This window comes from Barbatula barbatula, assembly GCF_947034865.1.
Source record: "Barbatula barbatula genome assembly, chromosome: 14".
Classification (NCBI taxonomy): Eukaryota; Metazoa; Chordata; class Actinopteri; order Cypriniformes; family Nemacheilidae; genus Barbatula; species Barbatula barbatula.
The window spans coordinates 11,137,331-11,244,824 of NC_136777.1; the positions used below are offsets into that span (position 1 = coordinate 11,137,331).

At 39.0% G+C, this 107,494-nt stretch overlaps 3 protein-coding genes across 26 annotated transcripts; all 3 read right to left on the reverse strand.

The window, feature by feature from the left end:
• Window positions 1-17,016: 17,016 nt before the first annotated feature.
• On the reverse strand, window positions 17,017-21,606 carry myoz1a (myozenin 1a). Its single transcript, XM_079472856.1, has 6 exons — window positions 21,335-21,606; window positions 20,258-20,354; window positions 19,154-19,341; window positions 18,719-18,962; window positions 18,365-18,545; window positions 17,017-18,269 (listed from the first exon to the last, which is right to left on the reverse strand). Exons 2-6 carry the CDS (start codon window positions 20,343-20,345, stop codon window positions 18,035-18,037), a joined length of 936 nt encoding a protein of 311 aa, XP_079328982.1. The 5' UTR covers window positions 20,346-20,354; window positions 21,335-21,606; the 3' UTR covers window positions 17,017-18,034.
• Window positions 21,607-23,668: 2,062 nt separating this feature from the next.
• synpo2la (synaptopodin 2-like a) lies at window positions 23,669-33,118 on the reverse strand (the record flags this gene model as incomplete). The annotated part of the gene is made up of 4 exons (XM_079473077.1): window positions 23,669-28,791; window positions 30,517-31,223; window positions 31,391-31,542; window positions 33,017-33,118. The coding sequence occupies 4 exons, from the start codon at window positions 33,116-33,118 to the stop codon at window positions 26,195-26,197; spliced, it is 3,558 nt and encodes a 1,185-aa protein (XP_079329203.1). The 3' UTR covers window positions 23,669-26,194.
• A 2,793-nt stretch (window positions 33,119-35,911) lies between these two features.
• camk2g2 (calcium/calmodulin-dependent protein kinase (CaM kinase) II gamma 2) lies at window positions 35,912-107,233 on the reverse strand. Of its 24 annotated transcripts, XM_079473094.1 has the most exons (23): window positions 106,942-107,233; window positions 88,636-88,730; window positions 69,482-69,541; window positions 63,754-63,808; window positions 62,610-62,675; window positions 60,632-60,704; window positions 58,352-58,454; window positions 57,038-57,121; window positions 56,846-56,940; window positions 55,693-55,815; window positions 52,536-52,619; window positions 52,389-52,431; window positions 52,122-52,184; window positions 48,509-48,549; window positions 45,430-45,507; window positions 43,854-43,898; window positions 43,428-43,482; window positions 41,187-41,291; window positions 38,713-38,844; window positions 37,285-37,360; window positions 36,857-36,951; window positions 36,490-36,738; window positions 35,912-36,297 (listed from the first exon to the last, which is right to left on the reverse strand). In XM_079473094.1, exons 1-22 carry the CDS (start codon window positions 107,004-107,006, stop codon window positions 36,506-36,508), a joined length of 1,869 nt encoding a protein of 622 aa, XP_079329220.1. In that variant the 5' UTR covers window positions 107,007-107,233; the 3' UTR covers window positions 35,912-36,297; window positions 36,490-36,505. The 24 variants fall into 24 exon arrangements, with proteins under 24 accessions (XP_079329220.1, XP_079329215.1, XP_079329204.1 ...); XM_079473089.1 differs by lacking the exon at window positions 38,713-38,844 and having other exon boundaries at window positions 43,437-43,482; XM_079473078.1 differs by lacking the exon at window positions 38,713-38,844.
• Between the last annotated feature and the right edge of the window lie 261 nt (window positions 107,234-107,494).

Below are 107,494 nucleotides of genomic sequence, written 5' to 3' on the forward strand. Positions count from 1 at the left end.
TAGGCTGTACACATTGCCTTTGCCTGGTCAGTTGGGGGTAAAGTAGGTCGACGGCAGGTCGGATTAGCCCTATCAGACGATGGATTATCCTGTCTGGCAGAAAACGGAACTAGCAGTGTCTACTGTAAGGTCCTCATTAGCTCCCAGACAGTTGCTAAGACAGTCTCCCTGGGCGCTGCAGTAGATTCTTGTAAACAAGGGTGGCCACATGGTTTTGGTAAAACACAGGTTGGTAAACAAGGATGCAACAGAGTTCCACTCAATGAATCTGGATTTAAGTATTTATATCAAATAACAAAATTTGGATACATGGTATTTGATTTTATGCTTTTGGTCTCACAAATTTTAAAAGGTTTGGTGAAAAATTTCACAAGCATGCTATTGCTGTGCTTGCACAGTCCAAACAAACACATTCAACTGAATCTGAACAGACAGCTCAGTATAACAGCATGTTCAAATACTTGTTTTAAAGAGTAAATATTTTGGGATTTTTAAGGTCCTACTTTGGTTAATGGAGTGTCCAACAACAAGTTTACGTACATACATACACGGTGTAAAAACACTTATTTTCTAATAATAGGCCGATATGATACGTTACTTCTTGACTGACTCTCAAATGATTTGTTCTCGGCGACTCATCCGTCTAATCCCCCCCTTTATGTCAGCCTACTCTGATCTGATATAGATGTAGTGGTCGACCGATTACCGAACTGGCCGATTATCGACGTCGATATTAAGCATTTTGTCGATTATCGTCATCGGTCATTTTAAAAGCAGATTTGCAGATAAAGTAATTTAATTTAGAAATGCGCTATTTGGCTCTGATGCAGAACACTGCACTCTAGTCTGTTGCCTAGAGTAATGCACGCCCACCGCCCATTCTGATTTGTTGGGAGTCAACGCGGGAGGCTGAAAGCTTGAAATTGATTGATTGACGCATCAATTGATGGAATAGGCATTTGCACATTATTTTTACATCTTTTTTTTATAAATAATAAAATAATAAAGTAATTTTGGTCAAACAAATAAGACTAATACATTGTTCTAAACTGTGATTGGTCTACTTTTATTTGTGTGTACTCATTATCTACAAAATGTTTCGTTTTTGTAAAAGAAGAATGAAAATATACAGGCTGTGCTTTCAGACGTGTCTCGCTTTGGATTCTATTGGAGTGATGTAATCTGGCTGTTGGCAACCAATAGAACAACAGAGGTTCATTTTTGAATAATGCCCAAAACACACTTTAAAGGGAATATTGTAATGGTTTTATTGGAAACAATTAGAATTTTTTAAATTGTTTTTTTTTGTTTTATTTCAGCAGGGTAACTATACCCATACTGTGCTTGACACTATTGACAATATTGAGACGAAGCTTGACTTAAATTGCAAAAAATATCTATATATATTTTCCCCAAATCGCACAGCCCTTTAGTTTATATAGACAAAGTATGATATAGTAGTGACGCGGCATAGAAAGACCTGTGTGAATGACTGGTCAAACTGCGACAGTGAAAAGGGACCCCACTGATAGTGTCGCGCTGCGCAGTGTTCTACCTACACCGGTACTGCGGTATATAAAAAAATCATATAATAACAGAAATACACACCGGTATTCGGTATGAACCGGTATACCGCCCAGCACTACATGGGCGGATCTTCAGACAGTCCTAAACAAAGAGGAATGGTTTTTCAAAAGAAAAATTTCTCACAAGAAATTTCTCACTAATTAGCAAACATGTTTACTTACATCTCTTAACAGGCTGTCAGAAATGCATTACACAGCCAAACATGAAACTAAATAGATGATTTCCCTGCAGTCTGGGAACTTGCACACAAGTAGCCAACCTATACATGGCACAGCAAAAGTCTGTTAAGTATATTCATATTTGTATACACACACTCAACACATCTAAAATCCAAACCTCTTTCCAGCTTAAATTTTTCTGACAAATGCTCCCATGGCAGTTTGGGTTTGCGCAGTTATGCAACATGATAGTCTGTGGAACACCTCCAACTCCACATCCCACTGCCCAATACAAGCCTCTAATCGCATATAATGCTTGCGTCTGGCCTTAGACCAGCAAAACACAACTCCACTCTCTGGCCAACAGGCTCCAATACAACAAGCTGTCAACTCGCACGGACGATTGTTGCTGATCTTACCACAGCCCCTTCAGGCCACAAGGAAAAAGGGAGCGGGGTCAAAAGAAAATTTAATTAATTTCTCTGCAAAACAAGTGACAAATCAGAAAAGTGAAATATGTTCCATAAGCAGTTCAAGAGGGCAAGCTTTCAATTTTGGGAAAAGTCCTAAAGCCAGGAACCTGCAGGTGAAAGACCTCTTGACACAATCCAACATAACATGTCACAGGTTTATTCTTGGGAAAAATATCTCCCTTCTGGGAACAGTGATGCCCATTTAGCCATCAGGGGTGAATTCCATCCCTTCCAGCCGTTACCTCTGACGCAGTTAGATTACAATCCACCAGGGCATTTGTGCCACTAATGAAGTCTGTAATGTCTCACTGCCGAGAAGCTTCACACCTCAGTCTGACACCGACAGCTTTGCCAAATCTTCACTTGAACCAACAGTGAGAAAATATCCTACAGGGACAAAAGCTTGAGGCGGTTGGATGAGCCTGGCAGTCTTGGCACCCCATTTCTTTTACTGAAAATGAATGATAAACAAGTCAGCTATCAGGCCGAAGTGTTGCTGCAGTTCACTTCAGCATAAATGATTTGGAGCCCATTTCATCAGATGCGTTTCTCTGTAGATGACAAATAAACAACACAATTTAGACTGTAGTGCACCGCCTGGAATGCAGCTAAAGCTGCTGTATGTTCGGGATTTTCTCTGTTCAGTTAATTATATTAACAAGACGTTACTGTGCTTAAGTAATCAGCCTTAACACAGTTGTGAATGCATCTGGGATGCAAGAGGACAAGCAAACCTTAAATGTTCACACTAGCAGAGATTTTGGTTATTCTGTTTTAAGAGTTCTGACTCTGAGAGAACAAAATTTCAAAGCAGGATGATAGGAAACACAAAGATCCATCCCTGATAAAATCCTCTCCATCTTTCCAACGAGGCCCAGACTGACATCATCCCACAGCAGGAGCTTGATGCTGAGGAAGCACAGGTCCAGGCTGGAGCACAGTTATTTTCCACTATACAGAAATAAGACAGGGTGGGTTGCGGTTGCCATGGAGACCTAGGCCTGATGCTGTTTTTGGAAAGATGAGGTGCAAGCATATGGGGTGGTCAAGCACACGATAAAGCCAGACACATACAGGGTCCTTATGTTTATAAGTCCTATGCCAATACATGCATCTAAGATAAATTGAAAAAAATTCATGAAACTGAACAAATCCACAGCATGGCACAAATCGCAAACGAAAGGAAGCAGAGTATATGACCCATAGCTGGAGAGTTCGGTCATTTTTTCTGTTAGCAAGGGCTAGTAAGCATCACTTTGGCCTGGCACAAGCAACTGTATTTCCCTCATACCATCTGTGAAGCTGTGAGGCCACCTGAATCTGGGCCAGTACCATACAAACTCTCGCTCTCTCTACAGCATAGACAAGGGCTAGAAACACAATTGCAACCAAAGGGCAAATTTAGCCAGTTATCACTGCAGTGACATCATAAACACTTCATCTCTTGAAAATGACAAAAACCAAGAAAAACAAAGCTTTCATCTATTATTAATAACCTTAGGACATCCGTGCAGAAAACAAATCTCAAAGTTTGAGTGTACCTTACTTGAAAATAATCTTAAATCCTTCAATAATGTTATTTATTTTTCATAATGATCTACCTGTCCATACCGTGTCGTTACAGTGAAGTAAGAATCATGAGAGAGAAAATAGCCTTACTTTCCCACGAGGACTATCCTATGTGTGCCAAAGCCTGTTAGTGTGGTCTGTTTGATTTGGAGCTGACCTGACCAAGGGTTTAGCCAGATCTCACATCAGTGCAATGAGACATGTGACTACAGCTGACCTGCCGATGTTTGTGCCAGTTATTCCTCAGTTAGTTAGCAACCTATATGCACTTATTTAATGGAAACAAGCAGCAAAGAAAAACTAAACTACTACAAGCATATGCTATTACTGCATTACATTAAGAAACAAATTCATATAATTCATACATTTATCATCACACGCTGTTATCCTGATACATTAAACAAATTCACCTTTTAATTTACTAATAATACTTGGGTTAGAAAAACAGGCAAAAAACAACTCATTAAAGCTAATAATCTAACGTTACTTGTGCAGGTTCACAACAATTATGGGCCCAAGATCTTAAATTAGATATTTTCTTTCAAAATTTTATATGAACTTTTTCTCACAACAAAAAACATTAAAGGTTCAGTCGTTTCAAACGTTTATCCCGTTTTAAAAACCTAAGAAAAGGGACGGACACATTTTGTTATACTGTCGTTTACTTTCTATGGAGGTGAAAAGATTACGTTGCTTTTCAAATGTCAGAAAACCAAAGCAGTTTTACCACAGAGAAAACAAACACATTAAATGTGGGATTTGCGTTTCGTTGTTTTCCTCACTTTATTAATAAACCGTCTGCTAAACTTCATGTCTAATATAACGTTAAAAACCACCTCGAGAAACTTCATACATTCTTGTTTGCGACGCTTAAACCGATTTCTATTGAAAATATGATTGCGTGTTTTTAATTATCACGTTTTTTTTTTCATTTATGTCTTTTCAGTGGTGCATTTTATTAAATTCAAAATTGAAAATGTACGATGACGTGTTCCACTTTGTCCCACAGTATGTATAGTTAGTGTCTCGGTCGGATTCAGGAACAATACGATTCTCCACCTCCCAACCAAATCCCGTGAGGAATGTCTCAACTACATGTGTAAAAGTTCTGCTCTCCGTCAGATAAAAATGTTTGTTAAACTCACCCTTTTAATTCAAAGCACGTCCGTACAAAGTTATGAGCGAAATCCGCCCCGTTACCGGACTTTAGCTCGCACCGTTAGCTTTTATTTGCCGGTGTCCTCGCGAACTCCGGATTCTCCTCAGCGCGCTGAACTCTGTGATAATGCCGGAGACCGGACGGGTGGGGGAGGGGCGGCGCTATTACCTGCAGCCACTGCCCCGACACACACACACAGGCGGGTAAATGACTGAGCAAACCCACCAGTGTAGAGATGCGTAAACGCCTTTAATTTGCCACCCACATTCTCATATGGCAAAGATTGCACTCACAAGTCATTGGGTGGATGCTGATCTTGCAACTACACTGTCTAGATTTGTCATATGTATGTTAAACTGAAGTAAACATGCCAGACTAGATTGGGAGGAGTGTCAGGTTTAATCTGATGCATTCAGTGTCATATGGCTATTACAGTGCATCCAATGACTGCTGCATTTAAATGTTTTTCTTATATTAAATCGGCTTAACTATATAGACTTGTGATGTGATGACTATATAATGGGTCATCTTAAACTTACTCCAAATAAAAGTGTAATAATCACTAACACATCAAAAACTGCAATTGTACAATCCCAAAACGGTCTGACTGCCTATTGAAAATAACATGGTGTGGGGCAAGTAACTTCCTTCACGCTGACATAATTAACAGGGCCATAAGAACAGTAACAAGCAATTCCCATCAACACTTGTGATTAAAAACGCGTGAGGAGAGGGGAGAATAACTACTTTTACTACACTAAACCCTTGTTCGCTGTTTTAAATATTTGTTTGTTTGTTTTGGCTGTGTTTATGCAAACATCATACATTTTACAAAATGTGTGTATTTATATTGGAATTGGAATATTTTGCTTTCATAAATGTTTTTTTAATTAGGTATACAATTGTTACACTCAGGTCCATTTTGACAAAAATGTCTTATTGAAACCCATTAAAACTATACATTTTTAACTGTTTGCCATGTAAGTATAATCATACATTCTATATAAAAATCCTTTGATTATGTTGGCAAAGGGTTATGAAAAATTATGCAAAAATAATACATTTTAAGAAAAATCGACATTATAAAATGTGTACGATTTACTTTTTGCTTCTGATATTTTCTCCATTTTAGTCTATGGAGCATTTCAGTTTTCCCTTTCTGCTGTATTATACAGTACATTGGGCAAACTGAACAAAATATACAGCTATAACAGTGTTTGTGTTACTATATGTCAAAGTGTGGATTGTATGTGTTTGTGTGAAAGAAAGACATCATATTTGATAGCAAATCACAAATCCAACACCTTATATTCAAGTCAATGTAGCTGAGATTTGAAAATATTATTTTTCATTTTCAATAGTTTTTTTTTAACTGAGATAAAAGGTGAGCTTGATTTTGATGTAGAGGTTCAGAAGCTCCTCAGTACAGTTAGACATAATAAGAGTGGCATTGTGTAAACAAACAAGGTTAAAACTCTATAATAATTGCAAAGAATTCATACATTTTCATTGAAAGGATCTGGTTAAAAAACTAAGGAAAAAATAGAAAACAAATTAATATATAAGAATTTTAAGAGGGTCTTTGAACACAGATTTTTATCCATTTTGAACCCAAGTGTGATATTTCTAGAAAATCTGACACTGCTCAAAAATAATAATGCAATAAAAATCATCTTGTTGTTAATTATTAACATATTCAAGACTGTAATAATACAAAATCTGCTTCACATGTAGTATATAGTACACATTTAGAATTATTATTATGGCTGTCACCATAACAAACTGGTATTGAAAGGGTAAAACTTCTAAAAAATAATTAATGTTTGGTAGTTATGATAAGAACTGATTCTAGCGGAAAACAGTATTTGAAAGTGTGAATAAATATGGATGTATAATGTTTTTACAACCACTTTTGGACATGGATTTTGTGATTGTGAGGTTTAAATTATTGCACAAGGGTTAAAAAATATGACCTGTTTCAATATTATTTACTAGTGCAATATGTAAAATATCAACAGGTAAAGATCATCTTACAGCTAATCCTATGCAGTACAACACAACTAAATATACTGTACAAAAGGATGAGCTGTGAATGCAGATTTTGATCTGATAAAAAAATGGATTCATGTTTTTTTTTCACACAGAGAATTAGTCCAAACTGATACTCTTGGTTTTCAGAGACCCCAAAATGGAAGGGAGGGCTAGGCCACAATTTACTTTATATTAGCAAATATTAAAGGCGTTTCTTTTGGGAAAACAGACCAATGTGGTGACAGTAAAAGACTTTACACACTAACATTTTTGAAGTTTTGACAACGCCAAAGCATCGCCATCAGAAGCCCCTAAACCATGATGAAGGCCATTAAGACACGCATGCAAGTTCTTTAATAGACATTTCATCGTTAAGCTTCACAAAAAAAACAGGATGGTGCATTTTGTGTTGTCAGTGATTTTTGAGAGGTTTGTCCAGAACAAATCAAACAGGTTCTACGCCATTCTATTCCAGAACAGGATGAGGTTACATAGCTTCTAGTCTCCACAGGATTTGACAAAAACACAATGACAAGGAAAACCAACCTGGTGTTATTGGAAAAAGGTGACCTACCTACCACCTACTCATACAAAATGGTAATCGGAACAATATTTTCTATACGTACAATTCATTGCAGTTTCTAGATTAAATTTAACACAATTATCAATAGCTTTTAATCAAAAGCAAAACATTTACCCAAATCATAATTAAAGGTCCAGATAAATAACAACTTATTCTTGTCCCGTCATTAGTGCTAATAATAACTATGATGATATAAAATCACAATACATTATAGAAATGCCAGTTAGTTTCAAGTAAAGAAAGAAGTTAGTTTCCCACAATTGGATTTTCATTGAAAACAAAAGCCTATGTTAAAAAACAAAAGGCTTCATTCATAACAATGCCTGCACTCTTAGTTCCAACACACACCAGCTTCCTCCCTCGGTCCAGAATACCGGACTAATTGTTTTCCTATAGGTTCCCAATTGCACTCATTAATGATGTTAACCCTCATTACTGTTAACTGTGTTAGTGAAAGTAAGAGAAAAACACAACGTTACAAAAAACATTGTTGCGTTATATATCTTATCATGCAAATTAAATCTATGTTTTTCTAGTCTCATGAATCTGTCAATTTGTCACACCACATCATTTGTAGTTAGGTCAATCTGTAGCTTTACCGAAATAAGACAGCATCTTCCTGACACCCACTGACACATGGCAGCATGTTTCTAATGAATCAGCCGTGGCATTTTTTGCGAGCACTGTCATAACTTATGACACCACAAAACTCACATTAAAACTGGCCATTAAATGAAGTATCTATAATCTCTGTAATGTGAGCATTTTAAAGGGGAAAAGACATGGCTCTTAGCATCCTTCAGAGATAATTGGATCATCTGATCCAACTCATTGATGTCTAAATAATGTGAACTGGAATACAACAGCATGGCATTTAAACATAGCTATTAGCTTCTTGTTTTACATTTACAATACAGATAAAAACGATGAAAAGCTTTAAATCTACTCCAACTTGGCAAATACAATGACTGTAATTTCTGATTTGCATGGACCTCAGGAATCATTTTATATCTTTCCATGACAAGAAAAAGAAAATGTAACTTCCTGCTAGTAGACTAAGGTTTCATATCCAAACCACACAATAATGACCTTAACAAAGTATACCACAGAAAAATAATAAAATAATATAATAATACAATATAATACACAAAATTTAAATCATTCATGAGAATTTCTTTTAACCATCTCAGTGATTCAAACGACTGGGTAACTAGTCCTGCTTTACAAGATCTACTTCCTGAATGACATCATCCTCGCCTCCCATACAGTGAGACAGCTTTACTCACTGGATCATGTGATTAACCCACACACACACACACACACACACACACACAGGCTGTGGTTATGCACTTATCACACCTCTTGATGACATCATAAGGCTACTTATGCATAAACCCATTGACTACACCTGCTTCACAAATACTACATCAGTTATGAAAAGAAAATGAGGTAGTTTTCATCCCATTTTCATATAATGTTTCAGATAGGATATTTCCTGTATTATATTCATATCCGTCGTAAATCTAAATGCTTACGATACTCAAAACAAATCTGTGCAGAATAAATAAAGTTTCACAGCATGACCTACAGCTTTATGTTGCAGTGCAACGTTTTACGATGGTAAATACAAAGTGTCACAATTGTACTGCCAAAGTCGAAAACGGAGGCTTAGAACTATTACGACTGTCACATATAACAAGCCTAATGATCAAAGCATAGAACTGTCATGCAATGCAAACAGAACAATCTGGAATTTCTACTTTAAGGATAGTAAAGCGTGGCTCAAAAAGTCTCACTGAATGTTTAAAACGCAGCAATCACACCTGTCAGCTTCAGCTCTCTGATAAACAGTTCACGGTGAACTGTCAACCTATGCCTTGGGGTAACAAAAGGGGATTCTTATAAAGCGTGTTCGTTTACTTACAGCACCTGTCTGGTAGACATCTGTGATCCAGTCGTGAGCAGCTGTTCTGTGTACATTTTGCTGACAGAGACGCAGGTATTTCCAGGTGATACTGAAACAATGACATCATCTCGATCAGCAGACACCTGTTTCCTGAGGAAGCCCCTCCCACCTTCCTGCCTTTTAAATCTTTAAAGGGCCAGCCAGATGCAGTACAGTGAAAACCCGTGTGGCGGCTCATAATAAACATTATCTGTTTGGACAGACCCTGAAAGGCAAATTGACTGTCATGTGAGCCAATGCCAACAATGTGTTTTAGACAAATATGATCTCATTTAGCAAATATGGCCTATTACATTTAATACAGACAGTGAAGACCAAATAAGTCAGCTAATGTAAAAAGCAATATTGTCTGTTATGTAATGAAAATGTTTTTGTTACATTGCCTATTCAGTATTCATTACAATACATTTTCATAAAAGACTTAAAATTAATTTGTATAAATCGGCTCACACAATCTCAAAATAGATGTTACATAAAACATGTTTTTTATTGAAGCTTATTACTATGACACTTGCTTGCTTAAGATCAAACCCAACCTACCCAAAATGTCACTAAGTATTAGCAACTGAAAGGACAATCACAGCATCATAAACAATGAATGCCATATGGGACATATTTGGCAATAATCCTCTTTGCCATAATATAGTTGTGTTATTGCTTGGATGGACAATGAAAGGGTGCATGGTCTTATTTCATGACCAATTAGTCCTGAAAGTCTGTTATTAAAGCTAAGCTTTTCTCTGAGCTCTACCAATTAGACATTATTAAAAGCAAAGCATTCACCCATTAAGAGCCTGTCACCTGTAATCTCAATCTGACAGATTAAGATATTGCACCATAAAACCTCAAAATATATTATAAATGGAGATTTGAGAATTTTAATCAAAGAGCCAAATCCATTCAGACAACAGATTTTTTCTGGATTAAACCAACAAATGAATTAATTCATAAAGAAACATTTTAGCTACAGATTCTTCCCACATTTAGTAATTAATAAATTAACTTCTATCTCTCTTAATTGATTAAACTTAAATATGATAAAAAAATTAGTTGTGGTTAAACAGAATAGCCAACAATTATTGCTGGAATACAACTTCAAATCCAACCTCCATTCAATAATTATTATCATGGCTGACCTATTTACATTGTCACTGTGTGACAAAAGTGGCCGTTGGGGGTCAGCGTGGTTTTGGGGGTTATTTTAGGATGGCTCAACAGCATCGGTCAATACGCACTCTGTCTCTCCTCGGGTGGTCGCCTGGCCGGTAGTAAACACGTAGTATCACTGGCCGGAGTGGCCGCATGCATGTCACCATTCACAAATGCGTATTCTGCTCCCATGGAAATTCAGAGGGAGGTTAAAAATACTCTGGTGTTCCAAATGGGTGCGTTTCTCAGATTTTCTCTCTTTCAGCACCTTTCTGAGCTTGAACTTGGCCGCTGATGTGTCTTTTCTTCTATATAATCTATAAACACTGTGAGCTCAACCATGAAATTATTATGACAGAGATAAGAATGTGGATATTGTGTTTTTCATTTAAAGCCAGATGTCTGGTTCAAATTTTTTTAGCTTCTATTCTGTTCTCTTTTTATATGAGGAAGGAGCTGATACTGCAGTACTTTTACATTTTAAGTCTTTAAAAGCCTCTAGTTTTTTTGGAAATAGGTTAGTTAGTCTGTGCATTCAGGGTGTAGACTTTTCATTTACATTTAGTCATTTGGCAGACGCTTTTACCATAATAGAAGCAATTTGTGCAACAAAAGACCAAAAGAACAACATTGTATAGGTGCAGTAAAACTGGTCTCAGTTAGCCTATCGAACTATACGAAGCTACGCTTTTTGTTAGGGGGTTTGATAGGAAATTATAGAAGTAAAAGACTGTACTAATGGGTCAGAAGTTCACAGAAGAGATCTGTTTTTAGCCGATTCTTAAAGACAACTACAGAATCCGCTGATATTGTGGCACAAGGGAGATCGTTCCAGAGTCGTGGATTTTTTCCCTTTGCAGGACGGCACCACAAGACGTTGTTTGATAGCTTTCTTACAGCAGTCTGCAACTCCACGTCTTTGTGCTTTGTAGAAATATCATGGTTTTCAAGGAATGCCTGTGACTCAAGCTTTTTCAATAATACACACAGATACTTAAGTAGAAACAGATGGGAGGGGCATACAGAGAGGGTGGGGGGAGACAAAACACACAGAGTGAGAGAATGCAAGGGACTGAAAAAGTTATAAAAAATCCTATTCAATGAGTCACAGACGCTATCCTTTAACACGGTCAACTTTGTAGTCCCAGAACAAATTCAGTCTGGGATTCTGGAAACCTCATGACGATTGTACCCAGCAATCATCATAACCTTACAAGTTCAGTGACCTATAGGAGGTCATGTCATGATTTAAACACTCTGTGTAATGACCCTCTATGTCAAATACTCTGTCAGCTTCAATTAATGTCCAGTTCGGTGCCCTCAAATCCAATTATTTGTTAAAGCTACTGTGGAACTTCTCTATGGGAATAGCGAAAAGTAATTGGGTTGTTTAAATGGGTTTATGGTAAATCACCCGAAATAACGTCTGTGGTAAACAAAACCTCTAAATATTTTCACGTTAATTATATGACATAAAACACACCAATGACAAAGCGCTTGTGATTTTTTAAAGGCGGTGGTTGCTAACGAGTTACTAAAAGTGACTACTTCCTTTGGCAGGGACGTTAGACATCATCGCACATATAAAGCTCACAAATAATGCAACATGGGCACATATCTCTTAAGAAGTAGATGCAGATTAATTTACGGAGTAATTACTTACCAGCTAACACACTTTTAATAAAGTTTGAAAGTGTTGTCAGAGGCTTGCTGGTGGTACCCATACCCATTGTTGACTGAATCACAAAGAAGACGCGGACCGCTAGCACGCTACAAACGTAGTTTGAGTGGAAGCACAATGGCGCATGACATCTGTACCTTATACGTGTTTCACTACGCACCGCAAACGCACTGCACACGGAGTATGTGTAGACTCGCCGTTAATGTTAGAAAAGAGAGTACAGAGTCTCCGCAACAGTTCTCATGTTTAATGCACGCGTTTCTGTCTTTATGTAGGCTCATCAATGATTTCATCCACTCGTCTCATTCCCCCTGGTTAAAGTCCGATTTCTCTTAAACGTTGTTTATGTTCAAATCACCAATATGAACACACCCCTACCCCATCTTTGACTTTCGTCAGCTCTCGGCCAGACGAATGTCTGTCCTGTGCAACTTACTGTTGATTGGCTACAAGGTTGTTTTGGTACTCGGCCCGACTTTGTCTAAACAAGCATAATTCGGACACCCCGCCTTTCGGTTGATGTTTGAAATGATGCTGGTCTGGGAAAAGTCTCTGTAACAGCTCTTGCGTGTGATAAAAGTTTGCACTTCCGTGTTTACCATACTGCTCTATGTATGGGTAGTGTAATCTAACATTATTGTGCCATCTGCTTATTATTTTTGTTAACATTCCTCTTTCATAGCAAATAGATAAAATCTACTTTGGTGTCAAAACATGGGACATTTACATATTAACTTCATTGAATTAGCCAAGATATGAAACCAAGTGGCATCTGCAAGCAAATTATAGAAGGATATTTTTGGATGTATATTTGTATATTTGTATTAAATTATAAGGGCCTTAAACTTCTCATCATTGGCTCACTGTTCTGTAGGCTAGTATATTTAAATTAAAACAGGGGGGTGTGGGTGAAAAGTACTATAAAGGGAGCTTTAGACCCTTGAAAGCATAAGTGGATCAGACTTTCTTCGTGTTAAAGTGGATCAGTACTCGGTATCGGCCGATACCCTGAGCACAGGTATCAGTATCGGAAAGGGAAAAAGGGTATCGGCACATCTCTACCCGTATCCAACGTTTTTAAATATCTTCTTTTGTGTTCTGCAGAAGAAACAAAGTCATAGAGATTTGAAATGACAAGAGGGCGTCTAAATAATGAAATAATTCCTTTAATAAAGATTTAGAAGCAAAACGGCCATACTTTACAGACAAAACTAAAAACACATAACTATTCTTTGAAAGTTTGTATACTGCCAAAGGCATATATCACAGTTGTTTTGATGAAGAAAAACACCACCGCAAGGAAAAGACCTTGGCTCATATCAAATAAAGACACAGTTTCGATTTGCACATGAATGTCCCCCACTAAGCTCAAATGCTCCTCTACCTTGAGAAGTTTAATAAAAGTGACCCTCCGGGCCTTTCCTGTCCTAAACTTTTAAAAACATGTTGTGAAATATACATGAATCCTATACACCCCCAAACCAATTAGCCTGACTTAAGGCTCTGTCTGCTGATGAATGGGAGCATAGGCCCTCAAGGAGTGACCATCAGTATGTTAATTTATTCATCTCTAAATTTTACATAACAATTAGCAGCCTTCTTTCGCATGCATGCCAGGGCTCTTATTTACTTTTCGCAGAGAAATACCTAAAGGAAGGAAGTAATGCAAAAACATATGTGGATGTTCGGGATGTCGAAATCCTTCATTATCCCTGTAGGAAAACAGAGACGCTGTCACCTTGTTTACATAACAAATCTTGACAAAAAGGACTGACTAATGTTTGTCAATGACCCAACCCATTAAACTCCGAATCATTTTGTGAATGTGAATAATGTTCCGCTTGGAAAGAAAAAACCTGAAAAGTAGTATTGTGGGAACAATGTAAAGTTAATGATTGCTATTAACATTTTATGAGCTTGTCATTTCCCCGGATCAAGATCTCAAAAGCAGCTTTAACCACAGACAATAAAACAATAAAATAAGAATGACCCATTGAGAGACATATACAGAGAGGGAGGTAAAGTCCAACTGCTATAGCTGGAATTGCTCTTTTTTACCATGGTGATAAAGCTTTTTGAATGTTGAATAAGCACCTGAACAGACATACGCCACTCGGTCTCACCTGCACAGTCGCTGAAACGCCAGCAGATGACATTGGAGACTAGAGGACAATCAACTGTATTGAAAAGATGAGAAACCGCTACGTCATTGAAAATGGTGAGACGGAGCATATGGTCGTGTGCTGGCTGAATTAAAACGCAACTGGGCCAGAGCAAAAACACTTGCAAAACGCACAACATCCCAATTTTAATTCATCATCATCATCATAACAGTTTTCACAATTTTCGCTACGCTATATCCCCAGCGAATCAAACAAAGCAATGCATTTGTAATTTACCAGATATCGCATCATCAATTCGTGCATCGACACGGTCGAGGATCAGCCATGTGGTTATGATACAACGTGACGAACTTCTAGATTCGCATCGTTGTGCTCTCCGCGAGCATCAGCTTCGTCAGCACATTACAGCATGTGAGATGTCGAGTCTCCTTTACAATATGCTTGCAATACAACACAGCCCTCGCGAAGAACCTTATTGAAAAAGAAGACGCCACTGTGTAAATGAACACACATCCTTTTTTAGCAGCGACGCATCCCTGTTTGTTTACTAACGTCATTTCTCCAGGATCCCAGCACATGCCTGTGGAAGAGTAGCTGCGTCTTAACTTCACAACTCACAGGACGAAACGCCTCCTCTCGCGTTTGCCATGATGAGAAACCGACACTGCTCGCGTACGTTAAAGATAAATGGTGGTTTCCTTACCTTGCCGCACGCATCCTCTGGTTGAGCGGGGTAAAATCTGATATTTTCTGCCGCTAAACCTTAAACATCCCTCAGCGTCACTGCGTGCTGCAGCCAAGGCAACCAACTCTCGCGATATCTGGAGTCTCAGGTGTTAACGGAGTGCGACAGCGAGACTTGGGATATGGTAGAAATGGCATATTTACTGCTTGGTGAATAGTGTGCGATGTATATAATGTTAAACGAAAAGACATCGAAAAGTAGTATGTGAAATAGAGATCTTTTTATTTGACAGAAAAAGGGTCAAAACAATAGTATGCTACTTAACAGTGTCACCTGTGGTGTGTTATCTGAATTTGAACACACCAGGTGCAAATATAACGTTACTGCAGAAATTGTAGTATGGTTCATTGTATGTTATTCCATACGTAGACCGGTATGTAAATACATGGGCGACAACCAGTGGCGCAAAAAGTGGGTATGCGCTATATGCGGCGCATAGGGGCGCCGCACCATGGGGGGCGCCAACGCGATGGTTTAATAAATGTGAAATAATAAAAGTTATATAAATTTTTCTAAAATTTATATAAGTTATTGTATATATAAAAAGTTATATACATTTAAGATGACTAACAGGCTAGGCGGCACCGGTGCCCTCATAAGATTCCATCATATAATTTATTTAGACATAGAAAGGTAATATCGCGAGTGGGCGGGGCGCCGTGAGTTACGTTAAGGACGCAGTAACGTTGGTGAGTTGTCGTTGAAATTTGAATTTGAAAAAGATGGATAAACCAAAAAAGCTGTCGGGGGCTAAAAATAGAAAAAGAAAGATGGAAAAAGGATATGGCCTGTCAAGGGATGCGACAGCAGCTAAATACGTGGATGGTGAAAGGCAACAGGTAGGATTCAAAATGTGACGTCTATTCTTGCAAAAACAATATTCATGTTAACAGACTAACGTTAGCTAGCGAGCTTGCTGAGCAACCGACCGTCGGAATCACGAATAGATTTGCTACCAAACTTGGAGGCTTGCAAATATAAATATTGATTGGCAAGTGTTTGCTAACTTAATGCAAAATAATGTTGCTGCTGATATCTACATTTATATTTTGGTTAAACCCTATTCTACCAATGCCATGCATGACATATCTCAATTTTATTAAAGTAAAATATGAACTGGTAAATATAAGGTAGCATGCACAATAAATATCTAGAAGCTGGAAAACATTCCTTATGCAATAAGGCTGGTTTATCATGGATTTTATTTTACCACTAGCTTCATGTTAGCTCAGCTGTGCTGTCAGACATACAGGCTACTTTACATCTGCTGGGTGACATGGAAGCTGCAAGGGCCACATTTCTCCTTCTTTAAAGATCTGTGCTATATGTATGTACACTGTATGTGTGTATGTATATATATCAGCACAGACCTTTAAACAGAGAGAGATGTGACCCTGTAATTACTTTTCTATATGTATGTGTGTGTGTCATATTTGTACTTTTTAAAATCCCAAATGTTAATGTAATTTCAACAGCAGCACAACCTTACTGCATAATAGTTGTCTTATCTGATGCCATCCCTAGGCTGATTTAAAAATTGAATTTAGGCTGCTATATTTAACAGCAAAGTTAGGAAGGTCTGACATTAGGTGGAAGTGTAGAGGGAGCTTGATACCAACTTCATACTTGATACCAACAGATTAATTTCTTAATATTATTAATATGGAAAAGGTAGGGGTGTAATGGTTCACAAAATTCAGGGTTCGGTTCGATACGATACACTTGTGTCACGTTTTGGTACGGATCGGTACGTTTTAGATACGGCAAAAAGAAAGAAATGGCAAAGAAATTTCCATGAATACATTTTTATATATTTGTGTCCATATACCATATAATAATGGTAGGCTTACAGTAGCTGTCTGATATACTTTTAAAATAAACCTTTTTTCAAGCCCATACATGATGATGTCCGGCACACTTTTTTATTTAGGGGGGGCGCCAAAACTGTTTCTGCATACCCCCCTAACACTGAGTAGTTGCGCCCCTGGCGACAACACGTTTTCATTGTGTTTTATTCACATGTAAGAACTAAAGCACCTTCTGTTGGTGTTAGTCGCAGTGTCATACAATGCAAATATTTGTATGACCCACTTGCTTCTGTCAAATCAAATTATAGTGACAATAATTCGTTTTTAATTATAAACCCAGATTTGTGTATTTGCTTTAATGTTTGCACTATTCACATATTAATGCGAGATTACACTTTATTTGACAGTATATATGTTATGTTGCGCGTATGTAAATATAATGAATTTAAATAGCTAGAACAATAACAGAATGCAAGGTGTTACATAACTGCATATGCAGTAATGAAGTAATGTTCATGGCTATTACTCACAACTGTAGTGAATCCACCATTTCATTCAAAAGGATGCAGATCGCAAAGTTGAACCTCTTTTTATTGTAAGTCAAGGCAGAGAAAAGCAGTGTGCAAAGCAGTCCATCACTGCTAACTGGAGTTTGCTGTTCGAGGACACATTATGCTCATTTGTTCACCTCAAAAGTGTAACACGCTAAAATAATAAGCAAATCAAAACTTTAGTCAGACATCAAGCAAATCAAAACGTCAGTCTCTTGCTGAACTTCAAATTCCTGAGACATACATGTCTTTGTAAATCTACATTCTGATCTACATTCTAATGCAGATTAAATGTATACATTGATAGAGGTTTGCTATTCACATTTCTTTTGGATTTTTTTCATATAGTGGAAGACATTGATGTGTTGGGTGTATGTGTCTGGTTATGGCGGTGCATGATAATTGGGGCAGGTATAATTCATTGTTTGGGGTTGTTTGAAGGGTGGCAGGTTCACAGGTCATCAGTCTCCCCATCAAATGGTATCCCATCCAGCTCCATGTGAAAGTTGCTTGGTTCAACGCTACCTCCCCAACCAATAGGCGTGCGGTTAAAAGAGGGCCGTGAGCTTACATCATGCTGGTACATCACTGCTTGTTCGGGCTCGTCGGTCGCCACCTCGATGTCTGGGAGCTTGAAGGTCATCAGCTGAGCAGCCTTATCAAAGCCTCCGAAGGGCATTGCACTCCTTTGGACATTGAGAGATTGGTAATGAACAGAGGAACACAATTAAAAATGTAGTCTATAAACATGGAAATAAGAAATGGAAGTGCTGTCAGGCACCTGTTAAAGTTCTTATATTTGCACAGCTCTTTATAAGTACAGGGTCCTGGCATTAGAGGGTTCATTGTGGCTAGAAGATCTTCATTGCCCTTCATAGCCCGTTCCCAAGGCGAAGTGTATGTCTTCATATATTCAGCTCTTTTTTTCGCCTTTTCCTCAGCAGCCTTAGCACGTGTCTCGCCTACAGAGAAATATAAACTGATTGAAAGTTATCAGTCGTGTGCACTGTTCAGAAGTTATAACAAATGATGGAAAACACATAAGTAAAAGCCTGCCATGTAGAGATAAATCAAATAGTTAACAACGCTTTTTGAGTGTGGATGAGCTGTCTCAATCTTGGTTCCTAGTACTCACTCAGTGAGGCATCTCCTGACACACCATCCTTCCACCCTGCTCCTGCTACCCCACCATCACCTCCAGTGAGCCCCCCTGCTAGCAGCCCACCCCGGGCTCCTTTGCCATAGCTTCCTGGTTTAGGAGGAGGCACTGGTGCTTGGCCGGCCCCACCAGCATGGCCAGCCATCTGTCCACCAATCAGGCGGCCACCAACATCCATCATCTGGCCCCCCAGACTGGGCACAAACTTCTGGAGGTTATCCTATACACAGAAATGAGTAAATAAGGATAAAGGTCAAGAAAACCGGTGGAGTTTTCAGAAGCAAGAATTAAATCAGATTCACAGAATTAGATTCAGTATTTAGGAATAAATGTACCGGGTAAAGATGTGCTAGCTGAGAATAAACACACAGAAGGTTATTGATAAATGGCTCTTACAGGTAGTATTCTTACCATGGATTCACTAGAGAAGAGATCAGGGTTATTTTCATAGATAAACCTCGCCACACGAATCTGCCTCATCTTGAACATCTTTGAGCCCTTGTTCTTCTCGAGCGACAGTTCCTCCAGCATTAAATCCTTGGGTACCTTGATCTTTTTCCCCAGGTCAAATTCTGAGGCCTCAGGTTCTGATTCGTACTCTAGGAACAATGAGTTGCTAATTTGTTATTTAAACGTTTAAATATTAAAGATGCAGTCGTAACTGTTGCCATCATGGTTTGTAAACATTGAAGTTTATACCTTACTACAGTATAAGTCATAACTGACATTTCCTGCTAAATCCAACGTGACACCTCAAATGCTTATAAGCTTATTGTTCGGATTGGGGTAAGGTATGGAGAAAGTTTTGAGCATTGATCCTAGTCTTTCTATTTTTATCCCCAAAAATTGAAATCTTAAATTGATGACTGACTTTCAAACAGTTCAAACTGTCCCATGTTTAATTTTTAGCAATAATAACTTTAACATGTGTAGGCTACTTTTGAAATTTACCAGCATCTGTTCAGCGAGTGAATTTAAAGTACTGATAACTTGATAACAGGACTGTCTCTCACTGAACGCATCTCTCAAACGAATACATCAGCAACAATATCCTGTTTATGAGCTAACTCCTTCATTCTTCCACAACATAGCTTCTTGCTCACATTCAAAAGCAACATCAATTAGCCATCTTTTCCACTGGAGACCCTTGTGCAATTCTCTTTCTATGGGGTATGAGTCCCATGATTATAATGAGGAGGAGGAAGAGATGATTGGAAATCTACAACATTAAAATGTTTTCTTGAGGAGTAATATTTCATCAACAGACACATGAAGCATTGGCTTAGCTGGGTACTGTTGGCATGGTCATGGTCTCAAATCTCTTTAACAACATCTAAGCAGACCCTTTTTTACCTGTCAGATTGATATTAAAAGTTATATATCAAATGTAACAGTTTGTTAGTCTGTTCCGTCTCGGAGCTACATTTTCAGAGCAAATTGCCCGGTATCCATGTTTGTTTGTAAGGTATGACTTCTGTGTCATCAATTTCATTGATCAAGCTGTGGCAGTCTTACCATCCTGGGTAATGTGTGACAGGTCAGTGATGATCTTGGAGAGCTTTTTCCTCTTGTTGGGTGGAGCTGGTTTTCTTAAGAGGGGCATGATTCCGAACTAAGAAAACAAAGACGAGAGGCAGAGTTTGTTTATTTGACCTTGAAAATAATGTTTTAGAGCACAGGAGAGATTGATAAGTCACACAAGTATAAACAAAAGTCATAGGCATGTAGGTTATTTGGGACATATTATCCAATTTATGGTGAAAGCATGCTCTGGAAATGCACTCCCTGAGGGGCCTTTTAAACAAGACCACCGGAATCTCATCGGATGTTTTTTTGTACTGTATGTGGTTAAAGTAAACGTAAACATTTTTTGCAGTAAAGTTCTCAGTCTGTAACATTTCTTGGATTTTTTTATAATGCTCTAGCTTCACTGCAGCTTCTTTAAGACTGTTAATAGCAATCACTGCATTGACTTGACTGTAACTCAATACAGTACAGCTATTTTTAAGCTCTGTTTTGAAGCAAGACCTTTTAGCGCCCAGTCGTGGCATAGATTTTATTGTCAGAAACTCGGGTTCGGTCACAAATGTAAACCCATTAATACATGTACGTGGTTACTTAACTCCCCTGAGATATTGAAATTCTCTCAAACCAAAACGACACCAAGGTTGTCTGGTCAGATGTCTTGTCAGATGTGGGGGGTTCAGTGACCCACCCTGTAAAATATTCACGACCTGCGGTCCACAGGGCTTAAGTTCCCCCAGCTGGACAGTGCAGGCTTTGCACTCCATATAAAATGATCAGCAGGCTCAAGGAGGGGTGGCGAGTGGGCAGTTTTCAGCACATTCCCTCATTCTGGCACCAACACCAAGAGCAAACTGAGCTTTTACATTTCTTTATCCAATCAATGCAAATTAAAATGATCCCAAAGCACTGCACATACTGTCAATGCTTAAACATTTGTTTCGTCGTTATCCTGCCAACAAAGAGGTATTATAGCTGCTCGTGTTTTCCTCTGCGGCATGCAGCTGTTAGTTCAACGTTATTCGCATTTAGTATGATAAAAGAAAAAACATCCCATAATCCACTTACCCGGGCTCTAGTCTCCTTGAGGAAAGTGCTCTCAAAGGTAAAGTGAAAGCAGGGAAATGCTTGTAGGTTATCTCAATCAAAAGTTTACCAATTCCAGGGTACCTTTGACCTGTGGCTGGACCAAGAACCCAGGCAGTGCAAAATCAAGTCAAGACTTGGATGCCTGATCTTTCATGGGGGAGGGAGAGCTGGGGTACGAAGGGGGAGTAAGGGGTGGGGGGCATTTAGTCTGCACAGCACTTTGCTGATAGGAATATCAAGAGATAATATCTGTCTTGCAGATGCATCATTGGCTAAATATAGAGAGAAATAGAAAGTAAGAGAGACTGGGCACGTGGTTATCAAATAGCTTCACAAGGATTTGAGGCTTGTGGTCATAATAGATTTGCGCTCTTCTTTCGTTAATCATCTCCAATTGCAAGAGGATTTTCGCTTTTAAATCCAAATAGTGGGCCCCTTAACTGTGTTAAATTTGTTTTTATGATATTGATTTATGCACTGTGACCCGGGTATCAGTGTTGACCAGGACAATCGATCTATACAGTTCTTAATAGTTTTGGTGTCAATGAGAAAATTTGAACACATTCTCAAACATCTGACACGTGTATTTAACTCTTTAAATGTAGTTTTTGACATTGACCTTATGTAATGTCACATTTGCATTTTCTTGCAATAGATTGTGTTTTTTACTAAAAAAGACCATCCTGCTTCATCCCCATGTTTCTGCTTATTCGGGAAGTATTGTTTCTAGACTGAATATCTGACAACGCTGCTGACATAATTTACCTTACCTGCATTATATGCACATTGTGAACTTGTGAATCTCCACATTTGTCAATTCAGGAAGGATCCACACATAAGTGAAATCTCACCAGATATGTTAAAAAGGGAGAGCTTGAAGCAGCCATAAAAAGTGCCTGAACATTATCAGCCCTAAATATAGGAGAGAGAATGGTGCCCGCTTCAGCTATACTAATGCAAGTGTACAATAACTAATTTCACCACTACTAGATTTTTACAGAGATTCAACAATACATATTTATGTGGGGCAACATATCTGTATATACTATATACAAACATTATTTCTTGGTCTTTGTTTCATGTAAAAGTGGAAGCATGTACAGTTCACATCCAGATCAGCTGAAGGCTTCAGGAATTACAGCTCTTTAATATGAAGCTCCCCCTTTTTCAAGGGACCAAAAGTAATTGGAGAGTTGAATCAAAAGCTGTTGTATTCACAGGTATGGGCCTTTCCTTAAATAATTTCTTCATAAATGAAGCATGTTAAAGAGTTGATTCTATGTGTGGTGTTTGCATTTGGAAGCTGTTGCTGTGAACCCTGTGGTTCCATGCAAGTGAAACGGACCAAAGTTAGATTTCAAAAACACAACAAATTCATCAGAAAGATGCTAGGAACATTAAGAGCGGCCAAATCAACAATTGGGTACATTCTGAGAAAAAAAACACATCGCTGTGCTCAGCAACAAAAAGATTTGGGCATCTATCTGAGATTAAAGTGGTGGGTGATGACATAATCCTCTCCATGATAAATAAAAACATCAATGTTTTTCAAGTTTCACTTGCATGGAGATCTCCCTGAACCCCATGATGTGGGTTCACAGCAACAGCTTCCAAATGCAAAGACCACAAGTTGAATCAACTCCAGACTTTTAACATGCTTCATTTATAAAGAAATTATTTTAGGAAAAGCCCATACCTGTGAATAAAACAACTATTCAATTGGGGAGGGGGAGCTTAATGTTAAAGCGCTGTTATTCCTAAAGCCTTCAGCTGACCTGGATGTGAATACACTCTAAATAAAGCTGAGAGAGTGCACTTTAAGACAATATCCATTATAAAACTGTAACTCTAATACACTTTGATACACAGCTAAAATAACACAAAATGTGCTTCTGTCCTAATATTTGTACTGTATATCAGAGAATGCAGAAACAATAATGGAAACTCTTTGAAATGGTATTGGATACTTTTAAACAGAAATTGCTATTTGAAATGATAGACAGAGCATTTTTTAACTTTTCATGTAAACAACACTTGAAATATTCCAAAACAGTAACCTGAGCAATACTTTGAAATGTGGAACAGAGCCGCCACCATGTGGTGAACAGTTTCCTTCATTACATAAACAGTTTTTTCCCGAAAGTTCTGTTCTGACCCTGATTTTATTTTATAAAAACATCACATCAAACTGCTTTTGTACCTTTATTTAAATCGAGCAACATAAATGAGAGCATGTATGTGACATTTCAGCATTCTTTATTGCTTGATGCCAATGCACCATGTAATGCCATGAGACAGACACAGTTTAAAATGAGAGACACATTTTATTCAAACGTTAAAGGTTAAACTAAATACGGGTATTGCACAGAAAAAATATCATTTACAGACATTAAAAGCACATTTTACAAGGACAAATTGATCAAATGATTTGTACAACAGCTAACATTAAGAGCACTGACCAAAGTACAGCTTAAAATAAAACGTGATGACACAGAAGACAAATAAAACCATGGCTCAGGATTGAAAAAAGACATCTACTCTTTTTTTGGCAACTTCTTATTCAACTTCTAAACTAAAGTTTAAAAAAAGAGAAATATTTTATATGAAACTTTTTCACCTGCCAATACTGCAATCACTACTTTTCTCTTTGAATTTTAAGTACACAGATTTTCTTACCCTTTCATCAATTCCCTAAACTAAGACCTCAGAATTCTTTAAAGACTTCCCTTATATTTCTGAGAGCTTTGGGAAAACATTCAGAAATCTCTACTCCAGAAGTCACCAGTCTATCTCCCTGCATGCAAAAAAATGTGTGTCAGAGAGAGTAATTCCAGTTCCTTCTACAAGCTAAAACAGTGCTACACTTTTCATACATGTCTTCACGTGACAGTCTTTTTTTCAGTTCTCATGTAAACTGCAAGTCCGTCTTTAAGACTCTCCCCAGCACTGTACCTTTCCAACCTACATCACTTGCTGATTTCACCACTCAAATTCTTATAAAATAAAACATGTAACTTAAAAGAATCCCATCTGTTTGATAGATTGGTAGTGGCATATAAACCCATTCAGTCAGAGCACATTTCAATAATTCAGCCTGGTTCCTTGTTTACTTTGCTCCCACAAATAGGCTGTGACCCTCATGCACCTGTTTAGTACAACCTCTGCCAGGAGAGATATCATTTCTCATGAGCCTAAGAAAAGGCTTCCATAGGAAAGAAAAATCCATAATAAGATCTTAATATTTCTTGTTTCTCTTAAACAGAAATGAGTTTAGATAGAAAAGAAACAGAGTCTTAAGGCATCTCCTGATTCTCCACTTAGAAACATGTATCTTTCCACTAGACTTTCATATAAATCTTAATAGTTTCTTAAACTATTAACATTTGAGAATTCTGCTATCAGAGATCTTAAAATGAACTTAAAATTACCTCATTGTTTAAAAAATAAATGACCTGATCTATGCTATTCATATTAATTTAATAGAACTAGATTCATTCTGTGTGTCTACAGTTGTCTCTTATAAATTTTATACTTAGTCTCCCATCTTCAGCTCTCCTTTTTGAGCTCTGTTTCATTCTTGAATGTGCAAAGCAGATCATGGTAAAGGTAAGGTAAACAAAAGGGATGACACTTCATCTTACAGGTTGCCAAGTCAAAACTGGAACTTGTTTACCCTTAGGAAAATATCTAAAAAGCTAAAAAAGTTATCAGTCCAAACCACTGCTATGCGGAGTTGTGCAGTGGTTTTCAGAATGTTGTTTTCAACATGTGACCTAATACACCTTTTAACAGGAGAACATTGTACTGTATAATCTCATTTGTCCAGCAGTTGGTGACCAACTCATTATCTCTGTTCCAGTGACTGCAAAAGTTGAATAGACAATATTAAATGTTATTTACCACAGGTGAGGGTTTACATATTGATAAACATTTCACAGCACATACACTGTATTTTCTGAATTGACATACAAATTTCAAATTGAGAAAACTTTCGAAACAAAACAGAGATTTTAACCAACGTTTTGAAAAGTCAGCTAGTATAATCTGGTGCTATAAAATGGTGCTATATAGCACTTAAAGTGGTTCTTTGCTCGTGATCATAGGGGAAACACTTTTGATGCTATATAGCACCATATCTTGGTGCTTGAGTGGTTCTTTGGGGTGACCGAGGTGCTATATAGCACCGTTTCCGTATGAAGAACCTGTTAAGCCATTGTATGGTTCTTAAGATGTTCTATATAGCACCTCAGTCACCCCAAAGAACCACAAAAGCACCAAGATATATAGCACTAAAATTGGTTCTCCTATGATTACAAGCCAAGAACCACTTTAAGTGCTATATAGCACTATGTTTTGTAACTGTCAGCTGTTCTGTTATGGTTGGGTACAAAATGCAATATGCAGAATGCCACAAATATGAAAATAATGAACTATAATAAAATGCCAAACCATTTGAGAACCACTGATCTAACAAACAAGCAAAAATCAATATAGACTCTAAAAAACAAAGGTGCTCAGAAGGTTCTTAACAGCGATGCCATAGAAGAACCATTTTTGCCAAATAAATCCTTTTGTGAAACAAAGACCAAAGGTCTTTATGGAACCAAAAAGTTTGTCTATGGCATCGAAGAACCTTTTTTAAGAGTGTACTTGGACTACAGCAGCTACAGATAGTGAATATGACAGAATATTTTAATTAATAAGTGACCCACAATTTAATAGTATTTTAATCAATAAGTGACCCACAATTTAATACTGTTTTCTTCAATAATGGACCAAATCAAAACTGTATGAATTGTGGGGAGTGAATCAAGTGTCTGAAATTAGAAAATAATATTTTTACTGAGGCAGGGTGCCAGGCCTCCACACATGGGGCTGAATGCCTACTCGTGTTGCAATAAACCGAGGTTTGGGAACCCGGACTGGAGACTTTAAGGGGTTTGGTGGTAGGAAACTTAATTCAGGGGCGCTCTTGAACTGTTTGGCAGTTTGGAGGCCAGGATAGTTCAGGCTTGACATACTTGACATGGGAACTGGGGGTGAGTACGGCACAGGGTGAGAAACTGGCACAGCTGAAATCTTGGGAAGTTCTGGAAGGCCCAGGGCCCTTGAAGTTGCTGAGGTGGATTGAGGTATGGCTTCAGGTGGACGTGGGGAAGCAGGTGCTGGAGGTGGAGATGCCATGTCAGAGTGAGACAGATGTTCACCGAGTGTGGTCTGTGAACGTGGTACAATCACTGTGGGGTTGAGAGTTGGGGCTGACATTGGGGTGGGAGTTGAAAACCGCTTAATTTCATACACACGTGCCGCATTAATGGGGATCTGCCTGGGCAGGTTAAGAGTGTGCCCCTCCCTCTGTTGCCTCTGGTAGGAGAGGTTTGTAGATTGTGCATTGACTCCAAAACTAAACATTGCTGAGTTAAGCTGGTAAGGCTGCCTTCTCATAAAATCTAAGGCCTTGATACCCTCTTTCTGGGTCCCATAACTTCCCCTACTTCCTTTGGATCTTTCCTCAGACACCTTGGCCCCTCCACGCTGGACCCCAACAGGACACGAGGGAGACAGCAGAGGGTTGTAACCTATGGGTGGAGGAGCTCGAACGTTTGGAGAATACTTCCATTGGGATTGGCCTGAAGAGGGCTCAAGTGGATTGATCAGGTCCATGACTGATTGAGATTGGTGCTGTCGTAGAGTTTGCTGTAAATGTTGCTGTGGAGGTGGAGAATCCACAACAAACAAATCCATACGACTCTGTCTACGAGCAAACAGCTCTGCACCTTTTCCTTCAGCCTGAGGAATCTGTGACATTTCTGTGATGATACGTGGTTTAGGAGCCACAGGTGGTGGGACCCTTGTCCTGCTGTCATCTGTGTTTTGGGGAACAGGTTCATAATACCCACAGGTTTCAGGTTCATAATACCCATGTCTGGGTCGTTCATCGAAGTTCTGCACCATAGACAAAAGCTCAGGATTTGGGGAGTTCTTCTTGCAGTCAGGTACCTTAAACATGGGCTTGTACGAGCTACGGCGACGGGCCTCTTGGAGAATACCTGTGCGGCCGCCAGTAGCTGTGGTTTTGTCGCGATACACAACAGGAGATACCGGGGTCACAGGGATGCAAGGGGTGACTGGATCTGCAGGAGGAATTGTAGAAGAGACCTGGGGTGGTCTGGATCTGGGTTGAGGAGGCAGGAGGGGAACCACCGAGGTTACAGTAGTGTCAATATGGATTGGGTGACCAGCAGCTGTTTGTGTTTCTAAAGAATAGGAAGGCTCTTTGGTTTGAACCATGGGAGAAGGCACTGATGCAACCTGGATGTTTTCCACTGAGGAGAAGTAGTGAGCAGGCTGAGAATATGATTCCACAGATGCATTTGGAGGGGCAGTAGGTTTGCCAGGTATTAAAGGCTGTGTGGGTATCATTACCGTACTTTGCGGAAATGCATCAGCACTTTGGCTTCCTGTAAGCTGGGTAGGGAAGGATGCAGAAGTGACACCCATAGTACACTCCTCGGATGCTGTTGAGAATGGAGGTGCCATCACAGCCACTGAAACCGGTCTAGGTTTCTTCTTACTGACTGAAGGTCGAAAGACAACAGGAGCAGTAGATGCCCGGTGGGTAATGCAGCCTGGGGCAAAAGGTCTGGCAGTTCGGTTTAACACAGAGCTGGGAGGCAGTTCTGGTAGAGGAGTAGGAGATGGAAGCGTCACGGTTTTATGTGTCATTATTGAGAGATTAGTTATAGGTACCACAGGAGCTGGCACCGGAGCTAGTATTATTGTATTTGAAGTATCTTCGGGGATAGTCGGTGTGGCTTGAGGTGTACCGATGTTTACTTGCATTTCTGTTAGTGTGACCTCCTCGTGCGATTTTGAAGGTTTGGCAGGTTTTGAAGCAACTGGTGGCGGCTGGCAATTAGGTTTTGTCATTAGGTCTGGAGGCAGTTGATGTTGTGCCTTGTAAGTGCTTTGTATGTGTTCCTGGACACCTTCCATTTTTTTAGCATGTTCCTCAGCCCTCTTCCTTTGCTGCTCAAACAACTGCGCTCCCTTTCCAGATGTGTCACTCAGACCTGGACTGAGAGCACCCCCACCCTCTCCTTCCAATCCTCTGTATGCTGATCTTTTCTCTAACATGTCTAGGTAGTCACTGTCCCAAGTGGGATCAGGTGCTGCAGAAAAGCCCTCCTCGTCAAAGTCTGATTCGCTGCCGAGAAATGTGCCATCCTCATCTTGAGAGCTCTGTCTCATATCCTCATCAACACTTCCAAAGCTGGTCAGGGTGTATTTCTTGGAGCGCTGACGGCGCTTTTTGAACATCAAAACACCCTTTGAATGAGGGTTTGGTGCATCTGTCAGTAGAGAGGCAATGGTGCGGCATTTGGACCGAGCCTCTTTCACCTGTTTATCCGTGACTGTCTCTCCACGGTTCAATTCTGCATAGTAGGAGATAAAAGAGTTAAAAGAGCATTTGAATGAAATTACATGTTGAATGACAGTATTGTTCAGTATAGCTTTCTATGGACTATTTTGTTGGAACTTTATTGTTTTACTTTATATGCATAGTCTTGGTTACTTGGTTATTATGAGACATTTCAGTTATCTTTTCTAATAATTTTTAAGTAACATTTAAGTAATAATTCACTCAAAAACTAATAGCTTTTATTCAACCTAATGTCATTTCAAAACTGCAGAACATAAAAGATGATATTTTGAAGAATGTTGGTAGACATTTCTTAAAAGTATCTTCTTTTGTGTTCCACAGCAGGTGGTCAAACAAGTTTGAAATGGCTTGAGCGTTGATAAATTATAAAATATTTCTTTTTGGATTAACCTTATTAAATATGGTTCATCCAAAAATAAATATTTCCATAATTTGTCAATTGTCTCATTACACCTGCATTATTGTGCAAAAGGCGGTGTGTGAGGAGCTGCATATTTTTTATCTGTCTGTCATACTGATAAGATTATACATGAATATGGTAATTAAAAGAAAGATTATAACAATTTTAATGCAAAGATGATTTGTGTATAGGGACATGTTTAATTTGCTGGTGTTTGATTGTGGTCCTTGAGATCCTGAAAAGTTCAGAGTGCACTTGAGAGTTGTCTATAGATTTATGACTGTTTATTTATTCTGCTGCTTGAAATGACACTGACTGAAATAGCTGTGGCTTTAAAGACGCATGGACACTTTATATAAACAGTGCTCAGGTCTTGCAGCTCACTATGTATTAGATAACACAGGGCTTTACTTTAAGATGTAATACCAATAGAAGTCACCGCTTCAGTTGTAAAAATGTATTTAAAGTTGTCATTTATCAAATCGGTTTTCCAACTGTAAAATTATTTTGATTAAATAGAGGCACTAGTGCAACAAATTCAATAACTGTTGAATCTTGTTTTCAGTAGATGAATGAGTAGTAATAATTATACACATTTTTGTTTTTATTCCTACAGTAATTTAATACAAGCGTATTTAATATTCCCATATTAAATAACTAATCCCATCATAAAACACAGATGTCAATGTGGTGTTTACCACCTGATCTGGGATCAACAATCACACATTCCCCAGCAGCCCTCCACGATCAATGTCACACCTCTAAGATCCTGTTAACTTTATTACAAACCGATCAGCACTGACGCTGCCGTTACGAATGTCAAACACGTGTAACGTTCCATGTCTGGTATGCTATATGTAACATTTGATCTAGACTAACATGCCTAGTAAAGTATGATAATTTGTGACTTGCATTGATGGCTTTCAAGTGACACCAAATTCCAACTCACTCATGTGTGAAACAATAACAAAATACTCTGCATATTAACAACAGAGAACAGCTGATGATCTGGAGTGGTGTACTGGTGGAGGTAGAGATGTGGAGAGAACACAGCGAGCCTGTGAGGAACACTGACACCTGATATGAGCCAGCAGCTGGAGATGCTTATGCCAGCTCATATACAGCAGTACTCAGTTTATCAACCTTCTGAGCCTCAGGACAAATTTAGAATGTGGTGTTGGCTAAAAGACTCAACACTCCTCTCTTCACAAGGTTACATGGAAGACTATTATTCTAACTGTTACCTGTGACTATGTTAGGCTGTCACTCACAAAGTTAATACAGATCTTCGCGACTATTTGAAGCTGGTATACTCACTTGCTTGTTTTGCTTTATCCATGTATGTTAAGGTGAGTTCCTCATCCACCGGATTGTCAACTGGTCCGACCATGGGCACCAACTGAGCACGAGAGCTTAACATCAGAGCTTCTTTGGCTCTCTCCTGAGACACAAGTGGAACATTTGTGGTCTCCTGGAATCCACTATCCTCCTCCATTAGACCTTCTTGTGGGTTCTGGTCATCCGCACTTATGGATGAAGTCTCGGTGGATGTCTGTGAGGACCAGACTCCAGACAAAGGGGCCTGGTAAATCACTTCTTTGCGGGCTACGCCACGAAAATCATCTCCCCTCTCATTAGGCCCCAGAAGATGGTACACTTGGGCGTCCGATGCACTGTCATAGCCGCTCATCTCTGAAGTCTCTGCTCCTTCTGGTGAGGCTCGACCCGTCTTGCCGGGAGAATTGCTGGGACTGCGTCGTTTTGACTTGCGCTGCCTCTCATGGGCTGCCACGTCCGCATCGCTATCTGTTTCACCATAGTAAGCTTCACTTCCTGGAGGGGAGGTCAAGCCGCTGCGGATAGTGGGGGACATCAGGGACCCTGGGTGGATCTGTCGGACGCTGGGCTGGTAAGATCTGGAGCTGGATGGGGACATGGCCCTAAGGGCAGCACGGTACTCTTTATCAATGCGGGGAGAGGGAGCTCGAGCAACCAGAACCACCGACTGAAAGCCAGCCGGTGCCCTGATAGACATATAAGAGAGTAAAACAGCACAAGGGTGGTGTGAAACAGTTGCTCACAGCAGCCCGAGCTTGGAGGTCTAACTACAATTATAATATGTGACTTTCAGCTCCCTTTTTATCAAACACACCATACAAATGAATCATTGCAAAGGGATGAGATGGTTTACCTCTTAACCCGGATGTGTAGCGTTCCTGGCATGCTGTCAATTAGGTTCATGGCCTGGGCATGTGACAAACTCCCACAGGAATTGTCATTGATGGAGACCAGTTCATCTCCCTCACGCAGTCCAGCTCTACATGCTTTGCTTCGCTTTCTCACCTACGGGAGTAATGTACAAGATGTTACTGCAAAAGAAAACAGGAAGCCATCTTAACAAATGTTTTCTAAAACAAAAATACAAAGTTGATAAAGCGGTTCGGCTGATCTCAAATGGACCAACAAACAGCATTGGTCACATATTATGTACGGCAGCGGTTTAAATTATGTACAATGTCTAACATAAAATCAATACTTACTCAGAGCATATCAGAAGGCTGACAAAGATAGGGAACAGATGCAGCCCACATGCCAGTACTTGAGATATTTTTCTTTTTTTTTTTGCAATGGCTTCCAGGTAGATTATCACTACAACCCTATGTCTGGCATATTACCCAGCACACTTGGAGGTTAAATACCAGCTCTCATTTCAGTTTTTTTAATACTCATATTGTTGATTGAACAATTTTCTTTTTACATTAATGTGTAGAAAATTGTTATTCTTAACTGAACACAGCTCTGTGTTATTACAACACATTTTGTGTTACTTTCAAGAAAAGTTGTGTTAAAAACAATACTATGTGTGTTAATACATAATGTGTTAAATAACACAAAACAATGTTAAAATTTAACACATTCATTTGAAGAGTGTAGCAGATCGGTTTTGTGTGTTAACAGTTTCTGGGTAAACTTTCAATTCGGTGTCTGTGACAATCACATGAACTCTTTTGAAACATGAGCACTCACTCTATGAATTGATGTGTGGTTGAAAAATTATGCTAAAGAACAGTAAGAGTATTACAAAATTGGACAATACTACTTGAACCTTATTCCATGTATTCTGAAGTCATATTGTTAGTTTGCCAAATTGACCAATATTCAAATAGATATTCAATATTTGATATTCTACACTAATAACATTAAATATATCATTTCTGTCTTTGTTCCCCAGTGTTTGACTTGATCATTATGTCTCTGGAGTCAAATAAATGGATCCATATGATTCATGATCAAATCATTCATGCTATTTTTTTGTGAACCGGTTCAACTGATTCATTGAAAAGATCTGACTCTGTGACTAATTTGATGACTTTACGAATCACTCAATTGCCTTTAAATGGAGCACTCACACGATAACATGTATGCCCTCAAACAAATGTAGAACAATATCTGCAATTAAATTATAATAAACTATTATCTACAAAATTCCTCACATACACATCAAAAGAATGCTACTTGTCACTAGCTAAAGAGCTTATCATGAACTACAACAGTTGGAAATGAATTATCCGATAGCTTTCACATTTAACCCCTAGGATTTCAGGCGGTATCTGAAAGTTCAAAGCTCGAAGTCATTTAGCTTTTTTGGTACAGGATCAATTGCACACCACACTGTGAAGGGGCCTGTGCTGGTGTCTGTTACAGCTTAAGGATTAAGTTTAGAACTATGAGCCATAAACTAACATCACAGGCATTTTCATCATATTAAAGTTTCCATTTTTCAGTAAACTAGCTATTCTGTTCATTGCAATCATACCTTGGCAACCTGCAAAGGCTTCTCGTGCTCTAATCCTCCCTGAAGTCTGAAGCCCCATGGTGCTCCTCCGGAGAGGCTGATGATGACCTCTTCAGCCACCATGATGGGATCTGTGCTTCTGCTTCGGGTTAGTTTGTTGGCCTGAGGAGGCCCTCAGTACAAACGCTCCATATTTTTACAGGGCTCCCTCAAAGAAGAGGACTGCAATGATTTGTTTCGAAGGTTCTTCTTGGTGCCCACCTGAGTTGAGTCGCACACGAATACATGCGGATCCCTCCCACACCCTGAACGCAGCAATAAAGGAAGTTAAAATAGAGAGGGAAAGAGTGTCCCTGGGCAGTGGAATTGTGTGTTGGATGAAGGCAGGACCTAGTTTCACACAGCTGTGCTGTCACTCATAGAGCTGGCTGAAGCAAGGGGACGTGCACTGCTTATGTAAAAATAGACATTTGCCTTCCTTCCTAATGATGGGGAGGGCTGAGCAGTCGAACATTTGAAAGCAAGAGTTCAAAGAGACTTATGCGTTTGGTGCTTTCTATATGTATGATATTTTACAACTGTAACATGCAAAGAGACACTTTTTTTTAACCTAAACTATACACAGTTCTGATGAAACAATCTGTGGACATTATCAAAAGCATTCCGAGCAGGAGAGTAAAGACACCTCTGTTTCAATGATTGTTTATTAAATACTTTGAAATGTTTCAATAATAACAAAGCTATGATGGTTTAACAACATTCAAACAAACACTTGATAGATTTAAATTCATAGTTTTATTAATTGTATGGTCATGCAAAAAATCCAGCATCCAATTAAACCTCAAGAGTATAGTCATATGTAGTCCCCTCTTATATGGTTACAATGCAAAAAGTTGTCAAGTATTGGGAAACATACCAAGCTAAAGCTGTGTTCATCTCTTTTTGTCTTTTTCTTTACAAAAAGATTTCATTTTAGCACTGGAAACCATATTTCAGAGCCACATTTCATTTACCTTGAAGATGCAGGTAACATACATAGATTTCAATTTTAGGTAAACACATACAGTGAAAAATATTACCAGAAAGTTACACATGCATATTTTCCGCCTGTTGAACTGCATATATGGTTTGGTTGTAAGAGAGGGTTTAACCAGTTATTTAGTTTGCGTGTCCACCTAACAGTCACAAGAACTGCAGTCTCCATCTGAATATATCTCCTCTCTTGACTGTTTGTTTTATTTGTTAACTACACAACAATCTGGACACTTTCACTTCTCAGAGAACACACTATGACTAAAGGAAGGATCATAGTCATTGGTTATGCAGCACAGACGGGACACAAAACTGCAGCAGGGGGAGACAGAGAGCACAGTTTGTTGACACTGCAGATGGTAAACGCACAAGATGCCTTAGGGCAGGAGATCGTTTTTTAAACAGAGTTATCGTTTGGTGCCCAACTTCAAAAAAGAATGTCATAAGCGATGTCTTAGCACAGAGTGGGAGGGGTGAACAGCAAAGCCCCCTCAGGCATCACAAATCACATAAGACCCTACGCAATAACACAGTCAAGAACAGTGCGCCAATGCAAGACAGTCACACAGATTCACACACGGAAACTTTAAAGGGAACACAATGTGTCTGTGTGCTTAAACACATCCAAATCAGCATCATATATGACATTTAACAACATGTTGACTTTGAGATCAGACAGAGTTCTTTGAGAGTCGTGTTTGTGTGTGACCGTGTACCGAGTGTTTGTTGAGTGTGGGATTAAAAGGAAGCCTCCCAGATTAGCCAAGCGCTCGATTCATCCCTCATAAATATTTACAGATTATACGGAGGAAAAATATAACAAAAAAAGATGCAACAAATCCATGACAAACACCAACATTCAGAACAGACTCTGCCAAAAAATGGACCACAAACAACTCCTGAAACTGCATTCAGAATGTCATTTTCATTCAATATCCTGCCTGTACACTAGAAGGCCAAGTGACCACCGTCTAACCAAACCATAATCACTTCAACTCACCATGTGTCATGAAAACTGCAACAACGTAAACATCAAATATAAGTCTGCATACGCTCGTGGAGGGGAAATGTGACAGTTTGGAGTGTTGGATCTCTATGGATGGATTTCATAACCTGAAGTTGCAAAGCAGTCCACATATAAAGTGAACAGAACAGCATTAAGCTTATGTGCAAAACAGTACAGGCCATTTCATTTATTTGCTTTTTGACATGCCTAGAAACTACAAAAAGATATGCACAGCAGCTGGAAGCCTAAAGGGTGAGTATTTTTGATATGGTATGTAAGTGGTGCCAGAAAACTGATTTAAAGAGAAACTTCAGGTTTGGACAGCTGGGAGGTTTTGGGTGCAAACACACAGGAAGGCAAAAAAACCAAACCAACTACTCAAGAGAACAACAAGCATATCAAGCCCAAGAAAGACATTTACACAAATTCAACGTTCAACTCGCACATCTCCCCTCCCCATTCCCTAATACCACAACTGTTTATTCCTTTCTCGTGATACATAACTATTTATGCGCAACTACAATAAATCGTGCCCCACTTTAAAACAATTCTCTTGAAAACACAGAAAAAATTACAAATACAGCATCATTTAGGTAAAAAAAAATCAGGAATTCCACACAAAAAAAACACTACAGATTACCAAAAAAACCCTTTCCCGACCTTATCCTCCCTTCCAAGAAAAATAAAAGCAACATTAAAAACATCCTCTTCTTAAAGTCCAAGATGTCTCGAGTCTTCACTTTGGTGCTTTAACTTTTGATATTTATCAATTTAAAAATGTTCTATTCCTCTGATATGACATTCAATCACATTCTTTGCCTAAGAAAAAGAAAATCTAATAAACTATTTACTTTTTAAATGGCGTGCTCTTATTTAAAAAAAACACATTTCTGATTTCTTCCATTACTATTAAGTACACAAGTGAAGATCTCAATATTTTACAATATATTAATACTTTAAACACCATTTCAGAATGTTGGGCAGCAGAGATTATGGGATTATGGGTAAAGACAATACAGCGCCCCGTGTGGGCATTAGAAGCATGCAGCATCCAGAAGGCGGGGCTGCTGCCATGACCCGCCCCACATCTAGCTAGGGTTGGACAGAAGTGGTGGCCACAGTTTGCTTTAAATACATTTCTTTGTTGTGTCAATTTTCCCCCTTACGTTTTCAAAACTTCAAGAGGTTCTCTTACGGCCGGGCTCCAGGCGGCAATGCGTGCACGGAGAAGAAATGCTCCAATCAGCTTTAGTATTCAGGCATGCTGAAGGAAAGAGAACTTCAATCAGGGACATAAATCTATGTTCGATATTTTCTAAATAACATCAAAGTTTGGATGTAAAACAGAGAACACATGGGCAGGTGTTTTAAGAAGAACTCATTAACATTGTACTCAGAGGGAACAATTATTTCTCTTCAGCAATTCAAGTGTTCTTCAGTAAAAGTGGATGTGTACCTCTGCCCTGTGTGCTTCACTGTAGCGGTGCGGCGGGCGCTCCAGAGCAGTGGAAGTGGATATTGAGCCACTTGGCATCTCGGCGGTGCCACACGCGCGTCTCCTCTGATTGGCAGCTGCGGGGGCGGCCTTGACTGTCCATGTACTGCGTCAGTCGGATATAGGCGATGCAGGCGGCGTCCTCTCCGATCAGGTGCACGTGAGGGTTCAGAATAGTTGTATGCACAGGCTTACTGTTCTTACTCAGCACTGCACAGAAACATCATGGAAGTTAATAAATTCACATATGATACTCTTGAATGAGTATGCAAAGGTTGTCGAAACGTATTAATCTTTTCCGTATTCTGTTCTCAAGAATGAGGCTTACAATTATCAAAGTAGAACTTATGGAAGTCCATCCCCTCCACCAGGTTTCCAAGTGCTTCTGGTTCAAAAGAAGTCAGGCCAGGGTCACAGATCCTCCTGTAACAGAAGAGGTTCAGAGATGACAACATAAATTCAAGAACATACTGCAAATGAGTTTAGGGTTTTAATATGTCAACGACAGCGTCTGTGTGATAGTCTGTGGAAATATACGCTTTACTGGAGTTGCTGCAAGTTATTAGACTAAGAAAGTAAAATATTTATTTTACCAAAATGAAACTCGAAACTAAAGTATGAAAATACTTCATCATACATCATTGTCTAACAGCATTGCTTTAAAACTAGTTTCTGCCTAAAAAAAGGAAAAAATATCAAAAGGAAACAAATGCAGTTGGTTTAATCCGTATGTATGGCTATAAAACCACTACTTACGTGTAGGCTTCAAAGTCTCCGTTGTTGATGGCCTCAATCAGTTGCTCTGTGATTTTAATGATCTCCTGCTTTCGTGCTGGTGTTTGGGGAGATGGAAGGAAGCACAGAGACACACTTAGGCATCGTCCACATTTATTATTTGAAAACCACAAACCAACTTAAAAGACAGATTGTTTATTTAAGGTTTCATTGAGCTCAGGATAACATCTGTGACGAGATGATTCAGCAAAAGGAGCTGTCTTAGTTAGATGGGCACTGTCTGGTAAGTTTTAGGATACTCACTTTATCTCAGTCTTGCAAGCCTATTACACTGCTTTTTTATTTGCGTTTAATTCCATACCTTTTTTCACAAGCAGAGGAAAGTGGATCAGATCTTTAGCTGCTTTAAAATAACTCAAATTCAGTCAACACAAACCAACGAGTAGAAAACTAACTTGCACCAGTTCATATTCCCTATGGATGAGTGTGTTTTGCTAATTAGGGGCATTACAGTGTGCTGGACCCTGTTTGGACTTTATGAAGTCACAGGGAATGTAATGCATGGTCAGGACTTCCATTTAAAAAAATAACCATCACTGTACATCGCACGTGATTTCCTCCCCAAGCCAGTTAAGTGCAAACCCCTTCCCTTGAGGTCAAACCACACACGCACAACGTCTCTGCTTCGATTTCTTTGGTCAACTACATTATAGCGCTGTTTGACCACTTGTGTGGTCCGGGCGTGGTCCAAGTTTGATACGCCAAACCAATATGTGGCGAAATAATACCTGGGAGATAACCAGTTCTGTCAAAGTACAAACAAGACAACCTGCTACTTAAAGTTTGTCCCTAGTTTGTCAACGTTTCAACTGAGATGGGCTAACATTTAAAACACACAACAATTATCCTAATAAGGCAGTGGTGTGATGCACTATATGCTACACAACGTGAAAGTCAGCAAAAGCCAATATTTAATAATAAAATAAACCCTTACCTACCCTAACCTTACCCTGCACTTTATAATTAAAAACTTGTCAATTTTCTAATATTTTTTATTTTATTGAAAATAAATGCCTTTATGATCTGATATATGATGGTCACATCCCGGGTCTCTAATCTCAAAGCAACCAAAAACATTACACATGTTTAACCCTCTGGAGTACAGTTAATTTGACCTCTGTCTGGTGTATACACCAAATGGCCTTTAGTTTTTACATCAATTCATTGCATATGAACATTACCTGTATATTTGAAATTCGAAGATAATATTAGAAGCCCTTGAAGCTTCTATATTTTTTCATTAATAAAATCTATTACAGTATTATTATAAGAGTTTACCAATGAAATCGCTAGTTACACGAGTCATGGCAGCAGGGGTGTGGTTTGCTCGTAACTGGTCTGGGAAAAGAAATCATGCCTGTGTCTCAACACCTACAGTCTAACACTTACAGGGCTGGACGTGCACACTGCTGCCCCCTGGTGTTGTGGAGGACTGCACAGGTACAGCCGGCTCTAAGTCAGGGCAGGAGCTCTGACCTGAACTGCACCAAGCAACATGCTTAATATCATGTGATGGATCGGCTGCAAGACAACGGCACAAATAAACAAATGGCAACTAAGCATATAGACATGCTAGACCACAGCAAAACAAAAGAGAAGCAATCACTTAATAAAGGTTCCAACACTTTCTTTCCAATGAAAATCTCTGTTTTAGGATCTCTGTGATGACAAAATTAGGTTCAATCAGGTTTCATTTGTATGACAGGTTTTCTTCTTTTGAAATTTGAAGGGATAGTTCACCCAAAAATGTCATAATTTTCACACCCTTATGTCATTCCAAACCTGTATGACTTTTTCTTCTTCAGAACACAAATTAAGAGATTTCAAAGAATGTTGGTAACCAACAACACTGGACCCTTTTGACTTCCACTCTATAGACACAAAACCACAGATACATTTCTCAAAATATCTTCTTTTGTGTTCAATTTTGAATGACGTGTGAATAAATTGACCATATTGTCATTTTTGGCCAATACCTCTAAACGATTATACTTATTGTTCTAAAACTTTCTCATTTAACAGTTTTGTTTTATAGCAAAGCAAGTGCAAAATGTACATTTACTAGAAATTCTTGCATGACATTTTAAGAGTTGATAATTTCCGTTTCATTTAATAATTTCCATTCGATTTATGTTTTCCATGACTGTTGGAACCTTGATGCATTGAACTATATTGTACTATATTAAACAAGTGATTGCAATACTACAGCAATGTTATACACAGAACATGTGTCTCAGAAAACAGACACAAATAACAGAGACAAGCCACAGACCAGGAGAGAGGAGATTGTATGCAAAGCATCAGGATTATATTCTTAAACAACACTGCATCCTACTAATACATACTGCTAGCTGAGGTTTATGTATATAAAACATCCAGCAGATGGTAGCATCGTCACACTCTCATGAGCTTTCTAAAACCGAGACTTGCAGCAGTCTAGATCAGTGGCCTAAGCAGTGGCATGGCATAACACACATGCACACGAACAGTCTGTCTGTGTGTGTTAAGAGATGTTTCCAGTGTGAGGTACCAGGACGGGCTCCCTGCTCATCTGTCACACTCACAGTATTCAGTGTCGCATTGATAAATAAATGAAAAGGTCGCTCTGACTGAGAAGGTCAGTGCAATTCTTTCCATGTCAGAGGTGTCAAAGTACATGAATAAAGGGCAAATATGGTGGGGTGGGAGGGATTCGGAGCAAAATCAGGTGAAGTGCCAATCTGCGTTTTCTTCTGAGCATAATGGGTGCTCAGTGTGATAGATTACAACACATCATGTGACATGCAGTCTGTTTTAAAGCACCACCACTAACCTATGACGGCCCTAAAAACTAGTTGGGAAATTAGCCTAAACCGGTCATAGCATTCCAAATCAAATCTTTAGTGTTAAAAGATAAGTGTATCTGAAAAACTAGAGTCCAAAAGACCATTTATTGCAACAAAACTCCCAAACAATATTAAAAGTAAAAGTAATGAAAATTCTGTCATCACTTTCTCGCCCTCTTCATTTCAAACCTGTGTGACTTTCTTCCTTCTGCAGAACACAAAAGACATTTCGAAGAATGTTGTTAACTGGCCCCATTCACTTGCATTGGTTTTGTGTCGAAACAATAGAATTGAATGTGGGGGTTAGTGCCGTTCGGTTACCTACTTTCTTCAAAGTATCTTTTGTGTTCTGTGATAGATAGAAAGTCACACAGGTTTGAATTGACCAGAGGGTGAGTAAATGATGACAGAATTCATACATAATCACCTCGGGTCCTTCATTATAGGGTAATGGGGGAAACCTGGACAGATATTATATCTATGTGCCACAAAAACTAATGGTAACAACGAAGTATGTGAAGGTCTGATCTTAACATTATCCAATTTACATTTATACATTTTGACATGTGCTTTGATCCAAAGTGCATTCAAGCTACACACATAACCTAACCCATAACCTTTGTGATGCTAACGCAATTCCCCACCAGCTGAACTAGAGACACACATAATGCTACAAGAACACATTGTTGATTTCTTTACAAATCAGACAATATCACACAGGCTTTACAAAGAGGCTGCTTTTGAAGATAGTATAAACCATATTAAAGAATAATTTAGAATAAGAAAAAATAATATAATAATCCCCCTTTAATATTGACACCAGTGATTATAGAATTCAACAATGTAGATGTCCAATGAGTCCAGCGCAGTCAGACATACAGTAAGTAGTGCATTTTATAAAAGACAAGCGTAGAACGGTGATATCCCCTAAGCTACCAGTTGGAATAGTAGGAAAACATGTAGAGATCAGATTTGACAGGGGGTAGAAACAGCTGATAGGGTTAAAGGTCAGATGACCGGTCGCTGCTGTTAACTTACTGAGAGGTGGGCAAGGGGGAGGAGTCTCAGTCTGAGGAGTTGGCTCCTCAGAGGCACTGCATTGGCTGACCACTGCACTGTCATTGCTATCCCCGCCCACCGATGCTGACACAGATAATTAGGGTGGGAGGAAAAAAAGATGTGACATTTGTTGTGGTGAGTTATACCACAACACTTTCCTGTCGCCTTTTGTGCTATATGTACATGTGTATACTTTGTATAATACTGTCATACATAAATAAATATTTGTAATAGCAAAACAGTTTATATTGAAGGTAATACCCGAAAAGATTATTCAATTATTTGAATCAACTATTGCAATATTCTAGAACTTTGAACTTTTTTTGGTTTAGTTAGTAAAGTATGTCCTAAAACTGTTCGTGTTGCCGTGATGTTTTTTGAAAAAACTAAAAATACTTCTCTGTCTGCAACATATTTACACTCTATACAGAATGTGTGATCTTTGGGCCCCTCCGCAAACATGAGAGGAGAGACTGTAAGGTTTAACCCTTACAGACCCGCTGCAGCGATAAATTGACGTATGGATACAATCTATATATAGCAGGTACATTTTACCATCCAAAAACAGGATAAAAGGTATTGAATGAATACCAATATCTAGGGTTACAATAGCGAAGCAAATTTACAACTGAAGTGTTTCTCACCATCAGGTTTAGAACAAAGACAAATACTGAAATGGAATCTAGAGCTCTACTTGACTCCTTATTCCTCAACGAGAGGCTTCATCAGGAACAGAATTGATCTATGCCTGTAGGGCAAGCATTCATTATCAAACAGCCATAAAAGGAAAGATTCAGTATCTAACCAGCAGTTATTTACCCCACCGATTTAAAAAAAATGGTGCCATGCTTGCACACAATTAAGGAAAAATTTCTGTGCTGTAATGAATCACCATGTGTCTCTTCTAACTCACACGGCCCAGCCGGAGTAACACTTACACTACAACTCATTCTCAGCAGGGGTATTTGTTTCTTTAAAGGTCAGTGCTGAAAAAACAAAATATTCCCTCGGATATTGTGGACATTCATTATGCAAAGACAAAACTTTTGAATTCATCAGTGTCGAGTTCACAACACTCTCCTCAAAGCAGAGCCGATTCATGACATCAATCAGTTAGTCTGGCCCTATTTTTTTCAGCGATTCCCAACCAGAGAAATACCAAGGTTCTAGAGAGCACTTCAAAGAAAAGGTTTAGGTTTAATCTTTGATTAACCCATGAAACCCAAATTACAAAACTTACAAAAATAAAAAAAAATACATAATATAAACATTGACATGTTTTTGTTGTAACAAGTTAAGTCATTAGTTCCTGTAAACTGTGTCAATTTGTCACATCACTAGCAGCTGTAAACAGGGTTCTTGTGGATGGATTGCCTGAGATTTATGTTAATAACAGGTGTAAACAGGGCCCTTGAGATCTCCAGAGATTGACGTTAAAGGAACAGTTCACACAAAAATTATAATTAGGTCTTCATTTACTCACCCTCAAGTAGTTCCAAATCTGGAACAACAAAAAAGAACACAGAAAAACGATATTTGAAAGAATGCTGGTAAACCAAAAGTTCTTGGCAGCAATTGAACTTTCGCAAGCAGTTTGATTGTACGAGCGTTCAGGAAGTGGTGTTTTAAGGTGGAATATACTACTTATTGATTTATTACTTGCATTTTACACGTATGAGCAAGCTGGCTAGATTTGCATCCCTGTGATGTGATGAGCGCACCTTCAGCTTTAAGAGAGCAGCATTTGACATTTTAAAGGAAAGACGTTTTCAGCAATGAAGTCGTAAAGCAACAGCTGTACTGTGTTTGTTGTTTTTAACACAAATAAAGTTTATGACACTGATGGAGTGTTATTTTATATGTACTGAACTAACATATAGAAAGAAAGAAATTTAAATAGTAATTTTTCCTACTATGATTGTCAATGGTCGCCAAAAACTTTTGGTTACAAACATTCTTCCGTGTTCATCACAAAAAAGGAATGATAGATTTGGAACAACCTGAGGGTAGGCAAATGAATACAGAATTTTTATTTTGGGGTGAACTGTCCCTTTAATCTCAAGTGTCAAGGTCTTTTATACATGGACTAGCACTACTTTGAATAGCCATGTTTGAGTAATAATTTGTTCACATCGTCCTGTTCACATTTACCATTGTTTAAAATTGAGCCCTGCTAAATAGAAAAAAAGACATGCATAGAACATTGAGTTGATAGTCTACCTTTCCTACCTTTCATGTCCTCCTCTTCTGTGGTATTGCAGCTCTCTGTAGAGCCCTGTCATGAGAAAAGAGAGAGAGCACAAGATGGAGGGTTGGTGGTATGAAGTTGATTGAAAGAGTAAGGAAAGGATAGAAACAGGTATGCAGACAGCACCAGCAAGAAACAATCAAAAGATACACACACACAAAGAGAATCACTCGCAAGCATGGATGTACCCAATGCACCCACATACACAGACCCGTTACAGAAAAATAGATTTTCACAGAGACACACAGCAAGCCCTGCACAAACCAGTCAATCCAGCAAAAGGCAAGCCCCATTCATTTGAGTGATATTTTTACTGTTAAGGTTTTGGGTGTGCGGTGATAATGAAAATGTCCACAATTTCCAGGGTTCAGTGCTAGAGCTAAATGAGGCAAGCTTACCTTGGTGCCATTGGCTGGATTGTGCACGACAGTGATCTGTGGTTCCTGGAGGAGGTAGGAGAGAGTTTACAATGCAGCACTATGGGAAAACAGGTAAGGGGGCCCAAAAACCTCACAGCTGGCATTAGGAGACTATACTACTGTCATGTCGACAGAATAGAAAGAAGAATATTTGTATACATCACTGACAAAACAAAATATTGCATACGAGTCACTTTGAGAAATATAGTATGTATAGGTTTTAAGAAAAAATGATTATTCTGGTCGAAAATGTTTTTCAATTGATTTTGAATATTATTGCATTAGTGTGAAAGTTTTGTTTCATTTGTTTTTATCTGCTAACAATACACTGAACATTTTTTACCACGTGGTGGGATGGGATTTTAATCGGTGTTGCACCTGTACAATAAAAATGTCTAAAAAGACCTTAAACAAGACTCTAAAGCAATACACAGAAAGGACTCAAGTGGTTAACTACAGAAACTAAAGCGATAGTAGTAATAAAGTAGTTCTTTAGTCTCTCTCCAAGGCCAACCCCAGTCACCAACAAACATCACACACATGATTAGCACTGCACAAACAAGTAGATTTCAATGCCACAATGTTATTTCTCCTGAAAACACAAAGCATCGATCCCCCTTACGCACCCACAGATACGCAACACACACGCTCTTGCACACTCAACTCCACTTTATTTCCACCACAACACCCTCTAATAAGCACACTGTCAACACAGATTCAAAGATGCAGTCCCTACATGCTGAGAGCCAATTACAATTTAATTCCCTTCATTGCTTTTCCCACAATCCCCTCTCATCACCTGTCAGCCGGCGTAACTTAAAGGTCCGGGCCGTGAGCTTAATGTGCCAGGATGTGCGTACTGGTCAATGACTTCAGTCTTATCAGTACAGAACACTGTCTGTGGCATTTACTTTAAATGCTACATTAGGCAAACTGCTCTGAAGCATTGCAACGTACAAGTATTAAAGTCTCCAAAGACAGAATAACATTAATTATAACTTGACTGGATGTGTGTCTTCACATTTGCTTATTGAATCTGATATCTCATCCCGTCTCTGAGCAATCCCATTGACAGAAATTCATCAGCCACATCTGGAACCTATAATGCTGAGGTTAGGGACTGCATCTTCAGAACAAGTGAAACCATTTTGCTTTGACGTAAATTGATCCTGTTTTACCCTTGGAGACTCGACTGTGAGATTGAGATATATGCACATAACCATGGTTATGAAGAAAAAAAAAACTCTTCAGGGAGGAGAGAGGTAAAAGACAATAATGTATATCATATGGCCACATACAAAAAAAACTATTCGAGCTGGTTCGGGTAAAATAGGACGCAAGAGAGAAGTCCACAGGCACAGACCAGATGTTTTTTAGTTCCACTCATCAAAACTATGAGTAATTCACACATCTTCATGTATGTGGATTGATGGGTTGTGGAAGTCAAAACAACAAGTGTGGGACTTGAAACCGCTAAAGCCTTTCAAAAACCAAAAGACTTCAGAAGAAAACACAATGAGTATAGAAATGACAAAAGAAATAAAAGATGAGGTACCATTGGTGCAGTGGATGATATGCTGCTGTCTTTGGTGCTGCTGCTTACTACACTGTTTTTGTTGTTGTTTGTCTGTGGCTGAGGCAAAACGAAAAAACAATGACAACACAAAATGACTTTTGATCAGTGCAGTTCAAGAACCGACAGGCCTCAGCACAAACTTGACACGTCGGGAGACCACAGAACAGAATAAAGGGGGACCTGGATTGGGTGAATTAGCTTACAGGTAAAAGATGATGTCTGTAATGTGTCATAGTACACTTTTAATGATACACTTTTATGGATATAGAGGTTTTAGCTGAATTAATGAAAGACATTTAACTGTACAGATGCCGGTTTTGTTTGTGCGATTCTTACGGATTAAAAATTCTAATGGTTGTGGAGGTACAGTACTGCTAACACACCTAAAAAACACAATACTGCTTGAATAAAATAATGTTTAATGTTTGCTGATGTACATCAACTCCACTCTTTGTCAAGCAAAACTAGTCACAAGTGAACACTTCAGTAAAAAGTTCAAAGCATAATGTCTAATTCTTAAATATGTCTATGTAGGTGCACACACAAGTTTCTCCAGTACCAACAAACATCATTTTTTGTAGCCTACAGTAAATTGTTTAGCGTTTAATGGAATATCAATTAATATAATATTCTGCTGACACAGTAACGATGAGAGACAAATATTACTGTCAGGGAGTCGATGCTTAAAGCTACAAGACCCTGATAGTCCACTAGTGCATGCAGTGAAGTGCTTTAGTGAGCAGTAAATGCACAGACTCTGTGTATCAATACAGGGTACAGCAAAAAAGATTAAAAGAGGTAGATGATTCCTTAGAGGAACACTGTAGAATTCCTTCGGAAGGATTTAAACATTGATCAAACAAACAGAAGCAGAACAGCAGCCAAAAGATGCTCATCCAAAATGGCCTCTAAATTTATGTAAAAAAGGCTAAATATTGCACGTTTACTCCCCCTAAACCTTTATGACTCTTTTCCACAGAACACAAAAGGTGATATTTTTATGAAAGTTGGTAACCGACTGGGTCCCATTCACTTCTAATGTATAAACACAAAACCAATGCAAGTATATGGGGGCCAGTTAAAAACATTCTTCAAAATATCTTTTGTATTCTGCAGAAGGAAGAAAGTCATAAAAGTTTGAAATGACAAGAGGGTAACTAAACTATGACAGCATTTTTATTTTTGGGTGAACTATCACTTAAACATCTCAAGCTTTTTAGAATTATAACAGCGCTTGAAATGGAACTTCTGATGTCATAAATAAATACTTTGTGACAAAGCCACCTTTTAATTTACCTTAATGAATCAGCTTTATAGAATGTTTTGTATCTAGAGATACAAGAACATGGAAAACTCCCTCCAACAGATTTTTAAGGTCTAACACCCTTAATTTCACTTGGACAAGACATGGTCTTCTTGAGGGCGGGACATATGACAGCCAAAGGAAAAAGAAGTCTTGACTTGGTGAAAGAGCAACTCAAGAAATGAGAGATGCATCGAATGATGTTTATTAAATATTGTGACCCTACACTACATAAACGTCCTTATATAAACGTATTTTATAGGAAGAACTCAGAAAAAGAAGAAATTCTTTATTCTTCAGAAAATCTACGGTACATTTATGTTACCATTGTGACAAGAGGCTCTTCGTTTGTTGTTAAACCAAGTCTGATGTCACAGCCACTGCAGCTATTGCCATGGCAACAGAAATTGCCTGCGCACTAGGGACTGTGGGAAAAGGGGAGTTCAGATGAAAGAAAGGCTTGTTTGTCTGCAGCTTTAGAAAGTCTGCCATAACAGCATTTAAACACCCTCACTCCTATTGAAGAGCACTTTGAGCAGGTCAGGAATTCAAGACGGATGCTCCGGTTTATAGTTGACAGCTGTCTGTGAATGCTGAGGGGATAGAGCTCAAAGACTGGCTCACAGTGAGTATGGAGGGCTCGCAGAAGACAGGCCAACCTTAGGTCAGGGTCAAAGTTTGTGGAGAGGGAGTGGAAGCAACCTCTTCAGCAAAAACCCAGACCTTCTAGCAATGAAAGCACAGAGATGCTGTGATAATGAAGGATGAACTGCAAGGCAATGAGCTGTCTATGTGCATGTATGTTGAACGGGTGAGTATGAGTCTGCTCATGTTTGATGATCCTAAGTCACAAAACCCTACAAAGAGACAAAAAAGACCCAAACAAACTCTCAAGCACCTCAAGCAAGAGAAAAGAGAGCGAGAGTGTTGAGGGAGATTCAGACATGGAATAGGTCTCACCATCAAATAAACACTGGAGCTTGACTTCCTTTTCTGAACAGGGTGAAACAGAGGAAAGCATAGAAAACAGGCCAGTGAACACAGAAAAAATAAAACTGCTACTTAGACCGCACAGAGATGAAAAAGAGCGAGAGAAAAAGAAGTCGCAAAGCCGCATGTATGACGTAACAGAGGCGCAGAGTAGCATAAACCTGAAGGGTTAAACTGTTGAAATTCAATGATAAGTGCGAGGAATGATTCCGAAAAGACTCAATGATGCTTGGTTCTGGTGAAAAGCTGTTTCACTGCATGCACAGAGACATGTACAGGGCTGAATGAGAGTCTCTGCTTCAACAGATTGTAGTTATGAGTCAGAATGCAGAAAAATCATCTAACCAGACTAACAAATGGGCAAACACCTGTCTCAATATGGTAAACACTTTGTTTGGGCAACAAAAGCCTCAATAGGGTAATATTATTCACATTTAATGTATTCGGCAGATGCTTTGATCCAAAGCTATGCATTTTTAGTGCATTTTAGACCTCTGTGCCTCTAACGCAAACTATTTGTATATTTAAGACTTTACAAAAACATATTTAGATTCAGGTGGCTAGAAGTCATTCTGTGTGTTTGGTTAACATAAAATATTTACTAGTTACTTGGCTGTCAGTTATATCCAAAAATGTGTACTTAAAGTGAGAAAACAAATGAAACAGTAGATCATCTCTGAAACATAAAAACTGGGGAAGAAATTGTGCATTTTCTTATGATGCTAAAACAGAAAGAAATATGTAAAAATATCTTTTCAGGCTTACCTTGACGCCATCTGACTTTTTGGCCATTAAACTTTTGCACGCTGAAAGATGAGAACAAAACATTCAGTACTGCACAAATGTCTAATCAGCAGCTTATCACAATGTGCTTTTGACAAACTGTCATTCCCTTAGTGAAGAAATCGTACAATACAGGACAATTCATTAATACAGCAATTAAAATACAGTTCAGTTTTCCACCTAGACACCAACATGAAGGAAGCAAATGGAGTGAATATTCCCTTCACCAAAAAAAAAGCATGATGAACAACCTTGCCCCCGATAGTTGACAACAGAACGACTACTAAAACCGTCAAAACAAAACAAAAAACGTCAAAAGCGATACAAATAAGACCAAAGTCAATGAGTGGATTGGAAAATGGTCTTCAAATTCCCTTACCTTTAACAGCAGATAGAAGAAAGAATGCAAAAGGGGAGAAAGATAAATCAATCAGCAGGTTATTAAACAGAAAAAAATGTGGCAAACAAAATAAACAAGCAAACCAAGTAAAAATAGAAGAATATTTGATCATGCTGGGTCCATGCTGTGCAGTGAAATCTCCTGCTAGGCCTGCTGTCTTTACTTCTGCATAATGCTTCATGCAGCACTGACAAACCAATGCTCATGTCTGCTTCACTTCACTACAGCACACAGCAAACCGCTTATTCATCACATGACTTTACTGACCTGTTTTGCTATTGGGCTCATAGTAAAACTTAAGTCATATTTCACCCGATAATTAACATTCTGTCATCATTTACTTGCCCTCTTGTCCTTTCACTAATCAAGACTTACTTTCTTCCTAAGAACACAAAAGAAGATATTTTGAAGAATGTTAATTGGCCCTGAATCACTTGCATTGGTTTTATGTCCATCCAATAGAAGCGAACGGGGGTGTTCAGTTACCAACTTTCTTCAAAATATCTTCTTTTGTGTCCTGCGGATGAAAGAAAGTCACAAAGGTTTGAAATGACAAGAGGCGAAGTATAATGATGAAAGAATTTTCATCTGGGGTGAAGTTTAATAAGGAATGGCCTTTATAAGGAAACTGAACATTTTTATTCATGGCCGAGATATGCTGGAGTCACCATTAAATTTGACAATTTGTTTATTACTAAAGGGCTTGTTATAAATAATTTATCTTTGCACTTGTTTTTTTTATTCACGTGCACTGAAAATGTAAAATAATGTGACAGTAAGGTTGGTGACATTCGGGCCAAACTGGATCCTTTCTTTAATGTTAAAATATGTTTGCCATCCGGCTTTGATTGCTTGGTAACTTGTTCAGCCTGACAAGGCTTGATTCTCTCAACCAATGACATTATTTTAGAGGCGGGCCTATCTGAAAGGGATTCCAAGCCTTTAGGCTCGTCCCAGACTAAAATGAATGTTTCAGTTCTTAACTGAAAATAAATTGCCCTGACGCACCAGTAATCAAAGGTGTAAAGTACTTGAGTAATTTTACTCAAGTACAAATCCCCCAAAATAATACTCGAGTAATCGAGTACAAATAAAAATGAATACTTGTACTTTTACTTAATTATATTTTTAAAGGAAAAAAAGTACTAATTTGTGGCGTCTCACTTTGATCTGAATTCCCTTACTACTAATGAACCAACTGAATGGCGCTGATAACCAGTTTAATCTAAATGTTATTTATTCAGCCAATGAGATTTGTTTTAACATTCAGTGAAATTGGCCAGACATGTTCATTGGTCCTTTTGAAGTGACGTCATGTCACATCAATTACCACAATGCACAGCACCTTGCTTGACCCGGACCGGAGAGAAATAATCAGTGGAAGAAAATGGAGGAACACGATTCAGCTGCTAATACGGTTAAAAATACGCCACAGGATCAAGAGCATCCGTGACCTTCTTGTAGTGGAATGAATAAGGATTCGTATAAGATGAAGTGTGTTCTTTGTCTCCCACTCACCAAACCTAGAGTAGCGTGTTGCATATTAGAATAGGCTTGTCTTGTAGTTTGATAAAACTGCAAGAGTTAAATACAAATAAATACAATCAGTTCTAAAGCAGGATAACATTTAACGTGGTTCATTCACTTCATATTGTGAAAGATTAAATGCTTGAACAAGAATCTCTATTGTTTTATAGTTACTTTTCCTCAAAATTTAAATGTGGTATGTTTCTGGCCAGATACTTGAGTAACATTTTTCAGTACTTTTTACACCTCTGCCAGTAATGTTTTTAAAAAGTGACTTAAATATCCTCATATAATTTAAGCATAGTCCTGGCTTAATCTAAGGCCCAACCGTTATGTACTGAAGGATCCTTGAAAATATTTGAAAATAGAAAACGTGCATTATTCATTGACAAGGTTGTCGGCAGACATTAACATTAACACAAGGGGGAACCACGACTTCCCTTCTGATAGTCTAAGCGGCCGTTGCTATTGGCCAAAGCTAATTCTCTCAAAAGAGCCAAAATAGTGGCCATTATACAGCTGTCTCAGATTATACAATTATCTGTTCCTGTAAAACATAGTCTTCACAAGTAAAGCCAAATTACTACATTATAAACAAAATCAAGTATATAACAGAAAAGTAACAGAAGCAGTTAGCAGAACATCACAGACATGCCACACTCATTAAGACATAAGAGAGAGAGGAAAAAACAAACCAAACAATAAGCATTACACAAACAAACAGGTGGATCCTGTTGCTTTCTGTCCCACATGCACAAAGACGCCTGAACACATGATGAAAGACATGTGGTGCTTTTGAAGCACGTTTTTAAAGCAACCCCACTGTATGAAGAATTTGTCAGTGCTGGTTATTCTTAATAAGTCTTCTTTTGATATCATGCGTTCATATGACACAGACTCTTGCAAGACCTACAGGCAAATGCATGTCAGCCTTGACCTCTGGAGCATCTGCCCACAATTCCATTGCACTTGTGTTTGGACGACCAAGATGACCTGATTTGGACTATGAAGTATATTAGGGGAAAGAACCACCTTAAGAAACCATCAAGATCATTGACTGGATTTGTAATGAACTGATGCTGTTGCTTAAGGTGACCCGGGTCAAAATACCTCCACTGTAGCATTCCTGCACCATCACAAAGAGCGCAAACCCATAATGCATTATGCTTCCAGAAGGACATCTGGAGTACACAATACATTTTTTTAGGAAACTCTTCTTACCATCCCAATCAGCTGGAAATGACAAAACATCTTCTGATAACAGCAGAATGTGTATAAAGCTGTTCTGTATGAGGCAAAGGCCGTTTCATCTTAGACTTTGGTACAAAAAGACAAGAATGTGTCTTAGGGTTGAGAGCGATTGAATTTCATTTGGGTCCATTTTATACACAAAGCCAATTTCCTGTCTTGAATTCAAGTTTTCAGTTTAATAAAGACAAAACATCCATTCACTCATTGAATTGTGATCTAAATTCAATCAACGAACCCGAACCCTAGACAGTGTGCTTGTGTCAAGGCTTGTTTGTATTCTCTGCATATCCAATAGGCTCTCAGAAGAGTTTTAGTGCCCGTGCTTTGGCGCGGGGTATAGAAGGCTCCCCTAGATCACATGCTGATAAAACACTGGCTGAAAGTGGGCAACGGCCCTCTAATGCCCATCTCACATACCTTCCTGTGCCAGTGCAGCTGTGCTGGTGGTAGGGGTGGCTGGGGCGGTGTGCTGCCGACCCACTATTGGACAAAAGAGTATTTGGTTTTGGAGAGGCTCACTAAAGACAGAAGCTCAGCCTCTTTGGGATCACAACAAGAACTCACCCCATCTGTATCCTAACTAAGCCTAAATTTGTATTTTACAAAATAAAAGCTGCAAAAGAATACAGTCATTTACAACATTAGGACGCTCAACAATGCTTATGAATCTGAGAAGTCATTCACCTGAGAAGTTTCTGGACACCAGCATGGTGGTGATAATAGCCCCCTTGAGAAGACACAAATGCTTTTTTAGTTTATCTTATCTACACTTGGAACATATAAACACTGCTTTAAGGATTAATAAGCATAGTAAAAATGAATGAATGAGACCTTCAGTTTTCTGCGGGCGTTGAACTTGCGCAGACACTCGACGGTCTCTTGTCGATGCATCATGGAGGCAACAGTAGACCTTTGCTAAATGGGAGAAATGGTGCAATAAACAATTATCCACTTTGACATGTTCTGACAAATGTAAAGTACTGTTGCTTAATGGTTTCTTAATGTTTTGTTTAAAATAAATCTGTCATCTATAGATGGTTACATCCAGACGTAGCGCCAGTGGCGAAGCCAGGATTCGCAAAGTTGTAGGGCTCAGAGAAAATTGGGTGGGCCGAGCCTAAAATGCATCTAAAATACACAACTTCACCTGCTTGAATAGGCCTACACCTCAGAGCATACTCCAGTATATTAATATCAAGAGCGCTAAGAAGATAACAATAAGAACAGCATTAGCATGATGACCACACCATACATACACATATGTGCGTGTCTAACAGACGCAACACAAACCACCATCAACCAAATCACCAGGACATTAGTGGATAGTACAGTGGTGCACAATATGTGAAAACAATGTTTGTTAGTCATCATGGCTCACCTGCCACATAAACCACATTAAATAAACAACTGTGACTAGGCAACTACACAGTAGGAAAATGTCCCTGCCGGATGACAACGAGAGAAATGCTGACAAACATAGCCTACAAATGAATATGTCTCATTAGGTTATTATTATTATTTACTACGCTTTTTATTAGTTAGGCTATTTATAGATAAAGCAGAACAACAAGCAGTGTTTTTTTTCTGATACATCTAGCAACTGTAATCTAAATATAAATTGTCAAATGAAAATAAATGCTAATTGTTTATACGGAGCCTCAAAACAAATTACAACGGAACACAGCAAAGTTTAAATGAGTAAATAAAATAAGTAGCCAACAGGCTATTTGTGCCGCTAATCAATGCAAAAGCACTGGATACTAAGGTATGGCATTTTCAGTGCACTTCACTATTATTGGCACACTTGGTAAATATGAGCAAAGTAGGCTGTAAAAATAAATCTGCATTGTTTCTCAATTTGATCTTTTTGTAAATTACAAAAATTCAATTCAATTCAATTTCATTTATATAGCGCTTTTCACAATTTGCATTGTTCCAAAGCAGCTTTACAGGGGAAAAACGAAAAAGAAAAAAAAGGGTAAAACACAGAATATGAATAGTTTAACTTGTTATAAAAAAGACCTAGTAAATAATATCTAATGTCAGCATCTCCTGGTGGTTTATTTAGCATATTTTGCATTAAGTGAATGCTTTGCTGTAAAGATGTGTCTTTAATCTAGATTTAAATTGGGCGAGTGTGTCTGATCCTCGAATAATATCAGGAAGGCTATTCCAGAGTTTAAGTGCTACGTATGAGAAAGCTCGTCCCACTTTGGGGGATTTAGTTATTCTAGGTATTATCAAAAGTCCTGAGTTTTGAGATCTTAGAGAGCATGATGGCTTGTAGTGTGATAGAAGCTCTGTTAGGTAGATAGTGGCTAAACCCTTTAAGGCTTTATAAGTGATTAAAACTGGATAAAAGCGTCTGCCAAATGAATAAATGTAAATGTAAAACTTTAAAGTCAATACGATACTTAATTTATGTGATCGTATTTTCAGGACCTGGTAAGAACTCTGGCAGCTGCATTCTGAACTAACTGTAGTTTGTTTATTGATGATGCAGGACAGCCACTAAGTAGTGCAATACAGTAGTCAAGTCTTGAGGTCATAAATGCATGAATAAGCAAAATTTCACTGGAGGAAAAACTATTTGAAGAAGGGGGAATATCTCAAATCAAAAGTCTTTGGCCACTCAAAATATTCTCTTTGCTGTGCATCAAGACAATATAGACACATATTCTCCATCAGGGAGATTTGCAACATCTCCGGTCCATTAAAACTTCTTAATTATTGCATTGATGTTGTAAATGGGTATTTTTATTGTTTCAACTATTTCTCTTTAAATCCACTTTCTATTTTGTGTAGCACAATAATCTTTTGCTGCACATCAGAACTATGTTATTTGGTTTTTTACCATTGGGATGAATGATTAAGGGGGGGGGGGGGGTTGGGCTTTGGTTTCACAGGAGAATAATATAGTAAAAAAACAGTCATGATTGGACAACATGATGTTTCTAGTCACCTTGGTGTGCTCAGAAAATGTTTATATTAATGGGAATATACTTGGGAGATATTTTACTCATAAGAATTTCTAGGGGTTCGAATAATTGTGACCAGAGTTTATTAGAGAAAAAGAAATTCACAATGTGATCTTCTCCAGATTCAAACATGTTTCACTTGAATTAATTTTGGTAGATATCTTAAATAAAAGATCAAAACAGGAACCAATGCAGATTAATTTTTACAGCCGTTGCTCATATTTACCAAGGGTGCCAATAATAGTGGAGGGCACCATATATGCAGCAAGATTACATTATGCAGAGTTTTTTTAATCGAATATCTGCAATTTGTGTGTGAGTGGGAAAAAAAAAAAAATCGCAAAACCTTAAAAAACGGGTTGCTTTGACCTGCAGTTTTATTAAGTTACTAACAAAACGGGAATATAATACCAAGTTTAATCATCTATATCATTACATAGATCCATAGATTGGATTATATGGAAAACTAAAATCAAGAAACAATAACATTTATTTTTTTAGGTCATGTTTTGTGATAATTGCAACAGATTTAATTTATTAGGCTACCCTGCGATGCAGCTGACTGGATGAACTTGACTTACAAGTTGGTGGGTCCAGGACCACCCGTAGCTACGCGAAGTTATCTTACGGTCTGTGCTTGCATTTTTTATATTTAATTTAACTTATATCAATTTATTTAACTATTTTATTGTATGAAAATTGAATAATTAAACAAGTTTGGGCCGCAAAAGCTCATGTTGTTGCTTTAAAACCGTCTATATATGAGATTCAATACTGGTAAGTATATATTCACAGCATACATCTTGGATATTTTCGGTTAACTGTATTGTTTTAAACAATAAACTGGAAATAAAGTGTCCTTTCATGTTGTCTTAAACAAGTTTCACTGCATCCTGGAGTATAAAGCAAATGACATGACAAAAACTTTTTTTACCATCTGTCAGTAACAGGCTGGGTGACCTTGAAAAACGCATTTAAAGGTGCTTGACGTTTTGTGTTAAGTGACTTACGCAGACCCATGGATGCTTGAGCGCTTGATCAGCAGTGATTCTCTTCGCTGGGTTGATGGTCAGCATCTGGTTGATGAGGTTTTTGGCCTCTGGGGTAACGGTGTCCCACTCTGGTGATGGAAACTACAAGAAACGCCCCCCAAAAAAAGAAGGAAAGGGGAGATTGTGGGTGATCTATGAAAGCACAATGTGTACAGACAGGCACAAACTGCCGGATCAATGACTTTCTTGGCCTCTGTAATGGATGTTAATAAGATCAGTGAAGAGTAGCAAAAGCAACAAATGGAAGAGAGGAATTTTCCACCTGGATGGCTTAAGGTTGTGATAGCAAAAGTGGCCTTTGTAATCACATCTTTCCTAAACCGCAGCACTCCATCAAATGGGCAACGCCACGATGCAACAAACACTCCAAACACGCTTTGCTGTCAAGCACTTAAGGACAGCCCTGTTGACTTCGTCTAAAAGGTATTTTTAAAGCACGAATGAAATCAAATTAGAGTGAATCGATTCTTTGTTCATGCTATGCTAGATGGTTTACAAACAGCAGCTTTGAGCTACAAATGATCACTACACTAACAGACGCAAGCATGACAAGATTTGTTAGAAAAGAAGGGCCGCACTATGGTGGTAGATAACTTGTCCTATCTTACCTGCCTGCAGTATTTAAAGGTTACATATGTTGGTGTCAATAGAAGAGGTCATGCTTAAAACTGTGGTTTTCCTCTGGGGATGACGACTAGATGATGAAAACTCCACAGACGCATGTTTCTCTGCTGTGTTTTATGAGCAGGGGGTTGACATCATTCATTATTGAGTAACTCGGCTCCCTATCTCAGAGCAATTAAATATTAACAAAGGTCTTCAATCTGGACCTGGCACTCAAGGTCGAAAAGGGTGACACTAATAGCTCTATATGTGGACGGCCATGAGAGCATCTCTGTCAGCATGTTCATGGGCTTAACGATAGGGCTTTTACTTCCTGTTTCTGATTGAACGGAGCTTTACATAAGATGTGTAACAAAAACGTTTGAAAAATACATAACATGACTGTAAACACAACAAATGCTTTGACTAGAAAGAAACGCACTTTAAAGTCACAAAGTCATCTGCCAAAATACATAAATGTAAACAAAGCCGAACAAGAGTGTCTCACATCGTACGCTCCAGCCTTGATCTGTTGATAGAGCTTATGTTGGTCTTCATCCCAGAAGGGAGGGTAACCCACCAGAAGAATATACAAGATCACACCTGCCCAAGACACAAAACAAAGCTCCAATAGCGGACAAACACATATAGAAGACATAAGAACCAAGCCAGTAATTTATGAAAATAATTTAAGTCGTACCACAGGCCCAGATATCCACCGGCTTGCCATAGGGGTCCTTTCTCAGGACTTCAGGGGACAGATATCCAGGAGTGCCTGCAAAACCTTTACAGCCACAATGGTGATACTATAAATCTAGGGTCTTATATTTGAGTCCATAAAAATAAATCAACATCTCATTTATTACAAATTCTGTACTATAGACACAGTAACATTTCAGATAAAACTTAAAGTATTGATTTGAAATAATCCGGAACCATTAACATAAATAACGTTGTGATCAATCTGTATTTGGGAACAATGGTGGACTGTAAATAACATTTTTGTTATTGATAACGTGGATCTTAGCAGAAATAACCTCAGATTTGATTTCCTACAGATAAGGAAATTGAAAGAAATGTATCTTATGGCTGGAATACACTACAAGAGTTGTAAAATCTGAACAGATTTTTTTCAAACTAAACATCATACACTTGCAGACTTTTTTAAAGTTTCAGATAGAAACACACTGACTGATCAAATCTGTTGAGTCCAGACTGAAAATCAGGGCAAAATCTGATCAAAAGTCTAGTAGTGTATTTTAGCCTGGTGGTCTTGCAACAATTTTATAGTAGTTAAATCGAGAGTGTTTAAGGGTATAATATAACTCTATGGTTTGGCAGAACAACATCTGTGAACAAAGCAAAATTGAACAGAATTACCAGAACAGCAGGTAAAATGATAGGTTCCAAACAAAAGTCAGTCGATCAGTTATACGGAATGGCTGTTAAGAGGAAAGCTTTGGCAATAATTAGAGATATAACACACCCTATGAATCATGCTTTTGAATTGTTGCCATCTCGTTGTTGTTATAGAACATAGAAAGATTCATTCCAGCGAGTACGTAAATGGTTTAATTTTCCACCGCAGGTCTGATAACAGAAACTTTTAGAATGTAAACACAAACGCTTCATACGCTGCCTTGGTAACACAAGAGACAGAGCTATAACGGCTCTGTGCGCATTCATTAGCACGAATCAGCACGGCTAGACAAATTCAGAGCCAAAATCGGTAATTGTGCCGTGTCGAACCAGGCTCACGTAGAAACATAACTGTAACCATTTCAGACTGTGCTTAGAACAGTTCGGCGCGCTATTGGGCGCGAAAAACGCTCACCCAGTCCATGCCACAGAGAGCAAACTTAATGTTAATGTGGTTTACGTTTCTTTCAAAGCCCGAAACAGCTGTATGAGTAATCTATTACATTTATTTGGTCTGCCTGGACTTGCATTCTCAGATAAAAGAGTTTCAAAATGGTCTTAGATATGAGGTTAAAGAAAAGCAGAGTAGTCTTACCAAACCAGGCCTGCTGATCTCCCTGCACCTCGATGGCGAGACCAAAGTCAGCCAGCTTCACTGCTGCCCCCTTCATCTTACTGGCCAACAACAGGTTCTCGGGCTACAAGACCAAATCAACAAAAACGAATTAGAGGAAGATAGAGAAGAAAGAATAGGTTGATCACAAAGGAAGCCTTTTTGGCTGATTTTAGCTCAGTGAGTTTCCATTGCTATACATTTGCGAAGGAGATTTGTGTGGTTCCTAAAAAATGTGTAACGGTACTAAGATTCAACCAATATTGCCATTCGTCTAACTGCAAATAAGTCATAATAATTTGAACTAATTTATAATTTAATAATTCAAAATGCAATAATGTATGATTAAACAGAACTAATAAGATAACACAGAAATTCTGCCTTTTTTATGTGCTATCACTTGCCAAATGGTGCTTAAGGTACAGCCCAAGCTTACAGGCTGTGAGTTTAAACATCTGTGATGTGCATTAAAATAACCAGCATGTTCTATAAGAACAGTCCTTCATCATCACTTTGTGAGACCATTAGAGATTCAGGGAAGATCTAGAGTGTGTATAAAGTGAGAGAGGCACAGAAATAGCATGCATGTGTGCGAGTAACAGGGAGAGATTGTATGTGGTGTCTATATCCTACTGTGTGTGTGCGTTTGTAAACCAGACGGACAGCTGTGACAGCATGGCCATTGCTCTGAGCTGCATAATTCATAAAGAGGCAGAGAGGAGGGCTTGTTATCTCATGCTACGAGAGCAAGGGCGAGCTGCTCCCCTCGAATACCGCAGAGAGAGCCCTGACCCTGACAAAGCTTAGTCACCCTGCAGAATTCTGATGATTCTGAGGGGACGGATTCTGTGACATCACAAAATGGCCACAGCTTATCTCTTGAATATTAATTAGGCAGTGCCGATGTTGCTAGGCAACTTTTCCAGACTGCCCAATCATGTCAATTAATATTCGTAGCACCGATAACTTGCTTCTATTTGTATTGCACAGCAGATGCTTCATGGCGACACTATGATCCGTATTTTCTTCCGGAAATTTCAAGATGTATCGTGAAACTAAAAGTTGTGACTTAGAAAGGACTCTCTTTTTGTAGGTCGTCTGGCTCTCATTTTATTTTCTTCTGCGTGTGTGTTCATCAGATCTTTCATGTGCCGGTTATAATTATTATTACGTTATTAGTACCTTCAAGGGAAATTTGTTTTGGGCAATACTTGTAAAGCTGTACAAACAAGTTCCAACATCAATAACAATCATCCATAAAACAATAACCCTCACACACTCCCATAAGGTTCAACAACCTTATAGCCAGAGGACCAAAATCGTTTTTATAACTGTTGTATGTTCACCTTAGAGTACGAAAACGGTGACCGGATGGAAGTAGGTTAAATTCTTGATAGAGTACATGAAAAGGGTCCCGAATCGTTTTCTTGGTGATGAATTTGTGGTGGCAAAATAAGTCCCAACCACACACACTTTAGCTGTGCCATGGCTCTGCAGACTCTGTGATGTCACAAGAGTTGCTATAGCAACCATCCAGCCAGCACATCAATCTTTATATATTTAAAGATGTGAACTACAATATTATGTTGAAGACTGGTCAGCTGGAGGTTTTAGTTTGTCGCCCGTGGAGCTACAGTTGTCAAGCCAGCCCAACAGTAATATTCAGTGAATCTTTCTTATCAAACCTTCATAATTCTTCACCTCGTTTTACTCATTTAGCATATTTTCATACGTGTCATTATTGCAAAGCAGCATATTGCCATATGTCTTCCTACACATATTCTGCTACACCTACTGTATAAGTAGGTAGGTGGAGAAGCGAAATATATATTTTTTTGAAATATATTTATGGGCTTTTTGCTTTTATTGTGATAGGATAGTGGAGAGGTGACTGGGTATAGACAGGGGACCACACCAGATTGGAATCGAATTTGGGTCGCAGTGACAGACTAGCGCTATATGTCGGCGCAAGAACCCCAGGCTATTGGCGCTTAACAGAAATATAAATTTGTGGTCCCGGTCGTCTCAAGTTCTACTGTAATCCATAACAGGTTCAGGCATCAGGTTAGTGTCATTTTGTTTAAATAAGAAATAAATAAATAAATAAATAACAAGCGAGCACAGGTTAGAAACTCATGCTCTCTGATGAGAGGTTAACAGGCAAGTTTAACGTTTTGCATGTGTGCCGATAAAGCCACAGTGATGCCAAGTGGAGGAGGGTTCAGATGATGCAGGCTTCCATACTGTGACGGCAGGACTCACCTTGAGGTCCCTGTGCACAATGTCATGCTGGTGGATGTGGCTGACGCTTTCCAGGATCTGATTGATGCAATGACTGATAAAGAACGAGAGAGAAAGAGAGAGAAATATAAGGAAGACAAAAGGAATTGATTAGAGAGAGAAATTGAGGCATTAGTACAGGATATGTAAATGTGTAAACGTAACTCTGGATAGATTATGGCAGACATAAGACACAAGAAATCCATCTGCAGAATCTAGCCCTGTGTGTATTCATGGAGCTCTGAACCAACAGATAAACACTCTGGTTTGTTTTAGTGGTTCTCAAAGCTGCCAGAGACACTTTCCAGGATGGGAAATAAAGATATATTTAACATGTCATCCAAATGCCAAAACAAATTTCCTGCTGCTAAATGTATGCATATATATATTTAATTCCAAACCACTCAAGCAAGCCAAATCCTAGTAATATACTACACAGATGGGCATTTGTTAATCTGACAGATTCAAGCTACAGTTCGTCTTTCCACAGACTGTTAATGGTCTGTAATAACAAGCAGCCCTGGAGCGGACGGCAATGCTTATAAATGCAAAAAGCAGAGACGCTCATTACAGAAATCTAAAACCCTCTGAAAAGGTCATGACATGAAGACAGAGGGCAGGTCAGAGGGGAAGAGGTCAAGGGCGTCTTCTCTTTTCTATTCGACAGCACACATACAGAACACTTAATTACTTAATGGCTCCATTAAACAAAAAGACACTAAGAAATGGTGCCTTGTGAACAGTGAAGGTGGTCCAGGAAGAAAGAGTCCCATCACGCCCTAGAGCGCTCATGAGAAAGGATGGCGCTGCATTTCTTGTGTCCAAATTTGGCAAAAACTGTGGCTTGCATTCCATTCCATCCCATTACAGAGCCACTTTCCAGTAAAAATGCTTTCGCTCTCTCTCGCTCTCTCGATGCAAACTCTCTTTACCTCTATCATAAAGTCATTCCATTTGCACTGTAAGACTGCAGAGTGCCTTCCAAAAGTAATTGGAAAGTGACGCTAATTTTGTTGTTCCAGCTTACTGCTGAATATGAAGTGGAAATGGACTGAAGTGCAGACGGTCCGCTTTAATGAAAGGAGATGTCTATCCAATGCAGATGACATGCTTAAAATACCACCACATTTCAGACAGAATACCAACCATGAGTGTATATACACAGTTTGACATTATGCTAAACAATTATATAATAACAATATAATTACTTGTGTAACTCTGGCAGTTAATGAGCATCTCGCTGTCTGAGACCAAGAAACAGCATAATACAGGAGCTTTACAAAAAAGTGCTGTGGCAATACCATAGTACCAGGATGACATTAGGTGGTAATGCCATTGCACCAAATTACTAAATGACAACATACTTATGTAATGCAGTATAGCAAAAAATACCACGGTACAATGTCCACAAAATACCATAGTACAATGTCCAATAAACCTGGACTGGGTTGTTCTTGTATAAAGAAACTGCAGGATTTTTATGCGGATACTGTATGCTGTCATATATAATAGGATGAGTGATTGTGACAATGTGAACTCCACACCTCTCTGGCAGCTCTAGCCTAGATTTAATCTATCAGACAAAGCCCTTACATGTTAAACTTTCATGCACATGGCAGCTCTGCTGAGTATAAATGAACTAGTCTGTTTTTGTTGCTACTGCTGGCCCGAGCAAAAACTAGCTGTCCTGTGTTTCATGCTATTGGCCATTCCTGCAATGTTGCCCAGCAACACTGCATGAACACATGTCCTTTATAAACTCAACCGGTTACTGTAGACACAAAACTCATAGAATAGCGTATCTACATGTGTCTTGACTATAACTATTGACTATGACTATTTTAAACTAAATTAAACACAAGTTGTTTAAATGGAGGCAGTGCACCAATTTCCCCCAAAATATATGATCTGAGATGATGATTTATCATATTATCTTAGCTTAAGTGATTTTTTAACTTACCTTGCATCTGCCTCGCTGTAATATTCCCTTGCGACAATGTCTTCAAACAGCTCTCCACCAGTCACACTGGAAAGAAAAATGACAGGTTTTATACAGAGCCCATTTCCATACTTATAAACTACATCTGTCTATCTGTACATGAGAGCTGTAGACGTTTGTGTGGGTGATACAGGTTAGTTTTATCACCACAGACTCGGAGGTCTTCACGGGTCCAAAGATGTGTACCCGAACCCGAAGAGACTCGTGTCTGTGCCATACAGACCTGACCCGTCCATTATTTTTAAAGTTGGACCGGATCCCGTTAAGACACAAAAAATGCCATAAATGTACTACCCGGACCCGACTATTATTTGAAAGTTAAAATATAGACCCATACCCGTACGGGTCCAGGAATGGGGGCCGGGTCCTCCGTGAAGACCTCTAACACAGACCCCAGAGCACTTAAGTGTTGGGTGACCATTATCACGAGAGCCCACAAGAGCAGTACAACTACATTTGACATACATGCACTTACATGTAGACAACGCACTATATCTTACACTATATTACATTTAGTAACACAGACAATTCTCAAGTTGATCAGACTTTACAACTTTTGATTAATTTAAGGTCCAGTGTGTAATTTTTTGGAGGATCTAGTAATAGAAATGCAAAATAATATACATAACTAAATATACATAATATACATAAGGAGGGGTGGAGTGAGCAATACGCAACCTAACCGCCGGATATCATCATTCACTGGACATTTAAGTTTTGTATTTTTGTCTTGTTCTCAGGAAACATATGAAAAATCTATATAGTAGCAATGATGTATCTCCTTAAAACAAGAAGCCATCTTAAAATTTTCAAAGTTACTGAATTTTTATTTGATTTTAATATCAAATATAATTTTGCAGCTCAAGTAAATATATCTTGTTTTTAGGATGCTTCAATGTTTTACTGGAAATTATTATTAGCAAAAGGCATTTGAGAAATGGGTCTACTGGCTGTCTAACAGCATCTGAGTGAAATATAATTCAGATATATACAAATATACAATTCTCCAGAAGGGAACGCGGCTAGTGAGTATGCTGGTCAGGTCCAGCGTCAACCGTGTTTAACAAGACTAGATCAGATCAGAGTGTCTGACTCAGATACTTACAGGTCAAAGACCAGGTAATGAAAGCCTTCTTCTGAGATACTGTCATGGAGACGCACTGTTGAGAGAAAACAGAACAAGAGTGAGTAAAAACAGGAGGAGGATCTGCTCATGAAGTCCCTCTCATTAACTGACCTCAAAACAATGCAGAGAGAGCTTTCTGACTATTGCTCGACATTATCCAGTAGACGACACAGCATACTGCGTACAGTGACTATGAGCACGATGATGAAGTCAAATATTTTCCTTGAAACAGGAGTTAGCATGGGGGTCAGTTCAACCATGCACTGACTACAGAGAATTATAATACTTAATGTCAAACTTTTCAGTTCTTAATGAATGGAAATCGGAGTCAAATGTCGTCATTGTTAAATACAGCTCTTGTTAAAGGAAATGTAGAAAGAGATCACTTCATTACAGATTTAAAAAGATGATGCCAGTGAAGTTAAGAATTCATTTTAAAGAGACCGAGATAAACACCGGGGGGGCTGAAGCAACATTTGAAATAGCATGCACTGATAAATCATACATAATAATACGAACATGTATTCAACAATCAAACAGGGTTCCTTGTGACTTCACGTTTACTTTAAATGTGAAACGAATCAAACAGCTAATTTATGTCAAAGGTACTTTGCTCTTTGCATCACCAAAGGAACCGTGGTACTGCAAGCAGGCAGGAAACATTTGTTATACTGATTGAAGGTAATGAATTTGTCATCGGTAGCTACAGATTTGAAACAGTGCCCCTGCCAGATCTCACACGCGTAGCCATTAAGAGACTCATGGTGTGTGGGTCTGTGTTCATGACAGCCTGCATTAATCTCAGTGATGTGAGAGAGCGGCTGTGCTGCGAGAGGGCAAAGAGGGCAAGGTAGACATTTTTTGGGGGGCATTAGAAGGGGCAGGGCATGTCCCTCAGGGTGATAATAAAAATATTTTAATTTAACACTGATATGAAAATGTATGTTGATAAAAACTATGACAAGAATAATTAAATCAACACTAAGATTATTAAAAAGTCACCATCAATGTTTTTGATATCAGCGCGAGGTGAAGCGTCATCTCTGCCCAGTCGCATTTCTGTCTGGCAGTGTCGTACGGTAAAGTCTCTTATGCTCATCTGACATTTTGTGTCCAAATATCCGCAAGCGGCACGAATACAAATCTAGAACTAATTATAAACAGAAATTCTGTTCTCACTGGATGCAACGTAAAGAGATGCAACAAACGCCTTGTTCGGTTTCTTTTTGCTTTGCCAGGTTGCATCGCGCACTCGTGTGCGGTGTAGATGGTGTGTAAGCAAACCTGTAGTTGTTTTTTTATGTTTTGTATGAAACTTGGCGCTGCACATTTTGCACTTTCGTCAAGTTTATCAACGTGAAACCAGGCATCGCTGTGCGCTTTCAATATGCTCTTCAATGTGCTCCGGACTTGGACCGCAAACTCTCGTAACGCATGGAGTCAAATCTCTGGGTACCTGGGTAAAATAATAAAATAAAAAAGTATTTATAGACCCAAACGATCATCGTTTTCATCGTCGCGTCCAAGTTCTCGAGCCCATCCTGAACTGAAGGTGTTGGAATGTGTATGCATGTGATAAAAGTGATGCTTGAACTGGCTGTTTTGAGAGAGATGATGTATGGATGGGAGTGATACGCATCAACTGATTGAAACAGTGCCACTTTAATACTGTACTGAAGAATGTCAGTAACCAAACAGATCTCAACCCTCATTAACTGCCATAGTAGGGAAAATGTCTATGGGAGTAAATGGGATTTGAGATCTGTCTGGTGACTGACATTCTTACAAATATATTTTGTGTTCAGCATAACAAAGAAATGTAAACAGGTATGTAACAACTTGTGGGCTACATACATCTCCATACATGCAAAATCTGTGTGTCGATACTACGGCTGTCAATAGATTGTAATGTTTAATCGTGATTAATCGCACCCTTTTCATGTGATTAACTGCCATTAATCGCAAACGCATAGTGAAATGAAACATACATTATCAATTTACTTTAACATATTTGCTTTAGTGCTGTCAATCGATTAAAAAATTTACTAACTAATCACACACAGCGTTTATGTTTTTAAATATACTTTTGCATTCAAATAATTTCACATTCACATTTCAAATCCTAAAATTATAAGATTGTTGGCTTTGCAACCGTTGCCCTTTTAAATATATAATTCTTTCCTACTAATCAAACCCATTATGATAAGTGTGCCCTGTCTAACAGGTAAAATAAATAAAGTTCTCAAACATTATACAGTCTTTACTGCTAAATGAATCGATTTGATTCGACATTGATTTCTTCTTTTCATTTGTTCTTTGATTAACATTAGTGACAGGAGTCACAGCAGCATGTTTAAGAACGCGGCCCTCTAAGAGCTGCTGCCCGAAGCAGGTCTAATGCGCTTCCTATTTTCACTACTCTTTGCATTCATTTAAGACTTTATTTAACTCGTTGAAGACTGTGCTTGCTAAAATACTAGACAAAATGTGCTTTCTGGCATAATCTTGAATGTTCATTCATGAATGAAAGAAAAAACTGATGTTGCATTTAATCCGTTAAGTATTTTTAACGTGTTAATCTGAAGAAATTAATCGCATGCGTTAACGCGTTTACATTGACAGCCCAGATACACATGGGTTGTGTTTGTGTAAATTGTGCCTCTTGTGGTTCTCCTAAAGTCTTTTTTGCTCTAAATGTGTTCAAAATCTGCCATTATTAAGTAAGCCTTTACTGTATGTGTTGTATGTGTGTGTTTAAAGCCAAAGGCAGACCAATGAAATTCTCTTCGATGTGGCACAGTAATATTTTCGGCAACAGTGTTAAAGGGAACCTTCGCCCAAAAATGAACGTAAGTTAAGAACGTAAATTAAGGTCCTTTTGGAAGCTTTCTGACTCCTCCATGGATGGCAAAGCTACCAAACGTAAAGAGCTTAAAGTGACATTTATATTAAAAAACTTTTCACACGACACATGTAATGGGGAGGATGAGCATGTTACAGATTTGATACACTGTAAAGTTATGTTGAAATCGAGGCAGCGTTGGGAAGTAAACCACAGTAAAGCGATTTATGATCTTATATGTGAAAGTATAAGCAGAGGATGTTTGTAAAAATACACAAGCTTTTGTACTTGACCACCATTACATATTCAGACTCTAACAGTGTTTTTGAACACATCATTTGTTTATTCATGTCACAGAAATAATAAAATAAAACAATCATAAGTAGGACGAAGTTACTATGATCAAAAGTGACCACTTTTCCTCATCTATTTGGGTTGGTTTGGCTGAAAGTGACAGCGCGTCATAAATAGCGTGTTTTACTGACATCAGCTATTAGCAACACTATACAATCTTGTTTCTGTGTGTAAATGATATATACAGTGTATTCAGAGCTCTGGATCAAGCTGCGCGGCTGCCGCTTGTGTCTCGAACTGTCCCCGGAAGACAGAAGGGAATGTGTACAACGCTGTAGGCTATCCAGTAAATACACACATGCAAGTAGCCTATGTTAGAAAGAAGTTGGTAGTGTTGCAATTCGTATCGGTGACATGAACATAAACAAATGATGCGTTTAAAAACACCGCTGGCGCTGTGTGTGCGAGTAAAACCTGTTTGTGGCAGTCACACATAGCCTGTGTGATGATAAAGCTGAAGTGGTAAGAAAAGCATCTTGCGTGATTTGATATACATCCTCCGTAGGTTGCAAATAATGATACACTGTAATAAAGTATCCAGGATCATTTGGAGGAATAAATGTGGGAGCAAGAGTAAACTTTGACCTGTATTTGTCATCTGTCTGACATGCTTCGGACAGACGAGAGAATAATGATAGCGGGCGGGGTTTTCTGTGAAGTTGTACCGGTAAATTTAGATAAACTGGCTGGATTGCGTTTACATTACACAATGATCCGATCACAATGCGTCCTCGACTACCTCTGAACCAGGACACACTGATCGGATAACATTCCAATCAGAATGTGTTTACAGATGTCTTTTCATTGTGTATGTGGACAACATCCAGATACAGGTCGCATGTTAATTCCAAATATAAATGCACCCAGTATCGCGCTGCGCGGCGCTCTGCTGATCGTTTAAGCTACATACACCGGTAATACGGTATATTAAAAATTCAAATAATACCTGAAATACACACCGGTATTCGGTATGAACCAGATTACATTTATGTAAAGTTTTTGGAGAGGTGCACGTCAGGCTACGCACAACCAACTGCATAACTATGGCACAACCATAAAACAAACTTTAAGCATATCTTTAAGCATATCTACATGTGGAGATTACTTCAATTTTTAGGGCGGTCACTTAAATGTCACAATAAATCCTGTTTGTGATGTTATCATGCTTTAATGCGAGTTATGACCGATCTCCTAAAAGTTCTCTTAATATATTTTATAAACGTATAACATTACTTATCTCCTGAATAATAAAGCCGTTGTATGCACCCTGAAGCAGTCCTTCACGTCACTAAATGGTGTAGGTCTCAGTCATAGATTTTTTTCATGGATTTTTTTGTAAAATAATTGTTTTGAATATACTAAACAAAATAAGTGTTCTTGCTGGCTTAGTATATGCTTTAATATTGTTGTTATTGTGAGTTATCTGTTGTGTTTAGAGTTTTTTAATGAATGATTGTTTTTTATTTTAACCATTTTATTGAGGTTTGTGTGTTCAATGTTGAGGTGTAAGTGCAATGCACAACAGCAGAATTTGTATAAATGCACTCAACACAAATGGTTTAAACAGTTATTTGATCAAACTTCTGTTCTGTTTGGTCTGTTGAACACGTACAATTGTAGATAAGACAAAAATAAATGTGTTGCTGATAATGTATGTACGCAAAAAATAGAGAGAAAAAAGAGAAAGGGCAGTTTAAGGACTAAGTTTGACAGTAAGGTACAAAGAATGATGTATGATGAAGCCGATGGGGACAGAAAGAAGGGAATAAAGGTCTTTCAAGAGGAGAAATGCAAAAACATCAGGAAGGTGTTAAGCTACTATAAATGATACACGTTTGAAATGTAAAAGAATGCCTTTTACAAGAACAGTTCACACAAAAATTAATTCCTAACCTATTTTCATTCTTCCATATGAAATGGCAAACTTGTATTTCACAGAAGAAACAAAATAAAGACATGAAGATAGGTAGAAATGGTCGTTTTAGGATGACTGACATGCAAAGATGTTTCTGACATCTTATTCTTTTGTTCAATCTTCTAAACTTCACAAATACTTTATATGCATTTTCTTTCTTCACACTTGGCAACTGCCCACCTACCCAAAGTGCCCTGTCACCACCCACCACCATCCTGAAACATCTCCACACCCACGTTCTACTGACCTCCACAGCCCTCCACACACACACACACGCACGCACGCACATGCAGTCTAAAGGGACAATAAATTACTTGCATTTACTTGCAATTATTTGCATAAGGCTAATATTTTGTCTTTTTTTACCTTTCTATGCAAATAAGCCTTGCCCCACTGCGACTAGCATACATTTTCGGGTTGGTGGGGTGTGGTGTTTGAATGGGATTGAGACGTTCCGCAGACAGAACTTACAAATGGTGCAAGTTTATTACACCATGTTTGAAGCATATCCACTAACTGCAGAGTCATGCCTGTGGCTCACGTGAGACGATTTCAAACAGTAACATCCACCGACTTGTTGTGGTGTTGAGACTCACCTATGTTGGGGTGCTTGAGGAGACGACAGATCCGGGCTTCTCTGTCCAGCTTCTGATGATCTGAGGGCCAGACAGAGAGGGAACAAATTTCAGTCTGATATTAAACTTTCAACACATCACCTTTCACTGTGATAACCTCTCAAAACCCAAGCGTGGGCTCTTTCACACGCAGCACCATTTACACCAAGTATTAACATGCGCCTTGGAACGTTCTCAGATCATGCTGGGACAACATGAATCATCAGGTTTTGCACAATCGTGCCGGCTCATTCATGCCAGCTCGTGTGCATACTGTCAAATGCAGCCTCAATACAAAAGCTTTCATTTTTTCACCTGACTTTTTGTAAAAACAGACTCAGGCTTTTGAGCCATGCTGTATAATGTTTGTGCCCGGTTTCACAAGACTTAAGACTTAATAACTTCTTAAAATATACCAGTGCCATTGTTTTGTATCAAGCTGCACACCAGCAATGTTTTTCTATAAGGCATTTTAATGAAAAGTTTACGTAAACTAAGTTCCTAGTTTACGTAAATCATAGTCCTGACTTAAGCTAAGCATTGTCTGTGAAACTGGGGTTTAAACCTTCATCTGTTGCTAAAATTGTCTTACTTAAGATGACTTATCAACTGGGTTTGGGCCACATCAGAATGTGTGAGGTCTTCAATTCTGATTTGTGATTTTAGCGTTTGGATCACAATGACCAAGACCTGTGTTCATAATGGACATTATGTTACGATTAATGAAGACACTCATCCTGAGTAACAAGCACTGATCTCTTAAACAATACACAGTCGTTTGCTTCCTGTAAACCTTTTATAAGAGGGAAATCAAACTGAACTCGAACAGCAACTATTTATACTCACACGGACACACAAATGAAGCAGTATAATTATGGAACACACCCGTACATGAATCACCCCGCCCCAAAAAGAAATCTGCTACACACAATCATTCATGGTAGAGAGTTCATGTCACTGTGTAGAGATAAGCTGTGGGAGAGAGCAGTGCTCTAAAGTAAGTTTTCCGTATCGACACCTATATCTGAGTGAAATGGCTTCTGAAATGAGAAAAAATTTAGGGCGGGGCTTTATTTTGCCCTTCCATTTTTGTTTGCCCTTGAGGGGAGGGCTAAATATGCCTGGCCATGGACAGTCAGTGTAGTCCTACCTCTTTTTGTTGCTTACGTCATGTGGTGAAGAGTTGTTGTAAAGAGGGCAAAGTTGTTGTAAAGAAGGAGCTTAATGTCTTTGATTAAAGATAACAAGAAAAAAATATTTTTTAACAAATTATGGTATGCACGGATAAATCATTTACAATAATCACTGCAACACTGTGTAAAACCCTTTTCCTCAATGTTCCTGTTTGATTTCATGGGGACTTTAAACAAATGCTCTACAATAGGGATAGCTTCATTCACAGTGTGGATTATCCATCTCCATCACACCTCCAGTACCACACACACGCAAAAAACTTTCTTCAAACTTTCTTTCTGATTTATGCAATTTTTAGGTATTAGGGTGTGCAGGATTTTCAGGTCTACCCACTCGGCTAGGAAAACAGAACGTTGTGTTCCCATGCTCCTACAAAAGCTGTTAAAAATATCAAGACATCGAGACGTTTAGCAGCATGGTATGATGGTACACTGAGCTTTGTTCCTGGACTTACAGGCTGCCTGTTTTCCTCAGCCCAAATAAACAAGTATTACTGTACTTTACATATTTCTCTTTACCTTTTTCAATATTTACTACGAAGCAAATTCTTTCTAGCTTACCATATAGAAAAAGAATCAGCAGAATTAATTCAGACACAGCTGTGCATACAGTTATCTGCCTCATCAGGGTTCTATGGGCAAGATACTAAATCATGGATTCAATGCAGAAAGAGAGATCGGCTTTACATATCTTTAATTTAACATTGCACTGTGAAAAACGCTTCACTCCTCAAAAGTAAACAACAACCCAAGCTTACAGTACAGTACAGTAGGGCCTTTAGCATAAGAGTGTTTAGGCATGTGTTGCTATGTTTCCTTCATATCACAAGCTGAAGCCTTAATGTGAATTCTGTCATCATTTACTCTTGTCGTTTCAAACCTTTATGACTATCTTCCGCAGAACACAAAAGATGATATTTTGAAGAAAGTTGGTATCCGAACAGGCGTCTGAATCCGTTCAATTGTATTTTTTGGGAGCAAAACCAATGCAAGGGAATGGGGACCAATTAACAACAGCAGGTTTGAAATGACAAGAGAGTGAGTAAATAATGTTTTTTTTGGGTGAACCACCACAACGTAAAAAAAATGTTTCTGAAAATTGAACCCATCATTACATATTTAGCAGTTAAGAGTAAATGTGTAATGTCCATCATAAACGTCCTAAATGCTGTAAACTACATAATGACTTTTTATAGCAAACTTATAATAATTTCCTTTATGTTAATACCCTTACCCCAAGCCTCACGCTTCACAATTCAGTTGAAATTATTTTGACACATGCCTGTGAATCTTCTACCCAGAGACTTGCAATCCCTCTCAGTCACAGAGCATCATTCTCAGAAATGACATAAACCTCAATCTTGCATCTAAAAAACTTTCATCTGACAATCCATCTGACCATCACCGCACTTCCTCACAGCCGTAGTTTTTACTCACTCTCTCTGAGAAACATGCACAGACCGATTCCGGCAGTGATGTTTTCATCAGATTTGCCAAAAAATGTCTGCGAGTGTAGAACCATGGGTGGCTGAAAGCTTTCCCTAAGAAATATGAGCAAATAAACATCCCACTGAGATGGAATGAAGGTGAGTGATGTACGTGTGTGAGTTTGGTTTACAGCAGCAGATGTCTTTATTACCTAACAGAATGAACGCAGGACATTTAATATTCAGCCCTGCTGAGGCTCCCTACAGAACAGTTAATCTGAAGCTGAGCGAGAGAGCGGGCCATAGCCAGCACTGGCATGCAACCACTGCAGAGAAAACACACACCCCCTCACCAAACACCAAGCATGCAGAGGAAAAATTACTTCTTATTTGCCGCAAGTTTTTGCAGTGTGTTGTTTACATAATTACTGCTTTACAAATAAATCTTTAAGAGGCATGAACAGAAAACAGACTAATGGTTGTTATCTGACAAAGCTTTGAGAAAGAGGAATGGCTTTGAGTGGACACGCTGACTGTTCTCTATTTGTTTTCCCTTTTGTTCCACTCAGGTTCCTTCTCATGTGCTCCATCTTTCTTTTTCTCTCCATCCCACTACTGAAAGAATAAATAAATGATGTGTTGTTCAGTGACCATCTCTAAAATCCAATTGTGCTAAGTGCTGCTTTCGCACTGTGCGGTTGGGCTATGATGTCATGGACCATACACTTAAGAGAGCGAGGAAGAGATATTCAAAAAACAAGGATATTATATTGACTTCTATGAACAGTAAAACAAATCAACAGCAGGGCTGTACAGTGCGACATATATGCCGCACATGCTACGGAAAAAACGGTCTGTGATAAGAATAAATGTAATAGTGTAGCACGCGTGTGATACAGTTTGGCAGGTGCATTAGACAGAGCCGCTTGTCTGTGTGAAGTGCGTCAAAGTGCTACTGAGCTAAGCATGATGGGATTGAATCGATAGAAATTCTTATATCACAATGATAATGACAAAAACTGATGATGATTCTAGAGAATCGGATCCGCCGGCAGTCATCTTGGTAACAGATAACGCCTCTGGTAATAAATACCCCTCCTATCTACCTGAATAAAGCTAATGGCTTAATATAATATTTTTTATAAAATATTTCAAATCAGCAAAAGATGATTTACTCAACCTCAAGTTGTTCCAATCATGTTTACATTTCTTTGTTCTTTTAAACACAAAGAAAGATATTTGCAACTATATTTCATTAGTAATTCATGATGGAATTTTAATTTTTGGGTGAACTGTCCCCTCAAACTATTTTGTGCTTATGTAAGAGTTCATGGGGACCCCAATACCTTTTATTCATCACAAAAGATAACTCGTAGCCTTAATTTCTTGAAAAATATTATTACTTAACAACAATACAAAAAAATAATTGTTCACTAATAATCAGAATAAAAATCCTACTGCCAAGAAATACAGGTAATAAGGTTAACTGTAAACTGTCTACAACTGCCAAGTAATGTAGGAATGTTTCGCATTTATGTAAAGTGGTCACAGGTGCAAGTTTATTGGTTTTGTACATGGTTCATCCAATAAGACTTTATAGTCGGAACTATGCGTTTTATAATAACCCATAAATATAGACTAGTGTTGAAGGCACACTCCTCAAAATATAGCGGAGTGCTTATTCATTATTATGTTTTTGCAGATGCTCCTTTCAAGCTCCTTGCCTCAACATTAAAAATCTTAAATCAACTAATTTGTGTCTATAGTGACAATACAATGTATGTTTAGAACAAGCTGGCAAACACCCATGTACCATTCAATGGTTATTACTTTTTTTGGAAGACCTCAGATGGTCACGGTTTCATTTCAGGATTGAAAAACAGATGCAATAAAGTGAATATGAATGGGTAGATCAATTACTATAAAATATGAACTAACTTAATTTAGCGAGATGAGCTCAGGGGAACAGACCTACAGCACTGAAAACACACTGAACAAATGTGTGCACATATGCACAAGCTGTTCCTTCTCTCAAAGATCCCCTCACGTCACGGGGTGCTTAGACATGATACCAAACGACTCTGTATCTTATTAACCAGGGTCAGCCCAGACTGAGCAGATAGTTGGGTCAAATGGACTGCGACAAGAGACCAGGCGAGGTTATCATGGCCCAGACAGAAAGAAATATGCCAATCCATCAGCTTAAAGCTTCATTTAAAATGACAATCTATAAACATGTTCCCTGTCTTTAAGCTGTAAGACTTCCTGTGAAGCACACAAAATGTCGAGCGGAATGTCCAAGATGCATTCAATTTCATTGTAGATGTTGTCCATTAAAGACATTATTAGTGTTTTTGTCTCGTTCAGCACAAGGAAGTCAGTCATGACTGTGAGTAATTGATGAAGAAATATAATGTTTGCAAAATGAATCAACGACAATAAAGGCGGCGGGGTTAGCTTGAGGTCTTTTCTCAGCAGGTGAATCTCAGCGGAGAATGCCAAACGCCTCCAGGGAGGAGTCATGACATCAGCATGTGGTGTCGAGCCAGGATCAGATGTTTTTTTAAAGCACGCGAGCAGCTTTTCGACTGCCTGGATTTATCATAGCCTTAGCAACCTAAACATCCAGCTGACCCTCAGATCAAATCTACAACATCGAAATTCTCTTTTTAGTCTATCCGTTTTGTTTCAGAGATTTGTGGCTCCAATTGCTCTTGAATTCAAGCATGGCTGCTCGTCCCTCTCTTAAACAATCTCCACGGTGCACAGGCCCCCTTTCCTCCGCGCCCCAGAGACTTGCCCTTGTGGCCTTGACACTCACTCCATCCCACTTGCTTTATTTTTTTTATCCTCTATTGGCTCATCAATGCTGACCTTAGCGTCCTCTCTGTTGACAAATCATGCGCCAAGGCGGTTCTGAAGCCATTCGTTGTCTGTCCGTCTCACATTCTCCTGTTGTGTCTCACATTCTGAGATGCTATGAAGTGTCATTTATGAAATTAGTTTCAAATATGTTATGTTTAAATTAGGGCTGTGCCCAAAATATCAATACGGCGATACATCGTCATGAGCTCCTGGCGATGCGTGCATTGATACATCTGCCTCCGTACAGATTCAGCAGCACTTATGAAATTAGCCAATTATAATGCAAAACATACCGTGTAATTATTAAGTGGTATAAAAGATCGGATCGGAGTCGATCCGTGTTCGGTACGGACGGTGTAGGAGCTAATTTAACACACACACACGACGCAACACTCCTTCTGACTTATCTACTATAAAACTACTGCACGCAATGAAAATCTACGAAATCCCCCCATTGGAAGGATGTAGTGACATACCTCTTGCTTATAATACCGACGGAAAAGTAAGGCGTGGTAGAGACACAGGAAATGTGCATATAATAGAAAGTTAAGCCAAAACACCTGCTTACAGCGCCTACCACAATTATAATGTTATTTCTAGAAATCCCACGTCTAGAAATCCGTCATTTATTTTAATTTCTTTTTATAATTAGCCTAAATCTATTTAAGGATATTTTCATATGTATTTGTTATAAATAGGGCATATATTTTACAAACAGACAATGTTTTAGGAACAAGGGTCTCTTTATAAAGACTACTTAATGCAGAAAATCAGATAATCTGATAAATCAATGCAAGTATATTTTGCTGTAAATCTGTCATTTGAGAAATGTTATAAAAACTGGCCTTGAATCGGGATGCATTTCGTATCGTGAAGATGTTGCCTATACACAGCCGTAATTTAAATGACTATGCATGTTCACTTGCACAAATAAATCTGTCTGTCTCCAGACAGAGGGGTAAATTCTGAGCTGATGTAATAGCCATTACACAGGTCACAGCAGCAGGGCACACGTCACTATAACCAGACATTCTTCCACAAATGATCAGATGATATTAGATTCTCTCCGTCTCACATTCCCTCCATCGTGTCCCTGATTAGAGACTTAGAATGAGATTAAGAAAGAATCCAGTGGTCATCAAGTGGTCTTACACTAACCCAAACAGTTTCCACATCACAGCAGTCTGAATGTGTGGAATATATACAGAATATTTATAGGGCTGGTTGGTATGATGGTATATACCCCTGGCTTTAACACTAGATACAGTGGTTAGGTACACTTTCACAAGCAGAACGACAGTAAGAGCAGGTATGTATGGAGATAATGTGAGCTGTCCGTTTCTCTTGGGTAAACCGTGTGATTCAAGGACACTGATGGAAAGGACTGGAAGCTGATACAGTAACTACTTATTAATAAAACACATTCCACATAAAACCAGAGGGGGAAGTATGACAGACAAATATGGCAAAATATGCGTGTAAATATTTGAGGGGAATAAATAAAGAGAATATCTTATGTTTGATTTAATGACATCCTGCCCTTTATGATGTATCACTGGTCCAAGTGACCTTCACATAACACCACTGTTTGTGCCAAACAGCAAGACAAATAAAAATAACTTGCGTCAAACAAACAGTTCAGTAATAGTCGGTTTGGTTCTTTAGCTCATACCAATGAGTCTACTGGCTGCCAGAACAAACAACCAAAAACAGGTCCAAATATCTGACGCATGAGAAATTGCTACATCTCAGCCTGAAACCACAGCTGAACTCCACCGCAACCGCACTGCCTGATGGGATATCTCAATGCTAGGCTATTGTCCTCCAGGCAGCACACACACAGAGGCTGAGGGATACATACTAGCACAGATTGTTTCCATAGAAATGATATTAATAAGGCTGGGAAGTTCTATTATTTCACCATAAAAAGCAGATGCAAAACCTTCTACAAACTTCGAAGATAATCAAATCAGACCTGTGTCAGCTTTAAAGAGCAAAGCTTAAAAGTACAGTACACACAGACCCGACTGGACGAACTACCGCAGACAAAAAGCAGACTGTGAAGTCGGCTGACGTTGACTGCGTCTGGGTCCAAAATTGTCCTGACACACCAAGCCGATGGTCGAAACTCGACGGCCAAGTAGCACATTCATTCTGCGCCTGCGTGAGAATTACTTTCCGTATGAGTAGGTTGCAATAGTTTGTAAGGAAACCGGTCAAAACGGAATCCAGAGGAGCTAGTATCAGCTGGGATGCAAAACATCACCAAAGCGAAGTTTGTTAGATTCACACAAATCTCGCTCACCACAGAGGAACATAAATGATTAATTGCGGATTGATTAATCGTAGATAACCGTTTACTCAAAATAACTTGAGGATGATTGAGTCCGAGGTCATGCACATCCGTGCGGCTCATGCGCAAAACACATACAGCAGATGGTGAACATGGAACGAAGCCAAGCCGAGTGAAAACCTGTCATCCGGTGGTGACTGAACTGGACTGTTGCTGCTTGACTGGTGTGCATCTTTTCTGTACTTAGACTCGAAGCAGGAGACCGATTGGGTCCATTCTCACCACACTGGGAGTGTTGAATAACGCCCATATTAACAAGAATCCTTGTAAAAGTAGTCCATTGAATGAATATTTTATTTATTAAATAAAAAGAATCGTTGACATTAGAATTTATGCTTATTTGCTCACCATGTCAAGACATCCATGTCTTTATTTCTTCTGTAGAAAATAATCCAAAATTGTTGATGAAAACAATTCCAGATCTTCCTCCATATGGATTTAATGGGGGGCAATTTAAGGTCCAAATATCAGTTTCTTCAAGGTTTTGAATGGCTAAACGTGACACCAGCCGGTAAATTAGGGTGTTTTCTAGAATTACTTTTACTTTTTATCAAATACACGGCTTGCACCCAGCAATGTTCCACATTCACGACTTCCCGTAATGCGTTATCACGTTGGAAAGGTCACAAGTCTGACGTAAGCGGATGTACCGACCCATTGTTAACGAGTGGTGAAAAGGAAGACTGTTCAGTTGTTGCAAAAAATATTGTTTTTGAGCCAGATTATTGTTTAAAATGGTCCGTTCTTGTGCTTGTCCGGGATGTATAAACATCAGAGCAGTTAAGTTTCAACATATTACGGGAAGTTGTGAACGCGCAACACGGTTGGGTGAAAGAAGTTTATTTGTGGTTAAAAAGTTGAATTTTTCTTAGAAAATGACTTTGTTAGGCTAGAAAACTAATTCATCGGCTGGTGTCGCATCTAGCCATTTAAAGCTGCAAAGAAACTAATTTAACCCATTAAATCTATAATATTGAGGAAGATCCAGAAATATTTTCCTCAGCAACCTTGGATTTGTTTCTACAGAAGAAATAAAGACATGGACGTCATTGATGACATGAGGGCGATTAAAAAAGTAAAATAATAATTAAATAATTTTAATTCTAAATGATCTATTCATTTAAAGGGGCAGCAGCACAATGAAGATCATTAAAGGTGCCATAGAATGGAAAACAGTATTTACCAAGGCATAGATGAACAAGCGGTTTGTACATGGAAATTACATATCGTGAGCCTCAAACACTATTGTTTCCTCCTCCTCATGTAAATCTTGTGTATGCAAAAGAGGCTAATCCCAACATACCACCGACTGTGATATTATAGCTGGGATGTACGCTCCAACATTGCATTTACCCACCCATGTTCTAGGCCTGCTGGACGTGCACAGTGGAATCATTGGAAGTTCTGCAGGTATTGTCTACCAAAGTCTACCAAACTGGCATTGGACATTGTCTACAATGAAACATTGCGATGGACGCTGACATTGTTGTCTTCTTTTAACAAGCCGCAAAGTTAGAGTGGGCCGAGTCTATGCGCGAGCTGTGCAGAGACACGTCTTCTTCATACAGCACGTGCTGGGCAGTTATAAAATCATGCGCATCTTTATACATTGCAAGCTGCGCGGACACGTGTTGTCTTTATACATTTATAGAGTCAGGCTCGTCTGATCAGCTTTTCTGTAGAGCATGGCGTAAACAACACCAAAGTCGTGGGTTCAATCCCACATACTTAGAAACAAATATATAGGATAATGGAATATAAGTCGCTTTGGATAAAATGTGAATGACCTTGATCTGTATAATGCAAGTTTATATGCCCCTTTAGCCTTGTTTTTATCTGTTTAATTGCAATTTGCAGCCCACAGCACAGAGGAGCAAGAGTCATGTGACGAAAGTGAAAGGGACAGTTTTTTGAACCTGGGACAAACTCAAGCAGGCTTCGCTCAGCGTTTTGATACCGATTTAAGAAGGGAGCTATTCCCACTATATTGCCATTACAACCCCTACAGCAAGCAGCAACGAGGGATTTTATCCACTTCTTCCATTTCACACCTGACAGTAGCGATCTGTTTGCCATGTGAGCTACTGGCATGAGCCGTGCAGCGAAACGGCCTATCAGAGCGCATAGCTCAACATTAATATTCATGACCCTGACAAATATTGTAATAACAAACCTTTTCATTCTAGGGACTAATTCTAGTGTAAATGGACATGTAAACCGTTTCTGGATAATATTTTAGAGGGTTAAGGTTAAGATCACTTTTAGCGACAAATTTGTAAACACACAGTCTATTGATAACATTCATATCCTCTCAATGCAACCGTGATAACACTCACCTGACTTCCTTTTCCACCTCGTTAGGCTATCTTTCTGCCCATATGCTTTCCAGCACTCATCACTCACTCAGTCAGCACCTCTGTGTGTGTTTGTGTGTATGGGGGGGGGTCATTTTATATGGTCAACGGAGAAGACAAACAGATCGTGTGCTTAAGGCTTGCATTCCACTTCATAATAACTCCATAATTCCAAACAAAGATTGTCAACAATCAAACAAACTGCTCTATTAGGGGAAAAACACACAAACAATTTCCTGTAATTACTCTAATATCAATGCACATTCATTCACACCAATACACCGATGTCAAAGGCATTGAATTGTGACGTGTGTGTGTGTGTGAGTGGGAACTCTTTCGGATCATAGACACTGCCCGTGTCATTCTGCCCGCTGCTGTCACACGTTGCAGGATTAAGACAATGCTTGCCTGACAGATGTTCTGTGTGGGTCTGAAGATCGTTCGAACAAGGATAAAACTGTCAAGAATTGTGATGCATTTCTAACATCAGCTTTCAACTAAAAAGGAGACGAGGATTAAATCAGTAGATAAACACATTGGCCGTCCATCATGAGAGTCCAGGAAACCATTTACCAAAAAACATGCATCCACTTTATCAGCTGTATTAGTTATTATATTAAGTTACATATACATCATATGGGCTTGTGTGCATCTGAACTGGTGACGATTTGTTATTTCCTGAGTCAAGTGATGTGATGTGATTTGTTAAAGGATGCTTTAACATACAGTGAGAGACGCATCTCATGCACACTTATAAAGGAAATGACAAACAGCACTAGAGAGAGGATAAACACTCAAATCTTAACCCTAATTTAGCAAGCTAAGAGACTCAAGGCCGTTGGTTCGATCGAGGCCTGGTGATGGGAAAATGGCAAACTGTAAACTTCACAAGGTAAAAAGATGACAGCCCCAGGGAATGACTCCATAATTACCTGAGCAAACAAGTTTGCCTGCATTTTAAGCATTCAGAGCCGCAGGAAGTTTGTTCACCTACTTTCAGCTTCACTCTCATGCAGGCAATTTCAGACTAAAATATATTCAATGCTCGGTGCACACTTTCTGGAGAGAGGCATGCAACAGTCCAACCACCAACACAGATGCGACCACCACGCATACTTCCATCCATCCACCCACAGAGAAGACAAATGAAACTTATTACAAAACATTTTTGAGAGGATTTGTATTTGTGCAACAGTTATGGTATGATAAAAGCTAAACATTCAACTTGGGTCAGTAAACCTGTTGTCCAGATCTGCCCTACTGATTTAACCAAATGACTTCCTGGTAAGACGGATCTCTTGCATTCCAAGGACGTAATCCGTTTCGGCTTCTCTAGTTGGCAAATTGCTTTGTTGCCTTTTTTTAAGTGAGAGTGATATTATGGGTGACTGGCACGCAACACTATACTGTTGCTGCCTCTTAATGTGTGAGGAAATGAGTCAGAATACAACCTCTCCATTAAAACTATACAGAGTGCTATTGCCTTCACGGCCAAAAAGCATCTCAGCACCACAACAACTACGTCAAAGGCTCTCGGCAGTTATTTCTCCATTAGGTAGCAAAGCGTATAACCCCAAGACATCCAAACATCCATTCATTGTGAATACGGTTTCCAGACTCTAAACTTTTCCTTTGGTCTCAAGGGGTCACCGTAACTACAAAGCGGATGGCGTTTGGGTTTGTTCGCTGATGCGCTCGTGTGCCACAGTGTGAACTTAAGGCACCGTGCTCCTGTCCCACACTGGACCATCTGCTGCGGGACGGTGTCACTGCATCTACCCCACAGATCCGACAGGGATTATCCTGTTACCTGCTTTAGACGCCCGAGGATTCCCAGCAGTTAAAACAAAACAGGCAGGACAAGAGTGGTGCTTGAAAGACCCTGGTCATCCTGACCACAGGCAGCATTACTATACCCAGTACCTGTGTGGTTTTCAGGAATGACGGGACCTCTTCTCCTATATAACAAACAGTTATACATTGCAGTTTTAATGACTAACATATATAGAAATTACATGATGACAGAAAACTACATAGTCCGTTGACAAGGAGTCAATATGTCGCTCGTTTGTGATGCGTGTGCATCATGTCCAGACCCTGTGTTCTACGTTGTGAAACAAAGTCTGTCTTATTTAAACTACCAAAGGAAGAACTTCTGAGGAAACAATGTTACAATTCATTTTTCAAACACTAAAGGATTAAGACCCCAGGGTTTTACTGTGCGGGCGTCATTTCACCAAAGATTGCTTGAATAATCTTGCCGCGTTCACTGCAAGATATGTTAAATGACGATCCTTGAAAGAGGGGGAAATACCAACTTTATTCCGAATCACAACCTGAAAGTGTGACAATTTATTTTTGTCTTAACTTATGTCTGTGTTTAGCTAATGCATAAAACACTAACGTTAACATGTACCGTTATTTCTGGGGTATTACAGTTTGTTTATCTAGCTATGAACTCGGCTTATTTAAGTGTTCAATCTATTAACTCTCAAAGTATTTATTTCAAGACCTGAGTGGAGTACTATCCGTATTGTAATAAAATCTAAAGAAACGAACACCGTACACCGTGACAACTAGTCTAAGTATAATACTGTTACTAGAGTAAATGTCCTTTTTGCACCTATTTAAATATATGGGGGTGAAACTAAAAACTATTTTTATAACGTCGACTTTCTAAAATTCTCTATGGAACAACGCGCAGTAAAGACGAAATAATATTATTATTAACAAATTAGCAGTCTTTTAAGTAAAAATTTTATTTCAATGATGAGCAACAGCATAACACGCAAGTTGTCACACTGGAAGTTTTGATGACAAGAGTAAGAAATAGTGTTTTTACACCTTGTATGTACATCCATTTGTTGTTGGACAATCCATTAACCAAAGTAGGACATTAAAAATCAAATGTTACGTACTCTTTCATATTTTAGGTTTAAATATTCTGATCTTAACTCATGACACCTGGACCATCCTTACCTGCAGCACAGCTCCCCCATGGCACAGCAATAATCTATCCTCGGTTATGAATAAGTGATGTCAGGCCTGGCAAACAGTGAGTCAGCCCATCTGAATAATGCTGTTTATCTTTGTCAAATGTTTGCACTGTGTGCCACATGGTGCAATCGTACAGTATGCACATCACAGAATACATTATGGTCCTCAAAACCACAAGGCACTCATTGGTTCCAAATGAAAAGCGTGTAAATAGCATGACAGGTCTGTGTTCTTGTGTGGAGGGGGAAGGTGGGCTTTTGTGTTGATTAAATGTGCAATACAAGTGGCTCATTACTCTATGCTGGTTGAGCATTATGATGGTAATTCATCATAATAAAACCCCCTAGCCTCAGAACTGAACAGTTTACATGAGAAGCTATTCATCTGTTGTTAGTTGCCACCATGTTCCTCCGTTTTATAAAAATCAGCAAAACATATGAGGAGAGTCATAACGGAGGAGATGGGATTTATCTGAAGGCACATGTAGCTTTAGATAAACAAACAAACAACCTGACAAAACTATAACAATGGACATCGAATTAAAGTACACACTGAATATCAGACTATTGTTAGGTTTATTTCTAATTACCATAGTGTTTGGCATCTCATGGTTGATCTGTCAAGCACCTGACAGTGGCCCACGTTAACATTACTTTGTCAATTCCTGCCCCGCGCACACACAAAATCAATGAGCTACCATTTCTACTGCTGTTATCACAAGAAAAGTACAGAAATACTCTTTTAAATAAACTTTAATTAACCGCCTGATTTCCCGGAGCTAAATTGGCACAACTCTAGTTAATCTGCACCCAGGATGTTATATCATGAGCAAATTAAGACACAGCAAGATGCTGGTAAATACATTGATCCAGTACTGTTACAGTGTTTAAAGTCGGAAACGCTATAAGCGATTGTCTCCTTTTCTATACCGTGACGTACATCCAAGTGAAAGCTTTTGAAAGGAGAAAAAATGTGGGTGGGACTTCCATCCGTTGAGAACTGATTGGATCGTAGTAAATCGGTCGTTGCTAACAAAATGGAGGCAGATTTGAATGCCAGTTTGGAGTCAGTCAGTCATTGAAGCCCCGCGTCACGCCATTACTCGTGACAGGAAGTGAAGAGAGGGGGAGGAGGTTAACGTTTTTAATTAAGACTAGTAAAAAAGACTATTGTAGAATAAATAACACTGCAATACGCGAGTTGTCAATTTTAATTCCACTGTGACTTTAAAGTAGGGCTGTCATTAGCAGATAGTTGCTTCTTCCTGCTCTATTTTGGATATGTATACGTCAAAATTCTGATTTATTTATTAGGTAAAATTGTATTTTTTTTACATGTTCGAAATAAAAGGCTTTAAATTAAATTTAAATGAACTGTGATGAATCGCATCCAGATTAAACGTTTGCGTTTACATAATACATGTTTGTGCACTGTGCATATTCATTTTGTAGTTTTAAACAGCTATAAAATGTCTTTAATACAGTACCAACTTCAAACATTTTTTTATTTCTTATATTTTTGCCCAATTAAATGAAATAAATACCAGGTATTCAAAATTATCTCATCATTTTAGACCCCATCATATGCTCTCAGTGCAATGTACGACAGCTCAGTTGTTGGAAGAAACAACCTACTTAGCTCAATCAGTCGTAATGCTTAGCATTAAAAAACACTTTGTTTAACATAAAACTACAAAACACCTTACACGTTTCCCCTCGCTGGTACATACACAAGCATAATGAACAACAATTCCATATTTCCTTTAAATATGTCCCAATACACACTAAGGTCATCAACCTCTCTTCATTCGCCCTGCCTGTGCGCACACCATTTGGCTGGGGCTCATTAAAAATTCACAGTTTGTTCCATTAAAGATTCACCACAGCAGTGCTGTTGCGTTTATCGGGTCTCTGCCGGTCGGCATCTAGCGAAGAAGCATTCAAGAGGCCTGAAAATACAGCAGGGCTGAGATGCTGCAGCTGATCTGATAGAGGTCAGAGAGAGAAATAGAGAGGAAGATCTGGAGAAGCAAAGTGGTGATATACAAAGAAGGTCCTAGCCTCTTTCTCCATTTAGAGATACAGCAGGCTGTGCGCCTCAATTATTCAGCAGTCTTTCCTGCACCTCGCCAACACACAGGCTACACTGCAGGATCGCAGCGCCTGCACCACAGCCACAGGCTCCACGCTACCCAGCATCTGACCGACGGATGCACATCATAAAACATCAGCACCACCGTCAGAAAACTCAGTAGAGCCAAACCAAACATGGCTATAGATTTGTATGGAATATGTTACATAAAACATATAAAACATACAAGCTGTGGCACAAAACCGCAAGAGATACGAGAAATAAGAGTTCGGATGTTCTTAATACTTAAAATCGCCCAAAACAATCTGCCATCATTTATAAACCCTATTGTCATTTCAAACATTTATGACTTATTTATTCTGCAGAACACAAAAGAAGATATTTGAAGAAAGCACTGGCACCCATTCACTTATATAGTAGGACACAGACGTTCTCGACCAACTATACTATACACTACCCTATATCATTGTGTACTATTGTATAAGGTACAATTATAAATGCGTTTGGAATGAGTAACTGCAGACTGCAACACTGTCCTCGCTGACATTTGAAAGATGGAAGAGCAAATGATAGTCGAGATGATAATAGCTTTTATGTGTCGGTTAACAGGTTGGCATGTCAAGAGATCTCTCCGGGCTTTGATTAAGGCCAAGGGAATGGAGAGATTTAGTGGGAGGGGCCCATGGCACTTGTGTGGGCCTAAGCAGAAGAACAGCACTGTTGCTTTTTTATACAGTTCCAGGCAGCGTGATGAAGAGTTTGAAGAAAAACAGTTGCCAGGTTACATGAGAGGAAGCCTATGAGAGCCGCCAAACGGCGCTGATCTAATTACCTGTTGTTTTGGGTCCAAGGATCTTTTAAATAAATCTGTTGTTTCCCGGCCATCCATGGGGACCGTAACGTACACATGCACACACAAAGAGAACAGGGCCTGCTCTACTTCAGCTTGAAGGTCCATGGACAGAACAATCCGTTCAGGCCGTTGCCATGTTTAGCGCATGTGCGTGCGCACACAATCACACCTCAAACTATAGGATAACCATAAAGCTTGGTGTTATTTAGACCGTGTAGAAATTCACAGGTGAACTTTATCAAGAGAAAAAAAGTGAAGACCTAATGAGAGATAACCATCTGCTGGAAAGTTATTAAGGAAAGCAATTCTACCGCTTTTGCATTCATACTTTTGCATTAAATGCAAAACTATACTTTTGCATAGAACTATGCCTCGAATCATGTGTCTTGTTGAGAAGAGGGGTGCTATTGCATTTCTAAATGATCATCTAGCGGTGAGGTTGTGAATTGTAACCAACGACACCCTACTGGCTGACACAACACTAAGATGTCGCCGTGTGTTTGCTTCTTTGCCGAAGTAGATGATGTATTTACGAAATGTTCCATCGAGCAGTCTGTCCGTTTAGGGCTACTGTATAAACAACATAGTGAAATCCATGCAAGGGGACCTGCGGTGTATGTAGATAGAAATAGCTCATTCTAAGGTGATAAAAACATAACGCTTCATTATGTGAGGTCTTTATACACCTCTGAAGACACAATTATGTAAATTGCGTTCAGTGGATGATGGAGTACCGAAAATCTTTACTTAAGAACAAGTACTGTTACATTGGTGAAACTGTACTCAATTACAAGAAATGGTGTTAAAAGTGTTACTCTTCTCAAAAACTTCTCAGAGTACTAGTTACACATTACTTTTTAGGTTGTGTTATTTAATGAATTATTAATAATTACCAATTCAATTTGGAGATTTATATAGAAAATAGCTACATTTAACAAACCACATATTTCCCTTACAGATAAAGCATTTAACTGGATACAACTCTAACAAAACAACACATTGAATGGTTATTTTGTCTGTCTATCATGAGCTCAGTGCTCCAGTTAAAACCATATTTGCAATTTCAATGTTGTTCAATCATGTGTACTAGACCCCACAATGCATAAATGAATAAATATGATGGCCCAAAATACTGCATGCAAAAGTCGTATCTGTGGAGGATCTTGCTGATCAATTACCCAATCTCAAGCCATCTAAGATTTCTTAGGTAGAACAATAAAGATTTTTACCTGACGTTGGTGTGCATATGGTTTTTCATAAAATGCAAGTCCACAGGTTCATGTCTTTAAAAGTTCACAATAAAGATGGCTCAACATAAAATAAATACCTGCGGCTTCTTTCAATGTATTAATGACGTCTTATTTAGGGAAATCGATCGAACGGTGCAAGAAATTGAATGTTATTTACAACATTATAACTGGTAATGCACAGTTTGGCTAAACGGCTTCGCATACGTTCCAATCGCATATGTTCCCTACTCACTTATAAGAGCAGAGCAATTGATGTAGTAACTTTGGAGAGAGATGGACAATTTTACCTCATGATATAGCCGTTTGGATGACATTTTGAACGGAGTGATACAGGAACTCAATATTTCTCCATATCTCGGGTGAGCATTTGTATTATATCCCATTCCCACAATGACTTTCAAGCGTGCAAGACCGCTGTTTAAGACTCGCCCTGCTTGCAGCACACCTTCGTCCTCTATGATTAAACTAAATTGGCGGCAGGTGTCTTGAAATCTGTGTGACGCAATTTTTCTATGCGTGATTTCAATGGACAGGGTCACGTAACGGGACTGATTATTCTCCTTAGCCATTCACATGAAAATTAAACAAAGTACAGACGAAAATGTGAGGATAAATAACGCAGGAAAAGTACAATGTTTTGAAAATACTTAAGTACATTTCCTGAAAAAACTGCTTAATTTCAGTAACTTGAGTATTTGTTATTCGTTACTTTTCCACAACTGATTACCGTCCAACCGGATTCCATTTGAGGACAGGTACACCTAGTCCAGTTCCCAAAAATAGATCTGCTGCTTTTGTTTGTGATGCAGCAGTGGTTGCGTCTCATATATCCTTCAACAACATCATCAATTGCCCTGATGATACTGACCGGGAATTGTGTGACCCAAACAAAATATAGAAGAATAAACAAAATAAAGTTTGAAATGCATTTGTGCACAAATGTAAGTATGTGTAAATGTGTTCAAATAGTCTTAAAGTGCTGCCTGTCTATCCATTTAAATGCAGATGTCAGCAGATTTGGTCCTGCTGATGTAAAAAGAGGCAGAACGTTTAAACTCCAAACACACCTGACCAAATTAGTTTCTGAATCATAAAACAAATTTTGCATGTCAAGATCATATTTATATATTATAAATACTCCATGAAAAAGTAAACAGATAGAGTTTAAAGCTAAATGAAAAGGCTTGAGTTAATAAGTTATTAGGCCTATGTTGATTTGAGTTTGTAATGATGACACATTTCCACATGTTCACAACACAATGTAAAGAATGATATATAAATTCAAGCAATACAAAACAACAGCCTTATCAGAGAAACATTTGGTCTAGTAAAGATTAAAGTACGTCTATTGTTGGAATAAGAGAAAGTGAATTTAAAAAAGCCTTTTTTGACTGTAACAGTAGATTCACACTTCCCCCACAAACACCAACACATTGTAAAGCTGCCTTCAGAAACATAACTGTCATTTTCAGCAAAAATCTTCAACTGAAGACGATTGTGTTAGTTGGTGTGTTTGACCAAGCCATAACACAAGAAATAAGCATAGTTACTTTACAGAGTATCCCATTAGAATGATATACAAGGAAGAGCAGACCAAATACATCAACCTGACGTACACATGAAGTACACATTTAGAGTTTAAAGCTAAATGAAAAAGCTTGAGTTTGTTAGTTATTAGGCCTATGTTCATTTAAGTTTGTAATAATGACACATTTGCACATGCTCACAACACAATGTACATTGAGCAGCTTACCTCTCGCTGACAGCTTTTTTGTGTTGATGATCTTTGCAGCATATTCCTGGCCTGTCGATTTCTTTACACATCGGCGGACAATAGAGAAGGCACCCCTATTTAAAACAAACAAACACGTGTCAATAATGAGCATTGGAAATAAAAATGAATTATTTTGCATATAAAACTGATCAAAATGGAGACTAAAATGAATAAACATCGTTTTAAAATATAATACTCAAGTAATACTCTATAAATTGAGCATTAAAGGTGTTACTCAAAATAGCCAAAGTAATTGCTTTGCAGTTCAGTCCAATACGCTTTTTAAATTATTAATGAAATTGAGACGAATGACTGTCCAAATAGACATAGCATCGTATAGGACCATGTGATCATTACATGCAAGGATAAAATCCTTTATTAAATGATCCTTTTACTTATGTTCAGACTAGCCTCAATTAACGGATAGTTCATGCAAAAATAAAAACTCTGTCATTTACTCACCAACGAGTTGTTCCAAACCTGTATACATTTATTTGTTCTGATGAACACAGAGAATGATATCTGGACAAATGCTTGTAACCAAACACTTCATCATCGACAATCATAGTTTCAATGTAATATACATTTTGAAGATGAAGATATTTTGAGGAATGTAAGTCAGCAAACAGTTTTGGGGCACTTTTGACTACCTTTGTCATTTTTCCTACTATGGCAGTGAATGGGGTCCATGAATTGTTTGGTTACAAGTAGGGATGCACTGATACCATTTTGTTAAAGACAGAGTACGAGGTCCGATATTTTGTTTCTGGTACTCGCCGATACCAATGCCTGTACCTTTTCACAACACAGCGAGAATAACTTCATAATTTCAAAACCAATTTCAGTCAGTTCTGTCACATGAGGTATCGGTCTTTGGTTTCGGTGCCTTTTTACGAGTACATTAGTTTAGTATTGGTCCCGATAGCGATACTGGTATCAGTGCGTCCCTAGTTACAAGCATTTGTCCAAATATTTTTCTCTGTGATTGACCAAACAAAGAAATTCAAACAGATGTATAACAACAAGAGAATGAGTAGTTCATGACAAAATTTTCCTTTTTGGTTGAACTATCCCTTTAAAACAGTTACAATACATCACAATAACCGTTCAAAACCATCTCCTCATTCAATACAGATAAATCTTCGACCACACATTCTGTACGATGGTTACATTTACGCACTTGGCAGAGTCGCAGAGACTATTATCTAAAGTGACGCACAGTGCATTCTTGCAGTATGCATTTTTCCTGTGATCAAACCTATATGATCCTAGTGCTCCAGATCGAATTCTCTACCAACTGAGCTACAGTAACATATTAAGCGTCAAACTTCCATGCTGCTTATCACCTGCAGACAGCCTAGTGTTGTCAAAAATATTGGTTTTTCGATAAGTATCGATACTGAAAATTCTGAAACGGTTCCAATACACATGTCCCACATATTGATACCAGCTGCGCGTTCCCGCTCTTTCTCTTTATTCCGACAGCGAGTTGACACACACTCAGGACCGGCACTACCTATAGGCAGAGCAGGAAGTTGCCGGGGCCTGAGGCTTGGAATAGGGGGCTCCATAACAGTAACGCTTCTCTAACTTCGACGCAGGTCAGAGCTCACCAAACTTGAACTTTGAAATATCATTGGACGGCCTTGCGTTTCCGGTCTGTCGCATTCACATGATTGGAAGCCAATAGAGTGAAAAGTCAAGTGTGGCCACGGCATTTGGCGCTTGTTTGCAAGGTGTCTCTGAATTGTCAAAACACCTCTCAAAATGCTAGCTAAGCATGTGAAAAACGCAGAAAATATCACATTAACTAACATTACTAATCAATGAACGAGAAATGTATTTCTTCAAGTATTTATTTATCTCTTTTAAACGGTAGTTAAAAATACAACTATTTATGTACGCCCTGGTTCATTAATAATGAGAAATTCAACTTTGATTTCAAATTTAAAATGTAGTTTTACAATTAACATTAGATTCATAATTAATAAATAATTTACTGCCCTGTCTTGTTCAATTTAACTTCGAATAAAACTAAAATAATTTAGGACCTTGTTGTTTTCCATGGTATCGAATATCAATATTTTTTAGGTATTGAATCGAAGTTAGACGTTCCAGTATCATAACAACACTAAATACAGCCTACGGATAACAAACTATGTTACTCTGCAGAAACATAACTAACATTAATAATAATTGTGGCTAGAAAACATCTCTTGTGGCTACTGCTGTTTTATAAAAACTAAAGATTATAAAATCAAGATTGTCATCACAGCTTTAAGGCATTTAAAACCGTGGCAAAATACTTGTAGCACAGGTTATACTTGTGGTTTAATACATGATATTTAGGGTTCGAGCCCGTAGGGCTAGAAACCTATTGTATTTGTTGGTTTTATTAGGGTTCGAGCCCGTAGGGCTAGAAACCTATTGTATTTGTGGGTTTTATTATTATTCTTCTTCTTTGTTATTATTCTTCCCTAAAACTACATGGGCAGCCTAAACCGTAAGGCCGACAGAGCTGAGACTTGGTCAGATGGTAGTAGTCCTTGTCGCTACTCAGATACATGGACCCAGCCAAATCGGCCCATAGGTGGCGCTACAGCGATGAAAAGCGCGTTTGCACTCTTTACTCCTAAACCGTTTGTCGCACACCCAAGTGTTTTATATCATTGTAATCATTGGCTCAAAACTTAAAAAACGTATATCTCCGATTTCATTTCCGGTATGCAAATTTTTCCGCTAATTTGCATTTTATGCAAAAAAATAAAAATGAACTAGTCCCTGGATTTTTGCCCGATCGGAACCAAACCAACGCTGATGAATTCTGTGGAGTGTGAATGTGAATAATTATCAAAAAAAAGTTGAAATTTCGATTCACCATTGCTAGGGGGCGCCAAAACGCCTGAACCGGAAGTGCCATGGTTGACTAAAATGGCCATAACTTGTGAACCGTTTGAGCAATCTTCATGGGGCTTGTACCCTATGTGTAGACTCTCAGTCCGGGGTCACAGTAAAAAGGAGTTGGCGCTTGGCCACTAGGTGGCGCTATAATTTACATGAACTCGAAAAGGGCTATAACTACCCAACCGTTTGCCCGATCGACTTATTATTTGGTATGGTGTGTCTTTGTGTCATGCACGATGATTGTCTAAAAGGACAGTGGTGTATCTAAAGAAACATGGCGGTCATCGGCCAATGAAGTTTGAGCACTCATTAGACAGGGTTAACGGAGGCCGATCGAAACGACACTCGCTGGGCTTGTTCGACTCATGGTCCTGAAGGTCTGTAAGAAATATGAACTCATTCGGCCACCGGGGGGCGAAATAACGCTTTTGGAGTGCATAAACAATTGTATATCACGTGACATTTGACATATACTCAAACTATTGTTATCATATGATAGCTCTTCACATTCTGAACAACTTTGCCTCTGAACACGCTTCTGTCGATTGAACGGTTTGCGAATTATCGCTGACGATGTCAAAAACCTACTTTCGCGAACTAGTCCTAGGTTTTTCGACCGATCGGATCCAAACCAATGCAGATAACATCTCTGGAGTGTGAATGTAAATAATTATCAAAAAAAAGTTGAAATTTTATTTCACGGTTGCATAGGGGCGTAAACATTTTAAATAGGCGGAGCCTATGACATTAAAATGCCCATAACTCGAGCACTATTAGAGATATCATCATGGGGCTTGGAACATATGTGTAGACCATCACTCCGAGATGACTTACAAAATACCGCGGCGTTTGGACTCTAGGTGGCGCTATAACAGTAAAAATGGCAAAATGTACGTGTCTTTGGTTGCATAAACAATTGTGTATCACGTGACATTTGACATATACCCAAACTATTTACATCATATGATAGCACTCCTCATTCTGAACAACTTTGCCTCCGGACACGCTTCTGTCAATCAAACGGTTCGTGAGTTATGGCTGATGATGTTAAAAAGCTACTTTTGCGAACTGGTCCTTGGTTTTTCACTTGATCGGATCCAAACCAATGCAGATGACTTCTGTGGAGTGTGAATGTAAATAATTATCAAAAAAAAGTTGAAATTTCTTTTCACGGTTGCTTTGGGGCGTAAACATTTTAAATAGGCGGAGCCTATTACATTAAAATGCCCATAACTCGAGCACTATTAGAGATATCATCATGGGGCTTGGAACATATGTGAAGACCATCACTCCTAGGTGAATTACAAAATACCACGGTGTCAGAACACTAGGTGGCGCTATAAAGTATAAATGGCAGAATGTACACATCTTAGGTTGCCTTAACAATTGTGTATCACGTGACATTTGACATTTACACAAACTATCGATGTCATATGAAAGCTCTCATAATTCCAAACAAATTTGGCTCTTGAACCATTGATGTCGATCAAACAGTTTGTGAGTTATCTGTGATGTTAAGAACCTACTTTTGCGAACTTGTCCTAGGTTTTTCAAGCGATTTCAAAATTTCCACCACAGTACAATTCTCAGGACTCTCTAGATAAATAACTATCAAAAATATGTTCAACTTTTTTATTTGCGTGACCATTACAGGGTCCTTTATTATATTCAAATGAACGGTGTACCTGAAAGCTCGCTTCTCCTTAATAAATAATCCAATTGACTTGCCATGAAGTACAATCATACATCTTATTACACTAAACAAGCATGTAAAATATGATGGTTATCGGACAAGAGATATGTTTCCTCTCTCACAGGAACAAGGTGTTAGACATATAAAGCACTACACATTAAACGTTGCTCCATATTTACACATCTATAAATATAGAATATGTCTGGCTGGTTGTAAGATGCTGTTTTGCTAAACATAACACGCACCTTTATTATGTACACCAGTTTAATATCATGTAAACCCAAATATCTACTCAGCAGTCACATGGCAGCAACTCAATGCATTTAGACAGGGTCATTTCTTCAATGTATGTGACCAAATGAGCCTGAAAAGATGATTCCCCTCAAGTGTACTATATCTGCATATGTGTGTAATCAGGCGTAGTGTCTGTGAACCGTTGCTGACCGTATCTATAATTTTTCAGGCGTTGGGAGTATCTTCCACTTGGGTGTTTTAGTATGAGAGTCCTCGGCCTACTTGATGAAGGCAAAGATGCTTTAGACGCCTTAAAGTGCTCGTCTTCTTCTTATTCTTCTTCTTTGTTATTATTCTTCCCTAAAACTACATGGGCAGCCTAAACCGTAAGGCCGACAGAGCTGAAACTTGGTCAGATGGTAGTAGTCCTTGTCGCTACTCAGATACATGGACCCAGCCAAATCGGCCCATAGGTGGCGCTACAGCGATGAAAAGCGCGTTTGCACTCTTTACTCCTAAACCGTTTGTCGCACACCCAAGTGTTTTATATCATTGTAATCATTGGCTCAAAACTTAAAAAACGTATATCTCCGATTTCATTTCCGGTATGCAAATTTTTCCGCTAATTTGCATTTTATGCAAAAAAATAAAATGAACTAGTCCCTGGATTTTTGCCCGATCGGAACCAAACCAACGCTGATGAATTCTGTGGAGAGTGAATGTGAATAATTATCAAAAAAAAGTTGAAATTTCGATTCACCATTGCTAGGGGGCGCCAAAACGCCTGAACCGGAAGTGCCATGGTTGACTAAAATGGCCATAACTTGTGAACCGTTTGAGCAATCTTCATGGGGCTTGTACCCTATGTGTAGACTCTCAGTCCGGGGTCACAGTAAAAAGGAGTTGGCGCTTGGCCACTAGGTGGCGCTTTAATAAACATGAACTCGAAAAGGGCTATAACTACCCAACCGTTTGCCCGATCGACTTATTATTTGGTATGGTGTGTCTTTGTGTCATGCACGATGATTGTCTTAAAGGACAGTGGTGTATCTAAAGAAACATGGCGGTAATCGGCCAATGAAGTTTGAGCACTCATTAGACCGGGTTAACGGAGGCCGATCGAAACGACACTCGCTGGGCTTGTTCGACTCATGGTCCAGAAGGTCTGTAAGAAATATGAACTCATTCGGCCACCGGGGGGCGAAATAACGCTTTTGGAGTGCATAAACAATTGTATATCACGTGACATTTGACATATACTCAAACTATTGTTATCATATGATAGCTCTTCACATTCTGAACAACTTTGCCTCTGAACACGCTTCTGTCGATTGAACGGTTTGCGAATTATCGCTGACGATGTCAAAAACCTACTTTCGCGAACTAGTCCTAGGTTTTTCGACCGATCGGATCCAAACCAATGCAGATAACATCTCTGGAGTGTGAATGTAAATAATTATCAAAAAAAAGTTGAAATTTTATTTCACGGTTGCTTAGGGGCGTAAACATTTTAAATAGGCGGAGCCTATGACATTAAAATGCCCATAACTCGAGCACTATTAGAGATATCATCATGGGGCTTGGAACATATGTGTAGACCATCACTCCGAGATGACTTACAAAATACCGCGGCGTTTGGACTCTAGGTGGCGCTATAACAGTAAAAATGGCAAAATGTACGTGTCTTTGGTTGCATAAACAATTGTGTATCACGTGACATTTGACATATACCCAAACTATTTACATCATATGATAGCTCTCCTCATTCTGAACAACTTTGCCTCCGGACACGCTTCTGTCAATCAAACGGTTCGTGAGTTATGGCTGATGATGTTAAAAAGCTACTTTTGCGAACTGGTCCTTGGTTTTTCACTTGATCGGATCCAAACCAATGCAGATGACTTCTGTGGAGTGTGAATGTAAATAATTATCAAAAAAAAGTTGAAATTTCTTTTCACGGTTGCTTTGGGGCGTAAACATTTTAAATAGGCGGAGCCTATTACATTAAAATGCCCATAACTCGAGCACTATTAGAGATATCATCATGGGGCTTGGAACATATGTGAAGACCATCACTCCTAGGTGAATTACAAAATACCACGGTGTCAGAACACTAGGTGGCGCTATAAAGTATAAATGGCAGAATGTACACATCTTAGGTTGCCTTAACAATTGTGTATCACGTGACATTTGACATTTACACAAACTATCGATGTCATATGAAAGCTCTCATAATTCCAAACAAATTTGGCTCTTGAACCATTGATGTCGATCAAACAGTTTGTGAGTTATCTGTGATGTTAAGAACCTACTTTTGCGAACTTGTCCTAGGTTTTTCAAGCGATTTCAAAATTTCCACCACAGTACAATTCTCAGGACTCTCTAGATAAATAACTATCAAAAATATGTTCAACTTTTTTATTTGCGTGACCATTACAGGGTCCTTTATTATATTCAAATGAACGGTGTACCTGAAAGCTCGCTTCTCCTTAATAAATAATCCAATTGACTTGCCATGAAGTACAATCATACATCTTATTACACTAAACAAGCATGTAAAATATGATGGTTATCGGACAAGAGATATGTTTCCTCTCTCACAGGAACAAGGTGTTAGACATATAAAGCACTACACATTAAACGTTGCTCCATATTTACACATCTATAAATATAGAATATGTCTGGCTGGTTGTAAGATGCTGTTTTGCTAAACATAACACGCACCTTTATTATGTACACCAGTTTAATATCATGTAAACCCAAATATCTACTCAGCAGTCACATGGCAGCAACTCAATGCATTTAGACAGGGTCATTTCTTCAATGTATGTGACCAAATGAGCCTGAAAAGATGATTCCCCTCAAGTGTACTATATCTGCATATGTGTGTAATCAGGCGTAGTGTCTGTGAACCGTTGCTGACCGTATCTATAATTTTTCAGGCGTTGGGAGTATCTTCCACTTGGGTGTTTTAGTATGAGAGTCCTCGGCCTACTTGATGAAGGCAAAGATGCTTTAGACGCCTTAAAGTGCTCGTCTTCTTCTTATTCTTCTTCTTTGTTATTATTCTTCCCTAAAACTACATGGGCAGCCTAAACCGTAAGGCCGACAGAGCTGAAACTTGGTCAGATGGTAGTAGTCCTTGTCGCTACTCAGATACATGGACCCAGCCAAATCGGCCCATAGGTGGCGCTACAGCGATGAAAAGCGCGTTTGCACTCTTTACTCCTAAACCGTTTGTCGCACACCCAAGTGTTTTATATCATTGTAATCATTGGCTCAAAACTTAAAAAACGTATATCTCCGATTTCATTTCCGGTATGCAAATTTTTCCGCTAATTTGCATTTTATGCAAAAAAAATAAAATGAACTAGTCCCTGGATTTTTGCCCGATCGGAACCAAACCAACGCTGATGAATTCTGTGGAGAGTGAATGTGAATAATTATCAAAAAAAAGTTGAAATTTCGATTCACCATTGCTAGGGGGCGCCAAAACGCCTGAACCGGAAGTGCCATGGTTGACTAAAATGGCCATAACTTGTGAACCGTTTGAGCAATCTTCATGGGGCTTGTACCCTATGTGTAGACTCTCAGTCCGGGGTCACAGTAAAAAGGAGTTGGCGCTTGGCCACTAGGTGGCGCTTTAATAAACATGAACTCGAAAAGGGCTATAACTACCCAACCGTTTGCCCGATCGACTTATTATTTGGTATGGTGTGTCTTTGTGTCATGCACGATGATTGTCTAAAAGGACAGTGGTGTATCTAAAGAAACATGGCGGTAATCGGCCAATGAAGTTTGAGCACTCATTAGACCGGGTTAACGGAGGCCGATCGAAACGACACTCGCTGGGCTTGTTCGACTCATGGTCCAGAAGGTCTGTAAGAAATATGAACTCATTCGGCCACCGGGGGGCGAAATAACGCTTTTGGAGTGCATAAACAATTGTATATCACGTGACATTTGACATATACTCAAACTATTGTTATCATATGATAGCTCTTCACATTCTGAACAACTTTGCCTCTGAACACGCTTCTGTCGATTGAACGGTTTGCGAATTATCGCTGACGATGTCAAAAACCTACTTTCGCGAACTAGTCCTAGGTTTTTCGACCGATCGGATCCAAACCAATGCAGATAACATCTCTGGAGTGTGAATGTAAATAATTATCAAAAAAAAGTTGAAATTTTATTTCACGGTTGCTTAGGGGCGTAAACATTTTAAATAGGCGGAGCCTATGACATTAAAATGCCCATAACTCGAGCACTATTAGAGATATCATCATGGGGCTTGGAACATATGTGTAGACCATCACTCCGAGATGACTTACAAAATACCGCGGCGTTTGGACTCTAGGTGGCGCTATAACAGTAAAAATGGCAAAATGTACGTGTCTTTGGTTGCATAAACAATTGTGTATCACGTGACATTTGACATATACCCAAACTATTTACATCATATGATAGCTCTCCTCATTCTGAACAACTTTGCCTCCGGACACGCTTCTGTCAATCAAACGGTTCGTGAGTTATGGCTGATGATGTTAAAAAGCTACTTTTGCGAACTGGTCCTTGGTTTTTCACTTGATCGGATCCAAACCAATGCAGATGACTTCTGTGGAGTGTGAATGTAAATAATTATCAAAAAAAAGTTGAAATTTCTTTTCACGGTTGCTTTGGGGCGTAAACATTTTAAATAGGCGGAGCCTATTACATTAAAATGCCCATAACTCGAGCACTATTAGAGATATCATCATGGGGCTTGGAACATATGTGAAGACCATCACTCCTAGGTGAATTACAAAATACCACGGTGTCAGAACACTAGGTGGCGCTATAAAGTATAAATGGCAGAATGTACACATCTTAGGTTGCCTTAACATTTGTGTATCACGTGACATTTGACATTTACACAAACTATCGATGTCATATGAAAGCTCTCATAATTCCAAACAAATTTGGCTCTTGAACCATTGATGTCGATCAAACAGTTTGTGAGTTATCTGTGATGTTAAGAACCTACTTTTGCGAACTTGTCCTAGGTTTTTCAAGCGATTTCAAAATTTCCACCACAGTACAATTCTCAGGACTCTCTAGATAAATAACTATCAAAAATATGTTCAACTTTTTTATTTGCGTGACCATTACAGGGTCCTTTATTATATTCAAATGAACGGTGTACCTGAAAGCTCGCTTCTCCTTAATAAATAATCCAATTGACTTGCCATGAAGTACAATCATACATCTTATTACACTAAACAAGCATGTAAAATATGATGGTTATCGGACAAGAGATATGTTTCCTCTCTCACAGGAACAAGGTGTTAGACATATAAAGCACTACACATTAAACGTTGCTCCATATTTACACGTCTATAAATATAGAATATGTCTGGCTGGTTGTAAGATGCTGTTTTGCTAAACATAACACGCACCTTTATTATGTACACCAGTTTAATATCATGTAAACCCAAATATCTACTCAGCAGTCACATGGCAGCAACTCAATGCATTTAGACAGGGTCATTTCTTCAATGTATGTGACCAAATGAGCCTGAAAAGATGATTCCCCTCAAGTGTACTATATCTGCATATGTGTGTAATCAGGCGTAGTGTCTGTGAACCGTTGCTGACCGTATCTATAATTTTTCAGGCGTTGGGAGTATCGTCCACTTGGGTGTTTTAGTATGAGAGTCCTCGGCCTACTTGATGAAGGCAAAGATGCTTTAGACGCCTTAAAGTGCTCGTTAGGGTTCGAGCCCGTAGGGCTAGAAACCTATTGTATTTGTGGGTTTTATTCTTCTTCTTCTTATTATTCTTCTTCTTTGTTATTATTCTTCCCTAAAACTAATTGGGCAGCCTAAACCGTAAGGCCGACAGAGCTGAGACTTGGTCAGATGGTAGTAGTCCTTGTCGCTACTCAGATACATGGACCCAGCCAAATCGGCCCATAGGTGGCGCTATAGCGATGAAAAGCGCGTTTGCACTCTTTACTCCTAAACCGTTTGTCGCACACCCAAGTGTTTTATATCATTGTAATCATTGGCTCAAAACTTAAAAAACGTATATCTCCGATTTCATTTCCGGTATGCAAATTTTCCCGCTAATTTGCATTTTATGCAAAAAAAAAATAATGAACTAGTCCCTGGATTTTTGCCCGATCGGAACCAAACCAATGCTGTAGAACTCTGTGGAGTGTGAATGTGAATAATTATCCAAAAAACATTGAAAATTCGATTGACCGTTGCTAGGGGGTGCCAAAACGTCTGAACCGGAAGTGCCATGGTTGACTAAAATGGCCATAACTTGTGAACCGTTTGAGCAATCTTCATGGGGCTTGTACCCAATGTGTAGACTCTCAGTCCGGGGTCACAGTAAAAAGGAGTTGGCGCTTGGCCACTAGGTGGCGCTTTAATAAACATGAACTCGAAAAGGGCTATAACTACGCAACCGTTTGCCCGATAGACTTATTATTTGGTATGGTGTGTCTTTGTGTCATGTACCATCACTGTATAAAAGGACTTTGGGGTTTCTCAAAAAACATGGCGGTCATCGGCCAATGAAGTTTGAGCACTCATTAGACAGGGTTAACGGAGGCCGATCGAAACGACACTCGCTGGGCTTGTTCGACTCGTGGTCCAGAAGGTCTGTAAGAAATATGAACTCATTCGGCCACCGGGGGGCGAAGTAACGGTTTTAGAGTGCATAAACAATTGTGTATCACGTGACATTTGACATGTACTCAAACTATTTACATCATATGATAGCTCTTCTCATTCTGAACAACTTTGCCTCTGAACACGCTTCTGTCGATTGAACGGTTCGCGAGTTATCGCTGACGATGTCAAAAACCTACTTTCGCGAACTAGTCCTAGGTTTTTCGACCGATCGGATCCAAACCAATGCAGATAACATCTCTGGAGTGTGAATGTAAATAATTATCAAAAAAAAGTTGAAATTTTCTTTCACGGTTGCTTAGGGGCGTAAACATTTTAAATAGGCGGAGCCTATTACATTAAAATGCCCATAACTCGAGCACTATTAGAGATATCATCATGGGGCTTGGAACATATGTGTAGACCATCACTCCGAGATGACTTACAAAATACCGCAGCGTTTGGACACTAGGTGGCGCTATAACAGTAACAATGGCAAAATTGACACATCTTTGGTTGCCTTAACAATTGTGTATCACGTGACATTTGACATTTACACAAACTATCGATATCATATGAAAGCTCTCATAATTCCAAACAAGTTTGGCTTTTGAACCATTGATGTCGATCAAACAGTTTGTGAGTTATCTGTGATGATGTTAAGAACCTACTTTTGCGAACTTGTCCTAGGTTTTTCAAGCGATTTCAACATTTCCACCACAGTACAATTCTCTGGACTGTCTAGATCAATGACTATCAAAAACATCTTCAACTTTTTCATTTGCATGACCACTACAGGGTCCTTTATTATATTCAAGTGAACGGTGTACCTGAAAGCTCGCTTCTCCTTAACAAATAATCCAATTGACTTGCCATTAAGTACAATCATACATCTTATTAGACTAAACAAGCATGTTAAATATGATGGTTATCGGACAAGAGATACGTTTCCTGTCTCACAGGAACAAGGTGTTAGACATATAAAGCACTACACATTAAACGTTGCTCCATATTCACACGTCTATAAATATAGAACATGTCTGGCTGGTTGTAAGATGCTGTTTTGCTTAACATAACACACACCTTTATTATGTACACCAGTTTAATTGCATGTAAACCCAAATATCTACTCAGCAGTCACATGGCAGCAACTCAATGCAATTAGGCATTTAGACGGGGTCATTTCTTAAATGGATGTGACCAAATGAACCTGAAAAAATGATTCCCCTCAAGTGTACTCTATGTGCATATGTGTGTAATCAGGCGTAGTGTCTGTGAACCGTTGCTGACCGTATCTATAAGTTTTCAGGCGTTGGGAGTATCGTCCACTTGGGTGTTTTAGTATGAGAGTCCTCGGCCTACTTGATGAAGGCAAAGATGCTTTAGATGCCTTAAAAGTGCTCGAACCCGCTAAATGCTGCTTGCAGCTTTAATTAGGGTTTCGAGCCCGAAGGGCTGAAAACCTATTGTATTTGTAAGGATTTTTATTCTTCTTCTTCTTCTTCTTATTATTATTTTTCCGCGCTAAAACGCATCGCCCAGCCCAAACCGTAAGTCGTAGAAACTCGACACTTTGTCAATTGGTTGTATCTGTGCAGGTTACTCAGATACAGTGACCCAGCCAAATCGGCCCATAGGTGGCGCTATAGCGATGGCCAATGCGTTTGGGCTCAATGCTCGTAAACCGGATGTCGCACAACAAAGTGTTTGGTGTCATTGGAATCCTTGGCTCCAAACTTAAAAAATGGCTATCTCCGATTTCATTTCCGGTATGCAAATTTTTCCGCTAATTTGCATTTTATGAAAAAAAAAAAAAATGAACTAGTCCCTGGATATTTGCCCGATCGGAACCAAACCAACGCTGATGAATTCTGTGGAGTGTGAATATGAATAATCATAAAAGGAAGTTGAAATTTCGATTCAGGGTCGCTAGGGGGCATCAAAACGTCTGAACCGGAAGTAGCCTATTTTACTCAAATGACCATAACTCGTGAACCGTTTGAGCTATCTTCACGGGGCTTAGACCCTATGTGTAGACCCTTAGTCCGGGGTCATAATAAAAAAGACTCGGTGTTTGGCCACTAGGTGGCGCTATAATAGCAAAGAACTCGAAAAGGGCTATAACTATGCAACCGTTTGCCCGATCGACTTATTATTTGGTATGGCGTGTCTTTGTGTCATGCACCGTGACTGTATAAAAGGACTTTGGCGTTTCTCAAAAAACATGGCCGCCATCGGCCAATGAATTTTGAGCACTCATTAGACAGGGTTAACGGAGGCCGATCAAAACGACACTCGCTGGGCTTGTTCGACTCGTGGTCCTGAAGGTCTGTAAGAAATATGAACTCATTCGGCCACCGGGGGGCGAAAAAACGTTTTTGCAGTGCATAAACAATTGTGTATCACGTGACATTTGACATATACTCAAACTATTTACATCATATGATAGCTCTTCTCATTCTGAACAACTTTGCCTATTGAAATGCTTCTGTCGATCAAACGGTTCATGAGTTATCGCTGATGATGTCAAAAACCTACTTTCGCGAACTAGTCCCTGGTTTTTCAACCGATCGGAACCAAACCAATGCAGATGACTTTTGTGGAGTGTGAATGTAAATAATCATTGAAAAAAAGTTGTAATTTGTATTCATACACGGTAGGGGGGGCCAAAAGCTGAACTGGGCGGAGCCTATCACATTAAAATGGCCATAAATCCAGAACGGATTAACACATCATCATGGGGCTTGGAACATATGTGTAGACCATCACTCTGAGGTCACCTACAAAAGAAGGTGCCGTTTGGACACTAGGTGGCGCTAAAACAGTAAAAATGGCAAAATTGACGCGTATTTCATTACTTAAACAATTGTGTATCACGTGACATTTGACATACACACAAACTATTGATATCATATGATAGCTCTTCTCATTCTGAACAAATTTGCCTCTTGATCTATTGATGTCAATCAAACGGTTCAGGAGTTATTGCTGATGATCTTAAAATCGTACTTTTGCAAACTAGTTCTTTGATTTTCAAGCAATTTCAAAATTTCCACCATAGTACAATTCTCTGGACTCTCTAGGTCAACAATGATTAAAAACATATTGAGTTTTTTTTGTTGTGTGACCATTACAGGGTCCTTTATTATATTAACGTGAAAAATGTACGTTAAAGGTTGCTACTCCTTAATAAATAATCCAACTGACTTGCAATTAAGTAGTATTATACATATTATGACTCAAAACAAGCATGCTCATCAGAAGATGCATGCCTTCATAAAAGTCCAAGAGGTGAAATATTCATTCAAATGGGCTTTTCATACATGTCTTTGTAAGCATGCGTAGTCTGCATAGACCGTTACTGATCACCCAAGTCAAAATTCTGGGTCTAAAGGCCTATCATTCATTGAGGATGTGTGTTAGGGCAATTTCTGAAATGGATTTGACTAATTTATCCTGATAACGTGAGTCTCGCTACTGAATTGTCAGAATGACTTGATATGAGAAAATGTAATCTATGTCCTATATGTGCATGTGTGTGAGCATGCCTGGGTCTGTATGAGCCAATGCTGACCCTTTGACTCATTTTTCTGGGTGTGGGGTTGTATTGTCGATTGTGGACATGTTAGTTTGCCCTCCCTGAGACTGGTCGACGTTTACTTACCTAAACTTCTCGAAACCCGATAATTGCTGCTTGCAGCTATATTTCTTTTTCTTATTATTCTTCCCTAAAACTGAATGGGCAGCCTAAACCGTAAGGCCGACAGAGCTGAGACTTGGTCAGATGGTAGTAGTCCTTGTCGCTACTCAGATACATGGACCCAGCCAAATCGGCCCATAGGTGGCGCTACAGCGATGAAAAGCGCGTTTGCACTCTTTACTCCTAAACCGTTTGTCGCACACCCAAGTGTTTTATATCATTGTAATCATTGGCTCAAAACTTAAAAAACGTATATCTCCGATTTCATTTCCGGTATGCAAATTTTTCCGCTAATTTGCATTTTATGCAAAAAAAATAAAATGAACTAGTCCCTGGATTTTTGCCCGATCGGAACCAAACCAACGCTGATGAATTCTGTGGAGAGTGAATGTGAATAATTATCAAAAAAACGTTGAAATTTCGATTCACCATTGCTAGGGGGCGCCAAAACGTCTGAACCGGAAGTGCCATGGTTGACTAAAATGGCCATAACTTATGAACCGTTTGAGCAATCTTCATGGGGCTTGTACCCTATGTGTAGACTCTCAGTCCGGGGTCACAGTAAAAAGGAGTTGGCGCTTGGCCACTAGGTGGCGCTATAATATACATGCACTCGAAAAGGGCTATAACTACCCAACCGTTTGCCCGATCGACTTATTATTTGGTATGGTGTGTCTTTGTGTCATGCCCGGTGACTGTATAAAAGGACAGTGGCGTATCTAATGAAACATGGCGGTCATTGGCCAATGAAGTTTGAGCACTCATTAGACCGGGTTAACAGAGGCCGATCGAAACGACACTCGCTGGGCTTGTTCGACTCATGGTCCAGAAGGTCTGTAAGAAATATGAACTCATTCGGCCACCGGGGGGCGAAGTAACGTTTTTGGAGTGCATAAACAATTGTATATCACGTGACATTTGACTTATACTCAAACTATTTACATCATATGATAGCTCTTCTCATTCTGAACAACTTTGCCTCTGGACACGCTTCTGTCGATCAAACGGTTCGTGAGTTATCGCTGATTATGTCAAAAACCTACTTTCGCGAACTTGTCCTAGGTTTTTCGACCGATCGAATCCAAACCAATGCAAATGACTTCTCTGGAGTGTGAATGTAAATAATTATCAAAAAAAAGTATAAATTTCCTTTCACGGTCGCTTAGGGGCGTTAACATTTTAAATCGGCGGAGCCTATTACATTAAAATGCCCATAACTCGAGCACTATTAGAGATATCATCATAGGGCTTGGAACATTTGTGAAGACTGTCACTCCGAGATGACTTACAAAATATCGCGGCGTTTGGACACTAGGTGGCGCTATAACAGTAAAAATGGCAAAATTGACCCATCTTTGGTTGCCTTAACAATTGTGTAACACGTGACATTTTACATTTACACAAACTATCGATATCATATGAAAGTTCTCATAATTCCAAACAAATTTGGCTCTTGAACCATTGATGTCGATCAAACAGTTTGTGAGTTATCTGTGATGTTAAGAACCTACTTTTGCGAACTTGTCCTAGGTTTTTCAAGCGATTTAAAAATTTCCACCACCGTACAATTCTCTGGACTCTCTAGATAAATAACTATCAAAAACAAGTTCAACTTTTTCATTTGCGTGACCATTACAGGGTCCTTTATTATATTCAAGTGAACGGTGTACCTGAAAGCTCGCTACTCCTTAACAAATAATCCAATTGACTTGCCATTAAGTACAATCACACATCTTATTACACTAAACACGCGTGCAAAATATGATGGTGATCGGACAAGAGATACGTTTCCTGTCTCACAGGAACAAGGTGTTAGACATATAAAGCACTACACATTAAACGTTGCTCCATATTCACACGTCTATAAATATAGAACATGTCTGGCTGCTTGTAAGATGCTGTTTTGCTAAACTTAACACACACCTTTATTATGTACACCAGTTTAATTGCATGTAAACCCAAATTGTTACTCAGCCAGTCACATTGCAGCAACTCAATGCATTTATCTCAATGCAAGATCATTTCTTAAATGGATGTGACCAAATTAACCTGAAAAGATGATTCCCCTCAAGTGTACTATATGTGCATATGTGTGTAATCATGCGTAGTGTCTATGCACCGTTGCTGACTGTATCTATAATTTTTCAGGCGTTGGGAGTATCGTCCACTTGGGTGTTTTACTATGAGAGTCCTCGGCCTACTTGATGAAGGCAAAGATGCTTTAGATGCCTTAAAAGTGCTCGAACCCGCTAAATGCTGCTTGCAGCTTTAATCTTACATGTATTTTTCGGTTTTGTGCATCACTTATGATCAGACAAACTAGTAGGCCTTTCTCAAACCCATGCCACTGGCAAACCGAGGCCTACAAGTTTTCCAATAGACTAATATTGCTGTTCATGGCAGCTGTTGTGATGTCTTTCACGTAGGTGAAGTACATGTGTGCTGTATCGCAGAAATAAACGAGAATAGCATTGACGCGGGCACACAGAAGTGTCAGTCACACTGACATAAACGCACACGGTGTCGCGTCAAACTGCCCATTTTACCAACAAAACGGCGAGTACTGCGCCGCGTTCACTTCCTTTAATTCGGCTGATGCGTTTGTCGGGCGAACCACACAACAAATGTAACCGAGCCCCCAAAGATGGTGTGTGATGATGCTCAACAACGTCGTACATCCGCAATCCAGTCGTGTTATCAAAGCCATATCTGTCAAATGTTGCCGAACGCGTAAAAGTTTGGGTGTCCATTAAAACGCGCACACGCTGGCGTGATCGCGAACCCAAACGCCCCCGACGCCAGGATTTCCCTCTCCGACGAAACGTTTAGATGTCGATACAAGTATCGCATCTTGCGTCGTGACGACGCGCGGGCTTCCGAAGCACCCCGTCGCGCGCGAGCACGGTGTAGGAGACGCATGCGAAGATAAACAAAGAAACGCAGCGTAAAAACGTCAAAGCCTTTAAATCGACTCGGGCTTTGGCACGCAAAACCACCGCGCGCGTATGCCGCTGTCAACGCCGAACAAGACGATGAAACACAATGCAGTGTGCGTGCGTGACGCGTAACACAAATGCAGCGGTGCGGTCGCTTACTTTCCGAGCTCTTCGTACAGCTGATTCTCGTCTGTGAACCTGGTGGAGGTTACGATTGTAGCCATGTTGCGCTTTAGGAGGATATCGCCTCTCTGATGTATCCGGGAGCTCCTCGCTCAGAGATCTCTCGTTCACTCAAAGAGAAAGGGGGAGAGAGAGAGAGAGAGAGAGAGAGAGGTGCTGCTGGTAAGTGGTGCTGTGCTGTTTGTTGGTGGAGGTGGAGAGAAAGCAGCCAGCCACGCGAGATTTTCTCCGTCCACGTCGAGAAATGAGATGGAAGTGACACCCGTGTGCACGCTGCGAGCACGCGACGCGACAAACGTACGTTTACGCGCTCGACGTTTACAGCGTTGTTATTTTGACGCGGCGTATATCCGCTGCAGCATTGGCACCACCGCCTATTCAGGGGTAAAATGTATAGCCATGCTTACTCACGTTTAATATTGAATATATAACACACCTTCTCAGGAACCATGGCTTACCATACATTTTGGTTATAGAAAGCTATAGTAACCACAATTAATTACGGGCTCATCACTAAATATAGCTTTTG

Bases quoted from the DNA above. Each gene is read 5' to 3' on its own strand.
- myoz1a (XM_079472856.1), bottom strand. From the start codon at position 20,345: ATGCCCCTCTTAAGAAAACCAGCTCCACCCAACAAGAGGAAAAAGCTC. The intron at 18,963-19,153 runs GTAAGAATACTA...TTCTGTGTATAG, and splicing joins TCTTCTCTAGTGAATCCATG to GATAACCTCCAGAAGTTTGT. The intron at 18,546-18,718 runs GTGAGTACTAGG...ATTTCTCTGTAG, and splicing joins GTCAGGAGATGCCTCACTGA to GCGAGACACGTGCTAAGGCT.
- camk2g2 (XM_079473094.1), bottom strand. From the start codon at position 107,006: ATGGCTACAATCGTAACCTCCACCAGGTTCACAGACGAGAATCAGCTG. The intron at 60,705-62,609 runs GTAAGTTAAAAA...GTTCTTTATCAG, and splicing joins TACAGCGAGGCAGATGCAAG to TCATTGCATCAATCAGATCC. The intron at 37,361-38,712 runs GTAAGTGTTAGA...CCCAAACACCAG, and splicing joins CAGTGTGCACGTCCAGCCCT to CACGAAAGCAGGAGATCATT.